The sequence below is a fragment of the Eleutherodactylus coqui genome, chromosome 6, assembly GCF_035609145.1.
Source record: "Eleutherodactylus coqui strain aEleCoq1 chromosome 6, aEleCoq1.hap1, whole genome shotgun sequence".
Taxonomy (NCBI): domain Eukaryota; kingdom Metazoa; phylum Chordata; class Amphibia; order Anura; family Eleutherodactylidae; genus Eleutherodactylus; species Eleutherodactylus coqui.
The window spans coordinates 71,832,987-71,970,640 of record NC_089842.1 but is presented as its reverse complement, the minus strand read 5'-3'; the positions used below and the strand labels follow the sequence as shown (position 1 = coordinate 71,970,640).

General features: G+C 46.1%; 1 protein-coding gene across 4 annotated transcripts; it reads right to left on the bottom strand.

Annotated features, from left to right (window-relative positions):
- Positions 1 to 16,360: 16,360 nt before the first annotated feature.
- DIXDC1 (DIX domain containing 1) lies at positions 16,361 to 134,981 on the bottom strand. Of its 4 annotated transcripts, XM_066606977.1 has the most exons (21): positions 134,941 to 134,981; positions 134,067 to 134,146; positions 88,961 to 89,090; positions 87,049 to 87,174; positions 84,892 to 85,132; positions 73,746 to 73,853; positions 43,750 to 43,862; positions 42,112 to 42,257; positions 40,363 to 40,452; positions 40,226 to 40,279; positions 39,084 to 39,134; positions 34,709 to 34,813; positions 33,178 to 33,231; positions 32,674 to 32,766; positions 26,774 to 26,845; positions 23,982 to 24,074; positions 23,151 to 23,312; positions 22,486 to 22,552; positions 20,465 to 20,576; positions 19,590 to 19,698; positions 16,361 to 19,496 (listed from the first exon to the last, which is right to left on the bottom strand). In XM_066606977.1, exons 2-21 carry the CDS (start codon positions 134,106 to 134,108, stop codon positions 19,416 to 19,418), a joined length of 2,049 nt encoding a protein of 682 aa, XP_066463074.1. In that variant the 5' UTR covers positions 134,109 to 134,146; positions 134,941 to 134,981; the 3' UTR covers positions 16,361 to 19,415. The 4 variants fall into 4 exon arrangements, with proteins under 4 accessions (XP_066463074.1, XP_066463073.1, XP_066463075.1 ...); XM_066606976.1 differs by lacking the exons at positions 134,067 to 134,146; positions 134,941 to 134,981 and adding an exon at positions 126,879 to 127,035; XM_066606978.1 differs by lacking the exons at positions 26,774 to 26,845; positions 134,067 to 134,146; positions 134,941 to 134,981 and adding an exon at positions 126,879 to 127,034.
- Positions 134,982 to 137,654: the final 2,673 nt, after the last annotated feature.

Genomic DNA, 137,654 nt, shown 5'->3' with positions numbered 1-137,654 from the left:
CACGCAGAACGTCATTTTGTTGGTGCTTGTTGGCTGATTCTTTGAGTCACAGAGTGGCCAGGAGATTCCGGAGAGTCACCGATCTCTCCTTCTTTATTCTAGCTCCCTGCGAGATCAGTATACCCCTCAGTACACATTTAAGTGCTTCCCATTTTACTGGGGCCGGGGTCTGATCTGTAGCGTGGGTCACCTTAAAGTCTTCTATTGTTTTTCTAATTTCTGCTACCCACGTGGGGTCCCTAAGGAGATTGTCGTTGAGTCTCCACGAATGACCGCTCGAGGCTGCTCCACAGTTCTCCAGACTTCCAAAAACTGGAGCGTGGTCTGACCACAAGAGGTCACCGTGGGAACACGTGGGGGTCCCGTCTAATAGGCCATGGGAGATCAGGAGGTGGTCGATCCTACTGTAGGAGTTATGTGTTGCTGAATGGAATGTATAATCTCGTGTCTCTGGGTGTAGGGTTCTCCATATGTCTATCAGGTGTAGGGTATCTAGTTTTTTCCTGAGTGCTCGGGTTGCCGCTCGGGAGACGGAGGACTTACCCGACGAGGAGTCCAGGCTGGGGTCCATGGTCAGGTTGAGGTCCCCTCCCAGGATGATTTTCGATCCTTCTGCGAAGGTGGTCAGGATGTTCAACATTCTTGTTGCATAGGAGACTTGGTTCTGATTAGGGAGATGCAAGTTAGCAAAGGTAATTACAACGCCTACTACTTCAAGTTTAAGAAATACGTATCTTCCCTCTGGGTCCACCAGGGAGTCAATATGCTGGTTTTGTAAGGTTCTATGTAGAGCTATGGAGACACCCCCCCCCCCCCCCCCCGCCTTTCGCAGAGGATCCGGGCCATGGACCCAAGTCGGGAAATACTGGGTGGAGCAGTTCGGCACACCTCCTGCTTTAAAGTGGGTTTCTTGGAGCATCGCCACCATTACCTTTTTTTATGCAGGTGGTATAGGACCTGTCTTCTTTTCTGGGGGTTATTTAAGCCCTTAGTATTATAGGTGCAAAATGTTAGTCTCGCCATTTGAGTTTTGTGAAGCTGGGGGTTGGTGGCCTTTTGCTCCTCCCTAGGTTGGGCGATATGGGGGTGGGCGGGGGGAGGGAACACACACGGGGGAAAGACATACACTGGTGACAGACATAATATAGCATTATTTCCTTAAGGGAAACCAAATTAACAAAAAACAACAAGTAAAGAATCTGGGGGGTCCCTATCGACCCCCGAGTGCTAAAGGTCTGCCCGAGACTGGCAGAAATCTACAGCTGAGGTTAGCTGTAAGCCCTAAGTGGGAGGGTGGAGGCTCGGGGGAAGTAAGCTTCCTCCCGCTCCCGGGTCACCCGTCGGATTTTAGTATCCAGTTGCTCTATACAACTGCTCATGTTGCCTGTGGTGTTTTCCAGACCTGGCCTGAGTCTAGTTTCCCCCCATGGGCGAGATTGATAGACTTTGTCGTGTCTAGGGGGGAGAAAAACAAAAAAGAGGGAAGTGTCAGAGGAGAGAGGTATTTAGAATCGAAGCAGAGGGGAGAATATAATAGGTGACTCTCGTCCGGCTCATTCTCCTGTTTTGCTTCTGTTGCCGCTTCTCTCTCTCTGGTGGAGGGCTCTGCGTCGTCGTCTGGGTCTCTTCGTTACCGTCTGCCAGGGGTTTCGAGGTGGCAGTACTGGGGAGGGGCCTGGGGTCGGCCAATCTGGTAGTTGCACCTGTGGGAGTTCTAGGGAGCCCAGAAATTTGGTAGGTCGCCCAGTCCTCTGAAGGTCACTGTCTTGCCATTCTTGGATGCGTGGAGCTGAAACGGGTATCCCCATCTGTAGTGGATCTCTTTTTCCTGCAATAGTGATAGTAGCGGTCTCAAGGCTCTACGTAGTTGTAAAGTACGTTGTGAGAGATCTGGCAGGATCTGGATCTGAGAACCTTTGAATGTTAGATTTTTTATGTGACGTATTTTTTGCATAATTAAGTCCTTGTCCTTGTAAAAGTGAATTCTGCAGACCACGTCCCTGGGTCTGCTGGGGTCGGTTGATTTCGGGCCTAGGGACCTGTGAATTCTGTCGATTTCCAGGATAGAGTCCTCCGTTCTTTTTAGTATGTTATTAAAGAAGGTTTGGGCCCATGATTCTAAGTTGGAAGGTTCGACTTCTTCAGAGAGCCATCTAATTCGCAAGTTATTTCTGCGATGACGGTTTTCTAAGTCGTCTAAGAGAGTATACAGCTCCATGATTTGTTGGGAGTGGGCTTGTAGTTCCTGGTTGTGTGCTTCGAGGGTCTCGGCTGTTTTCTCTTGGACTTCCTCCACTGCCTTGACTCTTTGTCCTACTTGTTGTATTTCACTTTGTAGAGCCGCGACGTCTCTTTTACGTGCTGATTCGAGTTGTTGGAACAGAGAATTGATGTAACTCTGGGTTGGCATAGATCTTAAGTGTTTCTTCCAATCCCAGTCATCTTCGTCTTCGGAGACTGCACGGGGGCTGGGAGGCGAGTTTAGGTTGGTAGGTCTTGTGGCGGTTGGTTGCCCTTCTTGTCCGTCAGGGTTGTCGGGGCTATGTGGTAGCTGGCTCGGCTTGCCGGGGTGGGGACCCGAGTCTGGGTATATTTATAGGGTCCGTGGGTCGACTGTTCTGGTCCTTCTCGAGTCTGTGCTTCTTTGACGCAGAGGGGTAAATTGCTGTGGTGCGGCCCTTGTAGCCGCTGGCGTACTGGCGCTGGAGCTGCATGTAGCCCTCTGTGGGCCTTCCTCGTTTGTCTTGCTGGTTGCTGTGTGTTCTTGTGGGGGAGGGGGGTGTCTGCTCTCCGGGGGTGTCCCCTGATTTGGGGTCTCTCCCCTTGCCCTCCTTGTGGTCTGGTGCCCTGGGCTTAGTTCTGTGTCGCTGCTGGGCTCATGGTCCCTGTTGTCTGTCTTTGTGGCTTTTTGGGCTGATGGGACCTTAGTAGGTGGGAGCTGCTGCTGGGGCCGCTGGGGTGAGCTCCTCATTTGGTGCTCGGGGCTTGGTTCTGTGTCCCTGCTGGGCTCGTGGTCCCTATTGTCTGCCTTTGTGGCTTTCTGGGCTGATGGGTCCTTAATAGGTGGGAGCTGCTGCTGGGGCCCCTGGGGTGAGCTCCTCATTTGGTGCTCACGGCTCATGAGTCCCTGTCTGTCCAGCCGTTTCTGTATGGGGGGGTGGAGGATCTTCCTCCTCACCCCTGGACTCAGTCTCCGAGCTGTCTCCGTTTCCCCCTGCTCTGTTAGCCCCCTCAGCACTCACCGCACCCTCCTGTCTGGAGTCCCCCTTCTCTTGCTCCCCATGCGCCGCTGCTGCTGCGGTCATTCCCCTCGTTTGCCTCCGCTCCGCTGTCCTGGGATCGCATGCCTCCGGGGACCATGTCCGGGGGGTTGCCGCTGCCTCTTCTCGGCGTCTTCTCCGCTAGCGGCTGTTCTCTGTTGGCGCCGGAGCTCGGGCGGGCGGCCGGAAGCTCCGTCGGCACCATCTTGGATGTAGCAGCTCGGGACTCCTCTCTCGGCGGCCGCCTCAGGTATGCAGAAATACCCCTCCTGGGGTCCTCCGGTGTCGCTCTGGGTGTTCCTCTCTGCTTCCCCTTTGCCATGATGCCACAAAGCTGGGTCTGGGTCATCCGCTACGTGGCTTTAATCGGGTCGGGAACGGGAGCTGCGCTGCTGTGCTTCCTATTCCTCCATCGGCTAGCCACGCCCCCCGTTATTTTATTTTTTTCGGACTCCACAAAGTATATAAATTTAACAGTCATTTTTCACATTTACTAGCAAATTTCAAACTCTGATTTTTTTAAGGACCAATACAGTTCTGACATGGATTTTAAGAGCCTGTATATCAGAATCCCCCATGAATTGCCCCATTTTAAAATCTGCACCCTTCAAGGTATTCAAAATGGCATTTAGAAAGTTTATTAACCCTTTAGATGTTTTACAGGAATTAAAGGAAAGTGCATCAAAAATTAGAACAGTTCCATTTTTCCACAGATTTTCACCTTAAAACCATTTTTTTCTATAAAACAGCAGGAGTTAGCAAAGAAACAAAACTTGGAATGTATTACCCAGATTCGACAGTTTTTAGAAATGCCCCATATGTGGACGTAAACTGTTTGGGCACATGGCAGGACTCAGAAGGAAAGGAGCACTTTTTGGCTTTTTGAATACAGATTTTGCTGGAATCATTTTCAGACCCCATATAGTGTTTGCAGCCCCTGAGGTTCCAGTACGTTTGAAACCAGAAACTGACCCTATTTTGGAAACTACACCCCTCAGAGAATTTATCGAGGGGTGTAGTGAGTGTTTTGAACCCACGGGTGTTTGAGGAATTTTTTTAACAATTTGAGTTGAAAATGAAAAATTCCAATTTTTCCAATAATGTTTAGCTTTAGGCCCATATTTTTATTTTTTACCAGGGGCAGAAGGAGATAAAGTACCCCATGGTGTTACCCAACAGGGAAATGCCCCATATGTGGATGTAAACTGTTGTTAGGGCGCAGGGCTCAGAAGGGAAGGACTTGGCATGTGGTTTATGTACAAGCTGTGCGAAGTACATCAGGGTAAAACGTCAGGGCAATAATAAAATAAAAAATTTCAGGAACGTGTGGTAGATCTTAAAACACTTATTTATACAGAGGCCGGGTTGTGTGGGGCACGTTTCACACTGGTATACCGTTCATTTTCTTATCCCTTGTTTGTAGCACACTCTGCACTTCTTTTGGGTCCTTCCCTTCGTCACAGTGGAGGGAATTTCACTGGGAAAATGCTGCCCTGGTACAATTCTTGTGGCCTCGCTTCCAGAAGTACTGGGCCTCTCCCCCTCTTCCTGGTCCCCAAATATTAGGTCCTTGATGACTTCCTCCTGAAATTCAAGGAATGTCCCCCTGTGGCCTGCACCTCGGAACAGCACGTAGGCATTTTACAGTGCCATCTGTACGAGGTGCACGGCCAGTTTTTTGTACCACACCCGTGTTTTCCGCATGGCTCTATAGGGCTCCAGTACCTGGTCTGATAGATCGACCCCTCCCATGTATTTATTATAGTCGAGGACGCAGTCTGGTTTGGGGGTCTCTGCACTGGTACCTCGTACTGGGCAGGGGGTACTGCTGTGGCCGTGTATTGTCGTCAACATAAGGACATCCCTCTTGTCCTTATGTTTGACGCACAATACATTGTCGCTACATTGGGCCCGACTCTCACCCCTTCTGAGCAGTTGCCCACGCAGCGTCTTAGGGAGGCTTTTCTGATTTTTTCGAACAGTGCCACATGCCACTGTTCCTCTGGAAGTAAGGCTCTGAAACAGGGGGACACTGGTATAAAAGTTATCCAGGTACAGATGGTAACCCTGGTCTAATAGTTGGCACAAGTTCCCACACTATTTTTCCTGTTACTCCCAGCACGGGGGGGGGGGGGGGGGGCATTCTGGGGGCTCAATTTTGGTATCCTCCCCCTCATAAATGCGGAACTTGTCGGTGTACCCCAATGTACTTTCTCACAGCTTGTACAATTTCACGCCATACCGTGCCCGCTTACTGGGCAGGTACTGGCAGAATTTTAGCCTCCCTTTGAAGTGTACCAGGGACTCATCTACTGCAATGTTTATCTCTGGGGTATACGCCTGGGCAAACTTGGAGTTAAAATGGTCTATTACGGGCCTGATCTTATACAACCGATCGTAATTGGGGTGATCGCTTGGGGGGGGGGGGCACAGCTGGTTGTCATTGTAGTGCAGAAATTTTAAAATACTTTCAAAGCGCGTCCTCGACATCGCCATGCGGAACATTGGGGTGTGGTACAAAATATCGGTACTCCAGTACGCCCTGATTGTTGGCTTCTTTATTAGCCCCATAGTTAATATAAGCCCCCCAATTTTTTTTATCTCAAGTGCATCCACTGGAGTCCATCTATGGGGTCTGGAATAGCTGGAGGTGGGATTTTGTTGTATAAAATTCTGGGCATACAAATTAGTCTGGGTAACAATGTGGGCAATAAACTCTGCTGAAAAAAAAAACTTGAAGAAGTCCTTCCCTCCGAGCCCTTCTGTATTAAATTGAATCCCTGGGTTCCCAATAAAATCAGGGATCTGGGGTCTTAAATCTTCAGAGGTACTCCAGTGAGCATCAGATATATTGGGGTCAGCGGCAGTCCTTGGACGCCTTCTCGGGGGTGCAGGGAGCTCAGACTCGCTTGATAATGATGATGATGAGGAGTCGGAGAATGCCAGAAAAGTGGGGTCATCACCACTATCTGAGTCTGACCCCCATGCAAACATTGCATACGCTTCTTCTGCAGTGAACCTCCTGCAGGCCATGGGAATATAAAAATGTATTGGGCACACGAAAAAGCGTTTTATTGGACAGGACACTGCGGGATCACTGGGATGGGGTGACCACGGGATCGGGTAAAAAATATAGAAGAAAACTTATGTATCAAAAAAATAGAAGAAACTTATGTGGTGTATTTCACACTGAACGATACGCCGATGCTGCACTGACTAAGGACACGCTATTGTTTGGTTGTTTTTACTACACACTACACAACTACTTACTGCACTGACTAATGACGCAGGATGCGTGACTACGAAATGGGAATACAACAGGAACTTATTTAGTTTTTTGGTATTTTTTTTTTACACTGACGAATACGCTGACACTACACTGACTAACTACACGCTACACACTACACGGACTAACTACACGCTACACACTTCATGGACTAACTACACGCTACACTGACGAATGACGGGATGGGTGACTACAAAATGGGAATATAACAGGAACTTTTTTTTTTTACACCGAATACACTGACACTACACACTGCGCTACACTACTAATCACACACTACAGGTCACAGCTACACTATACTCCTGATCAGGGGCGTAACTAAAGGCTCAGGGGTCCTGATGCAAAACATGAGCTGGGGCCTCCCCTCTATCTGTATCTGTACCCGTACCCATCCCTAAACCATGCTGCACAGAGACATAACTTGAAGCTTCTGGGCCCCGATACAAAACCTGTAACAGGGCCCCCAACTATAATGCTTTATTCATAGTACTGGGCTCCCTGTATGGAGAAGAGTGGCCTTATGGGCCCCCTAAGTCTCCTGGGCCTGAGTGCAACCGCATCCCCTGCACCCTCTATAGTTACGCTCCTGCTCCTGATCACTCACTCACTCACTGACTACACTACACTACAGTCGCTCTTTTTTTTCACAGATGGGACAGCAGATGCTCTCTCTACAAGCACCGGAAACACACTGCAGTGCTTGCAGACAGAGCCCGTACTCTAAACAGCGCGAACACGGCTGCCATGCTGTGATTGGTCAGTGAGCTCTTCACTGACCAATCACTGCGATTGTGGGGGAGGGAATGCTGTGATTGGTCCCTAGCCTGCAAGTAGTAATTGGCTTCTGTCTATCTCAGCAGTCATCACTACTGTGTCACCGCGGCGACACTTTAATGACATGACGTAAGGGTACGTTATGTTGCGGGAAGTACCCCGCTGCCATAATGTACTCTTACGTCATATAGAGGGAAGGGGTTAAGCACACTGTATATTATGGAAGGGATTTTTCTGCCAAAAAATATTTATGACGTATGCATATGACCTGTTCTAAATGCTTGTTCGGTGGGAAACTACTTGCTGAGACTCTCACCAACTCTGAGGGCTCTCATGTCCCCAAATTGATGTCAGTCAAAATACTAACGACCTGTTCGTCCGTGGGTTTGTGAGTGACTTACATGCACCGCCTCTGATCACATAATGGTGACATCACCACAGGTCCTGTATGCACACGGCTGCTATCCGGCTAGGTGTTCATTAGTATTCCACAGCAACTGAGGCCGTAGGGGGTTTGTAGTCTGCCCATAATCTGCACAAGGATGTAGGACTTTTGATGACGTTACTGTCATATGATCAGGGGCAGAGCATGTAAGTCATTCACTCGGTATGAGCGTCACAATCATGTGATCAGAGGCGAAGCATGACAGTGACATCACAGGTCCTTCACCTCCAGTGCTGTGCTGCTTCTGATCCCGGTTGTATGGGATGAACAATGTATGTAGCAGTGCTGTTTGTGTGACATGCATGCAGCAGAGCTGTGTGGCGCATTGCACCACCAGAAACACTGGTACTATAATTTCCTAATAATTACTAGTTTCTGTTATATGAAACACATGAGGAAACGAATGAATGCACTCACATGGCTGTTCCAATGTCTCTCATAGACTGTACTGAAGATCAACCACACGTGCGGCCAATCCACTGCAGTTAGGGACATGTGACATTTATGTTACATGTAGTCCTCGAATGGGTCAAGGACTACATCAAAGGTTTCAATAATCTATTTCTCACATATTCCGCAGCGCTTTACAAATTAGAGGGAATTTTACTAACTCTGAGTAGATCAACTTTCCCGACCACCAAGAGGACATTTGCAGTCACACTTGATTTTCCAGGAGGAATCAACTAAATGACTTCTCTTACTTTATACCAGTGTCTGTGTGTGCCGGGTTCTGCCTGAGTCTATGGGGCGGAGCTTGTAAACTACTTCAGTAAGGGCTTTCACCAATCATGTTCACTGTTGCTCAGAAGTGTCCAGAGGTGTAACTGAGGATCCTAGCCCCTAAACATATACCTGTTTTTCTGTTAGTCGCCTCTGTGGAATAAGGTAATGTAAATGTTGTCATATACACTTTTTTAGAGACTCTGGCCCTTTCACAATTGAGTTTCCCAATATGAAAATTATCCCCATGACCCCGGGGTGCAGCATAAAATCAATTAAGTTTTCCGTGGATCAGTTTCAGTGTGAATCCACGTTAGAATGGGAAGTTTGAGTGATCTAAGCGACTTCCAACGAGGCCCGGTCATCGGTGCTAGAGTAGCCGGGGGCAGGATTTCACTGCCAGCCTTGTGGGGTTTTCCCATGTAGCGGTATGGAGAGTATACCGAGAATGGTGTGATTGAGAAAAAATATCCAGCGAAAAGGGTTCCCGTGGACAAAAACATCTTGTTGCTGAAAAGGGTCAGATGAGGATGTCAAGAATCATTCTGCCGAATACATGTTGCACAGTCAAGCAAACTGCAGTTGAATACGATGTTGGAGCTCCAACTAGGATGTCCCAATGCACAGCTCATCACTCCTCAGCACAGATGGGCTATAACAGCGGACAAGCAATTCCAGCGCCATTGTTGTCTAAGAGAAACAGAAAGACAAGACTCCTGGGCGCAAAAGAGCAAAACTTGGTTCACTGAGCAGTAGAAAAACATCTCCTGGTCAGATGAATCCAGATTGCTGTTGCTCCATGCTGATAGCAAGGCTCCGAATTTGGCACAAGCAGCATGAATCAATGAACCCTTCCTGCCAGCTGGTCAGAGCATGTCAGCACATCCATTTGAGACTGCCTTCAGCATGTTCTATCTTTGTGCGTGCTCTCACATTGCACCAGCCGCATTGCCCCACGTGATAGGTGCACGCGATGCGAGGTCTCCTTTTGAAAACAATGGGAGAAACTCCACGATCCTCCACCACAGCTGAGGGTCGCTGCATGCCTGAAGTGATGTGAGACGGTTTTGACATAAAAACGCCTTGCATCCGTGGGGAATTCACATGGAGGGGAGCACGATATCGCGCTCGCCCGTGTGAAGTTAGCCTAAGGCCAGTTTCACATCTGCGTCTGAACCTTCGCCTGGAGGTTCCATCACAGATGCGGCTGAAAATACTGTAAGAAGTGCTGCATGCATCACTTTTTTCGCTGTCTAAAAGCTAGCCAGCTGTCTGGAAAGCAGGCGGATCCCATTATAGTCAATGGAGTTTGCCCGGCGCTGTTTGGTTCCCTCCAGAGATGGAATCGTTCGGCCATGGGGATTCCCCTTTCCTGCTCCCCGAACGGAGCAGGAAAGTGGAATCCCCAGTGCAGATGTGAAGCCACCTGTGTTAGGGCTCAGTTCAGGGATTCCATCTCCATGTAAACCTGAAATGACCCGATCAGTATTTTTTCCCTATTTAATAAGTTTAAAAAAAAAGGCCTTCAGTTCCGTTTTACTTTTCACTGGAACAATAATGCAGTCTGCATGCGGCGCTTTTTCTTCTGGTATTTTCAGCCGGATCTGTGATGGAACTTCCTAATGTGAAACCGGCCTAATTTGCAGCAACTCCAAGAAGCTTCCTGTCCGCATGGGCCGATATTCCTGCAGAACAGCTTGTAGAATCTATACTACAACCAATGGCTTGAACTACTGAAGGCCAACGGAGGTCCAATGCACTAAGAAATGTGTGTCTATAATATGGCGGCCATTCCGTATCTGCATGGGCTAATTCTAGTGAATGATGGGAAATAACCAGACAGCACAAGGCTTTGCTACACATCCTTTATATACAGAAGAGACCATGAAGTGGAACAACATATACTCATTTTATATACAGTGCTGGGATGTCGCTGATCCCCATTTTCATAACAAAATAAAGCTAATAGTGAAATTTGCTCAGTACAAACTTGAGGCGTTGAACAGTAATAACCATAAAGTCCTGTGGATGTCCGTTGGCGATGATACAAAGACTTACCAGTGTAAAAATAGTCACGACTCTGGCTGAAGAAAGATACAAACCGGATACGGTACAAGAAAATAAAGACGTGGCATCCTGTCTACGTACAAGCAGCCGGTACTCACATCAACCATTGCGTCTACACGGATGGGGTGCTTGTGCCAATACATGCCAGGCATCGGCAAGAAGGAAAATCCTGGGTCACAGATTGGTAACATCACATAGAATCAGATACATTGGCAGGAAGAGCCACACTGCGCCATCAGAAAAATCATAGAAAAACATTTTTGCAACAAAATACAGTTAACTGAATATCTGAACATGTGAAACACCAATGAACAGGGAAGCAATCGATCCACGGCACAAACATCTCTGGAAGCACCAAAAATATTCATGGTGGAAATAGCTAAAATAAAAGACAAAGAAGTGAAGGCTGTATTTAGGATCCCTATTCCCAAGACTGGTGGGGGTCTCGGAAATGCGACTCCCACCGATCAGCAAGTTATTCCTACTCCTCTGGATGGGGGTAACTTATGATTTTGGTACAACCCCTTGTAGAGTAGACACATCCGAATTCAGTAGTTAGTAATTCTGAGGAACTCCAATAGACCCTATTCACACGGCCGTATATTCGGTCTGTCGGTGGCGACGATGGAGAAGACCTGAACAGCACACCGATCCAGAACAGTTTATTAGGCTATTTACATTTTCACATGGACAATTGGTTTGTGTAAAAAAATGGCAGCATGTCCGATTCTCACCCGTCTTCATTGGTGACAACATGACATGCAATGTGTGGCGCTCCGAGAACATCGGATAACACATGCACAATGTTTCTAGTGTCCAACTTTGGGACAGCCACAGCCATATGAATAAGCCCTATTACACAAGAATTGGCGACTGCAGCTGACATTTCCGATTTACCACTGAAGTTGTAAGTCTACGGGCACCTCTGGCCATCGCAGATCCCGAGTGCTAGCTATGGCTGCTAGCACATATGTAAGAGCGCCATAATAAATAATAACACTAAATGAACTCCATCACCGCTTCTGGCTTTTCTGGTATTAAATAAATCGGCAACAGTTCCATGAAACTAATTAAAGTGACCCGAATATTGTAGCCAACACATCACACATATCACAATTTCTACACAAATCATACAACGGTGACCTTTAAAGTTTGTACACTACTCAAAAAGTAGAAATATTTACAGGACGCTATTCCTTTTCACGGTCTAAAAACTAGCAGACTGTACAGGCACTTATTCCACGTGTGGCGTCTTATATTACCGCGTAACTGGCCACTATATTGTACACCTATTGCTGCCAATGCTTCTTGCATAAGAGTTTCCAGTCCTCGAAACCAAAGAACAAGCGGTAGAACTCGCCCTGATATAGTCCAAAAAGTAAGTGATGTCAAGAGCATAAAAATATAATAAAATCTGTTGACTATTAATATTGATTTGGATATCTTGGAAATGTTCTGCAACATTCTTCTTGTATCGAATAACACATCTCCACCATCCCTACTTCTACTTCTCTTCACTCTATAGCTTTACAGTGGTTCCTGGGTAACAGGTAGTAGAGGTTTGGGAAGAGAGGTCTACCTATGTATGTAGTAATGGTGATGAGTCCATCAAGAACGTTAGAAAAAGGAGAAGGTGACCTCAGGAACTATCAAGGGCATCTGGGCCAACGTGGATTTTCAGTAGTGAAGGAAGTGAAACAAAGGTGCTTCAGACTGAATAGACAAATACAGCTGCAAGAAATAGTATGTGAACCCTTTCAAATTATCTGGATGTCTGCATGGATTATTAATAAAATGTACATTGATTATCTAAGACCCAATTATAGGCAAACACAATATAACTAAACTAATATCACACAAATAGGTGTACTGATCATGCCTTTTATTGAGCACATTTAGTTATCATCCACAGTGCAGGGAGAAAATGTAAGTGAACCCCTATGTGACTGACTTCTCCAAGAGGTAATTGGGAAAATGGGTTTCATTAGGGGAGATGAGATTGGAAGTGCAGGTTTCACAGGTGCTTTGCCCATTAAATAAAGGTACATAAAGTCTGGCTACTCTCCACAGGAGTGGACATCCTGTTAATATCACTCCAAGAGCACAACAAGCAATCTTGAAAGAGGTGAGAACAAACCCAAGGGTAACAGCAAAAAGACCACAAATTGAAAAAACTTCTGTTCATGTGTCCACTATCCACTATTAGAAAAAACGTGAATAAGAACAGTGCTCATGGAAAGTCACCATGAAGGAAGCTGCTGCTGTCCAAAAAACAACATTGTACCTATCTCAGGTTTGCGTGAGATAACTTGATGTTCCACAATGCTTCTAGGAAAATGTTCTATGGGCAGATGAGACAAAAGTAGATTTTTTGGGGCATAAATATACAGCATTATGTCTGGCAGAAAAAGAACACTTTACACCAACACCAAAACCTCATCCCAACTGTGAAGCCTGGTGAAGAGCACATCATGGTTTGGGGCCGTTTTGCTGACTTAGGGCCTGGGCGCCTTTGAGGCAACAATGAATTCTGAGGTGTATCAGAACATTTTACAGGAGAAGATAAGGGCAGACGTCCATGACATCAAGCTGAAGAGATGTTGGGTGCTGCAACAAGCCAATGACCCAAAGCACAAAAGAAACTAAGGAATGGTTGAAGAGAAAGAAAATTTGTATTTTAAAACAACGAAGTCAAGTGTCCTGACCTTAACCCTATTGAGTTATTGCAGCATGACCTAAAGAGGGCTGTGCATGCAAGACATCCCAGAAATACTAATGAATAGAAAAACATTTGCAGGGAGCAATGATACAAAATTACTTCTCATTGTTGTGCCGATTTCATTTGCTGCTACAGGAACCGTTGGGTGAGGGTAATTACCGATACAGGTTCACTTACTTTTTCTCCCTGCACTGTGGATATTTACATATTGCATTCATGAGAGCTGCAACTGTGTGTTATTAGTTTAGTTTGGCTGTGCTTGCCTATAATTGTAACTTGGATAATAATCAGATTTTATTAGTAATGAAAGCAGAAATCCAGATAATATCAAAGGGTGTTCTTCACATCCTCACTGCTTCTGCACCGATGGCTTTAGGCTTCCCCAACAATCGTTGATCACTTGACCACAATGTTCATACCATCCGCTGATGGTTTGCTGCTGTGGTCACATATTGTGGTCATCACTGCTGTCCAGTGAACAGAGACCAAAGAGGGGTGACAAAAGCAGCAGCGCTGAAGATGTTACAGTAACAACATGTTATGGGCATAAACACGGCATAAAAGTTACTATTAAGGTGAACAGAATTCAACAAATTCACGGTCCTGCGATGTGGTTTCTGTGCAAAGCAGTCTGTGAACATTTCCAAAACCTTTTTTTGGAGTCTGCAGTAATTGCCCTGTAGTTCAGGGGTGTCCAACCTTCTCTGGGTCACATTGGAATTAGAAGAGTTGTCTTGCAAAACATATTAAATGCACAAATACTAACAAAATGTATTGGAATTCCGGACAAGGATTCTGCCCATCGCCAGGGCTAAATCCAGGTGTGGATCCACGGTAAAGACCATGGCAGAGGCGGAACTTGCATGTGTGAAAATTCCACTGTGTGAACGTACTCTTAGAACACATTTACCATTTTTTCGGCAGCATGTGGATGAGATTGTCTAAATCTCATCCACTTCGCTGCTACTGTAAATGCTGCACATATTCTGTGCAGAGGGTCCACTCCGTGTGAATATGGCCTGATGGTAAAATAATCAATTGGTACCCACCTGAGACACAGAGGTAGGTAGCACTGAACTGATGACTTCTAAATTAAGGCAGCTGGGGTGGCTGACCTGGCTGGTCTACTAACTACTGTCTGCACTGGGCTGCCCTATCATTAACTCACATAGACTCACGGTACTGCTGCCGGGCACTGGGCACTAGCTGCAGTCCGAGAGACAATCAGAGAAGGACCAGGAAGAGGTGGAGATAACAAGGGCGCCAGGCAGCTCGCCGCTGAGTATGTTGCAATGCCTCCAGGCTGCAAGAGTATCACGTGATCAGCATGGCCTGGAGGCAGGACTACTAAGCGTTGAACCAATGAGGGGGCTCTTTGGCTTAGACTCAGCCAGCATGGCTGCCCATATGTTCTGTTGTCCACAGTGACTCTCCTTCAATTTGGAGCAGCAACAGCAGTGGTTGAACTTTGGTTTATACACAGAGCCGGTCTCATGTAATGACGTTGTCACTAACAGAGGTCTTCCCTGTGTATAATGAAGCACAGCGGCTGGCCCGCAGTACGATGAGCCCACTGGCAATTTTCCTAGTGCAGTGAATGGTCAACCGCCCCTATGGGCTGCACTGATAGTCATCTTGAGCTGCAGGTTGGACACCCCTGCTTTAGTGGGTAATGTACTCAACACTATGTTAAAGACAACACAGAAGCACAGTGCAAACTATGGCAGAACTGCATGGTAATACAATTATCCTTCTATATGGCCTACTGGTTCTTGGTACGTAATACTTCATGCAAATGAGCTCCATAGAACAAGGGTAATGTTGAGGTATAGCATGTTTTTATAGCAGCAGTTTGGGAATGAATTATGAAATGTTCTTGTGAATCTGATGACTTACCAGGGATGTCATGATGAATATAGCAGCAAGCAGGGGAGGACTAGGAGGTAGTCAGGACGAGGGCTCTGGCAGGCAAGTGTCATTGCTAGCACACATGATGACTTTGACCAGTCATGGATGGTCAGATGCTCCATAAATCCAGAACATTGGTGAGACATCTGCCCACCCGCAAGACCACCGCTACACCGGCAGGACTGCCTTCTTTGAAAAGGAATTGATGAATGTCCTCATTGCTCTTTATAATAAGAAGCAGGCAGCAGATTAGGGGTAGGACCTGACATAGTGGCGGCCATGACGCTCCAGCTTGGTGCGGTTTGCAAATGAATTGTTAACTGGTTGCAAAAGGGGTTGTTGCGTCTCAGCATTTCATGGTGGAAGCCTTACACTGTTTCCGTAACTCACATTGAAGTGGCCACATACAGCCAGGCTAGGCGTGGTGGGATCACAACTTGGAATAGGTCTGGGTCCCAGTGGTGAGACCTGCCCCTAGCAGACATCTATGGCATATCCTATGGATATCCCATAAACTTTGAGATGGAAATATCGCTTAAAAAATCAACAATCAGTTAATTTTTGCAAACTGCATCAACTTGGGTCTGTCAGCCATATCCAAGCCACGCGGCAGCTGCTACACAAGACCTTTCCCTTCCCCTGGACAGCAGCGATAATTGGGACGTCTATGGCCAAACTCTAGCAGAATTCAGAATGCACTACTGAACGCTCCCCTGCATCCATGTACCTAGTCTAAATGACACTTGCATGCTAAACCCTAAAAGCAGATCATGGGAAGGTGCTACTGATAGGGGAATTATGGATAATCCACAATATTAAGCATCAGGGTGCCTCATAGCAATAGATCAGGGCAAAAAGAACCAAGGAAGGGAAGACATCACAAAACTAACTCCATGTACATAGTGAAATATAAACCTCCACAACACTACACGATGGGTTTCGTCAACTTGTAGAGCGTTCGGGTTGAAATGACATTACATTACAGGCAATACGCAGTGCAGTAACCAGCAGGAAAGTCCAGTGTGCATCACTTCCAACTAAACGCCTTGACTAATGCAGCAATATGTAAAGTGTATTGTCATTTTATAAAACCATCATCATAGTGACATGTCAGAAGGTTTGGTCAGGTATGGATCCGGGTGCAGAGCCTCCCTCCGACTGCTAAAAGAAAGGGGCAGAAGTTCTCATAAATCATGGTCAGTGTTTATTCCTGGCTTTACTGACCAAAAACTGGTTACACTTATTTGACAATCCCCTTTTCTTAGAAGGGTGCCTCGAGGGTAAACTGATCCAAGGGTTTCCTACTGCTGGGTTCCCCAGTGATCAGCTGTAAATGTGGCGGAACATGGCAGCAAGTGCTCAATTATCCTGCAGCGCCTCCACAGGAGAAATTAAATATTACACAGTACCCACTGAAATCAGTGAGCTGTCCATGTAATGCATGTCAGTGCTAGGTCCTTCAGATCTAGAGACGCCCTATGTAACCACTAAAATAAATGAGGCTCCTGAACAGGGAACCCCATCGAACAGGGTGTTGGTAAATGGTGTTTCCAAATCAGACCATCCTTTTAAAGGGAATCTGTCAGCTGCTATGTTATGGGTTCGTAGAAGTTGAAGCACTAAATGTGGGGATGCGACTCTCATACTTACCTTCCTCACCATTTTCCTGCAGTCAGCTTACAAAGCCACCACTGCATGCATCCGGTGGACTATGTAGGCATGCTCTCATGATGAGAAGGCTTGTCCTGTCATTATGTGCACAAGCATAAGTAGTCAGCAGGATGCAAACAGCAGTGGAAGCGGGGGAACGGCGAGGAAGGTAAGTATGAGAGTCACATGCTCGGACTCAGCACCTCAACTCCTATAAGACTATAACTTTAGCTTATGGGGCTCTGAGGAGCTGATCGAGTCCCTTTAAGGACCGGCAGGCGAGATTTAAACAAGAAATTATATGTCATAGCCTCCTGCCAGGAAACACTGCTGTATCAAACCCCTACTGTTACGCATTGGCATTGTCATAAAGTGGCATATTTGTGTCATGATGTGATTGCTCTCGGTAAGAGAAACAAAGTCATCTTGTAGATATGATACCTTTTAAAGGCCAACAAAAAACATTATTACAGAGAGCTTTAAAAACTACTTAGGTTTTTTCATCAGGCTTACAGGATAGATATTTTCTGTTATAACATGCCCGATGAAGGAACCTAAGTAGTTTCTAAAGCTTGCTGTAACATAATTTCCCTTACGTCCAATCAACGGCACCATTTTGCTTATTGTATCAGGAGGACAGTCCTCTAGTGGAGGATTCTCCATCCATTCTATGGATATTCAGGCTGGCCTACATTTTCCCTCCAATTTCCACGATACCGAAGGTAATGTTGAAAATCAGGCAGGACCAGACCTCAGTGATAGCTATCATTCAGGCTGAAGAGGTCCTGGTTTACCCAGCTCATCCACATGAGTCGAGGGCAATACTGGAGGCTTTCCCCCATGCAGAAGCTGGTGTCCCAGAGCACTTAGCTCAACAACTTCAACCTGACAGCCTGGAGGTTGATCAGTCCCTAACAAGTAATAGAGGGCTATAACAAGCAGCCTTGAGAAGGTTCACCCACTCTAGGGCAGACTCTACCAAGAGGACTTGTGCAAAGATAAGGAGGACTTTTTCAGCTTGGTGTGAAGCCAAACAGATTTGCACAAGAAAACTGGAAGTCAGAATATCCTAGAGTCTTACAGAACGGTCTTGATAAGAGGCTTAGCGTCTCCAGACGTAAGGTCCAGATTTCAGTTTTGCCAGCCTCCTTAGGCAGGCAATTATTTCAGGATCCTTTGATAAAGAGATTTATAAAGGGTGCAACTCGGATGCGTCCTGTAGTACTTAAACCCATTCAGCAATGTGACCTCTCAGTTGTGCTTAGAGGATTATCTTATCCTCCCTTTGAACCCTTTGAGGAGGAGGATGATAATTAAAGACAATCTTTCTATTGGTAATTATATCAGCTAAGAGACTAGGTGAACTCCGGGCTTTTTCCTATGCAGAACCGTATATCACTGTTCTTTCTGACAGAGTATTACTTAGTCCTAACAGCGGCACAAATTTCCCTCCTTTCAGTTACACTTACTTAAAAATTAACACTGACTAGGGTTAGGTGAGTTAGGGCTATACAGTCTAGAGGGGGCAAAGTTTAATTAATTTGTGTGGCTGCTAGGACTGAAGGCCCTTTTACATGGAACGATAACATTCAGCCAACGATCAAATGACAAACCATTTGCTTTAAAAGGTATCAGGTCTGTAAGGTTACTTTGTTTCTCTTACAACCACATTTTACCCGACTGGCTGACACCGCACCAAACCTTTTCTTTGTACCAAATATTTGAGTCATCTGATATGTAAAATAAATATAAAAAATCTAAATATATAACAGGGATATTTCAATAATATAACATTTTAAAATATTAGATATTTCATTGTATTCCCCTTTAGAGTGCTCGTAAAGTCCTTTGTATAGAGGCCATCAGACTATAAATCAAGGTATCCGCAGCTTCTTGTAGGTTCCCAACATTGACGCTTCCTCCTTTACCTTAGTTGCTATGATGGCTGGAGCCGCTTTGTAGATTCATTAGAGTATGTGCAACCAACCCAATCCGGCCAGATTCATTCCTATTACCTGTTCTTCGCTCTGCCTATGCTGTGTGACAGCAGCTGCTCATACTTGGATTCCATCTTTGCCATCCGTAACAGATCTCTGATTTCTTACATCAATATTGGCATCAGTTTTGATATATTACGGTGCTGCGACTACAACGGCTGTCCATCAAAGTACCTTGTTCTAAAACATACTGCCAGTGAAAACTCAAGACACCTTTAAAGGGTATCTGTTGGAAAACTGATATATACTCTATCAAAATAGGACCCTCCAAAAACTTAGTGAAATGCAACAATTTACCCCTTTTAAAAATACTGAATTTGCTCCATCAGGATATGTACACATCAAGAAGCTTGTGATGCCCAGAAGTCATGGACAAGCAGCTCTGTAAACTATGTCCACAATGTTCCTCCGGAATACTCAGTAGATTCTCTATATACAATGCTGGCAAATTCCTAACGAGCCGTCTTCTTTCATGTATAAACAGTGTTCTTTTGGTGCCCATAGGGACCTTTTTTGGCAGCTTGAAGAATAATCCACACTCGAACAATGAGTCCATCACTTGTCAAGAAGACAGGAGTGCTCATGACAATTAGTTGCTTCCATGGTCTTCCTCCACCCATGCCACTATCTTACCCTCCCAGCCTGGAATTATGTCTTCATCATGAAATACCTGTGAGGACAGAAAAATACCGAGCAGGTCAATGTAACCAGGATTATAAGCCAACCTCAAGTAGGTACAGATTGTCCCAATTCATTAAATTACCTCTTCTTTAACTGTTCCAAATTCCGGATCCAGAGCCTTGAAGTGGTATCTGTGGTTTCCTTCCCTGTCAATGGCTATCTTGAAGTCCCTCAGTGTCACCTCTCCTAACCTGCAGGACATATCATTAGTTAGAAGTTCCAAATGAACAGTAGGGCCCGGCTTTATGTACAGTTCACAGTCATTTTTGCCAAGCCTTTTTCTCAACTATGCAAGACATGTCAATTACGGCTTCCCCGAAAATAAAACCTTCCCACGAAAATAAGCCCTACACAGTTTTTTTTGGGAAGTTTGAAATATAAACCCCACCCTGAAAATAAGCCCTAGCTGCATTACATAAACAAGGAATACAAGTCCCTCTCGCTGTTATCCAGAGCTCCGACGCGCTTCTTGCAGTCCTCGGACCCCCCACGGAAGATGATTTCTTGGTTAAGGGATTCACAAATCCCACCTCCAGAAAGTGATGGCTGTAATTGGTTCTCAAGCGCAGCATTGTTTGGCTGAGCAGCACTCGAGAACCAATCAGAGCCATTGCTTCCGGGAGGCGGGATTTATAAATCCCGTAACCAGGAAGTTATCATCTGTTGGCGTCCAAGGACTGCAAGAAACGTGTCTGTGCTCTGGAGAGCAGCAGGAGGGACCTGGACCGAGTCTGCTAGGTAAGTATAATAAGACCGCCCCTGAAAATAAGACCCAGCGCCTCTTTTGGGCAAAAATAATATAAGGCAGGGTCTTATTTTGGGGGAAACCCAGTAGCAGCGGCTGATTAGAGGATTGTCAAGAACAGACAATGCAAGCCATCACACATTTTAGATTCCCCCAAAACAGAGAATCTTGTAACTGAAGCACATTAATAACATACAATGAGTCACTTTTACCTCTTTGGTATATTGACCATGAAGGGTGTAAGCGAGCGATCTGTAAAATAGAGCACTTTGGTGCAGGTATTACTACTTCCCATTACCGGGGCACTTTGCGAATGGGGCATCTCTGTAAGAAAACACAATAACCCAGATTACTCTCATTAAAGGGAATGTATTACCTAATTTTTTACCTTTGATGTTCCTGGTGTCACTGCTGCGAATAACTGGGAAGTCTCATGCACATCCAAGGTTAAAGGGGTTGTCCCGCGAAAGCAAGTGGGGTTATACACTTCTGTATGGCCATATTAATGCACTTTGTAATGTACATTGTGCATTAATTATGAGCCATACAGAAGTTATTCACTTACCTGCTCCGTTGCTAGCGTCCTCGTCTCCATGGTGCTGTCTAATTTCAGCGTCTAATCGCCCGATTAGATGCGCTTGCGCAGTCCGGTCTTCTCCCTGGTGAATGGGGCCGCTCGTGCCGGAGAGCTGGTCCTCGTAGCTCCGCCCCGTCACGTGTGCCGATTCCAGCCAATCAGGAGGCTGGAATCGGCAATGGACCGCACAGAGCCCACGGTGCACCATGGGAGAAGACCCGCGGTGCATCGTGGGTGAAGATCACGGCGGCCATCTTGCTATGGTAAGGAAGAAGTCGCCGCAGCGCGGGGATTCGGGTAAGTACTAAACGGTTTGTTTTTTTAACACATGCATTGGGTTTGTCTCGCGCCGAACGGGGGGCCTATTGAATAAAAAAAAAACCCGTTTCGGCGCGGGACAACCCCTTTAAGTTCACATGGGGAGGATTTGTTACAGATTTTCCTTGCGGATCTGCCGCCTGAAAAATCTGCAGAGCTTACAGTATGAGCCAAGTGACTGTGATTTTTAGAAATGTGGTTCCCACATAGTGGAAAATTTCTACATTTCATATTTGCGGTGAGGATTTATGATCCCCAGCATGTCAATTTTGGTGTGGTTTCTGTGGCGTATTTAGGCCTGTAGACCTTAATAGAAAGCGTGCAATCCGCAGCTGAATCCGCATGTTGGTGTTTGTATGCGGAAATTCCGTACAGAAAATACGCTTTAAAACTACAGTGAAATACGCGATACATCACCTTAACCTTGCAACGGATTTCGCTTGGAAAAATTTGCCTCTTTCCAGCACTGTGCCCCCCTGTAGTGCACGCCAGCAGAGTGACTCTTTTCAGTCCGCTTTGTGCTCATTTATGGCTCATTTTGGCCAATCCTGATCTCTCCCTGGTTATTTAAAGCACCCTCCCCTAATGGAGGGTGACAAAGTAATAGCTCCCGTTACATACTGCTAAGGTGCTGTCTATTCATATTGACTCCTGGCTTGACCCATGCCTGTTCACTCGGCTTTCCAATTTTCTCCTGTCCTGACCTTGGCTAGTACCTTGACCGCAAATTACCTGGTTACTATCTACTCTGACTGCCTCCATTTATGCAAGAACTCTGCCTGTCCAGACCTCGGACTGTCTAATCGACTATGCTTCCACCTGTCCCTTCAATACTGCACTATGATGCACTGAGGGTACTCCTGGGGTAATGGCCTAGAGCTGGTGGAGCTAAGACCAGATCCTGCTTGGAGGGTTTAAAGGGTGAAAACAAGGGGACCCTTAGGTACAGCCCTCGAGAGTAGCCCAAAGTTAAAGTGGTCACTGGCATAGAGGATTCACATCTGCTGTGTGACTGACTACTAAGACAACTTGATAATGGAGCTAAACTATTCCAAATACCTTACCTACAGTGTATAACAAATATCCCCAAATATATGTAAGACTGTGTAGTTTGTGCTAAGACAGAATTAGTGAAGCTAACCATATCTTTGTGTAAATGTAACCATGTGTATCAGAATGCGTCTTCTCTATCTTGTTATAGACCATAGATGACCAGGCACTGTTCACTACAGTAAAGTATTAACTCCAGTTCCCTGTTCATCTGTAACAAGACAGACACATTCTGATACACATGGTTACATTTACACTAACAAATATGACCTTTCCAGGTTGACTTACTTGAGTTTGGAGGCCACGAGTCTCTGTATTCGTTTAACTCCTTATTTCCAGACAATCTTCCACGTGCCTAAATACAGAAGAGGTGACAAACAACATGAGTTGACAACTTTTTGGCGAAAAACACAGTGAATATGAAAGAACTGTTCTTAAAACAGAAGGAACAATCCCAGGACCACGACTGGTTATCACATAAGAGCTTCCATCACAAAACCATGGGAAGTATAGAGTGCATGAGATAATCAACCTCCGCTGTAACCTTTACAACCATGAGAACCCACCAAGGAGCTCAGTGACCACTTACATACACAAGGGGGGCAGCTGAGTACTTCCATTCAGCTCATAGAATATCAATTGGCCATAAGGTCCATTAATGTTTAAGTGATCCCACCCAGAAGCTGCAGAACCTCTAAAGGTACCTTCAAATGGGACAATCATCGGGTAAATAATCGCTTGGAAGAGTAAATTGAAGTGCTAGCTGATCAGTGTAAACATGGCCACCGACAGGGTGACGAGCAGTAAGTCGCTAAATAGTGGCTAGCTATTCTTTAGCTTACTAAAAACAAACAGTCGCTGGTGGATCAGAAGTCGTTTGGCATGGAGGGGTGTATAGTTTACAGCACTTGCAGTATAATCTCCATAGACATAACGTTGTATACAAGGCTCACCTTCCTGTCTTGCCTCCTTTGGTTTTCTATGGCGTGCAGTCTGTCCATCAGGCTTGCTATGCCCTGTTCCAGGCTATCTATAGTGTGATGCTGAGGGTCATGACCACTGAAGCTATTTCTTAGACTGCGCAGGGCATCGCGGACCAACTGCAGATCATTAGCCTAAACGGGAAGAGAACTTGGTTACATCTCTCCAAAAACACCACATTTGCCTTGTATATTCCATAGAAGCAGAAAGTGACAGTTAGCGGTTAGGCTCTACAATTGGGTCATGACAGTTAGCGGTTAGGCTCTACAATTGGGTCATGGCAGTTAGCGGTTAGGCTCTACAATTGGGTCATGGCAGTTAGCGGTTAGGCTCTCTCTACAATTGGGTCATGGCTTCCATTAGTAGTGCATTGGACCTCCTTTGGCCTTTAGGAGCTCAGCAATTGATCGTGGGATAACTTCCACTTAGTGTTTAAATCATTCTGCAGGAATATTGGCTCTTGAGGACAGGAAAGCGTCCTTGTAGTTGGCGCAATTTAGATGGAGGTGCTGACATTCTCTGATCAGCTGACAGGAAGAGGTCATTGATTCATGCTGCTTGTGCCAAACTCTGACCTGCCATCAGCACGGTGCAACAGAAATTTGGATTCATCTGACCAGGTGATGATTTTCTATTGCTCAGTGATCCAGTTTTTGCACTTTTTTGCAGTGTGTGCCAACCACAGGAGTTCCCAGCCTCGAGCATCATCTTGGAGGGTCTATCTGAGGCTCCTATAATATACTAGGATCATAGGACTCTCTAAGACCTTCTGAGTAATACATAAAGTGGAGCGCTGTACCCACCGTTCTCTGAGGCGCAGGATCTCGTGTAGGACCTTTGCCAGATGTTTGCACGAATCCATTAGTCTGTGAGGGGTGACTGATGTAACTATTGACCTGCAAGCATTAAAACTAAAGGTTAAAGAAATGCTCCAACTTTATGATATTTCCATCTACAATACAGCTAGATACGTTTTGGGAATATAAGTAGTTACTACAACCAAGGAGGGCGCTATGACTAGGCACATGTACCTGGCGCACAGGGGGGCGGCAGTTATTCCTGTGCTTGTACAGATGCTGGCTGGAGGCCTGGTTCACGCAGCACAATCAAAAAAACAAAAATGTCACATCAAATGTACCCACTTGTAGGAGTCGTCTCCATCATCCCCTGTACATCGCATCAGGACGGGATGGGGCCAAGAATTAAATCTCCGGGCACTTTTATTTTGAGACTTGACTTCTCCTGAAGCATTTGGTTTTGCTCGTAAGCAAGTCTGACTAATGTCAACACACATGGTAGTCAGATTCCTCCAGAATAATTTAAAGGGGTTATCAGTCAATAAAATATTGATGAACTATCCTTGGGATACCTCATCTGTACTAGATTGGTGGGGGTGCGACTCCTGGCATGCCCGCCAATCAGCTGTTTAAAGTGGTTGCAGCGCTGTGGCCTCTTCTTAGTCCAGTGACATCATATTTATCAGTCACATGGCCTTTCCGCAAATCAGTCCTATTCAAGTTAGTGGGACTAAGCTGCAATACCAGGCACCACCTCTATGCAATATACAGTGCTGTGTCAGGTATACAAGGAAGAGGTCACAGTGCTTGCCAAGTATCGCTTCTGTCCTCCCATCATGCACTGCTCACAGGATGTTGGAGGCTATGCACAGGGGAGAAACGTGCAAATATGGAAAAGATGTGAGAGGAAGTGAAGATATTTTTCAGGCGGAGGGTCACGTGACAGAGATAGAAAATGAAGAAACTAGCTAGACCAGGTACAGTGGACTTATGACAAAATGACTTATTGGGATGATGTACATTAGAAATTGAAATGTTAGTCTGTGCTGGAATACCCCTTTAAGGCATGTCCATCCTTGAACTACAAGTTTGCGTACTACAGGCATATACTAACGAGGCATTCGCAGCACCTTAGGAAAAAAGAAGGCCGTGTCATTAGTACATAGCCCATGTTCCACTGTGCTGCCCTGAAAGGGAATTCGCATTAGACTCTCCGTCTTACCGATTCCCCTTATTTAAACCAAACTGCCATTATTACTATATTTTTCCAACACATTTCCTTTTACTTAAACTAACGGACTATACAGTAAATTTGCTATCATACATTGCAACTTTTCGGAACTGTTCATTTTTGGGCGGCCATAGAGATTAATTTACCTTTACGCCTACAGCTTATATAAGGCATGTACTGATCCCACAGGATGCAGCGATGACTATATAATGGCATTTGCTGACTGCTGCTAGTGAAAAGTACTACAACTGCCTTCTCCATCCGGTGTAGCCAACTTTACAGCAGTTTGGAGTCTGAAGCTCATTCGAACATTACAGATGGAGGATACTCAATTTTTTTCCCCACCATGCTCTGAAATAGGTGGGTGCTTTGTGAATACATGAAAGTCATCATACACTATCCTACCAAAAGTATTTGGACACCGATATCAGCAGAATGGATTGTGTCATATTAGTATGTCCCGTGTCCTAAGCCATGCTACATAAGCTGAAGACCCTTGTAGGTGCCAGCCATAGTTTGTGATGGAACTGCATGCTATTGGTTATTTGGGTAATGTCGTTGCACACAAGCGGTTCATCATGGAATGCAATGTATCGGCCCGTTTAAAATGTTACAAGTAGAGTCGCCATTGGACAGGTGAGCAATAGAAGAATGTTCTATGGAGTGAAGAATCACAGTACTTCCTCTTCACATTAAATGGGCGTACCTGGCTGTGGAGGATGATGGGAACACCTTTTATCGGGGTGTGTTGTGCCAACACTAAAGTGTGCAGAGGTTCCCTTATGGTCTAAGGATGCTTTACGTCACACGGTCTCATTTCTTTGGTTGTGTTGGCAAGAACCATGAACACGAAGGAGTACTCTGACATTCTAGACAATATTGTGCTGCCAACAATGTTACAATACTTTGGGAATGGTCGGCCATACTTCCAACAAGACAACGCGTCTTGTCACAAATGTAACGCGGTTTTACGTTGGTTTGAGGATATGGATGTTCCATGATTGGACTGGGCTGCGTACATCTTTGAGACGTACTGGACATCAGTTCAAGAAATATGATCAGTGTCCATCTTGTAGAGAACTCACCAGACATTTGCAGGATGAATAGAGGAAAACACCAGCTGAAGTGTATCAGATATTAGTAGAAAGTATAGAGTATAGAGAATATCTGATGTCATTAGGGCCAAAGGAGCCCCACTAAGCATTAACATATGTCCATAAATACTACTTCTGATTCTTGCTCAGGTGTCCAAATACTTTTGGTAGGATAGTGTTTATATGCTTGAAGTATAGAGAAGCTGCTGTCAGTGATCTGAATGTGTAGGATTTAGCAGTAAATGGTAGTAAGTTATCCTGAAATCATTAGCCTCATATGGCCATCTTTGAAAAAAAAAATGAAGCTTTTGCACTACTCTATTGGGTGTTGTATTGCAGGCATTTTTTTTCCAAAGGTGGTCATTTCACGTCATACATTTTGGGATCTTCACCCAGGAGCTAAAACATATGTGTATGGAAACTGCTTTGACCGGCACTGCTATAAGATACAGGTAGGAGATGATGAGATCTACCTGGTCGTCCTCCCTGCTCAAGAACTGCTGGAGAAGAACCTTCCTGTTGTCTAGCTCTTTCTGGAGATCAGTCTATGTGAGAAAGCAAATACAGATGTTTCAGGGACACATGAACTCTCACAAGAAGACATCTGATTCATGTTTTGCCAGTGACTACAGAACGTGAAGATACATCATATACCCTGCAGATATCACACAATGCCTACCACTCAGATTGCTCGTTTAAAGAGCAAGGGCAATTCTGGTACAGCGGGGCATCGATGGGGAAATTAACTGCCTCATCATAGCTCTTCCTGATGCCGTCAGCACTACATACCCATGCAGTGAGCTCATATACCAATGTAGCAGAATCTTTTTAAGATTACGCCCTCATCCTTCCATTTGGCTGGGAATCCGTGATGTAGTTTATACCGTGCCTAGGATTCCATATCCACATCACAGAAAAAAAAAAGGCGTGACATGTCGCTTCTTGGCGTGGATTCCGTGCCAATTCTCATGTCAGAATATCTGCACATGGATCAGTATAATTGGATGGGGCTAATCTGTGTGCAGATCTACAGTCTCTGTAAATGCAAATCCTCAACAAAAATCTAAGGCTCAGCCTCAAATATTTTCTGTAACGGATTTTGCCATGTGAACATCGACGAAAAAAAATGATCAAGCATATTGGATCTCAATATGCCTGATACTTTGTTTATACGGAGATAAGCTGCTGCCAGACATCTCTCCATATTAAAAACACGTACACTTGGCTGAACCGAGCAGGGTTTTGCATGAGGAGGCTGCCCAATTGACAGCTAAATAAGTCAACCAAATGACCGTTACTGAATTACCTGTAAAGTATTGACAGTTACTGGTTACCTTAAAAGTATTCCCATATTGGACATTCATAACAAAAGCCATAACCTCACTATATACATTGACTGCTTCAACAGGTGAAATGGGGGTCAGGGGACACTGTGCTAGTGATAGGTGTGGGGATCCAGAGGTGGGGTCTATATCTATCAGACATTAATGCCAAATGCCATCTACCAAAAGTATCTGGACACCCCCTTACATTAGAATGTATCATGTCTTATCATCATGATGGTCTCCTACACCATGCTTCATGTTGTAGGAGTGCAGTCACTTACTACTGTGGCCACTATGGGGTTACTATCACTACTGGGGCCATTATGGGGTTCCCTATCACTACCTATAGGGGTCACTTACAACTGGGGACCCTATTACTACTAGGGTCACTATTACTACTGCAGCCACTATCGGGTCACTACTATACTGTCTTACAATTATAATCGGCCCTTTGAAGGCACCCATAAGTCTGATGCGGCCCATAGTGAAAATGTGTTTGATGCCCCTGATGTAGACCCTTGGAGGTGTCAGCAATAGTTTGGGTGCATATGTGGGTTATGCATATGTGGGCCCCAAGACTTCCATCAAAAAGACTTATACAGCCCTAAGACTTCCATCACAAAGTGCAATGCATCGGCCCGTCTACAATAGTGCAAGGAGTATCATCATTGGACAGTTGAGCAATGGAAGAACATTTTATGGAGTGATGAATAACACTCCATCTTCAGGGCTCAAACCCTATAAAAGCTTGGCCCTGACACTCCTTCGTTGCGTGAGGATTCTACTCCACAGCATTGGTCAAGCTCCACTTTTGCCTGCTCCTCAGCTATTTCTACAAGACTTCCTGATACCGACTTCTGACTTCCCTTCTGACTATGCTACCCAACTCATCCATCTGTACTGCAAACCGAGACCTCCCGTTGCTGACTCCTGGCTCTTCCCAGACTACTTTCCAGGCCTGTGGCTGCTACACCTGAGGCTCCACTCTAGTGCCTCAATCCGCTACATGTACCTTGACATTCTAGACAATAATGGGCTCCCGACAATATGGCAATACTCTGGGAATGGTTGGATACTTCCAACAAGACAATGCGCCTTATTACAAATCCGATGCTGTTTTACATTGGTTTGAGGATAAGGATGTTCCATGATTGGACTGGACTGAACAGAGTCTCGACCTGAGCCCTATTGAATATTTTTAAGATGACCCGGAATGTCGGATCAGGAAATATGAACAGTGTCCATCTTTTTTGAGAGAACTCGCCAAACATTTGCAGGATGAATAGAGGTAAATACCAGCTGAAATGTATCAGATGTTAGTAGAAAGCATGCCACGGAGAGTATCTAATGTCATTAAAGGGGTTGTCCCGCGCCGAAACGGGTTTTTTTTTTTTTCAACCCCCCCCCCCGTTCGGCGCGAGACAACCCCGATGCAGGGAGGTAAAGAAAGCTCACCGGAGCGCTTACCTGAATCCCCGCGCTCCGGTGACTTCTCTACTCACCGCTGAAGATGGCCTCTTCCTCCGTGGACCGCAGCTCTTCTGTGCGGTCCATTGCCGATTCCAGCCTCCTGATTGGCTGGAATCGGCACGTGACGGGGCGGAGCTACACGGAGCTACACGGAGCCCCATAGAAGACTGCAGAAGACCCGGACTGCGCAAGCGCGGCTAATTTGGCCATCGGAGGGCGAAAATTAGTCGGCACCATGGAGACGAGGACGCCAGCAACGGAACAGGTAAGTATAAAACTTTTTATAACTTCTGCATGGCTCATAATTAATGCACAATGTACATTACAAAGTGCATTATTATGGCCATGCAGAAGTGTACAGACCCACTTGCTGCCTCGGGACAACCCCTTTAAGGTCAAAGGAGCCTCACTATGTATTAACATACGGTATGTACATAAGTACTACTGTTTATTCTTGCTCAGGTGTCCAATTACTTTTGGTAGGACAGTGTAAATGTGCATGGAAGGAACATTCAAGATCTAGAGAAACTGCTGTCAGTTATCTGACTGTGCATGTTTTAACAGTAAATTATAAGTAAGTTATCCTAAAAATCATTAGCCACAGATGGCCATCTTTGAAAAAAAGAAGCCTTTGCGCTACTCTGTTGGCTGCTCTAAGTATCGCAAACAATTTTTTTCCCCCAAAGGTGGTCATTTCACGTCATACATTTTGGGATATCTTCAGCCAAGAGGTAAAACACATCCGTATGTAATAAGGTTCATGAAACATATGGAAATTGCTTATTGACCGGCACTACTAATATACGGGTAGGAGATGACGAGATCTGCTTGGTTGTCCTCCCTGATCAAGACCTGCTGGAGTAGGACCTTCCTGCTGTCTAGGACAGTGTATTTTGTGGTTATGCCATAACAGTATCTTACAATTGGAAATGATTGAAAAATGTCAGGCAGTTCTTCTCTGCTTATCTAAATTAAAAAAGCCTACATGCTTGTTCTTGCACCACACTTCGACCCCTTTGCGTGACCTTTGGCGGATGATTTTGGTGTCATTAGATTTGTGACATCCTCCCCATTACCGTAAAATCATAAAATGTGAGTTTGATACATTGAGTGACCTGCCAGGCAAGGTCAAAGTTTCTATGTTAAGTCTAGTAGCGCGGTTGTGCTTCAGCCAACAGCGCCGGTAGGGAGAGTCAAGCATTGTAAGCGACGTTCATATCAAATGCTTACCAGTTTGACTGTCGCCATGTCCCCAAAACGTGGAAGACCAAGCCGTGGACAGTGAACCGTTCAAGCCCAATCCTCGGCTCGACAGTTCCTAACACATTTACAACTATTTTACCAAACATTTTATGTTCGCGTAGAGAACACCGTGTCAGTCTAATGAGATAGAAGTGGGGATGATCTGAAAGATGTCGGCATCGTGCTGCTGTAGAAGGTTCTTTTTCATGTACGGCAGATATACGATTTAATGTTGGATGAGTCAACTGTGAGGTTTGTGAAACATACAAACAATACTGAATAATTCATCAGTTGTTCTGGAGGCACCATCTGGCCAGCACACATATACTGTGAACATATGTACAGCTGAAGGGCCATTAGCCAGGTAATGAAGTGCCAGGGACTAGTAAATGTCTCCGGATAATGGCTCTCCCTATGGCTGTATTATGGAGCATATTTGTTCAGGCGGCCCTGTGCACCTTTATGCCCATTCATACTGTATTTGTATCCTTAGTAGAGATGAGCGAGCACCAAAATGCTCGGGTCCTCGTTAATCGAGTCGAGCTTTTCTTATAATTCGAGAGCTCTATTCGAGTAACGAACCCCATTGACTTCAATGGGAGACTCGAGCATTTTTGTATGGGACCCGCTGGTTGCCGAGTTTTTTTTTTCTTTTTCCTGCTCTTTCTCTCTCTCTCTCCCCTCCGCTAACCCAGCCACAAACTACCATTGACGTCCGCAGCGGGGAAGGGTCAAATCAGACTCGCCAGCGGCTGGGAGGGGCCAAAACTGAGGCGGGGTCGAACACGGTGTAATGCTCACTCGAGTAGCAAGCAGCATCGAGTATGCTAATACTCGACGAGCATCAAGCTCGGAACAGTACGTTCGCTCAACTCTAATTCTTAGTTATCGTCTATATACCAACTACCACAAAACTACTGAAAACTCAGTAACTCCATCATACCAGGACCTGTCTTCTCTGCAAATACAATGTTAAGTTTGTGCAGGGCGCAAGTACGGAGGCTCTCAAAGATGTCACCAACACGTTAAATCGTGACGCAATTAATGTCCGCAATGCACTAACGTATATATGAATGAAGACACCAGGAAGTGGGAAACACCAATATAGGAGTGGGAATACTCTTGCTAACTAAGTTAAACTTGGCAAGCCCTGCCTAAAAGTAGGCTGATCCTCCCTATAGGTGTGCCCCACATCTTGAAGCCTAAGGGACCTGGCTTGTCCCTAGATGAGTGATAGGGAAGGATATAAAGTAAATGGAAATGCTAGGTATAGCAAACAGAGCTAGGTAAAGGTGAATAAAACCCATAGTAAAAGGAACAATACCTCTTCAGCGCCACCTATTTGAAGGCAGCATTCCTTCAAATCAATGTAAGACCCTCTAAACAAAGGAAAGGTGTGTGAAGACGCCTAGGAGGTGAGTGAGGAGACTTATAGCTGCAGATGACACACCATGCACCCAAGAAAATAACCAGCACCCATGTAAAGGCGGGTTCAGAATACATACACTACCATTATGGCTGATTGATTGGCTGGCTGTGGGAAATCCCTCTGTCAGCCAATCAGTCCATACACTACAAGATATGATATAGAAGGGAAGAGAAGAAGGGAGCATTAGACACTGATGGATTCCGGACAGACAACATCTAAGGGAACTTCTGCAGTGACAGGAAACCCCAAGGGATTCTTGACAGATGACTTCTAAGGGAAGTTTTCCAGTGATAGGAAAGAGGCCCTCATCAGTGCTGAGCGCTGAAAGACAGCGGGCATCCACTAAAGGTGCGATCACGTGGGTTGGAACTGACGTTGTCGACGCCTCCCCTGCTCCACATGAAAATCCAAAACACCAGCTCACCGCACGGACACAACAACCGTCGGGTGCACAGACAGGTACAAGCACACCTCACAGCAATAGAAAACAGAACCTGGGGTTCTTCCATGCATACCAGAATAAAAACAGTATTTTATTTAAACATCATGGATAAAAAACATCTTCCCAAAAAAATTGTTTGCGCTTGCATGTTTTGAACAGAATTCTTACTAAGAACTCTATTTGAAACATGTAAATCCCCCAAAAAATTTTGGGAAGATGTTTTTTATCCATGATGTCTAAAAAAATACTGTATTTATTCTGGTATGCATGGAAGAACCCCAGGTTCCGTTTTCTACTACAGGCAGCAGGACTTCTGTCTTTAGTTTTATTAGTAGCATGTTTTAAACAGCTCGGCTAGAGAGAACACTGATAAAAAGGAGGAAATCATTCTAGCAGGCTCAATGCTGATGTAGCCTGACCACCATATTCTGCTACATTCAGTAACATAACCGTACTGTGCGCTACCTTTTGATAATTGGCTTCAGAAAGTTTTCGATGTGCTTCATCTAGTTTCCCTTGCATTTGCTGTATGAGCCAATCCTTTTGTGTGATTTCTTTCTGTGGGAAAGAAGAGGTTTAGCGATTGCATGCGCATCTCTCAGTATACTCAAGGAACATTGTATATAGTATAGAGACCCAGATTGTACAGATCCAAATCACTATCTATCTAGCTCATATCTAGCCATCTCATATCTAGCCATCTCATATCTAGCCATCTCATATCTATCCGTCTATCTCATATCTATCCGTCTATCTCATATCTATCCGTCTATCTCATATCTATCCGTCTATCCCATATCTATCTATCTCATATCTATCTATCTCATATCTATCTATCTCATATCTATCTATCTCATATCTACCTATCTCATATCTACCTATCTACCTATCTACACACACACACATATATATCTTATTATGAAATCTATTATATTCATTTAAACAGCTAATATAAAAATTAAGTCATACTTTATATTCCGTTATAAACTGATTTCTTTCTTCCAATTTTCTTTGTAAATCCACCTAAAAAAAATAAACCACAGTGTAAAACGCCTCTACTGAATCTCAGTTTTAAACAATTTCAGAGTTCGCCTTCCTAAAACTAGGGCTGGGGTTTCCCATCACTTGCTCCTGAGACTGCAGAGTTGCCTGCCTTTTGAGGAACCACAATGCCATCATTTCTTAGGCCTCAGTACCCAGAGAGTCACAGGCATGTATGTCCCTTGTATGAATGAAGTGATTGCCAAGCATGAGCCCTGCTACATTCCCTGGCAGATGAATGCTGTGGCAGTTCACATGCTCGACCACCTCATTCCTCTGGGAGAACACAGGACCCCCATTCTTGTGATCAGTGGGAGTCCCAGCGGTCGGGCACTTATCTGATATTCTACGGATAGGGAATACGTTAGAACCTTGGAATGACAGCAGTAGACCGTTCGCTACTGTTCCTTTGTACTAGTTATAATAAAGGTTATTCAATGTCAGTTTGAGTCGATACAACACCTTCTGAAAGATAGTATCAAAATTCTGGCTAGCAGTTGCAAAAGATACTGTAGGTGACCTTTTACAGCAATTCTTCTGGCTCTTTACAAAGGATTCTGCTATTTCTCAATTATACATTCTTGATTTTTTTGCTCAATTCCGTAGTATATCTTTTTTTTTTTGGGGGGGGGGGGGGGGAGAAGGGGTTAAGTTGTGCATATGATTTTAAGATACTTTGTAATATATTTAACCAGACAATTGTTTTTAACTGCTCCTACACTTACCTCCGTTGCCTCTTACTGTTGTCCCAAAAATAAGACCCTATCGTATATTAATTTTTGCCCCAGAAGAGGCACTAGGTCTTATTTTAGGGGCATGTTTTATTATACTCACCTCGGTCCGAGTCCTCCCGCTGGTCTCTGGAGCTCCAGCGCACTTGCTGCAGTCCTTGGCCACCCAATGAAGATGGCTTCCTGGTTACGGGATTCATAAATCCGCCTCCAGGAAGCGATGGCTGTGATTAGTTCTCGAGCGCTGCATTGATTGGCAGCACCAATCCCAGCCATCGCAATGGTTTGCTGAGCAGCTCTTGAGTACCAATCACAGCTATCACTTCCTGGAGGTGGGATTTATGAATCCCATAACCAGGAAGCGATCTTCTGTGGGTGGCCGAGGACTGCAGCAAGTGCGCTGGATCTCCGTAGAGCAGTGGGAGAACCTGGACCAAGCGTGCTAGGTAATGTATTGCTTTTTTTAATGTAATGCAGCTAGCGCTTCTATTTCAGGCATCCCTGAAAATCCTGAAAAATCTGGGTAGGTCTTATTTTTGGGAAAACGTGATACTGCAGATAAGGCAGTGTAGTATGGAGGGGTCTGCAGTAAGTGTCAGTGCAGGAAGGCCAGCTATCTCATTAGCTCTGTGTTATCAGCTGTTGCACACAGAATGACAGTGGTCTATACAAATATGTAGTGTAAGTAGTTCCTCTTTCAGTACCCGAGTTTGGTTGTTATAACTTACATTCTGATTGTGCAGCTCATCTTTGTCCATGCTGCTTCGCAGTAATTCTTGCTTTAATTGAAGTACGGCAGTTTCTTGCTGAGCCATTCTTTGCTGCAGGGCATCCTGTGAAAGGGACACATCAGGTTGTTATACAATGTCCTCTACTAATGCTGCGTGCAGCTGCCAAACTTGTGGAATAATACTGACCACAGAAATGGTAATGCTACATGTAGATGGCCATAGATGTCTCAGTAACACCACTGTGAGATAAGCCCCATCCACCATCCACTACGAACCCCCACATGTCCCCAGTGAAATCTCATTGACAACAAAACCAGAGCATGCAGGGTTAAAAACATCCTTCACTTTTCTGCAAATCCTCTATATTGCCTTAAAGAGCGGTCAGAGGCCAACATTTGGCATATGTAGAGATCAATGTCTATAGAAGGCCTCATGCACAACAATGGTATCAGTAGCACAGATCACATTTTTAATACTTAAAGGGGTATTCCCATCTCCTGAATCATGGGACAATGACAGCTCAGTGATATGTTCAGGACATTCTTCAGCCACATGTGTTCCTCTCATGGCGGCTTCCAAGAGGCAGCAGGATAATGCTCGGCCGCACACAAGGATGTCACAGGAGTCGCCACAACATTGTATATCCAAGGTGGACAGCAGCAACAGTAGCGAAAAAAAACCAAAGGGTGAGGCAACCCCAGCGTTGGTATGTTTGCCAGCCACTCAGAATTAGGTTTTGGACAAAAAACCTCAAGACACTATCTCAGAAATAAATGAATGAGTAGCAGCAGCTGTGGAGGCAGTTTTAAAAGGCAAAAATGTATTCCTCCATAAAAATCAAGGGAACAACGTTTCGACCTGTGGATGGTCTTTTTCAAGTCCACATAATGGAGAGGAATACTGAGCATGGGCACATAATGGAGAGGACTACTGAGCGTGGGCACATAATGGAGAGGACTACTGAGCATGGGCACATAATGGAGAGGACTACTGAGCATGTGCACATAATAGAGAGTATTATTGAGCGTGGGCACATAATGGAGAGTACTACAGAGCACGGGCACATAATGGAGAGGACTACTGAGCGTGGGCACATAATGGAGAGGACTACTGAGCGTGGGCACATAATAGAGAGTATTATTGAGCGTGGACACATAATGGAGAGGACTACTGAGCGTGTGCACATAATGGAGAGGACTACTGAGCACGGGCACATAATGGAGAGGACTTCTGAGCATGTGTACATAATGGAGAGGACTACTGAGCGTGTGCACATAATGGAGAGGACTACTGAGCATGTGCACATAATGGAGAGGACTACTGAGCGTGTGTACATAATGGAGAGGGCTACTGAGCGTGGACACATAATGGAGAGGACTACTGAGCGTGTGCACATAATGCGGAGGACTACTGAGCGTGTGCACATAATGCGGAGGACTACTGAGCGTGTGCACATAATGGAGAGGGCTACTGAGCGTGTGCACGTAATAGAGAGTATTATTGTGCGTGGGCACATAGTGGAGAGGACTACTGAGCGTGTGCACATAATAGAGAGTATTATTAAGCGTGGGCACATAATGGAGAGGACTACTGAGCGTGTGCACATAATAGAGAGTATTATTGAGCGTGGGCACATAATGGAGAGGACTACTGAGCACGGGCACATAATGGAGAGGACTACTGAGCGTGTGCACATAATGGAGAGGGCTACTGAGCGTGGACACATAATGGAGAGGACTACTGAGCGTGTGTACATAATGGAGAGGACTACTGAGCATGTGCACATAATGGAGAGGACTACTGAGCGTGTGTACATAATGGAGAGGGCTACTGAGCGTGGACACATAATAGAGAGGACTACTGAGCGTGTGCACATAATGCGGAGGACTACTGAGCGTGTGCACATAATGGAGAGGGCTACTGAGCGTGTGCACATAATGGAGAGGACTACTGAGCGTGTGCACATAATAGAGAGTATTATTGTGCGTGGGCACATAGTGGAGAGGACTACTGAGCGTGTGCACATAATAGAGAGTATTATTAAGCGTGGGCACATAATGGAGAGGACTACTGAGCGTGTGCACATAATAGAGAGTATTATTGAGCGTGGGCACATAATGGAGAGGACTACTGAGCACGGGCACATAATGGAGAGGACTACTGAGCGTGTGTACATAATGGAGAGGACTACTGAGCGTGTGCACATAATGGAGAGGACTACTGAGCGTGTGTACATAATGGAGAGGACTACTGAGCGTGTGCACATAATGGAGAGGACTACTGAGCGTGTGCACATAATGGAGAGGACTACTGAGTGTGTGTACATAATGGAGAGGACTACTGAGCGTGTGCACATAATGGAGAGGACTACTGAGCGTGTGCACATAATGGAGAGGACTACTGAGCATGTGCACATAATGGAGAGGACTACTGAGCGTGTGCACATAATTGAGAGGACTACTGAGCGTGTGCACATAATAGAGAGTATTATTGAGCGTGGGCACATAATGGAGAGGACTACTGAGCGTGTGCACATAATGGAGAGGACTACTGAGCGTGGGCACATAATGGAGAGGACTACTGAGCGTGGACACATAATGGAGAGGACTACTGAGCGTGGGCACATAATGGAGAGGACTACTGAGCGTGGGCATATAATGGAGAGGACTACTGAGCATGTGCACATAATGGAGACGACTACTGAGCGTGGGCACATAATGGAGAGGACTACTGAGCGTGGACACATAATGGAGAGGACTACTGAGCGTGGGCACATAATGGAGAGGACTACTGAGCGTGTGCACATAATGGAGAGGACTACTGAACGTGTGCACCCGAGGAGTCAGTCATGACTCGGTGCTTGCGCCAGGGGACTTTACCTTGCCATTGTTTATGGGGCTGGTTTGAGGTAACAAAAATCTCTTTAGATTACATCACCTTTATGCAGAGTAAAAGTGATTTTCCTTTTATTAAGCTATTCACGGTATAATTCAAGACAAACAGTAACTACTATAGTTGTTATTGTACACAGATGACACACGTGAGTAGGAGGATAATGTGACGGTGCCAACTGCGGTGGTGGCTGGTGAGCACAATGCCAAGAAGCATCATTACAGAAGCTCTAGACATTAGTGTTACAGTGCCGACAACACCCTGACTTCTGCGTTGCGGGCTCTGGTCTGAGGTGGTGTCACAACATCATTCTTGGACTATGTGACACACTGGATAGCGCATGCCCAACGTCATTCTGTTCTGGACACCGTAAGAGTAACATCTCCCTTTGGTAACATTGCTGATAGACAGCCCAGCCAGCCTATCAGGCCTACTGCAAGGATATTTCAGCCGCTTCCTTTTTATTAAGGATAACGATTATACTGGTTGTGTATACACTGTGCCAGAGTCTATTACAGTCCTGTAATTTTAGTGTTCAGCTTTAGTTAGGTGTCCGTCGTTCAGTTAGGTCCTTAGGTTTTAGTAATTCTTGTAGAAGTCACCCATTAGTGTTGCACTGCTTCTGGTCTCTCTTCCCTAGTGAGGTCTCCCTCTTCAGGGCAGGTGCTCTTTTACTTTACTATCCCTCCTTCCTTCTGTGCCTGGCCCACCCTCCTGTGTTCCCCTGCATGGAGTCTCCTGTTGCCTTAGCGGTGATCCGTTCAGCAGCCAGCTGCAGCACTGAGCTGTTGTAACTTGATAGACGAGGGGTGGTCCACGAGGAAAGGAAGCTGGTTTCAGAGGAGAGAAGAAAGATCCTCCTGTGTCTGCAGTTGCCATACCAGTTAACTGACTGGAATGGCAGTGGTCGGCATCTGTAGCCGTAGTACTGAATGTATATAGCAGTGCATGCTATGCATAGCACACTGATGGGAAGGGGCTATAGACGAAGTCAGGGGCCCACTGGGGGATTCACCGGCTCCTCGGTGGGTCAGTCTGAGCCTGCTGAGCGGTATTCTTTTCTCAGTGGGAGTCAATACATTCCCCAGAAAATTTCAAATGGATCAACCAAAGGTAGCGCCAAAATCAATGCGGCCCCAGTCTAACCTATACTCTTTACAATAAGTGAATGATTCCATGTCAGAACTTCAGCTGAAAGTGAATTTTTTGCAACATGTATTGAATACGCAGAAAGTGTAAAATACTAAAATGACATCTCTAACTTTTTGCATCCCAGCTGCTAAACCTACAGTAAGCAGATAATGGTTCTTTAGTAAATTCCATTAACGCATTAGCCACACATGATAGTTGTGAGATTAGTTCCACATCATGACAGCATCAGTGCCAGCTTTACAGAATAAGAGAGTGGGCGAGGCAACCTGCCAAGCCTGGATCAGGTAGGTAAATGACTCCCCCACCAGCACACATCATCCCCCCTCACCTTAATCCCTTGCAGGTTCCGATTCTCCTGCTTGCAGTTTTGAAGTTCCTTCTGCAAAGACAACATTTAATGTGAGATTCACCAATATAAGTCACAGTGGAGCATAGAGTGGGATAGGGTAATGTTTCAGTTAGATTAGGGAATGCGAGCTGCGCCAAAGTTGCTCAGTCACAACTTGCATCAGACACTGCCCGTGTGCGGTCTGATTTACGCTGAGACAGCATATTTACATGAATTTGCATGTCCTGACACGAATAGGACATGCAATGAGCTTTACCACGCGAACCATTAGTCCATGTGAAAAACATCAATGTGCATAGCTTCACAGGCTATACTGGGACCGCGTGCTGTCCGTGGATTAACACAGGCAGCACATGGTCCAAAATACGCTAGTGTAAAAGGGCCGTCAGCACCTAACCATAAGAGCTGTAGATAAACATCTGGGATAAGATGATCAGGGATAAAAGGCAGAAAGTTTTTTTTGGCTCTTTTACACGTAACGGTTGCTGCTCAAAATTTGTTAAAAAGGACGGAAGTGTGCGATAATTGATGCATCTAAGCATAAAACCATCGGAGACTTTTTGCTTGTCACTTAGTTTCAGCCTGGATAAAAATCATCGCTGGCTCGGGCCAAACATTGGAATGTGAAGCACTTCGCAAAGAGTAATCAAGAATATTCTGCACGAGTGCGAACAGTTAGTGGTGACGTCACTCGCTCGTGCGCTCATTTAAACGAGAGTCGTACCGTGTAAAAGGGGGCATAAGTAAGTGCCGCTCCTCAGCTACAAAACATTAGAAGCGGGCATTGAGTCATGAAGAAATGCAGGAAGGCAAACTTATACAATGAAGGCAAAGTAAAATATAATACCCCATCTACATAGATTAATGCCCGCAAGCGACCAGTGCGACCCCCAACACTACAACCAAGGATGAGCCAACTATGGAAATGAGCTTGTGAGGACAGACGTTCTCCGTTGACCATAGTTGTAACGTTCTAGCACATTTGTACCTTGTAAGGATCTCCTTCTATTCTTCAAGTCCCCCCCCCCCCCCCCCCCGATGTACAAGTCATCGGCTCATATACACACATTACTACATCTATCCTGGAAAGCAGACATCCGGAGTGTTCAGTCACATCTTACCTTTAAAGATTGGTTTTCACTCATACTTTGGTCAAGTCGACTTTTGATGATGACCTGAAAGGAGATGTCATTAGTGCCCAGCAGAGCGGTGGGCAGCGTGTATACCGCCACGACAGTAAGGAAAGGTATGGGCTCACCAATTGTTCCTCCGGGCACGCCCCGTCCTCACGCAGGCAGAACAAGCTCTCTTGTTCGTCTTCGGGAAGGGATCCATTTAGCAGCAAGGCCTGAATAGGAAACACAATACTGTAACCAAGGAGAAGAATGGAGCGCGGCCTCCTGTGACTGCGGACCGAGGGAAGGGGGAGAAAGGGCTCTTTTGTTAGAATTAGAATAAGGGAACAGAAACAGTCCGGAGTGAAGGAAATAAAGTACAGTAAGGATGCTGGGCTGCTTTTATCGCTGACGGTCCTATGAACCCCGTTGTAGAAATCCTTTATTTCCTTCTTACATAACATCTTCTGATGCCTCACATGACCCGCTCTTCTCAAAAAACACTTTACTTTCACCTACTGAGATTCCTGTTACTTGAAATCTGGGTCACTTCTCATGCTATCACACCGTTCAGTAACACCATTGAATGATGTAACAAAACTGTGTCAGAGACTTCTAGGGGTGCAAATATTTATCTCTCAGATTTGAAATGTAGCGCAAGGACGGCCCAAATGTATTAGGGGGCTTATAAAACACTGGTCTACGTAAATCTGCCTGTACAGTTCTGGGCACCAGTACTCGAGAAGGACATATCAGAGCTTGAGCAGGTACAAGGGGGGTTACTAAAGTGATAAACGGAATAAGAGGACTACAAGACCCAGAGAGGTTATCTAGACTGAGGTTATTCATTTTAGAAAAAAGACGGCTGAGGGGCGACCGACCTACTAACTATGTATAAATATATCGGGGGACAATACAGAGATCTCTCCCATTATCTGTTTATACCCAGGACTGTGACAAGGGGACGCCCTCTACGTCTAGAGCAAAGAAGGTTTCTACACCGACATAGATGGGGGTTCTTTACTGTAAGAGCAGTGAGTCCATGCGACTCTCTGCCTGAGGATGTGGCGATGAAAAAGGTCAAGAGGGGCCTAGATGCCTTTCTTGAGTGATACTACATTATATGTTATAATCACTAATAACTTCAGAAGGGTCGGTGATCCCGGGGTTATTCCAAATGCCAGATTGGAGCGGGCAAGGAATTTTTTCCCTTTAAATTTGGAAAATTGGCTTCCACCTCATTGTTTTTTTTTTGCCTTCCTCTGGATCAACATTGGGGGTAACAGGCTGAACTGGATGGACATATGTCGTTTTTCGGTCTTACACTGTATCTTACTATGTTGCGTTCTCTCTTAAGTAAAACATAGCTCTATGCAAGGTTATATTTTGGAACGGTATTCATTTCAATTGCACTTTGAAATCTGCATCCTAAGTGCCCCACTTAGCTGAATGGGAATCTGGATTTTTTTGCCACTTTTTGACTCGGATTACATAAGGAATCCATATTGGGAAAACTGCACACAGATTTTCTCCATCAAAATAGGCCAGGATTTTGGAGTGAAATCTGCACAAAAAAATCTGACACCTGTGTGAACATACCCTAAAAAGGGAGCTTGTCAGTGCCTCCTACCGCCCATGGTTATAGCTGCATGAATCTACTGGCAGGTTCCCATTAACATAGTTTATATAGCGTTATATAGAGTTCATTTATACTGCCAACATGTTTCCCAGCGCGGTAAAGAGACAGTCAGCAGTCCCATAGATCCCTGTCCCTGTTGGGTTCACCACCTTGTCTTCTACAGCAACCTTCACCGACTGCAGGTAGAAGCATTTTGGCAGATTGTACACAAATTTTTCTACCTCCGAAACTCCACAGAGGCATTTGTACACACCTGTAAACCTGATATCATTTTTTTGGCTTCCTCCATCTCCTTCTCTAAATGATCCTGTTGCTCCAGGAGATGGTCCTCCCATGAGGTGTCCGGGGACATGACAGGGCTGGTGGGCTGACACTCAGGTAGAGGTATGGAGGCTTCATCTGCGATCAAACAAAGTAGAGCATCATGGATAGACGGCAGAGATATGAGGACCAAGAACTCCTGAAAAGAACTAAAGCACCGAGTGTTCTATAGCTCTATTTGGGAATGACATTGTAGTATTATCTGGGAACTGTATCAGAGTATTATGGAGGGCCTTTAGGAAAGTATTCTTTAGATTGGTTTTCCAGTTTTATATGCATAAAGCTTTCAGTGATATAAAAAATTCTAATAGAGTTGCAATTAAAAGTCAGTGAACTCTTTAGAATTACCTAGATTTCGACATTGATTACTAATAAAACGTGGTTGTGAGCCGAGTCAGAATTATAGACAACCATAATCTAACTAATTACACAGTTGTACTTTTATTGAACACATTGATTAACCATCCACAGTGGAGGGAGAAAAAGTAAGACGACTTCATGGTTAATGAATTCTCCAACACCTAATTGGCCAAAATTGCTTCAGTTAAGGAGATAAGATTGGAGGCGTGGGTTTCACAGGTGCTTTGCCCATTAAATAAAAGCACACAAGGCCTGGTTACTGACACATATGTTCTTTTCAAGAAAGATTGGTTAGTGTGAACCATGCCTTGATGCAAACAACTTTCAGAAGACGTCAGAAGATGTGTTATAGAGACCCATGAAGCTGTAAAAGCTCACAAAAGCATTGTTAAAGACATGGGTGTACATTAGTCCATGTTTTGATGCAAACAAATTTTAGAAGACCTCAAAGAGCTGTTATGGAGACACACAGAAACAGTAAACAAATAAGTAAAAAAATGGTGAGGAATTAAAACAGAAAGTATATTATAAAGTTGTATAAGGCCTCCTGCACACGGGCATATTTGCACTGCGGAGTCCGCGGCGGGCGTCCGCCTCCGGACTCCGCAGCAAATACTGCCTGTAGCATTTAATGGCAAAACGCCATTTCACCTCCACGAGTGGAAATCGATTGCGGGCTAGCGGGTTACGCACAGCCGGCTTCCATACACGTCACCCCCAGCGCCGGCGACTACTGCGCATGCGCGACGGAGTGCCGGCAGGCACATCCACAGCGCTCGCATGAAGACGCCGGACAGGTATGCAGGGTTCACCGGTTGGGCACGGGGTCGAACTCCGCTGTGGGAATCCTGCATGCGGGGTCCAACCTGCCCATGTGCAGGCGGCCTAAGTTTTCACTTATGCAGTGATTAATGCTAAAATGGCAAAATTATGCCGACACTACATAACATTGCCTAACAAGTGCGCTAGAATTTACAATAGAAATAGTCTAAAAATGGCAAGTAGGGGCCCTGTGGTAAATTTATTCTAAATCCAGCTCTGCGTGAATGACTTTTAGGTGTTTTTGTACCTCTCTCCAAGGCATATAAAAGTTTCTGCAGTTTTCTTGGAGATTTCCTTTAATTTGCTCGATTTAGTTTTATCTGCCCAAGCTAAAATATTCTCATATCCATCATGTTGTATCTGCATGAAACGGACAGGACAATCTCACCTTTCTTCGATATGCTCTCCTCACATTGTATGATTGTGATTTCTGCCTTCTCCTCACACTGGATGCCGTTGACCTCTGACTTTGAGCTATGCACGGGACTTGGCGATGCCAGGCTAAAAGCAAAGTGTATTGAGAGGTTAGGACTGACAGATACAGCTGCCCTTCATTCTTGTATCTTTCCATGTGATTACTTGTATGTGGCATATTTCTCCCCAGGTTGGAAAAATGTAGCTCTACCACTACCAGCATGTGTGAACCCAAGAGAAGTGTAACCATGTTGATTTTCCATACACAGGCATGTAGATAATAATAAATGTGTTTTTATGCAGAGACTACTTCCTGAAGTACGGTATTAATTTTTTACTTCTAAGGCTTCGTATAATTTATGGGTCCCTTCTGAATTATAGAAAATTGCAGCTGTCAGACTAGCTTCAGTTCATCCATAATGATCAGACAGGCCAATCGCATTAGTCTCCATGGGGTAGTGGGCTTAGTGGTATTTAATCCTGTATATAGAGAGACCCTGATCATCTGCTGGGCTGCAACACAACCTAGACTGGTGCTAATGATTTTACCTCTTACCAGGACAGACGCATTCGCTACAAGGAGCCTTAAGGAAATACCAAAAGCAAACCACAACTGATGCAGTTATTGATCCTCCTTCACACTTATCAATGTCTTCTAGTAATTATGACTATGAAGAATGACACAGTGGGGAGGTGTTCTACAAAAACTCTGCAGTTCTCCAATTATGTCCTATGGAAATTTCCAGGGGTTAAGCTTTTGGGGGCAGGAGGGTCTGAAGCCATCCAATGAACCCATTAGGTAAATGGATTGCTAGGAAATGTTCCGAAAAGTGCTTTTATAGTAAATCACAGTTTTTGCACACAGTTTCACTTGCATTTTTTTTATGTCCAAAAGGAAGACAATGGAGATAACCCAAAAGACACATTCTGGAGAGAGCGTGATAAAAGGCAAGATAATAAAGAAACTGGTCTCCAGCATAATATGGATGGGGTTTTCAACTCCTCAAGGACCACACTTTTTTTTTTCCAAAGCCATGAATAGTTTTATTTCTATTTTTTTAATTGTAGCATTTAATGTACCACGTAATGCGATAAAAAAATTAAGACAGGTAAAAAGGAACAAAAACACCATTACACTATTGCTTTTTGTGTTTTGATCTTACAGCATTCACAATGCAGTCAAACATCATCAATTGGGTGGTCCTACTGCGGGTGCTGTGTGGAGGCGGCCTGGGTCACCACGCAGTGCTGAGCCCAATAGCATAGGAATTGGCTAAAGAGAGGTCACTGGGAAGGGGCTACTGGGCTTATACAATTTGGTCGTACTGCTAAGGGTCGCAATTGTGAACCGGCCCCTTAGGCTGCCTGTACACAAATGGATTCTTGCTGCGGAATCCGCACCGCGGATCCGCAGTGAATACCATATATAGCATGCTATGGTAAATCGATTCTTCCTGCACACTGGCGGAAGACAATTGCGGTCTCTACAAGTGTTGGAAGTTTGCAGCATGCTACATTTTTGCACAGATTCCATGCGGACAGATTTTATTGAAGTTAATGGAAGATGTCCGCCCTGTGGCCTATCCGTAATTAACATTGTGGACAGGTCACGGATTCTACATCATCGCCTAGCGACGGCGCAGGAACAAGGAACATTTGAAAAGAAAAATCTGCACTGCGCAAGTCCGACCATTTGTAGTACAGATGAAGAGGAAAAGAGATAGGTACATGCAGACGCCGGCAGCTGTCAGGGTCGGATTCTGCTGCAGGCTTCTGCATGTGGAATCCAGTTCTGCCGTGTGCAGGCGGCTTTAGCGAACGGGGGCCATGGGTTGCTCCTTCTGCGGGTGCTGTATTGTCACCATGCAGTGCTGTGCCCAGGAGTGTAGGGATCCACTAAAGAGAGGTCACTAGTGGGCTTATACAGTTTGATCACAATGTAAGCAAGAACCTCAAGTTTATATATTCACCATAGAATCTACACAGGTTAGAAGGCTGTTATCGCCGATCACAGACCTTGTGGGAGGGTCTTAGCTGTTCTTCACAGCCACCAAAGCCATGAGATATATATTTAGCTATAGATTGCACGCTCTCGCTGGCGGGGTGCTCTCTACCTCTCTACCAGTCTGTCACTCATTTAGGCGGCTTTCCTACAAGTGTTTTATCTCGGCTATTTTGCCATGATAAAACACCGGCCAAAAATCACGACCATTCCAATGCATCCATTCAGATGGGGGATTTACCAGTGCGTAAAATCTTTTGCCGGAAAACGTAACCGATTCCCATAGACTCCTATGGGAGCCGTCAGAAAAGGGGAGGGGAGGGAGCTTAGCAGCGGGTCGCATTGCTCCCCACAGGCTGGGGAGAGAGGGGAGGGAAATTAGCTTTGCAAGTGCTGCTAAAGTCCCCCCCTTCCCCAGACGGCAGAGGGAGGGAGAGTGAGGTGGAGGGACTTTAGCAGCGCTATAGTCTCTCCCCCCGGCCGATGGAATTCCGGGCTGTGGCATATATGTACACCGCAGCCCGGCCGTCTGAATGGGCGAGAAAACAGGAGATTTAGCTGTGACTTGGTCGTGGCTTTCTTTCATTCATGCGATTTTCGGATGAGATTTGGGCGGCTGGAAATTGCAGCGCCCATGTGAACGAGCCCTAAGTCTTGTTATTGTCTTTGCTCTTTCTTAGGGCCGTTTTAGTCGAGCCAATGTATCGTTTGAATGAGTGAATTACATCACTGTTGGCTCATTCAATGGAGAAATCATTCAGTCTTTGCTGTGTAAGTGAATGAGAAGGACCGAACGAGCGCTGTTTAAACCGAATGAGAAGTGAATGAGCCAAGTGAATGGTTCTTATGCCTGCATAAGATGAACAATAAGAGAATGATTCTCGTTTGGTTATTGGTTCGTGTTTAGCCCGAACGATAATCGTTCACTTTGCGTTTGAGCGATTTTCTTGAAGGATAATTACGTATGCTGTCTAAGAGCCCCTTTATGCTACGTACTACAATCCTTGAAGTAATGACGTTTTAACATAAGTACAGTATATATATATATACACACACGGTGGTCCCCCAAAGTACAACAATTAACTAATCTTCTAGTACAATGCTATATCAGAAAATCGGGACACAATTCCAATGCGGTCTCCACGGCGGGGAGGTATGAGAAGGCTTCTAGATGGGGAATAGATTATACATCCAGATACAAAGTGACAGCTCGCCAGGTGGCAGCTTTTGATCACACAGCAAAAAGCGCTCCTATCTTGATAGAACTGCTCCTCTTATTCAACGGCTTAAAAGGCCAAACAACTCATTAATTCCAGCCGGCAGCTGGGGCCTTTGGTGAAAATTAATTTATAGAAAAATCTTCATTAACTCTTTTGAAGCCAAAACACTAATAAAATAAAACTATGCGGCATTATGTTACTTTGTTGCCTTACAATGAAGCAGAAGACAATAGTGCCTGCTGTGTGTGTGGTGCCTGCCAAGGGGAATCCTCATATGGAGTAGTTCCAAATTCAGAAAACGCCGAGACCTCCTTGTCTTCTGCTATCCAACTCTAACATACCTGGGGATCCTGTCCCCTGATCCGGAGCACAAGCAAATCGCTCCAACCCCTGTGTAGTAGCCAAAGCTGGTAACTGCAGGTAATTGGGGATGCCCTGCAATTACCAGTGTCAGCCACTACACAGGGTCGGTGCTATCTGCTTCCATTCTCACAGCGAATGGCCGATCAGTTGATCAGTGAGCACCAGGATAGGTCATCAATCAAAATAGCCTGGAAAAGTCTTATTTACACTGACACTTTTCCCGTGCGAAGGGATATAAACTATTGTTTTCAATGGGTGCATTTACATGTGCATTGTTCCTCTCGCAGCAATACTGCGAGATAGAAAAAAAAAAGCAGCATGTGGTATTTTTCTGCAAGATGGCAGAAAACTCGCTCAATATTTAATTTGCTACAGGAAATTAAAAGATTTTTTTTTAAAAATCGCATCGCACTCACAGATATATGCAACTGTGATGCGATTTAAAATTTTTGTCTAAAAGGACACCCAACACTGGCCCACCGGCAGTTGATGGGGCCCAAAAGTCACCCAGACAATACGAGCCACACCTAATTAAAGGGCCCTACCTAAGGGCACGAGATCTGCCTCCCTCGCCGGATCGGTCGGGAGCCAACACAAACACCTCATACGTTCTCCTCCCATAAGTCTCCCGATAAAAGTTATTGCCCGTTGTATGCAGATATTACTGTTAACGTTAGAATTGCTGTTATAAATAACGTAATTGTTGGTGCCTCAAGAATTTGAACCCAAGGCACTCTTTGAAGGCCTATTGCATTTCTCAAAAAATAAAGAACCTGGGGGGGACGCGGGGGGGGCTGCAGCCTGTCCTGGTTGTACCTTCACGCCTCTCAACCCAGGTGACCAAACGCACTTAGTGCAAACACTGGCAGATACTAGGCCAGTAGCTCACCTACCTAACGAATGCAGCGGCTTAACGCTGCACAAAGTTCGCACTGCGGACTTTTTCTTCTCCCCTCTTCTTTTCTTTCTATACCCTTTCTCCTCCAGCTATCCCTCCACACCATATCCCCAAACATCTATACCCTCCCCAACAACCCCCGGCTGACACTTGAGAAGGCCTACAAAAAGAAAAACAGATGGCGGACCTAAAATTTTGTACTTACAACACGAGAGGGCTGAATAAACCTGCAAAGAGAGGGCAAATCCTGGACCACCTACACAAGAATAGAATAATGATAGCTCTCCTGCAAGAAACGCATTTTCAAGAAACGAAAGTCCCCAAATGCAAACATCGTCATTATACCACCTGGTTCCACAGCCCTCACCCAACCAAAAAAGCTGGCGGAACATCCATCGCCATCCACAAGCATTTCCCTCACAAACTAATTTCATATGAAGCAGACAAAAGCGGGAGATCTATCTTCCTAAAACTGTTGGTGAATAATGAAATTTTAACAGTGGCTAACATTTATTTTCCCAACCAGGGTCAAAAGCAGTTTGGCATCCGGGTGTTGGGGCACTGGCAAATTTCGCGGATGGATCCAATATTATCCTCGGAGGAGACTTCAACTTAAGCATGGATCCCACACAGGACTCATCAGGGGGTAAGTCGGGGGTTTCCCCCTCAATCACACGCAAGCTTAGGTCTGAACTAGCAAACCTTAGATTAGTAGACCTGTGGAGAACATTACACCCAGGGGAGAAAGACTCCAGTTACTACTCACCCGCACATAATAATTATCATAGACTAGACTACCTCTATGTCTCACACAAGTTATTAGACAGAGCACCTTCCTCCTCAATAGGCGCGTTCGTCTGGTCGGACCATGCTCCGGTCTGGGGATCCCTGGGGGCAAGTAGCAGAGACAACAACTCGTACAACTGGCGTTTAAATGACAATTTGTTAGATGACGCAGCGTGCAAACAGGAAATACAGCAGACCATAGAAGACTTTAGATCCGACCATGATACAGACCCCTGGCCCCCCTCCCCCCATTAAATGGGAAGCCCTCAAGTGTGTCCTGAGAGGGATATTTATAGCGCACGGGGCCAGACTCAAAAAACTTAGAACGGCCAAGCTAGAGGAGTTAATGACGCACCTAGACAACCTAGAGACAACTAACAAAGCATCACCGACGGACAACACATCTGCGGAAATATCCCTAACATGGACCGAAATACTCCGCATATTAGACCAGACCTCGATATGCCAGAGGGATAAACTAAGAGGGAGATTTTATGAATACGGAGACAAGTGCAGCAAAGGGCTAGCAAGGGCCTTGAACCCGAGAACACAACAGACACACGTATTCGCAGTTCACAAACCAGGAGAGGGGTTGATTCACCACAATACCGGAATTCTTGAAAGTTTTCAAGCATTCTATCATAACCTATATAACCTAGAGGAGGAACAGGGAGCTAGGGGAAGGGACTTAAACAAAGAAAGAAGCGCATATGTCGCTTCACATACCCCCAATGCTATATCAGATAATGATAAACAGGATATAGAAGGGGATTTTACCCTACAAGAATTAAAAGAGGCGATAACGACACTGAAGATAGGGAAGAGTCCGGGTCCAGACGGCTTTACTCCCCGTTTCTTTAAAACATTCATAGATCAATTAGCTCCTATAATGCTCAAAGCATTCAATGCGATTTCTAAGACATGCCCCTTTCGGAAACAGGCCTTACAAGCAGTGATCACAGTGTTGCCTAAACCTGGAAAGGATCCCGCCCAGTGTGGGCGTTATAGGCCGATCTCGTTACTTAACATAGACACAAAATTGTTTTCTAAGATGCTCGCAGGTCGTCTCCAGCCCTATATCCCTTATATCCCTGGCCTGATCCACGGAGACCAAGTGGGATTCGTACCCGGTAGGGAAGCTGGAGATAATACAATAAGAACACTATCACTACTATCCAGGGCTCAGAACACAGGAGAGCAACTGTGCCTCTTAACAGTCGACGCTAAGAAAGCGTTTGACAGGGTGGGATGGGGGTTTCTGGAGACGGACCTCGAGCAGATCGGGCTGGGCCCGAGGTTCTTAGGTTGGGTTATGGCACTGTACTCCGAGCCCACCGCCCGAATTAGAGTCAATGGCAGGCTATCACAGCAGATCCAGATTAAAAACGGCACACATCAAGGCTGCCCCCTATCCCCCTTTCTCTACATTATTGTTATGGAGACGCTAGCAAACGCCCTCCGGGCAAATAATAATATCAGAGGAGTTTGGACGGGCAGTAAAGAGCAAAAACTAGCACTATATGCAGACGACCTATTAATCTACTTAACCAACCCTAGGATAGTTCTCCCTAATATCCTAAAAGAGTTCCACCAATTTGGCATACTATCAAACTTCAAAGTAAACTTGAGTAAGTCTGAAATCCTCAACGCGAATATCCCGGAAAAAGAGATAGAGGCCCTAAAACCTGCCTTCCCATTTTCTTGGAATAGGGACAGCATCAAGTACCTGGGAATTACAATAACACCAAACAATGCTGACCTCTTCCAAAAAAAACTACAAACCCCTCCTAGTCAAAATAGAAGAAGACCTAGACAGGTGGCGTGCAGCCCCCCTCTCCTGGTTTTGCAGAATTAGCACCGTTAAAATGAATATTCTTCCTAGATTATTATACACACTCCAAACAGTTCCGATACGCCTACCAGGAGCCTTCCTGAACCAGATCAGGAGGACGATGATGTGGTTCGTATGGGGCGGCAGACGACCCAGACGTAACTGGAAGGCACTCACTGGCTCACGAGAAAAGGGCGGGATGGGCATACCAAATGTAACACTGTACTATAAAGCATCCTTGACACGATGCATATTAGACCTCACACACAAATGCCCTCATAAACGGTGGGTGGAGATGGAGCAGGACGCTGTACCATATAAGGGCCAAGGCCTTCTGTGGCTACCAGGTCTCAAGGGCCATCGAAATCTCGGATTGTCACCTTTCATTGAAAATATCCTAACAGCGTGGGTGGGTCCAGCCACGAAAACGAAATTAATAGCGAGACCTGGCCCCCTGACTCCATTGGTAGGCAACCCGGATATCCCCTTCTCTTTCAAGGGTTCACCTTTAACAAACATACTGACGGCCGCACGCACAGATGAGATCCCGAGGGTTAAGGACATGCTGGGGACGACGGGACTTAAGCCTTTGAACGAGGTGTTGGGAGACCGGGGACCCCCAGCCGGAGCATGGTATCAATACCTCCAATTAAGCCACTATATAAAGTCCCTGGGAAAAATTGAAGAAATAAACTTTATATGTAATCAGGGGAACAAGAGTAAAATATCGGACTTATATAGATTCCTGATGAACGAGGACACTCACAACAAAGGGAGGGGCATGGAGAGAGAGTGGGAGAGAGAGCTAGGGGAGTCATATTCAGAGGAGACATGGAGGAAAGCGTACATCCTGACACATAAAATAAACATATCAAGCAAATTACAAGAACTAAACTATAAAATCATCACGAGGTGGTACAGGACTCCGGAGAGATTGGCCAGATTTTGCCCCCAACACTCGGATGTCTGCTGGAGATGCTTATCCGCAAAAGGTACGTTTACCCATATATGGTGGTCTTGCACTCTGATAGGCCCTCTCTGGCAGGAAGTCGGAGCTCTCTATACTTGGGTTAGCAGGAATCAGATACATTTGACCCCGAAACTCACTCTGTTTTCTATGTTTCCAGGATCATTAGCCCAGGCTAAGAGCTCGTTACTGCGTTTTTTCATCCAGGCTGTACGGCAGGTGATACCCAGATCCACATCCCCACCCTCTCGGATGATGTGGCTAGAAGCGTTAGACAACATAAGGCGCCTGGAGGAACTATACGCTAGAGACGAAATGAGATATAATAAATACGTGGCAATATGGTTTACATGGACTCAGATATGAGATATGAGAGAGTTGTCCACTTGGGTGACGAGTGGTATTACCCCACCACCCCGGCTGAACTCCCACACGCTGGCGGTAGTTCCTCTAGAGCCTAAATCATAATACAGCTATCTGCAGTGGTATAAGTCGGCCCCCCTCTTCACCCAGCTCCTCGGCCCACCCATTACCCCCATCCTTTTTTAATCTTTTTTCCAATCTTTTCTACACTAAATTCTCCTCTATACCCTTATTTCCAGGACGACACTCGGTCGGAGTGACGCAATTTAGCATCTAGTTACCCAGTTATATTTTATATCTGTTATCTTGTTGATAACCCTGAATGACCAGAGCATAAATCATTTGTTGATACCGTATATGCCGTTCACACAGGCGAGGACTGCTGAAGAAATACAGATACCCGAATAAGAATCAAGAACTAGGACTTAAATACAGTTTCACAGTATAAACGTTAATAATGGTGTTTTGTTTTTAATTCTCTTTCTTCTCTTTGGATAAAATTTGTTTATTGCTTGCTTATTGTAAATAAGGCAAAACAAATAAATACATTTTGAACCATAAAACTTTTGTCTACGCACGCTTAAAAAATTGCATGTACCATGATGCGATGCTTTTGCAAAACGCATCACACTCGTATTGAAAATTGTGGATTTTAGGCTTCTTTCACACGAGCACATAGCGGCCTGCTGTTTTCACGGCCAGCCGATATACGCTACGTTGGGGGCAGAAAAACTGGTGAACGGGCGCAGAAATCAAACGTTTGAGCGCCCGTTTATATGGCCTGGTGAGGCCGACCTCGCCAGGCCATCTCCCATTTTCCCTCTCTCCCCATCGCCCCGCCTCCTCCCATTGATGGCTATGGACAAGGGGCGGGTGCTTAGTGTCGCCCATGCCCTGCCCCTTGTCCATAGCCATCAATGGGAGGAGGCGGATCGGCACTTAGCCCCGCCCACCCGTCCCCTCCCATTGCACAAAATGAGTGGCGAGGAAAAGAGGTGAGCCCGTTCACGAGCTTTTACTCCCCAGATGGTAGCATATATCAGCCGGCCGTGAAAACGGTGGCCGATATACGCTCGTGGGAAAGAGCTCTTAAGGGAACACTTAAACATCGCAGTACAACCCTAAGTCATTTAACCCCTGATTGGCAGTCAATATGCCTTTTTACTGACCTCACTAATGGGCTTTAGACTGCACAGACGTCTTTTTAAGGCGGTGGTTTGGCTGAATACTGACAGCCAGGCTCCTGCTCTAACAGCCAGGAAAGGAGAAACCTCAGATTCTGGCAGTTTAACTCCTTACATGCCACACTCAAAAGGAACTGCAGCATGTAAGCAGATGACAGAGGGATCTTTCTGTCACCCATCATCACCCTGCAAGGCAATCACAAGGTACTAATGGGTTCCCATTGTAGGTGGAAGGCTGACAAAGGCCTCTATGTCTGCCATGTAACTCAGCCTATTAGTCACCACCTCCGGCAGAGTCTAATACACTGCTGTCCTAGGCTTAGTACAATGTACTACATAAGTAATGCGGTGTACTATCCCAGCAATCGAAAAAATGCTTCTTTAAATCCCCTTGAGGGACTAACAAATAGTGTCAAAAAAGTTTAACTTAAAGAAAAAGAATCCAGCTTAAGAACATGTATTCTTCCCCACAGAAACCCGTTTAACATGTATAAAATACAAATTTTAAAATAAAAGTAATACCTAATAGATGTTATCACGCTAGTCAGGACTTAATGTAAATATTTTGGTACTGATCTCGCATGATGAACGCTGTAAATAATTAAAAAAAATAAGGCTAACGTCACACGGGCGAGTGTGATATCAGGCCGTAAATCACAGCCCGATATCGTGCTCGCCAACATGCGATTTTCCCGCGGATGTGAGGCGTTTTTATCTCAAATCAACCTTGTATCACTTCATAGTGATCAGCCAATGGGAGATGCGATGTGAGAGTACGCCCAAAGATAAGACGTGACGTAATTTGTTTCCCGCATGGCATTGCAGTGCAGTGTGTGGGGAAAACATCGCTCATGTGTATGAACCCATTCAAACAAATAAGGTTCATGTTTGTGCGTCTCGCAAGACACATATCTCGCACAACTTTATCACCTTTCTGTGTGGCACCGGCCTAATGGAAAACAATGGTTGCATGGAGTCTTTAGTGTTTTGTGATGAAACCACCTTCCACTTTTCGGGCAATACACGTAATGTTAGCATCTGAGGAGGGAAACCCCTCATGTCTACGTGGAGCATATGTGCGACTCCCCCAAGATGAATGTATTTTGTGCTATAATCTGTAGGAAAGAGTCCGACCCCCTTCTTTTTCCATGAGGAAACAATCCCGGGGATTTCGTACTTAGACGCTACAGATGTGGCTTCTGGCACTGCTGGAACAGGAAATCCCATGTTTCATCCGGATGCCCCCCACACCCCCTTAATTTTCACAATGAAGTCAGAAATGAACTCAGTAGGCGACTACCAAACAGATGGATCGGCCGTGCAGGTAATGACTATAATAAACTTCTTCCTTGGCCTCCATATTCACCGGACCTTACACCTTGTGGTTTTGGTTTTCTTTGGGGGAGTGTTAAAAATAAAGTCTACCTGCCACCCTTACCACCCACCATGCATGTAGGCATCCCAGAAGTCACTGCATCAGTCAATCGTGATACCCTACAACATGTATGGCAAGGACCTCGGCTCGATGTGTGATGCGTTATAAACGGAGCTCACATTGAACACCTCTGATGCCGAAAACATTTTTGATGTTGTACAAGAGAACTTTTTGAGCTTCTGTTTTCATTAATCAAATTTATGTATCCGAGTGTCATAAAATGTGAGTTATAAGAGTCTCCAATCTGGAAGATGATTTGTAATAACCCTGTACTTATATATTATGTATGGGATATTACATGAGATCAGACAAAGCTAGAAAACAATCCTCTGGAGTTCCCCTCACATTCACTAAACGGTGTCAACCAAGGCTTAATAATTGAGCTAATTTATCACAGTAGGAACCCGCGGTAACAAATTGACGGGGACAGGTCTGAAATTGGGGTCATGTGCTTTATGTATAAATCACGATTTCGACTGATGACCAATGGGACACAAACAAAACAGAGTTGTGTTATTTATCAAAATCAACCTTGAACTAAAATCAATGTGTAAAATGTAGGTGTGTAACGTGTATCACCAAAGCCCAATGTCACTGGGGTTTGGGGAAATTCTGCAACTCTGATGGGGTTTGCTGCTGCAGATATTATCACGCTTGGACATCCAGTTCCTAAAGTTTCACGTTGCGTTCAGACCAGCATATCTTTGCTCTTTATTAGGTCTGTGTTGAGGGGACTGTAGTAAGGAACTAGTGTAGATCTATAGGGCTAATCACATGGCTGCATTTTTAGGGACATTTTTTTAAAATGAAGCATACTTTATTTTTGGTGTATTTGTATTATTTTCTATTGGAGAAATAGGATCAGTATTCGTCCAATAGAACATAATAGAAATATGGATAAAAAGTTGACGGATGTAATATCTTTTGAGAAACATCCATAATACGGATTCGTATTACTTGTCTTTATACGTTCATCTGAACCCGGTCTTAGGCTTCTTTCACATGAGTGCGTTTTCATGGCCGGCCGATATGTGCTGTGATCTGATGCATTGGATTCCAGACGTAAAAACGCCCGGTGCTATATTGGCTTGGCCGGACGTTTTTACGTCGAGCCTAAAAGATAGTCTTGGAACTATCTTTGGGGCCGGGTATACGTCGGCAGCGGCCGTAGGTGGGAGGGAGTATAGCAGCGTGGCTGTTAAACTCCCTCCCTCTGTTTTCCTCCCCTGTGCAGGCTCACCTCTCGTTCCTCCCCGTTCGTTCTGTGCAATGGGAGGTGGCGGGTGTGGAGCTAAGCACCGGTCTGCCCTGCTTCCTCCCATTGATGGCTATGGACAAGGGGTGGGATGTGGGTGGAGCTAAGCGATCACCCTCTCTCTGCCCCTTGTCCATAGCCATCAATGGGAGGAGGCGGGGCGGACCGGCGATTAGCTTTCCCCACCATCCCGCCCCCTCCCATTGCACAGAACGAGCGGGGATAAACGAGAGGCGAGCCTGCGATGGGGAGGGAGGGGGAATGGGCAATGGCCTGGTGAGCTCAGCGCATTTGCGCTGGCTCACCAGGCCATATGAACAGGCGCACAACCGTTTGATTTGTGCGCCCGTTCTCCAGATTTTCCTCTCACAACATAGCGTATATCGACCGACTGTGAAAACGTCCAGCTGATATCCGCTCGTGTGAAAGAGCCCTGAAGCTGCATTTACATGGGCAAATGTGATATTAGATTGTTAATCTTGTTGTTTTTCCTGCAATTGTGATGAGTTTTGCAAGAAAATCGCATGTTGTTTCAATAGAAAAAAAATCAAAAAAGGCTTTGCACTCACATGCAAATCATGCCTACAATTTAAATTCAATTGCCACGGTTAAATCTGCTGCAGATCAGCTGTATATTTACTGATAAATCTGTTGCAATGCCACTCCGGTGGTCCCCATCAGTCTTTGTTTACCTTGCTGCAGCAATGACATGGCTGTATACCCACATGATAGCTGCGGTCAATCACCGGCCTAAGTGGTCTCATACTGTACACTGCTGAGGCTTGTGATTGGCTACAGGCTGATACTTCTTTTTCTGTAGAGAATACTTGTCAGCAGTCATCTCATTATCATCACAGACAGGATTACAATGAAAGGTAACACCTGTATATAGAGAACACAGGATCCACCATTCACAATAAGTGATGGTCACAGCTCACCTCCTCGTCTTCCCTGCACAGGTCACAGAGCATGTCCACAACACCCTCCCATAGAAGTCAATGAATTCCCTTCTGTGCCTGTAGTCAGAGGGGCTGCTATACAGAACAGGAATTTTTAGACAACTATGAGGCCTACTGTCCACTGTGAAAACTGCAAGATACTAGGCTTTGCTTTTAAACCTCCATAGTGACATAGAAAATGGAAGAAAAAACGCCAAAATTAAAAAAAAAAAAAGTTGTAACATTAAAACTTGATTAAAGGAACATTCACAAAGTTGGAGGTTATCAGCCATATTTCTTCCTGCCCGTTATAAAATGTGTGTTTTGTGCCTTTGGCCTCTTTTTAGAGTATAATGGATATTGTTAGGATGAATTAATCACATGAATGGCAGATGATTTTCTGGAAGGCGATTTCTCTGGCAGAGATATTCTAATGAACATCAAAGGGTGGATGTGCATCTTCTAGTCAGGCTTTCCACAATTATCAATGGTCTACTGAGGCTTTTACGACCTAAAATATATTTGCTTTTTACACGTCCTCTGAGAAATCAGCAGTCTTGTTCCCCTCTGCAGCGATCACATGATCCGCCTCACTATATCTTGTACTGGCGCACACGCTGTCCATGACAAATCTTATTAGTAAGACACATGGGACACAGGGTACAGCGCAGCAAACATTGCTGTAATGCCCATGTAGGGGATGTTTATGGCTGCATGTGTAATTTTATATGTTATAGTGTCTTTGTGTTGTCTATAAACATATAAATGTGTTCTTCGTTGTTGTTATTGGTTCTGCTGACATCAAAATGTATATCGAAAAGATCTGATTAGTGGGGTCGTTAAGGTCTTATTCGTAGTTATTATAGCTGCGGTCACCAATGTGTTAAAGGAATATTACATCTGAAATGAATGATGAAAGTAAACAAGACAAGCTTTCCGCAAATGTTTCCCAGCCTGCGGTCATTTCTGCATCCCTGAAGGGAACACAGGGGTTAATTTCCTGCTGGTCTCTTCCATTTTTGGCTGGGAAATTACTGACTGGTGATGCTTAGCAAAAGGGCGGAGCTTAACAATTTTTTTGTCCTTCTGCAAACAAGGACAGAGGGGGGAGGCTCCTGCTGCAGGCAGTTATCTTAAGGCCCATTTAGACACATCGATTATTGCTCAAAATTCGCCCAAAAGCCGTCTTTTGAGCGATAATCGTTGTGTGTAACTGAACTGACATTGTGCAGTTTTCGTTAAGCCGTCGCTCATCGTCTTTCATCATGCTGAAAGACAACGATGAGCCTTGTCAGGGATTTACAGCAGGATACAGCTGATACTATTGTTTCAGCTGTATCCAGCTCCCTGATGACAGGCGGGGTATGAAGAACAGAGCGGTCCAGCTCTGTTCTCCATACCCGCTCGGAGCCCTCAGCTGTTTAACATCCGGGCGCTTCGAGCAGAGAACAGTTGGATGCAGAAGACAAGCAGAGACACCCCACTTGTCTTCTGCATCCTCCGCTCCGAGCGCTCGGCTGTATAACAGCCGGGCACTCCGAGCGGGGAACAGCTGGATGTAGAAGCCAAGTGGGGACACCCCACTTGTCTTCTGGATCCTCCACTCAGAGCACTCGGCTGTATAACAGCCGGGCACTCCGAGCGGGGAACTCAGAGCACAAGGCGGTCACTCAACGTTTAAGCAATCACCTAGCGCTGTAAATGACACAACGACATAAAGACATCTTTTGAGCGATAATCGTTGTGTCTAAATGGGCCGTTACACAGGACTGTGAGAAGGAGGAGGTCTAAGGTGCACAGAAAGTGCTCAAGCTTTGGCCTCCTCTGCTATTTCTCTCTTTATAAAAAAGGTGATCTGTTTCCTTGGCAACGAGGAGTAAACAGCAAGAGAGAAGAGCAATCAATATCAGCAATATCTGGAGACTGGAGCATTTTAGAAACAAATATCTTATGGATGAGTGCGTTGTTTTACAATTGCAAACACATTGAAATAGCATTCCTAAGATGGAAATACCCTTTTAAGGACCTTTTCTTAAGAAGTGGGCCCCCGATGAGCAGCTATTGATGACCTATCTCTTTTTTTGCTGACCCATCCTACGGATACGTTATCAATAGCTTTTTGCTGGTCCACTGTCACAGAGCAGGAAGCAGATAACATTACGCCATTTGGTTATGGCAGGCACAGATGCCATTCACTTGGGGAGCTGTACTTGCAATACCACGCCAGGCCTCTGCACAATGTAAGGAGCTGTTTGCTTCCTACTCCATACACTGACAGCGACCTAGTAAGCAGCTAATCGGCAAGGGTCCAGAAGGCAGACCCCCTATTGATTACCCATCCTGAGGATAGCCTATTAACCTTCTAGATACAAAATCCAATGGAGCTCGTTTTTTGCAAAGTTTACATATGTTTTATGCAGACTCCACATAGAAACAAGCACCTTATGTATTTCCTCATTGCATAGTGGTCATGTGATACAGAGCCTCACTATGTCTGGATGGCACCTACAATTGAATATAACAAGAGCCTCTGTGGTCTGTTTTCAGTACCTATTACTAAATGCTTTAATGTAATATGGTGAATGGAAGGGGTTGTTCCACCAACAGAAGTTATCCTCTAGTCACAGAATAGGGCATAACTAGTTGACTGATGGGAGTCCGAGCACTAGGAACTGCACTGATCAAGGGAATGGCGGTCATGAAGGTCCCCACATGAACGGAGTGATGGTCTATTTCATTGGGACTTGTGGAGATAGCCAAGCATTTGAACTCTGCTATCTCTGGCAGTGCCATAGAAATGACCGGAGTGTGGTGTGCATGCGTGACCGGCACCCCATTTGTACAGGGACCTTTGGAGCCCTGTTCTCATGGTCAGTGGAGGCCCCAGCAAATGGGCCCCCACCGATCAGCTAGTCATCCTCTATCCTAAGGGTAGGAGATAACATCAGCTGGTGGAACAACTCCTGTAAAGCAACACTAAACATAGAAAATGCAAAAAAAGTCCCAGTGCTTCCTGCTTTAAGGTGGCCATATAAATTAGTTAGAAGTAGGTTGATGGTTGAACGAACAGTCTAGTAAACGATTAGACTAAAGTTGATGAAAATGGATGATTTCAAACAGAACAGTTGTTTGTCGGCAAAATCATGGCTCCTTGACTAGAGAGAGGTGGGCCATGCTTGAAGTTTCCCCCATTATCAGACAAAATCATTATTCACGAATGGTTCATCCTTGAAAGAACAGTCACTGAAAGATTGCTCATCCATCATCCTGCCATTGAAAATGTAAGGCCAGTTTGGAGGACCGTAACAGCCGATACGGACTAAAAGGTGTATTGGTATACCGGGAAAGAGTCGCTCACTGAACTCCATATTGTAGACCGAAAGGCACTTGCTTATATGCAAGACGCCCTACTGTGCTTTTGATGTCATCATCCTAGAGAACGGTCCACAACTACAGAGTGCCTACTGTATGGTTCTGCATTACTGAGACTTAGGCACTTTGTGTAGCCCTGTATGGGGTCTCTGAGTGCATTGTATGCTATTGTTTCTGGAGGAGAATAGCCTACTAATACATCATGCCATTCAATAACTGAAATCACGGGCGTACAGAAGCATGTATGGGCTCATAGTTTTCTATAGGTGCCATGTTACATATCTGTACCACATCCTTAGGATAGGTCAGCAAAAAAAGAATAGGACGTCAATGGCTGATCAGCAGGCTTCCATAGCCAAAGACCTTAAAGAGGTATTTCCATCTCGCGAATCTTATTTCAATGTGTTCGCAATTGCAAAACAATGCACTCACCCTTAAGATGTTTATTTCCAAAATGCTCTGTTCTCCAGATATTGCTGAAATTGATTCCTCTGCCCTCTGGTTGTTTACTCCTCGTTGCCAGGGTAACAGTCCACCTCTTCTATGGAAAGAAATAGCAGAGGAGGCCAAATCTTGCGCACTTCTTTCATCTAATTCTATTGGCCGGGTATTAGGAGCACATGTGCACTGGCTTTTGGCCAGGCCACCAGTTACAATTGTGCTCTGCTATTTCTTTCCATAGAAGAGGTGGTCTGTTTTCCTGGCAACGAGCAGTAAACAACCACAGGACAGAGGAATGGCCATCCGAAATTACACCAGAAACTACCGTAAATTATACCAGAAATGTAAGGACCACTCACTTACCTTTTTAGTCTATACAAAGTGGTAATGGTGGTGCAAAAAGTTGAAAAGTGGCAAATTTTTGCTAAAAAAATGTGCAACGGTTTTATGCCAAAAACTGGTGTAGAAGCTTTTATGAACAAGAAAAATAGGAAGTTGCAATCAGATGGATCCTCAAGATCCACATGTGACATATGCAAGATCTATAATCCTTTGGGAACTGAGAATGATGTCACCCTAAGTGGAAAGTGCTGTACATAGTGACAGCTAAGAAAATTCTATGCATTAGGTCAGAGTTCATTGTGACTAAAATGTGCTAAAGTGAGGAAAAAGGGACCAAGGGTTGAAATAAATTTTTCTAAGCCTTAAAATGGTTCAAGCATGACATTTTGTGCATTCATCCGTGTCAATGACTTCACAACTGTGACCACTGCGGACATGGTGGCATGCGGTCATAAAACTCTAGCGATCAAGCCCTCCTGATAATATAGTACACATTGATGCCTGGGGAATTTGCAACCCTCCGCTGTTGCCCTGAAAGTCCCTTAGCTAATAACTGCACCAAAAAAGTCACCCAACCAGCAAGTATAAGTACACCCTAGTAGAGGTGAACATACAGTATACAAAGCAATTTTCTCATACCGCCAACTGATTATATACAGGACCCATAAAATATAAGATATCCACACTAATTAAAGGATGTGTGGAGCACCTGTGCCCCCCGGATGAAGGGTTAGGAGGATGTGGCGCTCAACAGACTCTCTTGTGACCCAGACCCTGATTATAAGTAGAGGATCCATAACGCACATCTGTCACTTATTGACCTAAAACAAGCGTTGGCTTCTTAAACATGGGCAGCCAATTAAAGAAGAACAAAGCATGAAATCAAAGAAAAATCTATAATTAATTACTGCCAGAGGATATTGCACAAATAACCCACTCACACCCTCTGGTGCTGAGGGACCACTGAGATCCAGATATGTTTCCACAAGGTCTTGAGTTCCTTATGAGATACTGTAAACCAGCAGGTGTAGACCCGCTCTACCATTGACTAGTTTGGCTTTTGGCTGCTCTAAGAGGTCCCTGGTCTTATCCCTTTAACCTCTTTTTAGAGAGATCCGGTCTTAACTGCAGGGAACTTCCAGGTCATTTTCCAAGAAGGAGTCTCAGGGCAATGCAGGTGACCCAAGTGGGCCAAAAACCACCGGAGTGTGGCACCAATGGAATAGGCAAGGATGCAGTGAGTATAACAGTTCAAGGTCAGAACAAGCGAAGTTCATGCAAGTTAAATCAAGCTGAAGGTCAGGGCAGGCCGAAAAGAGGCATGATATAGTCAGAAAATGGGCCGAGGTCAGGACAGGCAGAATTTGTGAAATATGGGTATACAAGCTAGCGACAAAACCATGTGGCAAGCAGAAGATCAGGAAAACATACATTAGGAACCTTTTGCTCAAGCACTTTCCAGTGGATGGAGGTGCCTTATATAACTCAGGAATGACTGGGATAGGCAGGGGAGATAAAGCAGGGTGCACACAGTGGCCTATTGAGAGATGCACCCTATGGGTGAAGCAGCAGCTAGGGGAATATGCCACACAGAATAGTGAGATCAGGAGGATAACAACGGCTGTGGGGAGGGGGAAGTGATATGGATTCCATTCACCAGGGCTTCTTTCATTTGCGTATATCAGAAGTATCCAATATTATGCATTGATTTAAACCTTTACAAGAGTATGCCCCACCCTAATCAAACTACAACATTCTGGTCCTGTAGGCAATCCTTAGTACCCCCAAATCAATGTTCTCTATTCTTTTTTTATACCTCTGACTTCTTATGCATGTCCTCTATATTCTTCTACATCCCCTTTAATGCTGTTGAATTACCCTCTACCCTGGGGGTCTACCCCTTGTACCCAATTTGGCTATGACCCAAAGCACTCGCCACTTTGCTTTATTTATGCTTTTGCCATTCCAAATGTCCACAGCTCATCCTTGCTAAAGGCCCATTTACACAGAGCTAAAAAGCAATTGTTTGAGCAATCATCGCTGCGTCTAAACGCGCGGCCATCATGCACTTTTCGTGCACTGCTAGCTGATCGTTAAATTCAGACCAACCTAAAAATCGTTGTTCAGCCTTATCAGTAGTTCTCCACGGGTAGTGCTGATAGCATTGTTTCCTGCAGCAGAACAAAGGAACTGAAAGCAGATAAGAGCCCTCGGGCTATTAACTACTTTCAGCTAAGGCTTCATTTGCACAATTAGTTGCTCTTAAGTAGCTACTTAAAAATTTATGCAAAATGATTGCTCAAAGCTGTCACTTAAGCTGTCGTTTGAACGATCTTTGAGCGATCGACGCTCCGTGTAAGTGGGCCTCAACCATGCACCATCAAATTAGCTCTTGGAGAAGCTCCCTGAAATATTTAGCAGAAAACTGTTGAAACATCTGGGCTACTTGGGAAAGATATCTTCTAGGTTAATAATTATGGTGAGGACTGTTTTGGCACTACAAATAATGGACTTTTTGTATGAGGGTCGAGGTGGCCCTATTTACTTAGTCACAATGGAGCTAGTGTATATGTACGCCCTTTTACTTCTTTGAAGGTTTTATAACGTGTTCCTTTTGGCAGTCTTACATACAGGCACTACTGATCAACATTGTATCGCCTTTGACCTACATGCCTATGGGCATATACTAAATGGCATGTGACAATATAGAATGTAACGAAACAGAAAATATAGTTTATGTCCAAAATTACGTTTAGTCCAGAAAGTGTAATGTTAGTAGAAATGGTGAATGTACAATGTTTATACCAAGCAAAAGAATACAAAAATGCTGCAGGAGAAAAGTCTTATAGAAAACGGCTCTGGAAAACATGGATGTCCATATAAAAAAGGCACAAAAACTCAAAAATGACACAAACACACAAGTCTCCTCTAAAAACTGCTGTAAAACATCAACATGTTTTTGAACAAGAATGAATTCCTATTCACGAACCACGTGCCTGCCCTACAGCAACAAGTAAAGGATCTTGGGTGCAGAGAAGAACTGTATCCATGGAAATTGAGTGAGTAAATTAAATTTAGACTGAATGTGGCAGTCGTTAATACGGTCACATATAATTAATCAAAATGCCTGCTTTGGCATCAGGGACTTACCATGGCATTAGGCAGGTCGGGATTTACGGATATGGCCAATTAGGCAGAGATGAGATAGCTGTGAAAAACAACGGCCCATCTGTGCTCCAGCAAGGTCATCAATTACAGCATGGCACATCCTGCAACCTAAAGTTGCCCATAATCTTGACACCTTTATTTGAGCACTATGTTGTACGTTGGCAGCGGCAGCACTATGAGATCTAACTAATGCTTATGGCATACTTCTGGCAATAAGGTAAATAAAGCTGGAGATCAGAAAGGTGTCAAAAAGGCAAATGTAGTCAGAAAATAGGCTGAGGTCAGGAAAGGTAGAGTTGGGGAAAGCTGGGTATACAAGCAGAGGGTCAAAATCAAGTAGCACGGAAATGCCCATCACAGCGCAGCCATCACTGCTAGCAGTTGACCGTAACTTTTGTATGATCCAATATTGTTGAATAAAAAGTTTCCATTATGGTAACAGACAAAATCACTCATTAGTTCAACTAACTTGGGAAAGGAAAATCCACTTCTCGAATGTTGCATGACACCCTTGTGCCAATCATCACATGGCACAAGTATCTCTAGTGCCTAAGGGTACATCCACAAAGATCAGCCTGTAAACAGTTTAATAAAACGAAGTACTGTGTATCTAGATGCGATCACTCAATGACAAAGGATAGCATATTTTAGCATGCATTTTAATGTGGGTATGTCTAAGGGCTCATTCACACAGATGCATTTTCTGTCCGTAATAGTGTATGGAACAATTAAAGTAATCGGTGTATTTGGATGTGTGTGTTTAAGGCCGAATGCAGACGGGCGGGTTGGATTCCACATACGGCATCTGCGCGAATCAGCTGTTTCTTTTTTTCCTCTGTACTGCGGATGGTCCGCACGGTGAGCTATCGGACACGCGCAGTACAGAATTTTTTTTCTTAAACCAGAAGCCGTCCACGCGGGATCTACGCTAGAATAGGACATGCTGCGATTTGCCCTCCGTGAGCGGAAAATCGCAACTCATTTCCACTTGTGGACATGGAAAAGCGATTTTGCATAGGATGTCAATGGGCAGTATTTGCTGCGGAATCTGTGAGCGGACGCCCGCTCTGGATTCTGCAATGCAAATACGGCCGTGTGCATTGGGCCTAAGGCAGACAAATTGTAGCGTGTCTTATCAGCGTGTCCTTAATCACGGATCACAACTTCCCATCAAAGTCTATTAGGAAGTAAAACAATGCAATAAACACGCATTGGCGTCTGTACTCACATCGGTTTTGTTTTTTTCTACACCTTGTTTTCTGTGGGTTGTGGCAAAACTGGCATCACTTAGGCCGGATACACATGGAGGGCATTGCGGACTCCGCAGTTGGGGTCTGCACGGAGGATCCGCAGTAGATGACATCCATTGAAGGTATGTAAAAAAAAAAAAAAAATCGCTTTTTCCTTCACATTTATGGAAACGAATTGCGATTTCCGCAAGCGGAGGAAAAAAAAAAATCGCAGCATACTTTCTTTTGTTGCGGATTCTGCGCGGACAGCCTCCATTGAAGCCAATAACAGCCGTCTGAACCGCAGCCCATCCACAATATGAATAGGTCACGGGTACCCGCGCCATCGGCTAGCAATAGCGCAGGAAAAACAAATATTAAAAAAAAAATCCTGTGCTGTGCATGACCAACAGCAAATGTCCGTGGTCATCCGCAATACAGGAGAAAGAAGGTACGCAGGGTTGCCGGCCGGAGTTACAGCCGGCTCCCGCATGCGGAATCCGGATCAGCCATGTGCATGCGGCCTTAGGCCTCCTCGCATTTTCTTTTGTGTGCGTGTGAAAAAAACGAATGACGCACGTATGCAACACGGACATAAAACCACACACACACCAAAAATGCATAGGTGGTGCATTTTCCCCACGTTCAATTAGCAAATCCCTTTGCGACTAACGACTAAAAGCGATACCTAAAAACCGAACGCTCAGATTCAAACAGCGCAAAACTGCACAGGGAACAAAACAACGCAGCAAATATGCAGTTTTGCAGAGAGTATAGTTGCAATTTTTGTTAAAGTGACATCACCTGCCAAAATTTGCAACTGGCGGCGAAAGACGCAGCATCAAATAGGGTGGTTTGGTTGCCGAGGCAACTGTACGACACCAGAAGGCACTCCTGCGGAGGAGCAAATGTTTTTGCAAAAATGTAAGCCCATTTGATAAACACATGATGCCACCACCTAATGCCACTTCCAATGATCCAGGGTGGCAATACTACAACATGTAACATCTATAAAAGGGCCAGAGCTGCGCTACGGCACCAGTTTTCATAAATACGTGCAACTTCCACTGAGACCATCGATGATGATGATGATGATGACGAAAAACATTATTAGGTACCCTAGAATGTAAATAGATGTTATTGCAGAGCGCCCACCGTGACTTGAATGTGGATACAGGTATATGAAGCTTTGGATGGCATCGCCATACGTACCATTTCACCAGCTTGCCTCCCATGGTTCTGATTCAAGCCGTTGGCATCACAAACTCTGTCGCCGTGCCCTGTGCCACCACGCACAGCTTACTAGCCGGATGCTCCTCGGCCACCACGGTCAGCGCTACCTGTTTACCGATGCTGTAATGTCTCCATCAGCTGTAGTTCGGCACTCCTCAGCAACAGGACTGATTCATCCCATGAGTCTTCGGAGACCTTCCAGGGCGGTTTTCATGGCATGCCCCTCGCTCTATTCCCCACTGCATCTTCCCATAAGCCTTCAGCTTGTTTTCCTTGCTGTAGCATCCTAGGTGCAGGCAGACAGGCTCTCCATCCCAGCCCTCCGCCACATGAACGGCGTCTCCCTACAATGCAGCCGTCCTCGCACTAATCGCTGCATTCACTCATCCCTTCTACGGCTTCTCTCGCCTATTTCATGAGCTGTCGGCTTCCCTCTGTCACCCTGAGCCTTGCAGAATATTCTTCCCACCCAGCGTCACGAGAAGATGAATACAGGCTTAGGATGAGGAAGGGGGGGGGGGGGGAGGGAGGTCCTCATTAGCCAATAGGCAAAGGGGATGTCTTGGTACCTTGGGAATAAGTGTGATGTTTTTTTTTTTCTTTTTTGACATCTCTTATGTGAATTATTTATGTACACAGCACCTCAGGACGGAACAATGCAAGAGATGGGAATGTTTACTCCTAGGGGGGAAATGGAAATCGTACATCTGAGATATATATATATACACACACACATATACATACACGCATACAGCATGTGTGTTAAAATTCCTTTAATCCAGTGTCTATAGTTTCTGGATTATCAGATGTTAGTATATTTAGTAAGCATCTGCCATGTTATACTGAAGTACGGCACTGCAAAGTGTCGGATTTTCAAAGTTTCTGGGTTATGAAATGCCAACTAGGCTTTTCCCCAACAGATCCCGTGACTGTTGATTCGGCCACGGCTGAACCTCAGAGCTCTGATGTAGATCTGTACATTGATTATCCCCCCAGTCAATGGGGGACATCCACATGTGGCGGTCGGACGCGGTTTTCACACTATGAAATGTCAATTTTTCTTTTCCCACAACGTGGATTTCAGAATCAGCATGCAGGAAAATCTGCGCCATATTAACGGTGGTGTGGATTGCTAAATTGATGCAGGTTTCACCATGGATTTGGGCACACTTTTTTGCACCCAAATCTGCAAATAAATTCTGCACTGCTACCCTCACTGGCGGCGCTGCATGCACTAGAGGCAGGTGAAGGAGCGCGCTGACAGCCGAAGACTTCGGAAAATCCGCTGCTTCTGAAATCCGCTGCGGATATGCAATTACATTGCTTTACGCAGTTCCGCTTCCAGTAGCATGTCGGAATTGCATAATATGCAAGCGCAAAATGAATGTTGCATTTTGCCGTGTATCTACACGCATGAGAGTTCCTTATTCTCAACGGGCGCGTATATACGTGTGCCCACATGCAACGGCGTGGGAAATATAAACAGAAAAAAAAACAGGGCGACTGCACATGATAGCGTACGCAGACGCCACCGCAGTATTTTACACTTACGGCCGTGAACGCCCGGACTTATGCTGTTGCATGATTCCTAGCACATAGAGGGGGACAGAGACACTCCTGTCACAGTTACTGATGATGATCAAACAGGGATAATAAAGGAGATCACAGCTCAGCCTTCTGACTGTATACTTATGGTCTGTAGCTTATATAGGTAAATATAGAATGTAGTGATAATTTAGGACTACTACCCACAGATAACCTTCTGCCGCGTTTAACGCAGTGGAAATTCGCTGCCTTATCTTGCTGCTATTAGGTTTTATTAACATAATTGCTCAATGTTCAAAATTCGAAATTCTACCACGGAATTCCACAGAGTGAAAGAAATCGCGGCATGCTCTAATTGCCACAGAAAAACGCGTGTCCGGCTTCCATTGTAGTCAATGGAAGATGTCTGTCACGCAACACTTTCGCTGTAAGCCCAGCAGAAGTATCGCATGATAACGTGTCACTGCCCACTGCCGGCGCGCCAGACGGAACTCGTGCAGCGGATCCGGAGAGGTGAGTAGGGGTCTTTGGGGGGCGCCATGTCGGACTACGCTGCGATATTCCGCTGGCGGAGTCCAACACTGCCGTGCACATGAGGCCTAGAAGGGATTTTCCGACTTATTACTTTTATATAGTTTTGGGCTCCCCAAAGCGGGTTTATGGGACATCACTAATGACATCGCAGTTAGCCTCTCATTGGCTAAACAACCCGCATGACCGCTGCAGCCGATGTAAATAGAAGGCCGGAGCAGCAGCACACAGTGGGAGGTGAGTGTGTAGGTTTTTCCTTTTATTTTATTACATACTATGTCCCCCACTGCCACCAATGTTAGTAGTTATCAGAAAACCCTTAAAGCTGTCCCCCCAACAGGCACAAAGAGAATAGCTCTAGCTAATGCTGTGCAGATGCATCATGGGATTGACTGGAAAATGAAAGTAAAAAATCTCACTCTCAAGATGGTGTCTGACAAGCATCAGACAGGGAGCTGCACTGTATGGAAGTGACTGCAGCAAAAACATCAATGTAATGTTCTACTGAAGAGCTCACTTGTGAGGTAGGATAAAAGGCATAGCAGAAAATCAGTAGCAAATTTACTTGCACCTCACATGCACCAGCAAAATACACACCTATTGGTGCAGATTTCATCCCTTAAATTGCAAAGGGTGAAGTCAGTGCTCAAATCTGAAACAAACAATTGCTGTAGACTTGAAATCCGCTGTGGGCTCCAATTCCACTGTGGAATCCACACTCAATTTTTACACACCATGTGGAAACGATTTGTTAAATCTCAAGCCCCATCAACATAACTTGTACTGTAAATGCTGTGAATGCTCTAAGGGGAAGGGGCTTGTTATTTGTATAGCGCCAACTTATTCTGCTGCGCTTTCAGGTAATTTATTTGTTACCCCCACCAAGGTGGGTACTCCTTGTACCGACCTTGGAAGGATTGAAAGCTGAGTCAACCTTGAGCCGGCTACCTGAACTACGTGGGGATTGAACCTGCAACCTGCAGGTCATGAGTGAGAGCTTAGGACTGCATTCTGCTGCCTTAACACTCTGCGCTACACAAGGAAAATCTGCAACATATACGCCCTGCGTGAACATACCCGGCAGGGGTTGTTTGATCCCAACAATTCTTTTGCTTAGAATAGTTCTTCAATGATAATCTGATCAAAAAGTGCCTGCTGCCTGGAGTCCTAGCAGTTAGCAATTATATGGGGAAAACACATCGGAAACTGTTCAATTTGGCTACAGCTCCTCCACAGGAGAAATGAGGCATTGCGCATTTTCTATTCAAACCAGTAAGCTGTCCATATAATGTATGCATATAACTGGTCCTCCATAGGAGGAAATGTTGTTTTTATCTACTCTGGGTAATAGATGAAAGTTTTCCAGGGAAGTACTATTGACGACCTATTATCAGGAAAAGTCATCAATAGTTGATTGGCTGGGGTCTGTCGCTCAGGACCCCGACCGATCAGTTGAGCGGACGCATACTGTCAGCGCCACAAATACACAGAGGTAGATGAAGCCTCCACGCCGACCTCCATGTAGTGGCCCAGGCTTGTAACTGCAGGCATGGCTCTCATTGAAATCAATGGGAGCCTAGCCTGCAGTTACAAGGGCCGGCCACTATATAGAGGGCGGCACAGAGACTTCTGCCGCTTCCGCACTGACCTCTGTATATTTGCGGCGCTGACAACATTCGCCCGCTTAGCTAATCGTTCGGGGTCCCAAGCAACGGACCCCAGCTGATCAACTATTGATGACCTTTCCTGATAGTAGGTCATGAATAGTATTTCCCTGGACAACCCCTTGGAGGTTCCTTAAAATGAGACCTCCCAGTGTGGACTCCATGTTATTTTGAAATATGTTATCTAAACCGGACAAACACTATTTTAAAGGAAAATCCATTTCTGATTGTTTCAGTTCATGCAAACCGTTAAAGGGGTTGTCCAAGTGAAAAAAAAATTTAAATGGCTACAAACGCGTTAATATAATAAAAGTAATACTCGCCTGTCCTCTCCCTCCAGCGCTGCACCTCCCGCTGTCCTCCTAGTCTTTGCCAAACAGCTGCAGCGAATCAGAAGCCGGAGCCATCATGTGCCACTCTCCTGGCATCACCACTCAGATGCAGGTAGCAGTGAGGCCAGGAAAACGGCATTTGACTACTGTGGCCTCTGATTGGCTGCGGCCCTCAGGTGATAGCCATTCATAAACAAAGACTGGTAGTACTGACGGATGTGCAGCGCTGCACAGGTAAGTACTGCTTTTTCCACAATTTTAAAGCAGCTGCAGCCATTTTAACACTTTTGTCATACTTGGACAACCCCTTTAATGAGGAGGGCTTATATACGTATTATTTTTGCAGTTAATATAGAATGCACCAGTGATCTGCAGGATGGACTCGCTACATGGAGCTAGTGAATCAGCATGGTGTGTCTAATCCATAATCCATTCTATGGGTGACTTAATATTTGATAAGCCTCATGGTATGTCCAATTTGAGTAACTGGAAGCCGTACGCCAGACAGACAGCAATCAAATACTAATTAAATAGCAAAAAGGATCCCAGGCCATAATTAAGATAATAATTATCAGTTACAGACAGCACTGTAGAGTTCTCCCAGGGATCTTCATTATGTTGTTCCCTAACACGTACAATAACAGTATCTGCAACTGCTTAAACTGAAGGCCCACAAGGTCTGGCGGCGGGCGGACAGTCTTAAGTATTATAATATACCGTACATACAGCAAAGCTGCAATCTTAGGGCCCTTTAATACAGAACGATGATCGTTCAATGTAAGGGCGTAACTAAAGGCTCAGGGGCCCTGATGCAAAAGGTGAGCTGGGGCCCCACTTCTATCTGTACCCGTACCCATACCTAAACCATGCTGCACAGAGGCATAACTTGAAGCTTCTGGGCTCCAATGCAAAACCTGTAACAGGGTCCCCAGCTATAATGCTTTATTCATAGTACTGGGCTCCCTATATGGAGAAGAGAGGCCTTATGGGCCCCCTAAGGCTCCTGGGCCCAGGTGCAACCGCATCCCCTGCACCCTCTATAGTTACGCCCCTGGTTCAATGTAAGGGCGGCGTTACATCAGTGATTGACGGTCCACGTAAAGAACACCAGTGTGAACGGGTCCTAACAAACAGACAATAGTAAATAAGTTCATTTTTAGAGCAGAGATCTGGTTGTTCTATTAGTAAAGGGGTCTTCTAATCTTAGGGACTTATAGTATATCTGCAGGATATGTCATAAATGCCTAATAGATACAGATCCAGGGGTGCAATCTATCCCCCGGCCTCCATCCTGCCTGTTGAAGTGGCCGTCGGTAAAAAACAGAAACCGCCAAGCCGACTGTACTACAGCGTCTCTCTAACTCCCATAGCAGTGAAGAAGAGAGAAGTAGTTGCCTAACACAGTGAGATAAGAATATCCCTTTAAGCTGGAAAAGGGGCTTTAATACAGAATGATGGATTCAAAGGGCTTCTCTGGTTTAGAAAACCTATTTCCAATACCATGCCAGGGTACTGTGATTAAGAGAACGGCGTCTCTTATTTCGGACCTCCATCAATGACCTCTACCTGGAGGACCCAGCACATCTATGCGTTACACAGACGGCACATTGATTTCACTTGGCACTATATAAAGCTTCGTGGCTTTGGTGAATACTTTCTGCCAGGTTCCCTAAAGCTTGCACTAGTCGCTGTGTTCCAATAGTCGGACAGCAGTGATCATCTTATTTACATGAACTCATCTATCAAAAAAGGAAACAAATTGCTTAAAGAAGAAAACCCCTTTAAATGGGGTATTCCTATCTTAGAAATGTACAACATGTCCATTGGACTGATTGGAGAGTTGGCTGGACCCCATTCCCTTCTATCAGAGTCACAGAAACCACCAACCACACTGGCATCCAGTCTTCACCTGGATGTGATGGCCAGTGGTTGCCTCCCCAACTGGGATGGAGATTGGAGCACCCCTGTTCTGCAGGCAGGAGCATGTCCCATAGGTGGAACCTGCACCTAGAAAAGCAGAAAACTCACTTTTCAAATGTCCCACCATGTGCCATTTAACAGCTGATGCCTGTGATTGGCTGATCATGTGAACAAAAAACAGCACATGACCTCTGCAGGAGCTTCCAGGACCAGATTGACAGGGATCAGAGTAGTAAATCCTGGGAACACCGCAGTCTACGCTCCTATCTCAGATAACCTTTGTGATCATGCAGACAACTGGCATAAGAACACAGCTAGAAGGAAACCCAACAAAAAATTCTGCCTACACATGGCACGAAGAACTCAGGGCACCATCAGTATGGGCATGCAGAGGATGGAGGACCATGATCTATCCCCAGCAACAGGTTCTAGTTATGCTGATGGAAGGAGAGAGACAGAGGAACAAATGGAACGAATATTAATGAATATAAATACCAGTTCACCTAAAGGCCCTTTTACACGGCAAGATAAATTAGAACGGGCATGCAACGGCGGTGACGTTGTGGTCGTATACCGTTCGCTGGGCTTGCATTTACACTGAACAATACTTGGCTAGTTTTGATCATTCACCAGATCAGATCAGTCAACCCTTCCGCCATTCTTTCTATGCAGTAAATCGTACAATGCCTGTTTATACCAAAAGATGTCGCAGTAGACGAGCGATGATTTTCAGTTCCGCATGAAAGATCCGATTAGTGATAACCTAATGAGTTATCGCCGATCTTCATTCGCTGCACGCATTCACTCCTACTAATCATAGTGCAAACCACTCGATCTTACGATTATTTATACGCTAATTGTGCCGCGTAAAAGGGTCGTTACAGTCATATAGATACCCTGTGGGTGTATATATTATAGAAGATTATCGTAATGAGGAGAAACGGAGCTTACCTAGATGACTCTGACGGAGAACGACTAGTTTGATGACCTTCAATCTGCTTCACCATGGCCCGCACACTCCAGTATGGGTTTCCAATCTCTTCATCCACACTGCTGTTCCTGAAGAAGGGTGTATATAGTTAGTTAGACTATCTCAGAGTTTGATAAACCTTCTTGTTTTACTTCAATCAGCATGGCATCTAGGGGAGAATAACTCTGTACATACCGAACCTGAATGATGATTGCATGTATGATGGCTTATAAAGCCATATACACTCTGTGCAGAGGTCCATACATATACGTTAACCAGAGGCATCTATACATAGGCTATAATGGCATTCCTTTAACAGATAAGTTGTAAAAAGTTCCTGACATATACCATTAAACGGATGCCATTATAGCCTATGCATAGATTCTGGCTTTGCTTTCAATTCCCAGTCATTGTTACAAGGCTTCTATAAAGAGTCTAACACTGACTTGCAGGAATGCTGCCTTCCAATAGCTGGCGCTGCAGAGGTATTGTTCCATCTCCCTTATTTGCATATTACCCAGAGGAGCATGCATGACCTTATAAGTCCTCTCACTCACTCACCTTCTAGGTGCTCTCCCTAATGAGAAAATATAGTGTTTCTAGCCTATGCATGACACACGTCCCCGTTAGGTATCTGTTGTAGGTATCAATCACCCACAGGCTATAATGGCATCATCTAACAAATACATAATGCAAAGCTATTAAAAAGCTCATAACGTATGCATTTAAAGGGGTGTTCCAGGCACCGCTTGCTGTCAGAGCTTGGATATACCAGGGTCAGGGCGGAAGCTCTCACCTCTGTATAGTGGCCAGCGTTTGCAATGGCAGGCGCAGCTCTCATTGAAATCAATGGGAGCTGTGCTTTAATTACATGCTGGGGTCCCATTGATTTAAATGAGAATGGTACTTGCAATTACGAGCACCGGCTGCTACACAGCGATGAAAGAAATGGCTTCCACTCCAACCAATTTCCACTTCCTCTTAAATCCTGTCCAGATTTGCTACTTCCTCCCCTGTGCATAGCCTCCAACACCCTGTGAGCAGTGCATGATGGGAGGACAGGAGTGGAAGCACTGCGCTGTATTGCTCATGTGCAGTTCAGAGTCACGAAAGCTCCTGTCTGCTGCCTTCAGCAGCTTTCTCCGGCCCCCTGAGTGAGAGGGAGGTTGGTGGCGGTAAGTTGTAGGACCTGGGAGCCGCAGGCGGAGCTACAGCGCTGGACAGTAAACAAGCTCTATGCATGCTGGGCGTTGTAGGTAACAGTCTGCTGCTGGGTTTACTGCAGAAGTGATGCATGTAACCAGTGGGTGATCGGCGGGTGCGTGGGATGAAGAAAAGGGTCCACAGCGGCAGATAGAAGGTACAGGTTACCGCTACTTAGCTGCCCCTACTAGACTTCAGAAATTCCATTTTGTTCCCCTTTAATGGCTGCATGTGACAGTTTCCATACACTGGCATCTATTACATATGGCGTCCTGTGTAAAGGAAAAAAAAGACTACCGCGCAGTATACTTTTTTCTTTCCACTGGGATGGTATATCATAATCTACTACTGTATGCTACTTCATACAATATAATGCCCTACACCAGCCAGACAAAGGACAAAAGTATACTATTTTGGCTTTGGCTTGACTATAGGAACATATATAACATGTAGGATGTTAGCTTTCCCTGCATACATGCTATACAACAAATCTGACCAAAAAATAAGAAACTGAGCAGAAATTAGCTGACAAAATAAATCTTTACATCCAAAGGAGGCTTCTTTACGGAGTACAGAAAGTGGCTTTTTTCTAAACAAAAAAATGTGATGTGAATGAGGAGCAGGAGAGAAGCCATGTGAGAGGCCTATAGATGAGGGTCAGTAAGGGTTGTGAGAGGCCTATAGACAGGGGGGTCAGGAAGGGTTGTGAGAGGCCTATAGTCGTGGGCCAGGAAGGGTTATGAGAGGCCTATACACGTGGGTCAGGAAGGGTTGCGAGAGGCCTATAGGCGTGGGTCAGGAAGGGTTATGAGAGGCCTATACACGTGGGTCAGGAAGGGTTGTGAGAGGCCTATAGACGGGGGTCAGGAAGAGTTGTGAGAGGCCTATAGTCGTGGGTCAGGAAGGGTTGTGAGAGGCCTATAGGCGAGGGTCAGGAAGGGTTGTGAGAGCCCTATAGTCATGGGTCAGGAAGGGTTGTGAGAGGCCTATAGACGAGGGTCAGGAAGGGTTGTGAGAGGCCTATAGACGAGGGTCAGGAAGGGTTGTGAGAGGCCTATAGACGAGGGTCAGGAAGGGTTGTGAGAGGCCTATAGACGAGGGTCAGGAAGGGTTGTGAGAGGCCTATAGACGAGGGTCAGGAAGGGTTGTGAGAGGCCTATAGGTGTAGGTCAGGAAGGGTTGTAAGAGGCCTATAGACGTGGGTCGGGAAGGGTTGTGAGAGACCTATAGGCATGGGTCGGGAAGGGTTCTGAGAGGCCTATAGGCGTGGATCAGGAAGGGTTGTGAGACGCCTGTAGACGAGGGTCAGAAAGGGTTGTGAGAGGCCTGTAGGCATAGGTCATGAAGGGTTGTGAGAGGTCTGTAGACGAGGGTCAGAAAGGGCTGTGAGAGGCCTATAGGCGTGGGTCAGGAAAGGTTGTGAAAGGCCTATGGGCGTGGGTCAGAAGGGATTGTGAGAGGCCTATGGGCATCGGTCAGAAGAGATTGTGAGAGGCCTATAGATGTGGGTCAGAAAGGGTTGTGAGAGGCCCATGGGAGTGGGTCAGAAGGGATTGTGAGAGGCCTATAGACGTGGATTAGGAAGGGTTGTGAGAGGCCTATAGTCGTGGGTCGGGAAGGGTTGTGAGAGGCCTATAGACATGGGTCAGGAAGGGTTGTGAGAAGCCTATAGATGTGGGTCAGGAAGGGTCGTGAGAGGCCTATACACGTGGGTCAGGAAGGGTTATGAGAGGCCTATAGACGTGGGTCAGGAAGGGTTGTGAGGGGCCTATAGTCGTGAGTCGGGAAGGGTTGTGAGAGGCCTATAGACGTGCGTCAGGAAGGGTTATGAAAGGCCTATAGACGTGGGTCAGGAAGGGTCTTAAGAGGCCTATAGACGTGGGTCGGGAAGGGTTGTGAGAGGCCTATATACGTGGGTCAGGAAGGGTTATGAAAGGCCTATAGACGTGGGTCAGGAAGGTTTGTAAGAGGCCTATAGACGTGGGTCGGGAAGGGTTGTGAGAGACCTGTAGGCATGGGTCGGGAAGGGTTCTGAGAGGCCTATAGGCGTGGGTCAGGAAGGGTTGTGAGAGGCCTATAGGTGTGGGATAGGAAGGGCTGTGAGAGGCCTACAGTCGTGGGTCGGGAAGGGTTGTGAGAGGCCTATAGACATGGGTCGCGAAGGGTTGTAAGAGGCCTATAGACGTGGGTCAGGAAGGGTTGTGAGAAGCCTATAAACGTGGATCAGAAAGGTTTGTGAGAGGCCTATACATGTGGGTCAGGAAGGGTTATGAGAGGCGTATAGATGTGGGTCAGAAAGGGTTATGAAAGGCGTATAGATGTGGGTCAGGAAGGGTTGTGAGAAGCCTATACACGTGGGTCAGGAAGGGTTATGAGAGGCCTATAGACGTGGGTCAGGAATGGTTGTGAGGGGCCTATAGTCGTGGGTCGGGAAGGGTTGTGAGAGGCCTATAGACGAGGGTCAGGAAGGGTTGTGAGAGGCCTATAGACGTGGGTCAGGAAGGGTTGTGAGAGGTCTTATAGACGTGGGTCGGGAAGGGTTGTGATAGGCTATAGGGGTGGGTCAGGAAGGGTTGTGAGAAGCCTATAGACGTGGGTCAGGAAGGGTTGCGAGAGGCCTATAGATGTGGGTCAGGAAGGGTTGTGAGAGGTCTTATAGACGTGGGTCGGGAAGGGTTGTGATAGGCTATAGGGGTGGGTCAGGAAGGGTTGTGAGAAGCCTATATACGTGGGTCAGGAAGGGTTGCGAGAGGCCTATAGACGTGGGTCATGAAGGGTTATGAGTGGCCTATAGACGTGGTGCTCCTTCTGGCTTACAATTCCCAGTCATTGTTACAAGCCTTCAGAGTTCGTGTACCGGCTGTCTGCAGTCTGCGCCATATACAGTCAATACTGACTTTTTTCAAGGCAATGACGATCGTTTAACGATTATTAAATTTCATCCCAAAAATTATGGTTTTGGTATAGATCGTCCATTGTGATCAACTTTAGACCCATGCATATGGCCATAAACATTAGTTGTATATCAGCTGAACTTTCCCATCAGCTAATGTGTATAGGGGCTTCCTGAATGTTTTCCAATGGCACATTTTGGGGGAGATATGTTGGATTTTAACATGTCTTCAGAGGTGACTGGCAGCGGCTTACTTCCCTCCCCCTATTAGTGTAAGTGTGCATGGAGTTTGGAGTAAGAGTAGCGAGCGTTCAGCTGAAAGCTAACTAATGTGTATGGCCAGCATTAAAGCGGTTGTCAGGTTGTAAACTAGTGATGGCACACCATTAGGTTAGGCCATCAATTAGTATGTCAGAAGGGGTCTGCCACCCAGGATCCCTAATGATTAGTTGTTTGCAGGGCTGGTGCACTCATGAACGGAGCTGATGTGCACAGGAAGCAGAGAGCTCTGTTCTCACTGCAGTGGGCAAACTTGGTATTACAAGCAACATTCTCGTTGAAGTGAATGGGAAGGTTAGTTGTAATATCAAGCTTTACTGCTTGCATTAGGAATGGAGCTGCTGCCTGCTTCCAGTAGAAATCAGCTTGGTACATGACAACACTGTAGCGACGAACAGAGGTTCAGCAGGAGTCCCGGTGGCAGACCTCTACCGATCTAATACTGATGACCTACCCTAAGAATAGGCCATTGGTAGTTTACAATTGAACAACCCCTTTAGAGCAATCCTCCAGTCCTGGACAAACAAGGATGACCGCACCAGCTTCTCTGACCACCTGATGCACACTGGCCATATTCATCATCGCATTCCGAGCATGCTCGGAGCATGGAAAACATGGAAACCAGGACTGTGGGAGAGAAAGAATACAGCCAGCCAGGAGTGGGAGGAATAGAGCTGATAGCAGTCATTACCCAGTAAGACAGTTTGATTTGCTCTGTTATCAATGCTCCGAGCATGCTCTGAATGCAATGATGAACATGCATGCACTCTGTGTATTATGCATTGGTAGTCAAAGACACTGCATGCAGACCTGACTGACACATGAGCTGGCCAGACTAATGATGCATACTAAGGTCACTTTAAAGCTGCATGTTTATGGGGAGTTGAAGAACATCCCGTCTGCATGGCTCTCTAGTTCTCTAGTTAGTATAAACTTGTAAATACCCTGAATGGCCAAATAACTAACACAATTTTCTATATCTTCCAAGATACCGGAAAATGGTTGCAGCTTCCATCCTTCGCTCTCACCAGTGTCGACCAATCATTGTGGCTCCATTCATGCAGCCAACCTTGCCTCATTGCTATCCTTCATTGTATAAATACATGAGGGGACAATACAAGGATCTCTCCCATGATCTGTTTATACCCAGGACTGCGACTGTCACCAACGCAGAAGGGGGTTCTTTACTGTAAGAGCAGTGAGACTGTGGAACTCTCTGCCTGAGGACGTGGTGATGGCAGAGCGGATTATTCTGTCTGCCATTATGGAATCGGGAAGGAATTTTTTTCCCCTGAAAGGGCTAATTGGCTTCTTTCCGCCTTCCTCCTGATCAACAAGGAGGTTGAATCAGGCTGAACTAGATAGACATTGTCTTCATTCAGCCTAACATACTATGTTACTATGTTCATCGATCACTCCTTACCGACTCTTCAAACCTAACAGACCCAATATACAGAAGATTTCATTTTAAAGCGACTTTCTAGTCCCGGGTCACAATGTGTGTATTGGCTGGACAGACGGTTGTTATATCACCTGCTGCCCTGCTTTCTCCAGCATTCTGCCTGTGATCTGTCATCTCCTTGGGCCTCTCTGCGGTATTCCAAGATGGCCACACTACTTCATAGATGACAGAAATCACAGTGAGTGCCATAAGACACTGCATGCTGCTCTGATTGGCCTGGTGAGCAGCAATGGCTAATCCGAAAACAGCATGCAGTGTCCGACTACCGATGAAGTAGTTACAGGAGCGCCAGCGCCATCTTGGAACGCTATAGAGGGGCCCCAGCAAAACAGGAAGTAAGGAGGACATTGATTACTATAACACCCCCTTCTGGTCCCTGTGCAAATTCAGTACCTAGGACAGGAGTGGCACTTTAAAGGGGTTGTTTGAAACCAATAACTAAGGTTTAATCGTCTAATTATGGCTTCATTAACAAGTGGTAGTAAACTGCGCAGGCGTGGATGTTCTTCGCAGGCGCCTATGATTAAGCAGCTGATGTACACGGAGCTCATGGATTGGGCATGTGACGTCAACACAAGTTTGGCTATTTTGGCAGTGGGGTCACATGACCACTCTGCCGATCTCTGGAATGGGGCATATATTTAACAGTAAGTGTATTATAAAGTTGTCAGTCATGCCATAAATGGATGATTAAACCTTAGTTATTGGACAATCCCTTTAATTATACTGCTTCATGCTTAGCTCTCTATAGCCATCCTGCCCCAGTCCAGTCCTGACAGCGGTGATTTATACCTCTTGTATCACCCCATAGAATGTAAGCTCTTGTGCGCCGGACCCTCACCCTTAGTATACAGACTGTTCATTAGTTTAGTCCTGGATGTAATGTCTGATTTTATCGCATGTGGAATACGTTGGTGCTATATAAATTAAGATTATTCTTATTTCTAGCCAGCAGCGATCTCGCCGTCACCTGACTGGAATAAACACGAATAGACAATAAAGCCGCCACCTCGCAGGCATAATGACTTCCATTTCTCAGCTGCTTAGCACCTCGCAGAGAACCACCTGTCGCTGCCGTCAGATAGCAGAGGGTGATTCATCGGAGGGGAAGCGTGCCGCCCGTTGCTATAGGGAACAGACTATAGACCGCGCCGATCGCGCCACTTCTGTCAATGCAAATGATAGCCCTGATGTCAGAGATGAAGCAAACAACAAGGCGGTCTGGACTTCCCGATCGCTACAGGTTCTCAGGGAATCAATGTGCGCAGGAAGCGCTGGTCCGGAGGACACGCCGTACTGAATAGCAACGAGGCGAAAGCCAATTAAACCTTGTAAAGTCGAAGGAGATTTACTTTTATTCATGTAATTATGTGCAGATGTAGCAGTGCCGAATATGTTACTTGTCAGTGGAATGGTGGCGCAAGAATTGCATCCGAGCCTTCCGCCTATAAGATAGAACTCAGTAGGTTAATTTACTGTAGTCCCACGGGAGAACACAGATAATGCCCCTTTAAGGGCTCCTTCACACTGGCAATCGCAATACCACCGCTAGAAAATCGCAGCAAAATCAAGACTTTTTTCCCGTGATTTTTTGAGTGTCAGCACTGCTTGCCAACATTGCGATTTTCTTTTGAGTTTTTTTCGCGCGATTTTGCTGAGTTTTTTTAGCGCAAAAGTTAATAGGACTTTCTAAACTTAAGAACGCATCACATGAAAATCGCAAGTTTGCGCATTGCGATGCGATAAAAAGGAGGAAACATGGGAGATTAAAAAAAAACACAAAAAGATAGGACATGCCGCGATTTTTATTTCTCGCAACATCACATGAGTGGAAACATTGCAAATGTGAAGGAAACCACTGAATATCATTGATTTCATGATTCTGCATTTTCACTCACTCTCGTATTGCGCGATTTTATCGCCAGTGTGAAGGTACCCTTAGGCTGCCTGCACACGGGCGGGTTTCGCATTGCGCAATCTAGAGGGGGCGTCCTTCTCCGGATTCCGCAGCAAGTACTGCCCATAACAAGCTATTGAAAATCACTTTTTCCTGTACATGAATGGAAATCAATTGCGATTTTCTGCTCGCGGAGGAAAAAAAAATCGCAGCATGTTCTATTTTTGACTATCCGCAGTACAGAAGAGATTGCACTGTGTAAGTTGCGCTATTGCGCACGTTCTAGCGCATTTCACTGTACTTTCTGCACTCCCGGGGACCGTTCGTATCGGCATGGAACACACTCATGCTGCGATTGAAAAGGCTGTACAGCCAAATTAGCCCCGGTGTTATTGATTTCCCTGCAAAATTGCACATTTGTGCGGGGATTGCATGCGCATTTGCGCACTTCCATAGACTCCTACGTTGCCTTAGCTGCGTAAATGCGCACAAAAATACAGCATGTTGTGTTTTGTTTTTTTTCTATGTACAAAAGTGTGAATGCAGCCTTGAAAACAATGGGTTCTATCCTCTGCACAATGTGCGCTCAAATTCTGCACACGCAAAATCATGCACAAACGCGCTCGTCCGAAGCCGCCCTTATTGATTTGTCGTGCGGTGCGTCACATTCCTATGTGAAACACTGAGCCGGGTGTGCTTAAATGCAACGAGAAGTGAGCGAACCAGGAATGATTTTTATGCAGGCTGAAGCTGTGAAAAGAGCGCCATGGCTTTGTGTTTAAACGGAACTATTATCGCGCACATTTATCTGTTTGAACAAATTTTGAGCGAGAATCATTACGTGTAAACGGGCCCTAACAACACAAGCGGACGTCATGAGCTACACGGGTGTAATGGAAAATCTCCCGGGGTATTAAAATTCCTGCATGATTTTCTTTGTTGGGGCCCATGAAAAAAACGGCGATATCGCAGATTTTTTTTAATCGCAATATTGTGCCAGTGAAAAATTCCCGCAAATGAGAAGGAAACTATTGAAAATCATTGGTTTCATAATCATGCGATTTCCCTCACTCTCGCATCGCCAGTCTGAAGCCGGCCTTACTGTTCGGCATTCAGTTTGCACAGGTATAAGGCCTCTTTTACACGAGTAACAGTGATATCGCCGCAAGAAAAATCGCAGCGATATCGCAATTTTGTGTCGCTACAAAGTAGCGTGACTTTGCAGCACTCGTTTGCTAGGGGAGCTTGAAATATAAGCCCCACCTCAAAAATAAGCCCTGGCTGCATAAAAAAAAAAAGCAATTCATCACCTGTCCGCTCCGCTGCACTTCTCCTTCTGAAGCTCTGGCACTTGTCTGTAGTCTTTTGTCAGGGGTTTCAAAAACCCAGCCTCCAGGAAGCGCTGGCTCTGATTGGTTCTTGAGCGCTGTGGCTCAGCAAATCACTGCAGCACTCGATGAACCAATCACAGCCAGGGCTTATTTTAGGGCTCAAGCAGTAGGACTTCCTACTGTAAAAGTTGCATCGCACCGCACGAAAACATGGACTACAAAACTGCACAAATTGCGGCTGTATAGAGCATGCCGCGATTTTGTATTCTCACAATGTAGCAGGCTACAAAACATCGCTAATGTGAAAGAACCCATTGGAAAGCACGGGCTTCACATACATGTGACTTGTAGCACAGTCGCATCGCTAGAAAATTGCGCGATTTTGTGGCCCGTGTGAAAGCAGCCTAAAAATCGAACAATGATTGGTCCGTGTAAACAGGCAGTTGTGTATCTATGAACGACTTCCTGTTTACAGTGAATGAAGACGGCGATCATCACACCGGAGAGATAATTGCTGGGACGACTGTCGGGTGCTTAAGCGCCTGACAATCATCCCGTGTAAAAGGGCCCTTAGGCTACGTACATGGGACTTAAGGGCTCCTTCACACGAGCGTCATTTTAACAGTCAGAGAGCCGTGCTAAAACAGCGCAGCTATCAGAGCGTTAAATCAGGTGAAAGAATAGCTGGCGTGAGCACGTCGCGACTGCTATTCGCAAGTATGCAGCTCCCCCACACCTCCTCACTTTGCCAGCCGGCTCCCATAGGAGTCTATGGGAGCCGCCGGCGTTATGCCGTCAAGAGATAGAGCTTGCAGCAGTATTTCTTCCCCAGGAGTAAAAGGATTGGGCAGTTGAAAATACAACTTATCTCCCCCAACATCGTGAAAAGCTAGGAGGCCGCTATACACATTGTATGGTCAGCTGGTTCTGCCAAAATTGGTGGGTTTAGCCAAACTACAGTGTGGGCCACGGAAAAGTAGCCCGGCACCACACTCTTATGAAAGCTGTCTAAAAGAAGATCTGTCTGTGTGGCCCACTGCAACCAATCACAGCGCAGCATTCATTTCTTCTACTGCTAAGCTAAACTGAAAGCTGTGCTTCGATTGGTTGCTATGGGCAACAAAGACAGATTTTCTTTTAGACCGCTTTCATATGAGTGGTAGGGGGCTACTTTTCTGCTGCCCACCCTGAATAAAAGAGCACGGTATATGCGAGGTTTGGCCAAACTAATGCATATGGCTACCCTAAATCGGACAACCATTTATCTGATACAACTAATGGCCCTTTTAGACACAGCGAAAATCTCATGATGATATGTAAACGGAGTCGTTTCGTGAAATAGCGATCCTCAGGCGTGTGTTTTATGTGCGTTAGAGGATCGCAAGAGTTTCCCATTGATTTCAATGGGAAACCACATCGCACGGCATGCAAGTGTCATGTGATGTCTTTAAAGATCCCATTGAAAACAATGGGCGATGTGTCCCAAGGGAGCGCCAAAAATAGAACATGCGTTTTTTTTTTGTTTGTGAAGGAAAAAAAATGCGCTCATGTGAATAAATCTATACAAAAGAATGGAGTTCATATTTGTGCGTCTCGCAACACACAAAACTCGCGCAAGATTCTCGCCTGTGTGAATGTAGCCTAAAAGACGGATTTACTAAATTTTTACTAAACTTCCGGCCTAGACGTGGATTTCTGGTGTACGACCATCCATCTAGTGGAGGAAAAACGGCGATGCGGTGCGCTAACAACTCCCAAGTTGTCACAGTTGGTTCTGCTGGAATATCGGAAGTTTCCGGCAGCGTCTTCTCTACCTCCTCCCATCAAATAAGCATCCACTCCTCAGTCAAAAAATAATCCTCACCGACCACAAAATTATATTGTAACTTGCCCATAATGTTATAATTATACTTAGTTACTCAATATACAATTAGTTTTCCGTCTTCTCTACCGGACTGAACGGCGCGCCGTGCTGCCCTCTTCTAGTCATAAAACTAAGGTAGCATGCACATCTGTGAACACCAAGCACTATAACCCGTATGGTAAACATATCCGCAGTTACCTTTGTCGATAACGGAAGACATCTCGCCCCGAGCGAGACATGTCCTGGCAAACCTCTGCAAGAGCAGCAGCAGCCCCCTGTGCCATCGCTGTAGTGGAGTGAGGTCTGTGATTGGCAGACTGGCACTTCCCTGGCGTGTCCAAGGCAGCGTGATTGACGGATCGTCCGGAAACTGGTTTGAAATGAGCCGCTAAGGTAAGTATGATTCTCATTATAGACTTCAGGTTCCCTTCAACTATATCTGTAGTAAAGCAATAAAATAATTATAGGTTAATATGTTATAAAGATACTTGTACTTGACCCATTACACACTTATGTTCAGTCTTTAGGACCATCATGTGATTGCTTCTCTCCAGGTGACCCGGACGATCCAAGCCTTGGCAGTGAGTTATAAAGAGGGATGTCTTCACCTTAATTATAAGTGATAAGTTCACACAGAAAGATGTGCGGTTGACCTGCAAGCGCTTTTACACACAAACACCCCCATCAGCCAATGAATGAGTATTTGCGTGTTCATTGGCTTATCACTGGCATATTTAGAGATATTTAGAGAGATTAAGACCCGATGAATGGGCAAATAAATAAACGTTCAATCGAATGTTTGTTCCTGATCTTTGGGCCACGTAAAAGGCTCATAGGCCTCTCTCTAAAAAAGTCAGAATACTACTGCGCACTGTAGAAGGGCAAAAAACCCTGAAACAGCTGTCTGTGCATGGGCTCTGACTGTGCTTTCAATTCCTGGTCATTGTTGTAAGGCTTGTATAAAGAGTCTAATACTGACTGTAGGTATTGCTGCATTCCAATAGGTGGCGCTAAGAAGATATTGTTTCATCTCCCTTATTTGCATATTACCCAGAGGAGCATGAATGGCCTTTTAAGTCTCCTCATTCACCGTCTAGGTGCTCTCCTTAAGAAGAAAAGATAGCGTTTCTGACCTAAAGGTTTTTAAAGAAACCCTCCAATTTAAGGACTAAATTCTGTCCCAGGATATATTACATGCAGTTGTTGTTCTCTGCTGCCCCTCTGATCCGCCAGTTTTGGACCCAGTTTTCAGTTATCCAAAATGGCCACAGCAATTTTCTAACTACCTAATGCACACTGTGTGCAACTTTCTGGTTGTCCAGCACTGATCATGTGAGCCAATCAGAAAGCAGGTATAGTGCATTGGTAGCTTAACACTACCAATGCACTATGGGGATTAGGTAGTCTAAAGATTGCATTGGCCATAGCTAGCGGCTTGGAGGGACAATAGAGAAGAACAATTGCAAATAATATACTCCCGCCCCCTCCTGGCCTGGGACAGAATTTTGTCCCGAAATCAGAGGATTGCTTTAAATGTTTGCAAATGTTCAAGTAGACAAATGGACTCTAGATAGTTTCAACATCAAGTGTCAAGTAATCTCAGTTCACAACCCAAACTGCTTATACATTAAAAGAGTGAAGCAGATTATCAAACAAACTAAAGGCGATGTATACTTTTGCACTTTTTTTTAAAATTAATGTGTTTTTAGAAATTAAAAGTTTTTGTAATTCGTTTTCACTATAAATTCCTGATTGCTTGATTCCTATGCTTATATTCTTTTCCAAGATACTACAGACTGGGGTACCGAAATCTTAGCAAATTCTGTCATTCAAAGCAAACCGACAGCTCGGCCCCTTACCCTGCTCTCCATGCTGCAAACGTGCATTCACTGCCTTTCAACTAAGCTATTACAGAGGACTGTATGGCAGTGCAGGGGAGTGGTGCAGGAGATAAGGGCAACAGAGAGCAGAAAACGCTACTATTACAGAGGGCTGTAATTTCCTCCAGGTGAATTTTCTGCTGTTATCAGCACTGAGGAGGGACAAAAAAGCAGCTTCTCAGAAAGGTAGCTGTGTAGTATTGAGTGGGTGTGGTTATGATACACAGCCTCTGAAACAAAAGAGGCAAAGGTGGGCTGAGCTTGTGAGCATTCATGAGATAGACCAGCTGATCAGTGCTGGGAACACTCCAGAGCCAGAAACTTGAATGTAGAAGAGCCTGCAAACCAAGTATGAGGCTTTTTAAATGCATGAGAAGGAAAACTCAATGTAAAAACAGTGTATAATTATGTGTATAATTTTTTTTCCGCAGAAACTTAAGATACGTGTGTACTGATTTTTCATTAATATTCTCACCTTTGGCTGATGTCTGATGCATTCGAATCTTTTTGGATGCCACAAACTGCAATACCTTATCCACATTGTCCTTCATTTCTTGTGTGCAGCTCGGATTCCAGTGAACTCCACTCAGTTTCTCACCAGCTGCAGCAGAAATAATAATTATTATATACCTGAAAAACCCAATCTATCCACCTAATGATTTTGGATGCAAAAACCTTATTAGGAACATGGCTCTGTCTAGAAATCAAACCCCTCCAACTCTGAACCCCAAACACACAGTTAATATGCATTCGTCAAATCTGCACACAAGCGATGCAGAATTTACTGTGGATTTCAACTTTTGGCCGTGGTTTGCTTGGAGCTTTCTGCAGCATCACTGGGTCTCCTGAGAGACCCAAACATGTAACACTAACAGCAGGGATATTGCTAAAGCTTAGAGGCATGAGCTACAAAACTCACGCATCACCCCACAACCCTCCTCTACCAGCAAAAAAAAATAAATACACCCCCATATCTATCTGCTGCTAGGAACCGTTAGCTGGGGAGCGCTGTCAGCGGGAAGCCTATGGAGAAGGTGAGGGGAGCGCCGCATAGTATGAAATCAGCTGCGTATCTACAGCCTATGGCCAGTCAAAATCCGCAGCAATGGTACATATTTTGACTGTTTTTTGGATTCTGAAATGCTCCAGAATTTGCTCCCTGTCTTTTTTTGAACCAACCCTGTACATTCTATAACGATGGAGGTAAAATCATACGTTGTGATAAGCCCCGCCCCTGACCACACCCCTTTGTCTGGCTTTAACCCTGGGAAAATCTGGTCACCTTAATCTATCTATCTATCTAGACCCAAACCATACAGCCTGCAGTCACCTGCTCCATATCCCTATATGCAAGATGTATAACTTTTAGCAACTGTAATTATATACAGAAGATACCCAGGTTATACCAGCATGGTCTACATCACTATATACAGGAGATGTATAACGTATACCAGCTGTACATATATAATTATATAAAGAAGATACCTTGGTTATAAAAACATGGTCCAGGTGGAGACAATATGCACCGATACCCATGCTTAATATCACTATATACAGGAGATGTACGTATACAAGCTGTAAATATAGAATGTATCCATTGCAGATTCTCATCAGTTGACCCCTGACGATCAGTTATTAATGACCTATCATAAGCAAGGTCATCAATAGTTTTCATCTGGGAAACCTCTTTAGTACAGCCAGAAAACCTCTATTAATAAGAAACATGTTTAGGCTCCATGTCCACGGGCGGGTCAGGATTCTCCCGGCAGGTGCCCGCAGCGGGAACAAACTCTGCCCACGGCCAAGGACATTTCTTTACCTGTCTGGGTCTTCTGCGGACCTGTTCGGGTCTTCTCCTTCCTATCCAGATCTTCTTTCTTCTGCACTGCACTTTTTTTTTTTTAACTCCTGCTTTCCCGCAGATCTGCGGCACGTCTGCAGTGTCAGCTGCGGGTGTGCAGCGGATCGGACGGCTTCCATTGACTTCAATGAAAGCCGTTACTGCGGGATCCGCACAGAAATGAAGCATGGGCCAGAAGGTTTTATAAATCAAATCCTCATTAATTTGCAGATGTCCATGCATCCCCCATGGGCGGCTTGATTTGCGGATCTCCCACGCCAGGGACCTGCACAGATTCCGCAAATCAAATCCGCCCGTGGATATGAGGCCTTACTATTGTGAATTTAGTCATAAAAAATGTAGATTAAGGATAAATTGACATGGAGCAGTTGAAGTGTGATAAAAAAAACGCACCAAAACTTCAGTAAAACCGTACCAGGTCTTGCAGTTGTCATTGCAGCACAGCCGCTCAGTCTGAATACACCCTTCCACATCACAATTCACTAAACCTTCCCCAGAGCAGCTCTACCCAGTACTTTGTACTCACCAACTATCTCAATCAGGTGGGACAATACCACCCCATCTCGGAGGTCCAGGCGGAGATCCTGCACAGGGTTAGCCCCGGCCTTCTTTTTGAGTTGGGAGTTCACCCAGGCGACATAAGCCTGCAGCTGTTGCTGTAAAACAATAAATTCAGATATGAAGAATAAGCAGCCAAATAAATACGACACGGAAACATACAATGTGCAGAATAAGCTCCTTCATTCATAGCTTTCATTCATTTCTATCACAGTCCTGCCCCCTCCTTGCAGTGACATCACTCCTCTGAAGACAGGGACCCGCTCAGGACCAGACCTGCCTGGAATTGGGGATGTTCTGAACCCCACTAATATTTTATCAAAAGCCTGATAATTCATAAAATGTTTTGTAAAATAATCTCTGCTGATTTTCCATCGCAGACACAAATACATTAACCCTTTCCACTCCACTGTCTGACATCTGAAGACATTATGATTTAAGGCTGTACAGCTCCGATGTTGGAAGACGTCGATTGGGGTTCTCTTACTGTATATTGCCAGCCTCTCTGCTGTCGGAGCCTATCCAATGTGTCACCTCATGCAGTACTGGCTTTGGCCAGCATATAGCGCCGTTGTATAACATCAGAAAAAGAGTAAGCCCCTAGGAAAACCAGGATACAAATTGGATTGGAAAGGGTTAAAGGATGATTAACGAGAATCCAACATCTGGGACTTTCACTAATCTTGAAAAATAGGTTTGCCTGGCAACCCAGATTTGGCTGAAAGGTGCAGTCATTGAGATATGAGAATGATGGAGAACCCACAAAAGATAATGGGGTCCCAGGTGCATTTATGGCATAAATGTATGTAGACTGCAAGCCTATAGCCACGGTCCTCTACTTTTGAGGTTGGAGTTTCTCACTGAAAAATCTGCAGTGTATTATCCCTTGGAACGCATCGCCTATCGTCTTCAATCGAGCTGGCAAAAGCATCGCACAGCGTACGAGGTAGATGCGAGTGCGCTGCGAGGTTTCCCATTGAAAACAATGGGAAACACTTGCTGATGACCGAACAATAACATTTTCAGAATCTCGTTGGATCACGGGGATCTGAAAGATTATCGGTCCGCGTAAAAGGCCCTTAAGAAAATCCTTTCAGGATGTAATTAACAAGTAGCCTATATTATATAAGGATTGGATGGCATTCTGCATCATCATTGTCTCATCTACAACAAAGCTTCATACTTGATACATTCTACAGATACATCAGAGTGCAGAAAAAAGTGTGAGATCTCTATAGTCACATCATCGGGAATCACCACATTTACGGAGGTCACCAATCAAAGCCCTGCAGTGATCGTTCTGGCAGGGTAAATCCCAGGTCTTTGCGCTGTCAGATGCCATGTGTAATGAGGCCGTATAATAAGAGATGCTGAGTCAGTCGCATGTCCAGCGTCCACATCACAACGAACCCTTAACAGAATAACAGGAAACCGAAGATAAGCCGGAAGAGAATCACTAAGGGCTATTTACTTAGACAAGCGGTTCATATGAAATAAAATATTTAAACATGGTGGTGGGGCGGAGGGGGGGGGGGCTATTTAAGAAGCCGTGAACACCGTAATTCTGTCCACAAGTCAACTTTTTGACTGCCTGTTTACATTGAATAGATATGGGCGGGCCGGAACGATCTTCAGCTCACTCTGCCTCCATTCAATGAGCAATGATCGCTCCTCTGCGAGGGCACAAAAGTGATCATCATTGGAAAGGCTGTTGGGCGCTTCAACGCCCAACAGTTGTCAAGAGTAAAAAGAGGGCGCCTAAAGAGGGAGTTACCCAATGAGAATCAGGAACCCTTCATAACAAGTTTGTTGAGCACTCCTTAACCCAACGGCCACCATGAAATGGCTAGTCTGAGCGGCTAGCCTGGTTATCTTCTTGGGACATCATGCCACCCCAACAGCCATGTCGTGCTTCAGTCATGCAGTCACTAGGAGTCTATGCTACCTCCCAAAGGAGAAGGTTTACTGGAATCAAAAAGGAACATCGCGCAATAAATTATTGCAGTAACACCAGATATACTTTGCAGAACGTTCAACATTATGGAGCGTTGGGTTGAGGAGTACTTGACTGCAAACAGAGGACACTATGAAGGGTTCCTGGTTATCGTTGGGTAAGATATGTTTGACCAAATTTCATTTAATTATGTTCATTAGTCTAGGAGTCATAGCTGATTTTTTCTGGGCTTCCAGGGAGTGGGACACTTTGTATCATCAAAAAGGTGCCTGTATAAACTCTAGATCACTATTTGAAAGAGGGGTAAAAAAATTTTTGCCCAAAGTAGCAATATACTTTACTTGCAAATGACCACATACATGGCATGACTGAAGTGACGGCCATCAAGCATATGCTACCACTAACTAACAGGATCTGCCATGGTTGCAGCTGAAGGTTTGTTTACATGGGACAAGAAGGTCCGTGACTCGTCTCCTGGGGAAGAATAGCCCATCTGTGTCTGTCACACTGTAGACATTGTTTACTAGCTTCTCATCACCCGGGGCTGCTCTCCAGGTTTTGGCTTCATTTCAGATATCGAGCTGCCATGCAACAATTACTCAAGATAACATTTATAAAGCAAAGGAAAAATCAATATGTGCAGAACGCCAACCTTTGGATTAACCGCTTTGTGTCCTAGCAATTGCAGGCTATGGGTATTTGCTATCAGGATGAATAGAAGGGGTCTTGGAGAGATTGAGAAGACTGAATGGCACTGAGAGGTCACCTGAATATACTGAGAAAATCCATGTGTCAGCATCCTGTGACCTTAAAGCCCCTTTCTGTAGAATTCGAGATTAGAAGACGGGTAGGACATTGAGCTAGTGCCTGAAAAATCATCAATAATTACGACTGTAGTAATAAAAAGTTAATTTCTGCATTTATGATAAAATAGTATGAATGAGCCTTCTCCTTGTGTTAGTGACCATCTAGGCACAGCAGCTAGTTGACTTCCTTAAAAAATATTTGTATATATTTTAGATGTAGATCAATAGAGAGATAGATAGAAACATAGATAGTAAGATAGATAGATACCGTGTTTACCCGATAATAAGACACTATCTTGTATAAATTTTTGCCCCAAAAGACAGTGTCTTATTTTCAGGGAATGTCTTATACTCACCTGGCCTCCGGCATCTTGGACCCTTGCTCTGGTCTCCGCGGCAGGCTGCTCTGTCCTTCGTGCTGACAGAGGATTCTCCCCTTGGTAACGGGGCTTTGAATGCCCTGCCTCCAGCAAGCGAGCGCTGTGATTGGATCGAGCACAGCCAATCAGAGCCACGCTTGATAAACGAATCACAGCCATTCAGTGATGTTATTCACTGAATGGCTGCAAATAATCGAGCGCCGGCTCTGATTGGCTGGCGCTCGATCCAATCACAGCACTCGCTTGCTGGAGGCAGGGTATTCAAAGCCCCGTTACCAAGAAGAGAATCCTGTGCCAGCATGGAGAACACAGCAGCCTGCCACAGCGCCGGGGGGACCAGCGCTAGGGACCAAGACGCTGATATTTCAAGCCCCCCTCTCCAACGAAAATCAGGGAAGGGCTTATTATCGTGGTAGCTTTTATTTTCAGGGGAAACACGGTAGTAAGATAGATAAATAGATAGTAAGATAGATAAACAGATAGTAAGATAGATCGATAGGACAGACAGACAATTACAATGTAACTAATAACACAGACAGTTGTACTGCTCATGTCTTTTCTTGAGCACACTGAGTAAACATCCATGGTGCAGAGAGAAAAGGTAAGTGAACCACTGTGTTAATGACTAGTCCAAGAGCTAGTTGGCAATAGAGGTTCAATTAAGGAAATAAGCTTGAAAGTGTTGATTTCAAAGCTGCTTTGCCCATTGTATAAAGGCACACAAAGACTGGTTACTGACAAATTTATTCCTCTCTACAAATATTGGTTAGCGTGAACCATGTTTTGATGCAAAAAATTCAGGTAATTCCAAAGATTTTAATTACTTTATCTTCCCATTGTACAAATAATCACAGTATTCCTCCCTTCCCCAGATCTAACAGTAAGTACAGCAGTGACTCCCACCATGCTAAAAGTCACAGCAGAGCCTTTCCCTTCCTTTAACAGTCAAATCAGTAGGCCTCCGTTCCCCCGGTAGTAACAGCATTGTATTTTCTTCCCAATTTAATTACAGCAGCAGCCCTTGTTTTCCCAGTAGTCACAACAGTGCCTTCCATAGAAGTCAAAGTAGACCCCGCATAATCACTATCCACATTCTGCCTTGATGCTCCTACTGGAAGCTACATGTGCACAGCCCATTCCTGGCTGCTACTGAAATCAATGAGCAGAGCCATCCACTTTAGCATAAAGTGTTCTGTTGGGGTAGACTGGATGGAGGAATGTACCTTGCTTGGTAAAAACGCAGCACAACATGATGGTGCTTCTTTATAAAGCACTGTGATCAGTCCCAAAAACGGCCTTCACCTCAGATGGCATACCATTCCTGCTCTTGTGGACAAGCTTCTGACATTCCCCAGAGAACTGCTAGTCAACTGCCAAGAAAATTCTCTAGCTAAAAACTTCCCTGCGGTGTCCTGCCATGGGAAATTGGCACGGTGTCAGTCAACAAACCACGCAGCTTGATTAGGTTGAAGCAATGAGATCCAACGATTTACTGGGGGGTAATAATGATATTCAACAACTCTCCTACTCATATTCATTAGCTCTCCGGTGAGGACAAGCAATGGCAGTGCCAAAGAGCCGAGCTGACAAAGGAACATGACAAAAAATATCAATCGTCTGCGTGAGTTGGTTTTTTTCTTTTTTATATTTTGCCACAGGGAGATAAAAAGATATTAGCAAACGTCCCAGAGCTCCAAAGGTATAAAAAGAAAGAACAGACAAAGCCAATTAATTAAAAAGCGGAGAATCAACCGAGTTCAAAGACAACACATTCATCATCACAGCACAAACCCCACAGAGGCACAAGGTTTTTATATTTTTAGATTCGAATATGATTTTAGTTGTACATTATGGTATTTTCAGACATATAACTATTCACCCCAGCTAAGAAATGTGCAGCTTGACGTAGTATGTCTGGAAAGTAACACATGACATCAGAGAGCGGCACATGATGGCAAAAAACAGGGGAAGTCACCAGTGTGCAGTCACTCGCATTACTCGTTTTGTACTTTCTTGAGCCAGGGTAGCTATTTTTCATAATCTGTGCCTAAATAGATTTATTTTACTCATTTATATAGCACATAAATATTCCACAGCACTGAACACAGATTGTTATGATCAGGTAGAGGTTCGGAGCCTTTTGTTGCGACCAGTGCAGGCTGGTAGCGTGGTCAGGGTAAAGCCAGAGGTCGGTACACGGGTAGTATCGGTTGTGGTAGAAGGAGCGGACAGGTAGCATAGTCAGGGGAAGCCAGAGGTTGGTACACGGGTAGTATCGGTTGTGGTACAAGGAGCAGACAGGTAGCATAGTCAGGGGAAGCCAGAGGTCAGTACATGGGTAGTATTGATTGCAGTACAAGGAGCAGACAGGTAGCATAGTCAGGGGAAGCCAGGGTCGGTACACGGGTAGTATCAGTTGCAGTACAAGGAGCAGACATGTAGCATAGTCAGGGGAAGCCAGAGGTCAGTACATGGGTAGTATTGGTTGCGGTACAAAGAGCAGGCAGGTAGCATAGTCAGGGGAAGCCAGAGGTCGGTACACAAGTCTATCCGTTTGTAGAATGTTAGAGCAGGCGTGTGGTGGAGCTTGACTACAGGCTTGGGAGCACAAAATCACGCAAGGTATAGAGGTGCTAGGTATGAGTATATAGGGTGTGCAATCAAGGAAACAGGGACTGGATAAGAGGAAAAAACAAGGGACAAGAACACGGGAGGTGAACAAGGACTCACATGTAGTTCGAAACGCGTTCTCTGAGTTCATGCACCGATTTTATGGCAGTATTTTTGAGATAAAGCAGCACACAATTTCCCATGAGTCTATCAAAGATTTTTTGGACCGCGTTGCTGTTGACCGCCAGGACTGGGCGGGCTGATTAGACACAGGAGGTGTTGCTGCGGCGGGGAAGTGCAGTTTCCTGAACAGGTGAGCGTCTCTTTCTTTTTTCTATTTTGAGCTTGTCAGGGGCTGGATAGCTCAACAGGTAGAGTTGCCGCCTAGAACGCAGGAGCTCCTGACACAGATTGTCATCACTTAGGGCCCTTTTACATGGGATTATAGGGGGCAGAAGCGGCCAAATCAATCCTGTGCTTCTACACAATGATTGCTTAAAGAATGAAAGGAAAGTGGGCTGAAAATCGCTTCCAGGCACCCAACTCCATTCACAATAAACTAAACGATGTGAACAAATTATCCATCATTGTTCAGTTGACTGGCAGCTTTCACACTCGCGATTCCTGCGATCCAGTGAGAATCTGAAGGATTATTGCGCCATGTAAAAGGGACATTACTCTGGACCCCGTTCCCATGCAGGCTTACAATCTATATTCATCCATTATGTTTTAGGAGTGTGAGAAGAAACCTATACAAATACTGAGAGACCATACAAACTCCGTACAGATGTTAGCCTTGATCACATTTGAACCCAGGACCCCAGCACTGCAAGGCAACAGTGCTAACCCCTGAGCCACCCAACAAGCACAATCTACAAACAGCTAATAATGGTATTGACATAGAATTTTTAGTCTAATGATAGAAATTAGTTTTTGGAGAATGTGAAATGATGATGCTGCTCAGTAATCTACACTTCACCTAATTATTTAAACACCAGGGGTCACATGACTGACGGCCATTACTATGCACAGACCTGTCCATGGGTATACTATTCTACTGTGCAGATAGAAGCCACTGAACTGGAATATGAAAGGGATGTCAGCAGAAATTTTAGATACAGGTATATTAGAAGATTGTATGATTCCCTATTCTGTAAATAAATAAATAAAGAGCAAGCAGAAGAGCATGGACAACCTTTTAAAGGGGTTTTCTGGGCAAATATTACTGATGACCTATACAGTGATACCTTGAGTTAAGAGTGCCTCAGCTTACAAGCTTTTTGACTTGAGAGCAGGCTCTCTCGCGAATTTTTGCTCCGATTTAAGAGCAAAATTTTGCACTCAATGGGGCCATCGCTGCTTCTGGTGGTCCCATTGAAAGCAACCCCTGCAGTGATTTTCAGGGAAGGGCTTTAAATATAAGCCCTTCCCTGAAAAATCTTCCCTGGCTATAGTAAAAAATATATTCTCACCTGTTCGCCGCTGCCGGGGCTCAGGCGTGTCTAGCCGCCGCTTGTTCTCACTGCATTTTTAATCCCTGCCTGCTGAAAAGCTTCAGAGCAGTGCAGGGAGAACAAGCAGTGGCTAGATGCACCTGAGCCACGGGAGAATATATATATATATATTTTTTTTTTTAAACTACGGCTAGGGATGATTTCAAGGAAAGATTTCTATTTAAAGCCTTTCCCCAGAAAATCACTGAGGGGGTGCCAGCGTCCTATTGCTTTCAATGGGGCAATGCCACCCCCACTGAAATAAGTGGGAGAGCTTCGCAATCCGGAACGGATTAATGGCTTCTCCATTCCTTTCCATAGGGAAAATTGATGTGACTTGCGAGTGTTTTGGGTTAAGAGCTCCGTCACGGAACGAGTTAAACTCTTAACCCAAGGCGCCACTGTAGTCAGGATAGGTCATCAATAGTTGATCGGCTGGGGTCCACCACTAGGGACCCCAGCCGACGAGCTGATTGGGCACCCCCTGTGTCAGTGCCACAATAAAACGGAGCAGAAGCAGTCAGCTCCAACCCATGTAGTGGGACAGCGTGTGTAATTGCAGGCACAGCTGTCATTGATTTTAATGAGCTGTGCTAGCAATTACCAGCGCCGGCGACTACACAGGGGTTGGTGTGAACTGCTTCCACTCCATACACTTGCTAACAGTAGGTGCCCGATTAGCTGATTAGCAAGTGTACCGAGCAGTGGACCCCAGATGATCAACTACCGATGACCTATCCTGAGTACAGGTCATCAATAGTATTCTCTCTGGAAAACCTCTTTAACGGGTTAAATTTACCTAAAAGGGACTGCTTATATTGTGCTGATGTGGTATCAAGTCTCATAACTTGCCCTCCTTAAGTGCACACGATTGATGTAAATAGCCCTAGTTTTCTGATATGGTGTAGTAGAAGTACTCGGCGACAGATAACTGTTACTTTAAAGAACGCACCTGTCTTATTAATTATTAATCTTATATGGCATGACACTTTGTACTTTTCAATTCTGTAAACTAGTATTTCTTTCTATAATAGTTGATGTGATAGTAATGCGGTGTAGTTCTGGCCTACGCATGTCCTCAGAACTCGATAGCGTTGTAATAAACCTTGCTTCTACTCTCATACCACAAAAGAAAATTATACAACAATATAAAATAAGAGAAGCCATACTTCCCTTAAGGCAACTCTACGTGGTAGGACTGGCAGAAGAGCCCGACAACCGTTCCAGCGACTATCGCTCCCGTGCTTTCATGCAGGAGTGATTATCGTTCAGAGAATGGAGGCGGTGCGGGCCGGAGATCTTTCCCAGCCGCTCGCCTCCATACAGAGATTGAATGACTCCTGTCTACACTGAGTGCAAAGTCATTCGGTATTCATTCAATGTCAGCTCACAAAAAAAGGAACGACTAGCAACTACTGAGCGACTTCTTGCTCAATGCCCTATAGCGTGCCATGTGTACATCGGCCAACAATCGCCATAGTTGGCCATTGTAGTGATCATTTGGGCAACTATCAGCGCATGTAAAAGTACCTTTACCAATCCCCTGCCCTATCTGTGCGAATTTATCAATCCCCTGCTGCTCCTGTGCGAATTTACCAATCCCCTGCAGCTCCTGTGCCAATTTACCAATCCCCTGCAGCTCCTGTGCCAATTTACCAATCCCCTGCAGCTCCTGTGCCAATTTACCAATCCCCTGCCACTCCTGTGCCAATTTACCAATCCTCTGCTGCTCCTGTGCCAATTTACCAATCCCCTGCCACTCCTGTGCCAATTTACCAATCCTCTGCTGCTCCTGTGCCAATTTACCAATCCCCTGTTCCTCCTGGCCTCCTACAGGTCAGTGTTTACTGGACTCTAGAAAAGACGAGTTGACACATGTCCACGGCAGTCACTCACTGGCTGTAGTGGTGACACCAATGAAGTCTCTGCTGCAGCTGGTAATTGGCCCCCACAGCCACATGCCGCAACACCAAGTTAACCCTGGAGCTCAGTAAGCAGAGCCTAGCGGGGGGCCAGGGAAGCACAGACACAAGAGCAGCAGGGGATAGCTGTTTGTAAAAATTTTCATGGGGTTGGAAAACCCTCCTCCACACGGGGCGAATCTAAGTGAAAGTACAGGCAAAACTTTTTCTCTGCTTTTTTGTGTAGATTATAATTACGCATAAATTATAAGACAAAACATGAGGTTGTCCCTAAAGTCAACCACACCTGCTTGTCCATACTAACAAGAAGGCGTCATACACAGAGCAGAGCCATGTGAGAAAAGCCTGTACAGCAGCGGCCTTACGGCTGACTAGTCAGAAGTTGTATGTGTGCAGCAAAAGAACTCTCCATATAAAATGGCATAAGGAGGTACAGAAATGTCCCAGTGCTAATGAGTGCTGACCAACAATGAGCATATGGATTGGTGCTTGGTAATAATGTCTATACAGGAAGATGATTTGTTGTATGGGGATGAACAATTGTTGAATCAAATGAAGATTATGTCCCCCTGCTTCCTCAGTGACATTAGGGAAGATTTATCAAGCTATCCTATAGTAAGAATGGTTGCTACAGGCAACAAAGGACAATCAGAGCTCAGCTTTCATATATTAATGCGCACTGGTAATATGAAAGCTGAGCTCTGATTGGTTGCAAATGAGAACAAAGAACATTCTTACTATAATCTCAACTAAAATGGATTGAGAAGACCCTTCAGCCTATTAGAGTTAGTCCGAATAACACTGATGTCATCGAGTTCATGAAACAGCGCTATTTACTTGCAAACAATCTGGACTGCGAAAACTGCCATCAACCCGTGCGTTGGATCGCTTGTCGTGATATTCTTGGAAGTGTAATAACAAGAACTGTGTGTCATCATGGGTATCCATCAAAAAGGGCTCTCTTTTTGAAGAGTCGCACATCTTTCTGGCTACACATTATGCAGCATGTTCTATCTTACCGTGTATTATGGTACGTGTAATAGAGCCCTACTGTTCTCTATATACGAGTAATGTACATATGCAATTATATTGCAAATGTGCAGCATTTATACGCAACGTCACTAAGCGACAGAGCAGCAAATGCACTTACACTCGTGTGAATTTGGCCTTAAGAACATTTGCACCAAGTGAAGTTTATGTCCTAGGGGGACATAATCTTCATTTCATCCCGATCCTGGATTTCTCCCAGCAACCACTGATTGGATACACATTGCCCTGTTTTCACGGCAAGATGTACTTGCAACCAGCGAGCATTTTCATGCTTGCATAAGAGACACGATTGGTGGACAAGCGAGCTCAATCATTGGATGATAACCAGCATATTCACACTGCCCGATGATCTGGCAAAAGATGATATGAGTGAACATTCCTGCCTTATGTGGGACTATGTAATAGGCTCTATGACTACATGACGATGTCTGGGTCAGACATGACTCTGCTATTCCAATAGGAACATCCGTCTCCCTTCACTCCTGGATATAATAGCGGGTATGTTGGCTCCCCAGACATGGCCGGTACTCACAGAGGAGCAAGAGGATTCAGACATGGAGCCGTTCAGTCATCCAGAAGACCAGCGGAGATACTGTCACAGAGAGAGGCAACAAACTACGGCACATAAATGTTTTAGCAGTCAGCTGTACGCGCCGCACTTCCCCCATTCAGCACCAAGGGAAATCACACGCACAGACCGGGGTCATACGGGTTCAGTAATACTATGTTGGTACTGAGAGGCGCAGAATATCTACAGCCCGCACAAAACCAACGTGCCTGTATATGTCTATCAATCAATGCTGATTTTACTCCTATTTAGACTGAGCAGCACAATACTGTAAAATATGAATGGATGTAAAACAATGCAGCTGATTATATGTGCACCATCAAAGGTTCCCTTATCATCTTGCATCTGTAGTGTGATGAGTGATGCAAATTCTCCAGTTGTTGAAACATTAAATACAGAAGAAGAAACAGCTGTCCAAATACAGCTAAATCACTCATTGTCAGTAGCAGTCCCTTCCCTAGAAGTTGTCAGAATCGAATTAAACCTTTGATGTGCGATTGTAAGAATGATATAAGTAAGGGCTCATTCATACGACCATATCCGTAAAACGCTGTGGAAGTCCCACAGCGTTTTACCAGTCTGTGTGAGTCAGCAGAGACCGCGTATGGCAGCAAGGGCACTGCGCATGACCGTGTATCCCACACACACAGACTAGCCGCCTGCAGACGAGCGGAAATCCCGCGGCGGGATTTCCGCCGCTCAAAGCCTGCATAGGATTGCGTTAACAAACGCAATCCTATGCAGACGGCCGCGGTTTGGCCGCGCGAAATCTCGCGCGGCAAACAAACCGCGGCATGTCCTATTTTTGTGCGGGGCTCGCAGAGCCTCGCACAGAAACGTCACTCACGCAGCCGGCGGCTCCGGTCTGCGCATGCGCCGGCAGCCGGCACATGAAAGAGACGGGGCCGCCGGGTGCGGGTGAGTACGTGCTCATCCCTGCAGGCGCTCGGGTCGGGTCCCGTGGCGAGAATTCGATCCGCCGGATCCGACCCGCTCGTCTGCAGGCGGCTTAGGCCGCCTGCACCCGGGCGGAAATCCCGCAGCGGGATTTCCCGCGGGATTTCCGCCACTGAAAGCCTGCATAGGAGTGCATTACAATCCTATGCAGACGGACGCGGTTTGGCCGCGCGAAATCTCGCGCGGCAAACAAACCGCGGCATGTCCTATTTTTGTGCCGGGCTTGCAGAGCCTCGCACAGAAACGTCACTAACCCGGCCGCCGGCTCCGGTCTGCGCATGCGCCGGCTGCCCGGCAGCCGGCACATGAAAGAGCCCGGCCGCCAGGCGCGGGTGAGTAGGCGCTCGTCTCTGCAGGCGCTCAGGTCGGATCCCGCGGCGAGAATTATCGCCGCCAGATCCGACCCGCTCGTCTGCAGGCGGCCATACACAGAGTGTTTTTTTTTTTAATTTCCCGCTCTGTTTCATAGCGGGGTTGCGTATGAATTGCTGCACATATACAATGTATTGTGTATGGACAGCATTACATACACTGCCCATACCAAAGTATAGGGCCCACGCCACGGATCAATGAAAATCTATTTACTTTCATTGACTCTGTTCACCGCGTGTCACGCAGCCGTAATACATGCCAAAGTCACTGTCGTGTGAATGAGCCCTAAGTGATTACTATATCAGAGCAAAGGGATAATTCATTGCTCAAAAGTGTACACATGAAGGCAGGCTCTAGAACCCTGTTGTGCCGCCTCTAGCTTGGATACAAGATGTGATACAGGGGGCATGGAGGCTCTAGAACCCTGTTGTGCCGCCTGTAGCTTGGATACAAGATGTGATACGGGCGGGCATGGAGGCTCTAGAACCCTGTTGTGCCGCCTCTAGCTTGGATACAAGATGTGATACGGGCGGGCATGGAGGCTCTAGTACCCTGTTGTTGTGCCGCCTCTAGCTTGGATACACGATGTGATACGGGCAGGCATGGAGGCTCTAGTACCCTGTTGTACTGCCTCTAACTTGGATACAAGATGTGATACCGGCAGGCATGGAGGATCCAGTATCCTGTTGTACCGCCTCTAGTTTGGATACAAGATGTGATTTGGACAGGCATGGAGGCTCTAGTACCAGATGGTCCCATACATGTTCTAATGCCAATAAGTCTGCCGACTGGGCAGAAATGGAAGTGTGACAATGTTGTGGGGACATTTCTTTGACCCCCTTGTGTGTGCGGCTGAGCATTATCCTGCTGGAAGCCTCCTGGAAGCCACCATGAGAGGAACACATGTGGCTGCAGGATGTCCTGAACATATCACTGAGCTGTCATTGTCCCTCGTACCACTACTAGGGGGGACCGATTGCCATATCCGATGGACCCCAGACCATCCCACCAGTAGGGCGCAGTGTGCCGCTTCACAGCAAAGGCAGGTTCGAGGCGCTCACCACTACGTCTCCAGGCACAAACACGGCCGTTGTCAGTGCTCAAGCTAAACCTGAATTCGTTGCTGAAGACAACCCGGTTTTACTCCATGGCAGTCCAGTTTCATCTTTCACGATACCACTGTAAACAGAGGAGTTGGTGGGTGTCAAGGGCAATAAATGTAATGGTCGCTGTGAAATCAAATGTCCTTGAAGCAGCGCCTGGAAATGGCTCCAACCGACATGGGGGCCTGTAACGATGGTGCCACCTATACACACGTACATCGTAATACGCAATTCAAATATGTTCGTTAGAGCCCGGCCTAATAACAATATAGCAGATACTGCTAACAATATAGCATTCTCCTATAACCATCGGTTCATGTCTTGGCCTCAACCACATGCGGCACATTTGTACTCGGCTTCATATGTACCGCTTCTAATCGCCATCTGGCCACATGAAACTGGGGGTTTACCCGTCTGATCTTTACTTTTAGATTTCGGAAGCAAAACTTTATCCAGTGTCAGAATGCGGCAAATTCTCATCATCAAAAGCTGAAACTGCAAAACTGATTGCCAGTGGATGAAATCCACTTATCACCTTCACATCCGCCTGTAGTAAGTCTATACTGCTGTGTCGTATGCCTTAAGATTACTTTAGTAATTAGTGAAGGAAGCCTGGGCTTATGGCGTTAAAATGGGAATATTTCATGAAAAGGTGTCCTTTGTAACATTCTGACGCTCTGTGATCTCAGTCCGATTTCAGTCTTACCAGATGCAACGTAAAAGAGCATCTGTGCTGGAACAGATGTGCTTGAAATGCAGATACTTAAGACATCCTTAAAGGGAGTGTGCATGATGTGTTTTTAAGGTTCTAAATATTCGGTTTATTTAAAATACTGACCTGATTAATTTCTCAAAGTACATCTGTGAGAGTATTTAGGCTACTAAACTACTAACAAGGCAAGAAAGTAGATCTGGGAGAAGGGCTAGAGACAAGAACGATGTGCCCAGATCCCCCTTAGGCTGGGCTCACACGAGCAGATCAGATTCCAGCTGTGAGCCCAGCCGGTGACCCTGCGTACCCCCTACAACTGTACTGTGGATGACCGCGGAGGCTCGCAGGCGGTCATGCGCAGTACAGGTTTTTTTAATTTGTATTTCCCACGCCATCGCTTAGCAATGACGCGGGTATCTGCAGCCCATAGGGAATGTTAATTGCGTATGGGCTGCAGGTTGGACGACCTCCATTGACATCAATCCATTGATGCGGATTCCGCAGGAAGATGGAGCATGCTGGGATTTTCCTTCCACTCGCGGAATATGCATTTCGTATCCGCGAGTGAACAAAAAAGCATGCCTTACAATGCCCGTGTTTTACCACAGATCGTCCGTGTGGACAGCGATTGTGGAATTCGTAATACAAATCTGCCTGTGTGAGCCTGGCCTTAGAAAATGGAGAAGTGGTTTACATCTGTGACCACTCACCATGTATTTAGATAGCCGAGCGACAAGCTCAGCTACCTCTGTCTGTCCCATAGAAGGTCACGGAGCGGTGGTCAAACATGTGCGCTGCTGCTCCATTCACTAAGGGGGTCTTGTGGTGTACTGTTCTCGTGATGCCTGAGGTACCAACAGTCAGACTCCTTGGAATTCTACATGGTGGGCCACGGAAAAGTATCCCAGCACCACACTTTAAGGCTGGGTTCTCACAGGGCGGAATCCCGGCGGAAATCTCGCAGTTTTGCTGCAGTGAAAAACCACGAGATTTCCACCAGGAAAGTGCTACTTCAAAACCCATGGCACTTAGTCGCAGGTTTTGGAGCAGCTTGGCCGCATGCTTTTCCGTTGCGGCTAGCGCTCCCATAGAGAGCAGCGCGGCCGCAGCGGGGGGAAAAAAAAGACATGCTGTGGCCGGGGAATTCGTGATGGATTGGCTGCCCTGTGTGGACGAGATTTTTGACAAATCTCATCCACATGGCCGGCTAAAACGGCGATTAGCGGCCGCAGGCGGATTCGCTGTAGTGAAATTCCGGACGGAATTTCCGTAGCAAATCTGCCCTGTGTGAACCCAGCCTTCACAGCGCAGCTTTCATTTCTTCTACTGCCGAGGTACAATGAAAAGTACCTCAACAAGTCCAATACAGTATATGTAACCAAAAAATGGCACCAATAAAAACTAGAGCCCGCCAAACAAAAAACAAGCCATCGTACGCCCATGTTGACAGAAAAATAAAAAGTTATGGCTTTTGATAAGCAGAGATTAAATCCCCCAAAAATTGTTGTGACCTTAGATCCAAAACAGGTCGTCTGACTAAAGGGGTTGCACCAAACTAGTTTTTTATCACCTATCCTTCAGTGGGGATCTCACTCTTGAGAATGGAGGTTCGGTGTCCCTGTCTTTTGTCACTGCAGGGACGCTCCTTCCACCCGCAGTAAATTCAGACTGAAAGCAATAATGGCCATGCATGCACCGCCGCTAAGTACATTCACTTCAATGGGGCTGATGGAAACCACCGAGCGCTTGTACTCCGCCATCTTCATTAGTCCCATTGAAATTGAATAGTGTGACACTTCGTATGCATGGTCATCGCTCCATTCAATCTCCTCCTCACTGCGGGGAATGCAGCAAGTCAGCAGGCGGGGGGACACCGATTCCCTGTTCTTGGGATCAGTGGGGATCTCAGCGGTAAGACACCTTCCCCCCAATCAGACTTTTATCACCTCCTGTGGATAGCTGATAAAACTATCCTGGTACAATCAATTAGCAAGATGCCTCACAAAAATCCAAATACATCCCAGAATGGCTTAGGCTGCCCATGCATTGTACATAGCTGAGCACTCAGCTGGCAGCTATCTTTCAAGATCCCCCCAAACACATGAACACACTATGATCAGCCGAGCATGCATGAGTTCTCTATGTAGAGAAGGGAGAAAGCTGCTACCAGGCACTTTTATGGTTGGCGGAGAGCTGGGAGTCCACCATACACATTAGGGCACATTCACACATGTGGCTATGGCTTCCAGTCTACTTCCGTTGTATGGCTCTATCATCAGAGCCATAAAATAAAAATACTGAAATAGCCAGACCCAAGCGATGCCAGATGGACCCCTTGCTGTGTGCGGCTCAGCATTATCCTGCTGGAAAATACCTCTTGGAAGCCACCATGAGAGGAACACATGTAGCAGAAAGATGTCCTGAACATATCGCTGAGCTGTCATTGTCCCTCATACACTACTAGGACTGACTGACTGTCGTATGCAATGGCCTCCCCAGACCATCACACCAGTAGGGAGCAGTGTGCCACTCTACAGCAAAGGCAGGATTGAGGCGCTCACCCCTAGGTCACCAGGTATGAACACGGCCGTCGTCAGTGTGGAGACAACCCGGTTCCACTCCGTAGCAGTCCAGTTTTGTCGCTTACAACACCACTGCAAAAACAGAGGCGACGGGTGGGAGTCAAAGGCAATTCATGTAACGGGCGCCGTGAGACCTAATGTCCTTCAGCTGAGCCCTGTAAATGGTTCTGACAGACACAGGGTCCTGTAACGATGGTGCCGCCTGTCTATGGATGGCAGACAACAAAACAGCTGGTGCTCTGTAGAGGGCGTCCTGAGCTCGGTCAACTTGTGTGCGTGTCCTCCACTGGTTCCAACACCTCCTAACAGTCTGCTAAGAATGGCCCCGGTGGGTGGGTGAATTCGTTGATACGGCCATCTAGCTTCTTACATCCCAATACTGCACCCCTCTCAGACTCTGTTCACTGGGTGAAATCTCTTTCATTGCATCGTAGAGGCGTCTAGTGGTCAACAAGCTCTACACAAGCGGAAGAAGAGGTCACCACACACAAGGAGGCTCTAAGAGCCTCTTATAGGGCAAGGGGGGAAGCACTTTTAGGGCCTCAGGTGACAAGACCGTTCATCTAATCATGCTACAACGTGAAGCATTTGTATATCTGCCTGAGATGTAACTGCAAGCCGAGTTTTGAAGCAAATGACAACTTCTTGTAGGGGCTGGATTTTTGACGAAGCATGTATATATAGTTTGCCAACAGCCCAAAGGAGGATTTCTAAAGATATTAGTTTGTCTTTGGATAAAATGATTAGAAAACCATGAAGGGCTCAGATAAGGCATCCATTAAACATTACTGGCAGCTAATTTAATTTGCTTAGTTTTAATTACACCAAGTAATAATCTTATCATTGCCAAGAAGACCTGCCAAAGAGCAGAAAGAAAGATAAAAGGAGGGGGGGGGGGGAGTCACTCCAAATAGAGACATAAACTTGAAGACGGTCATCCACTCTAATATGAGACTGCATCACATCTGTGTTCGGGGATTCCGTTTTCCTGCTCCTTCATGAGTCCAAGTTGCATACAGATCCATCCTATGACAGAAATGAACGGCGCCCGTTGACTTCAATAACGTCTGTTGGGCTTCGCCATGTCGACCGGCATTTTCTCTGCCGGAGGCTCTGCCGCCATTGCGAACTAACACAGTTATTATATGTCAGTCGATGAATTGCATACAAACATAAAGAGCAATATCACCCTTTTACAGTACACCAATATACAACTCAATGAGCTACAGCAATTAGCTTCCACCACCCAACTTTTAAGCAATGAAAAGAGGGACGCCAAAATCGGCGCAAATTTTTTAGGGCAGGCTACGCCCTTTTATGCTAAGCCACACCCACTGTATCCCATAATACTGCCCCTCTGTGACCCCCTCACAATAATAGTGACCGAATCTGGAATTGTCCGGCCAAATCTGGGATGGTTGGGACACATGTAGAAGTAGTACAGTGTAGTAACCTAGCAGTTGCATGATGCATCTTCTAGTCCACTGGAGGTACAAGAAAAAAGCTAAATGGACAAAAATTCTCTCCTACGAAACTCCCTTTTTTAAATAAAAACAAAACACATATTAGATCACCGAAGGGACAAAAGGTTTCAGCAGCGACTTATGGAATACCCTGTGAACCCTCCATGTGGCTGGCAACCCCAGCTCGTAGGCGAGTGGGTTCACCACACGTGTGATGGCAAACGGCCCCACGTAACGTGGCGCCAGCTTCAAGGACGGGACCCGCAATTTGAGATTTTTAGAAGACAGGTATACCTTCTGTCCCACCCTGTAAGGTTCAGACACAGACAGACTCTTCCCACTGCGCAACTGCATACGGGCCCCCGCTGCCTCCAAGTTTCTCTGCACCTCTTTCCATACTCCCCGAAGCGTATCTGTGGCGTCATCAGCTGCCGGACAGAGCGACGGAGTAGGGATTGCTGTAAGGAAGCGAGGATGCTGACCGTATACACTAAAAAATGGAGACACCCCAGTAGAAGAACAAAGGCGGTTGTTTAGTGCAAACTCTGCCAACGGCAGGAACTCTGCCCACTGGTAAGCCTTTTCGCTAGCAAACAACCGTAAATATTGCACTAAGTCTTGGTTCTTCCGCTCAGTCTGACCATTAGTCTGCGGGTGGAACGCTGACGAGAAGGAAAGCGACGTTCCCAGGTTTCTGCAGAAGGCACGCCAAAACTGCGACACAAACTGAACCCCGCGATCAGATACAATATTTTGGGGAACCCCATGTAGGCGAATTATTTCCTTTACAAAAATCGTGGCAAATTCTTTTGCCGAGGGTAGCTTTTTTAACGCCACAAAATGTGCCATCTTTGAGAACCGGTCGACCACCACTAAGATAGTGGTGCACTTCTGGGATTCTGGTAGGTCAGTGATGAAATCTACTGATAAGCGAGACCAGGGACAGGAAGGAACCGGTAGTGGTCTCAGAGGACCCTCCGGAGGACGCCGCCGACTCTTATTGCGAGCACAGACCGAGCAACCCCTCACAAAGTTGCGGATGTCCTGAGACATGCCTGGCCACCAGAAGTATCGGGAGCAAAGCTCCAGGGTCCCCTGGAACCCTGGATGCCCGGCGAGAGCCGACGAGTGGGACTCATCCATGACTCTAGGGCGTAGGGTCTCTGGCACAAAACATCTGCCCTCCGGCACCCCTGACGGAGCGTCCTGCTGAGCATCCTGTAGTTGAGGGACGAAGTTAGACTCTAACGCTGCCACCACCACGCCGGGGGCTAAGATATTCTCGGGAGTCATGGTCCCACTGTCTGGTACCCCGAAACTCCGTGACAGGGCGTCCGCCTTCACGTTCTTCTCTCCGGGGATATATGTCACGACGAAGTTAAACCTGGCGAAGAACAACGCCCACCTGGCTTGACGAGCAGTGAGTCTTTTCGCATTGGCGAGATATACCAGATTCTTGTGATCAGTATATACGGTAATTGGGTGTCTAGCACCCTCAAGATGGTGTCGCCACTCTTCCAGAGCCCATTTGATAGCCAACAATTCACGGTTACCCACGTCGTAGTTGCGCTCTGCTGAATTGAACTTTCGCGAAAAGAACGCACATGGGCTATAGCCAGACCTCCCACTGACTTCCTGCGACAATACTGCTCCTGTCCCCACTTCCGACGCGTCTACCTCAATAAAAAAGGGTAGTCGTGCGTCCGGCTGTATTAGCACCGGGGCAGTCGTGAATGCCTTTTTTAGACGGCTAAAGGCCTCAAGGGCTGCAGGCGACCATTTACCCAAGTCAGCCCCCTTCTTAGTCAGGTCGGTCAGAGGTTGAGCAATAACTGAGTAATTTCTAATGAATTTGCGGTAGAAATTTGCAAAACCTAAGAACCGCTGGAGAGCCTTGAGGTTGTCGGGTCTGACCCATTGGGAGATTGCTGCTACTTTATCAGACTCCATCTGAATCTCTGTGGGTGAGATTACATAACCAAGGAAGGATACTTGTTTAGAGCCAAATGTACATTTCTCTAATTTGACAAAAAGTTGATACTCGCGCAAACGGGTCAGGACCAACCTCAGGTGCCGCACATGTGAGTCCCAGTCAGGTGAGTACACCAGGATGTCGTCCAGATAGATGACCAGAAATACCCCCAGGAAGTCGTGGAAGACTGCGTTCATAAAACCCTGAAACACAGCGGGGGCATTACAGAGTCCAAAAGGCATGACCAGACATTCAAAATGTCCTAACGGGGTGTTGAACGCTGTCTTCCATTCATCTCCCTCTCTGATGCGAATTAAATTGTAAGCCCCCCTTAAGTCCAGTTTGGAGAACCAGTGAGCCCCTACCACCTGATTCAACAAGTCAGGAATTAGGGGCAAGGAGCACTGGTTCTTCACAGTGATTTTATTCAAGGCCCGATAATCCACACAAGGCCTTAGTGTCCCGTCCTTCTCTACAAAGAAGAGACCTGCCCCGGCAGGGGACCTGGACGGCCGGATATGTCGGTTGGCCAGAGCTTCCGAGACATAGGACTTGAGGGCTTCATGCTCACGACCTGACAGATTGAAAAGGGCTCCCTTAGAGATGGGACCGTCGGGAATCAGGTCGATACCACAGTCCCACTCCCTATGAGGAGGCAGAGCCTTAGACAGTTGTTTGGAGAATACATCCTGAAAGTCTGACAAATACTCCGGAATGAGCACCGTATCTGCAGAGCACACAGCTATGGTAGACAGGTGATTGTGACACGATGACCCCCAATGAGTCAATTCCCGGGTGGACCAATCAAATTGGGGGTTGTGCAGTGCCAACCAGGGCATACCAAGCACCACATCAACCGACATTTTTTCCATAACCAAGAAGGACAGTTCTTCCGAGTGGAGGACCCCCCACCGTGAACTGTAATCTTGGGGTCCTCCATCGTACCAAGCCTGTAGAGAGAGGGGTAGCATCAATGCTGGTAAAATGAATTGGCGTCTTCAACGCCACAAATTCCGCCATCAGAGAACGGACAAAACCCAGACTTATCAAGTTAGCGGCTGCTCCGGAATCAATAAACGCCCGCCCTGATCGGGAAAAATCCCAGAATCTAACATGACACGGTACCAAAAGTTTAGGAAGTACCTGAAGTCCTAGGCGATCCTCCCTGCAATCGCCTAGGACTCGGAGTTTTCCGCCGGTTCCGGCTGCGGGCGTTGAGACCTCAGTGGGCAGGTTATCACCTGATGTCCAGCTTTCCCGCAGTAGAGGCAGAGACGATGCAACAAACGGATCCGGCGTCGCTCTTTGGGGTCCAGCGGGTCCACCTCCATCGGCTCGGGCGCAGAGACTGGTAAGAAGGAGGAGGGACCAGGGCCACTGACCTCCCTGACTCTACGGGTCTGCCTGTCCTGCTTCCTAGACCTGAGCCTCCTATCTGCCCTCACCGCTAGCTCCATAGCCTCCCTTAAGGACACGGGAACGGGATGGGAAATTAACAGGTCTTTAACTGCGTCCGAGAGGCCCTGCAGAAAAACGTCCTTCAGCGCGCTATCGTTCCATGTCGTATCCCCCGCATAGCGTCTGAAGTTGGAGCAATAATCCTCCACACACGACGACTACTGCCGCAGCGCCAACAACCATGAAACCGCCAACCCCGCTCGGTCCGGTTCGTCGAAGATACCCCCGAGTTCCTGAAAAAAGGAGTCCACGGACTGCAGGCAGGAGGAACCCTCGGGGATGGAGAAAGCCCATGTCTGGGCCGAGCCCCGCAGCAGGGACATTATCAGCCCGACCCTTTGAGCCTCCGACCCGGAAGAACGGGGACGCATGCGAAAAAACAGGCGACACGCCTGTCGGAAGACGAAAAACTTGTTCCTCTCCCCAGAAAACACCTCGGGAAGAGGGCACTTGGGTTCGGGGCTGGTTGAGGCGTCCGACCCCTGCGACACCCCCCGCTGCTCCTGGGCCACCATGCGGGCGGATAAATCCTGGATCACAGGCACCAGGGCCTGCAGCTGGTTCGTGAGGGAACTGATCGCCTCCATGACAAACGGTTTTAAAGGGCCAGTTATGTTACGGCACTCTGCCCCCCGAGCGCCAGTTGGGGTGCCCTGATCTCCTGCACCCCACTGTCCCTGCCTACTTGCCTCGGCCCTGGCTAACCCCAGGCGGACAACTGGGCGGCAGTCCCTGCGCTGGCTAGGGACCTGGCGACTACCTAGATGGAACTACTAACAGGGGACAGAGTGCCGACAGAAGAGGCAGGTGTAACAGACCAACAAAACTACTAGGTGAATCAAGGCTGGAGGTGTAGCTCTCAGGCAAACGAAAGGATACTGACAAGCAACTAGGACAGACTAGAATAGACCTGACTAGAGGCTAGCAGAACCAATAACTGGCAGTGAGTTCAGGTCACTGCCAGCCTTTTAACTAAAAGCCTCCGCCCCGGGGCGGAGAGTGGGAGGAGCCGACTCTCCCACTGTTGCATAAGGGAGGTGGATGAGAGCGGGCGGCACCCTACGGGCGGACACGCCCACGCCGCAGCACGCTGGCTGCTCCACGCTGCTGCACGCTGGCTGCTCCACGCCGCCGAGAGATCCCTGACAGCACCGCTCCGGGACGCCGAAGCCGACCTCGGAGCGGCGCGCGCCGGCCGCGGGACCCAGCGCCGCCCTGCATGGTAACAATATGATTTTAAAAAAGTCACATTTAGCCTAAAATGGTACCAATGGAAACTACAACACGTCCCACCGCCATTTACAGCCAATGGTCACATGATTTTGCTAGTAATCATCTTGCCATTGGCTGCTGTGTTGGGTGTGGCTTGGCCACATGCAGCCACCTAGACAGTGCGGTCTTAACCCAACACTCGGGACACAGTCGTATTTTGGCCTCAGTGCTGTGTCTATAATACGGTAGAGCGTCCCGGCCTGACTGCGTGTCTCCTGACCCGAACTCTGGACATAAGAATGTATGATGCTCAGAGTTTGGGTCAGGAGCCCTGCGGTCAGTCCAGGATGCACTTCTGTATTACGGACACAAAATGGAGGCCGAAATACGGCAGTGTATCACCGGCCTTATCGTATCACACATTTATGGTAAAACTACAACTCCCAGCATGTGCTGAATGTCTGGTTCTGTCAAGGCATGACTGGCAGTAGTACGATAGTTCTATCAGAATTTCAACAGATGGAGGACCTACGTATAGTTTGATAGAACTACAACTCCCAACATGCCCTGACACTTGCAGACCAGTAGCATGCTGAGAGTTGAAGTAGGTTAAATTCCCCAACCAAAAGTGGCATTTTACCCCCCTATATCCCTCCTCTGCTGGTATTACCCCCCTTCACTTCCCTGTATGTGATGCTGGAGGTGGAGGAGCTCCTCTTTTACCTCCACTGCAGACTGCCATCAAATTACTTAAGGAAGGCCATGCGACTCTGAAGCCATTGCAGGTCCTTCATCCACTGTACCTCAGTAACAGTACTGAGGAGGTTGCTGATGGGATAGGACATGACTCCTTCCGCTAGGGACAGCATCCTAAAACCGGGCCTGTCCAGGATGGTTGGGAGGCCTATTGCAGCCCAGACGTGTCTTTAGTAAAACCATACACTTGCTATATAGCAACCTGTCCTTACAGGGGCAGCCACCCAGGAGCCTAACAGACTAGGGGGCGCACTGCTGACCTAAAGGAGTATTCTAAGAATATTTTATCACTTAACTATGGGCCAGGTGATAAAACTTTTGATTGGGGTGGGAGTGTCTCACTGATGAGACCTCCAGCGATCCTGAGAACAGAGGTCCTGTGCCCCATATATACACATACATTGTAGTCGTGGGGCAGGCTTTCTACTAGTTTTGCATACTACTCAGAGGAGCATGAATGGCCTTACTCACCTTCTATGTGCTCTCTCTAAGGAGAAAAGATAGCATTCCTGACCCACATCACAGGCCTCTCACTAGCCAAGCCAGAAACCTACTGCATACCGATGAAGGGCAAATACCCCGAAACAGCTGTCTGTGTATGGATTCTGGCTTCGCTTTCAATTCCCAGTCATTGTTATAAGGTTTGAATAAAGAGTCTAACATTGACTCGCTGCCTTCCAATAGGTGGTGCTGAAAAGGTATTGTTCCATCTCCCTTATTTGCATATTACCCAGAGGAGCATGAATGGCCTTATAAGTCTCCTCACTCACTCATCTTATAGGTGCTCACCCTAGAAGAAAAGACAGCGTTCCTTCTACTAGTTTATAATACTTATCCTATGAGTATCTACCACTCCTATTACAGTCTAGCAGATGATGACCAACATAGAAGTAGATGCTAGCAGTGGATACACGTGGTGTTTACCTGAGAGACACCAACAAGCCTTTGAGATTTCACTCTGGCCTTACGTGATCCCTGCTTGGTAAGGGGAGTAATGAGAAACAAACCTAATCCGTATTTATGTTAATTAGATTAACGTGATTGTTGCTGGGCAGAGCGCTGGCCGGGTGAGGCCAGGTTATATAATCAGCAAGTGAATAGGAAGCACAGCAGCCAGTGCATATGACGTATACCACAGAGGCAGACTAGGGGGGCCAGGGGAGAGGGGGCCCGACCCTCGTTGGTGCCATCTCCTCTGCTACTGGGTAAGGAGAACCTGTGAGAACAAATTCATGGGAAGTGATCTTCATTTGACACCCTTTTTTCCCAGTAAGTATGAACCTAGCGTAAATGGAGTACGTCAGTATTCATCCAATGGGGAAGATTTAAGCCCCTTTAACCCTTTCCTATCCACTGTCTGACGTCTGAAGACATTCTGATTGAAGGCTGGGTATTCTTACTGTATATTACTGGCCGCTCTGTTGTCGGGAGCCTCTCCAGCATGTCCCATACTGCAGTACTGGCTCTAGCCAGCAGAATGCGCCATTTTATAATGGCAGAAAGAAAAAGCCCCCTAGAAAACCCTGAATCCAAAATTGGATTGCAAAGGGTTAACATGGGCCGATCATCGTTCAGATTGTCACTGAATCCTGAGAATCTGAAGATAATCGTTCAGTCTAAATACCTACAGCGACTGAACGATCAATGATTATTCAGACGCTTAACGTTTGCTATTCAGTTTTTGCCGGTATAAAAACCTAACAACAATCGGCTTGTCTGAACAGGTAGCCATATCTATGAATGACTGCTGTTTACTGTGAATGGATTTGGGTGGTGTCAGATTGTGCTGCTGGGAACTGTAGTTCTATGAGGTTTCCAGGAGCCCACTGCCACAGGTGTGGGATGTTTGAGCTGGGCGAGTGTGGAGTTCTCCAGCCAATTCCCACCAGTCTGCTGCACATATATACCAGCCCCTCTGGCTAGAGGATGATGGTTTCCCAATACCTTGATGTTTGCTTCCATGCATGTTTCTTGGTATGGTGTGAAATGTGACTTGTTCTGTGGGTCTGTGCAGGTGGCCAGACATGGTGTAAGAACAGTCGTGTTCTGTGCTGTATGCGTTACTTGGTGTGTTGGTGTGAACTGTGTCCTGTTTTGCTTGGATAATTTACCATGAAGCACGAGTTAGGTCTTTAGGTTCCAGCATGGGCCCGTTGCTGTTGGGACAATGCCCTGCCAGCAGGCAGGGCTCCTGGGGTAAGTTGTCTTGTGAGAATAGGGACCAACGAGACAACCAGGACCCTTTTCAGTGGGCTTGTGGATTTAAGTGTCTTTGCCAAAATATGAACCAATACCCCGTACTGTATCTATTCCATCTGTTTATGCATGCAGCTATGCTAGGTGAGTGTTTGGGGCATTTGTCAGTCATTGTGTATGATCTCCTGCCCACTTTGCCTCCATCCATAGAGCGCTTATCACCGTAAAAGCACATGAGCTATTATTATCACTGGGATGACTGTCTAATGCTTCTGTACTTGACAGTTGTCCCGACTGAAAGAACCCATCAGCTTCCTTCATAGAGTATCTTTTCTGGCTTTTGAATGATACCTGCTCTTTTTACTGACTTTTTTGTGGTGTTTTTTTAGTCACATGCATTTTTTGGCGCCTTTTTTTCTATGGAGAAACTTATGGAAAAAAAACACCAGACCCAGCACATGCTGTGATTTACAAAAAACATCATGGATTCAAAAAAAACAGCAAAAAGTGAGAATTACATTACAATTACAAAAGGCAATTTTTGTTGGATGGTTCAAATTTTATTACTGATCTACAGCTACCTTCTGGATGCTGCATTTTTTGCCTTGGAAAAAAAATTGCTACTGCGTCAAAACGGAAAACAGGTTTGCATTTTTCCAAAAAAGACTATATGTGCAGCCAGTCTAACTAAGCTAAATGTGCCAAAGGCTGGATTCACACGAACGTAAATCGGCTCGGTTTTCACGCCAAGCCGATATACGTCCTCTCTCTCTCTGCAGGGAGGGGGGGGGAGATTGAAGAGCCAGGAGCAGTGCTCTGAGCTCCCGCCCCCTCTCCGCCCCTGTGCACTATTTGCAATGGGGAGAGGCGGGGCAGGGGCCGGGCTAATTCTCAAAACTTAGCCCCACCCCCATCCCGCCTCCTTTCACTGCAAATAGTGCAGAGGGGCGGAGAAGAGGCAGAGAGGGGGCGGGAGCTCAGTTCCTGCTCCTGGCTCTTCCATCCCCCCCCCCCCTGCAGATGAGGACGATGTATATCGGCTCGGCGTGAAAACGAGCCGATATACGTTCGTGTGAATCCAGCCAAAAACGGTCATACCTTGCACCATATTTATAATGTTCTTAGTCACTTTTTGAGCCTAAATAGACAAGGCATGTGACTTTTAGGAAATGGAGAGTGGCTTGCTTGGAAAGGTGTAGCTTAAAATGTGACAATGTGCATTAAATTTGCGCCTTAATCTTGGTGCTAAATATTGGCGTCAAGTAAGGGTGCTTTTAGATGGAACAATTATCTTTTAAACGAGCGAAAGTGAACAATAAACATTCGGTCTAAACTCGAGCCATCGACTGAACGACAAAGGAAAATCAGGCATAAAAACCATCGCTGGATCGTTCACTTATCATTCGGTATAAACAGCGCTCATTCAGTCCTTCACGTTTGCTTATGCAGCAAATGTGAAGGACTAAATGATTTCTCCTTTGAGCGAGCCAACGATGTATCTGATTGTCTAAACAGGTTGCAAAGAGTGAACAAGCTAGCGGTGACGTCACTTACTCGCTCAAATGAGAATCGGCTTATCTAAAAGGGCATCAAATAGGGGGTTAAAGTAAGATAAAAGTGTCTAAAGTTGTACCCTTCGGCTATCCTGGCATCATGGCATCCAAGATGTGGGCGCCGCTGCCAGGAGAACGAGAGGTGATGTTGCAGCCTCTGATTAGCGGTAGTTGTCACAACAGACCCCAGGACCACGGCAGGGCTGGATCCTGGCGGAGGGGTAGGTACTGATCAGTTTGATATTTTACTACAGTGAGTGCTATGGAAGGGATGTTATCCGGTAACCGTACAACCCCTTTAAATGAACAATCCACACCCCTGCGGCCCCTGGCATAAGTGCTTGGAGATCAAGCGGAAACCCCAAAATGTTCCGACCTGCTTGTGGAGCATCATCAACACCTGCTCTCTAGGACTGTAGGATATACTTATTTCCTTCCTGAAAAAACAGTCATTACACATCGGCGCAAATATATTTGATAAGGCGCTAAATTGGCAGTGCGTGGTGTTACTTACATGCTTTGTCCGCAGCAGGTCATTACGTGACTTGTAAAAATGCACTTCAGCCGCCATTTCTACCATATATCTAGAGGAAGATTAACGAGTTGCGTCTGAGAATCTCAGGCACAGCATCTGAATGCGGGTTTTCTAAGAGTTTTATAGACACTTCAGGAAGTGGTTGTTGATTCTTTATTCACATCCTGTAGTTTAATGTGAGGCAGGATGTCCCCTTCTGCTAGAGGCTAGGAGCAGGATGGTATTAGCGCTACCATAAACCTGCTGCTGGGCTCCCTGAATATTCTGTCACTCAAGGAACGACAAACTCCAACTCCAAAGAAGGCACAAATAAATCACTTTAACAAACAAGACCCGACAAGTCCAACAGTACTTAGAGCCTCCATGACTATTCTACTATTCACAGCTGTATTGTGAGCAGTTCCCACATTTTTGAAGAAGACCTGTCATGTCCTCATGTCATTGCGGTTGGCTGCATATCTGTGCAGCGACTGAGACAGACACTCAGAACACGAGGCCCACGCTGAGGAGCTGGGAGGGCGTAGTCACTTGTCATGGTGGCTCTTACCAGACTCCTCCCCAGAGAGACACACGCGTCCTCGGCCTGAGTATCACTGGGCCTCTTCCGGACACCCATAGGATAGGGATGGCCTATATACATGTGGTGGAAGTTTAGGTTGTCACGTGACGCCACCGTTCCTCACTCACCGGAATGAACCTCGGTGGAAAATAAAGAGAGTCCACACACAATGTAGTATTTAAGTACCTCAGTCCCTGGGAACGGTCAGGGCCTGGCAAAACTCTACTTGAAACTTTAAGGCCAAGTTAACACGGGACGGAATTGCTGTGGATTTTCTGTGCAGGAATTCCGCCCGTGGCTCCTAATCCTGGGATTAGCCAGCCATGTGGACGAGATTTTGCAAAAATTGGTCCAAGAGGCTGCCAAGGGGGCCGACAGCAACATTAAAGGAGCTGCAGGAATTTCTGGCAAGTGCTGGTTGTGTAGTGCATGTGACAATAATTTCCCGTATTTTTCATATGTCTGAGTTGTCAGGTGGGGGGAAAGCATATACTTATTTTCAGCCCGGCTTCAGCACTATTCAGCAAATCCAGCAACCTGATTGGTTCCGATTCACGATTCCAGCAACCTGATTGGATGTTTGGGTTGTCTGTTTCAGATTTCCAGCAACCTGATTGGTGAATAGTGCTGAAGTGGGTCTGAAAATAAATATATGCGGGGGAAAGACGGAAGCCTTTACTAACAAAGAAAAACATCCAAGCCCGGCTAAGTTTTGCTAAAAACTACATCAAGTCTGCCAAAAGTATGTGGGAACATGTTATGTCTGAGACCAAGTGGGAACTTTTTGGCCATAATTCCAGAAGTCATGGCACAAGGCCAACACTGCACATCACCAGAAGCCCACCGTACCTACAGTGCAGATGGTGGAGGCAGCATTATGCTTTGGGCCTGTTTTTCTGCTGCTGGAACTCGGACTTTAGTCACGTTGGAACTAATTATAAAGAGTTCCAAATATCAGCCCATTTTGACACAATACCTTCAGGCCTCTGCTAAAAAGCTGAAGATGAAGAGGAATTTCCACCTTTCAACACAAAAACGACCCAAAGCAAACCTCTAGATCAGCAGTTCTCCCTGGAGCCCTTGGGGCTCCGCGAGCGACAGTCAGGGGCTCCGACTGAGGGTCTCTGCCTACGGCTGCTCACCACTATAGTGATAACCGGCGGGGTGCCGCAGCTCCCTGCAAGTAATCACGCTGCAACGCTGATCCCGGTGCACACTCTGACGTCAGTGTGCACCAGGGATCCTCCTCAGTTCCGTGGGAGAGGACGAGGGAGGAAATGTTCCGGGCTTACACACTGACATCAGTGTGCACCCGGGATCAGCGCCGAGCAGAGGAGGAGCAGCGCTGACTACAAGGAAAAGGTAAGTATATGGGTTAGGGGGCTATTATTATAATTTTACTGAGGGGGTTAATATTACTGAGGCTACTCTGGGGTTAATATTACGGAGGGGTTATTATTATTACTGCAGCCACTGTGGGGGTCACTATTACTACTTGGGCCACTGTGGGAGTCACTATTACTACTGGGGCCACTGTGGGAGTCACTATTACTACTGGGGCCACTGTGGGGGGTCACTATTACTACTGGGGCCACTGTGGGGGGGTCACTATTACTACTGGGGCCATTATGGAGGTTGTTATAACTACTGAGGCCACTGTGGGGGTCACTATTACTACTGGGGCCACTGTGGGGGTCACTATTACTACTGGGGCCACTGTGGGGGTCACTATTACTACTGGGGCCACTGTGGGGGTCACTATTACTACTGGAGCCACTGTGGGGGTCACTATTACTACTGGGGCCACTATTGGGACCACTATGGAGGTTGTTATAACTACTGAGGCCACTGTGGGGGTCGCTATTACTACTGGGTCCACTGTGGGGGTGGATATCCTGCCAGACTCATCCACCAATTATGAAGGAGTCAGGCAGGATATCCAGCACTATCACACTGAGGAGCTGAGGGACTGCTAGTTTAGGATACAGGATTTTGTGGTAATTAATTTCTTTCAACATAGCTATAGCAATGGTGGCTGGGTCACGGAAGATGACGACTGGGGAAGGGGATTTGACGGCTTAGAGTGGAACTGCTGTACTACTTAATCTTCTGATGGTGACATCACTTTACAACAAGGGGCAACTGTCGTGTTAAAGCCTGTGCTGTCTATAATGCCTCTAGGCCATTACCGACTGCTGTGCAGAGAAGACGAATATCACTTGCTTTATAATAGAGCAATCATCATTACAGGAGCTCCAACTTTAGAGATGCCCCCATGTTACCTGCAGACCACAGTGATGTGCTGCCGGTGCTCTCTGATAAACCCGTTTAATCTCACATTTGAATGATACATTTTCATCAGTACATTATGCATTAACTATCACTAATCCGGCTGCCGGGGCTCAGTGTATATCCCCCATTACATCTGTGCAAGACTCTGTGTTCTTCTCATACAGGCAGATTATCTAGGACTTATGTATCCAATGCATCTGCTCAGTTGCATCCTATAAATGACTGACAAACAACAACTGGTTCAGGCAGTCGGCCATACTCCAGACCATTTAATCACCAAGCACCAGGTTACTGGCAGATAGCAATATTTGCGGATGATACAAAACTATGTAAAACCATTAGTACAAGAGAGGACACAAGAGGATGTGGATAAATTGGGTTTAGACAAGTGGCAAATGAGGACCATGCACAGTAGAGCAAACCCGGAAGTGGAGAGGTCCGCACGGATGCTGCTGCCGAGGAAATACAGGTACGCAGGGCTCACTGGCCACGGGCAGGGCTGGATTCTGGGCAGGATTTCCCGCACGGAATCGACCAACCCGTAGACATTGGGCCTTAGTAATCAATGCAGAAGTCCTTTTAATTCCAAAGGGTACACTTACTTTTCTTGGAACTGTAGATCTAGGCTGCTGCATACTAAATGAGCCCATACCCATTAGACCAGTTTCACACAAGTCGCATTTATGCCCCCCGTTTTAGAGATGTATGTCCTGTTCCGACCACAGGAGCATTGACCAGAACTAAGAGTATCATGGGGGTCTATAGTATATGCTCTGAGTTCGGGTTGTCCTGCAACGTTCTGTAGGGTGACTCCAGACACAGGACATACGTTGAGGAGCTGGGAGGGTAGAGTGGACACTCGTCACGGTGGCACTTACCAGGCTCCCTCCCGGAGAGACACCTGTAGCCTCAGCTTCTTCTGGACACCACCAGGAGAGGGATGGCCAATAAACATAGGAACAGGAGACAACGTTGTCACGGGTGAAGCCACCATTCCTTTACCACCGAAATGACCCTCCGCGGTAAATAAATGACTGTGTAATGTCCTTCAGGTCCCTGGGAACAGTCAGGGCCTGGCAAAACTTTACTTGAAAACCTGATTAGATTACACTTGAGAAACACTGGTGCAGGTAAACAGAAGATCAGGGGTCATGGAGGAAACACAGGATGACACCAGTCCTGCAGTCGCAGTTATCTGCTAGGACCGCTCCTGAACGGGGAACTCTCCGGAGGAGGATAGGGATAGGGTCACTCCACAGACCCTCTCACGGAACAGTACCTCTACATGGTGTTTTTCGCTGTCTCTTCTCAATCTCTCTCTTATGTCTTCTCACTCACTGTTGGCTCCTGGCATAGGGGTACTCAGGAAAACCTCTCTTCTTCTTCCATTCTTCACCACATGAGGGTTAAAGGTACCCCCATGTGGCTGGCACTCTCTCTCAGGAACACAGAAGAAGAACCCTCTACCACACCCAAAGCACTCATACTTATAGATAACATAGATCACGTGACTAGACAAATATTGATACATTTGCAGGCATCTCCCAGTCTCATGCAAATATTAAAGGAGATGTCTCGAGGAAGCAGTGATTTTTTTTTTTTGCCCAGTCCCCCTAATTAAACATACATTACTAATTACCCCTGTAAATGACTTTCCTAGCTGGTTTGTACTTACCGTTCCAGCGTTTCAGCAACTTATAAAAGTTTCCCCAAGATGGCCGCCGGCTCTTTCCCCGTCGCTCGCTGCAGCCCGACGTGCGCGCTCCCGAGACGCTGCCAGCTGTGTCTCCATGGCAACCGGACGCCCCGCAGCCGCCGACCAGACGCCTCGCAGCCGCCGACCAGACGCCTCGCAGCCGCCGACCAGACGCCCCGCACCGCCAGGCAGCAGGTAACCGGCGCTAGCCCCCGGCTCCCCAGCGCTACGCTCCCGGCTCCCCAGCGCTAGACCCTCAGCCCAGGTGAAGGCCCCGGAGCCCAGCGCTGGGCTCCGGGGCCTTCACCTGTCAGTGACCATCACCCCCGGCCTAGCGGCAGCCCCCCCCCGGCCTAGCGGCAGCCCCCCCATCGCAGCGGCAGCCCCCCCCGGCCTAGTGGCAGCCCCCCCATCGCAGCGGCAGCCCCCCCCGGCCTAGCGGCAGCCCCCCAATCGCAGCGGCAGCCCCCCCCGGCCTAGCGGCAGCCCCCCCCAATCGCAGCGGCAGCCCCCCCCGGCCTAGCGGCAGCCCCCCCCATCGCAGCGGCAGCCCCCCCCGGCGCAGCGACAGCCCCCCCCGGCCCATCACTTACCTGGACAGCTGGACGGCAGGACAGCTGGGCGGCTTCTCCGGCAGCTCGGCAGCTCTGCACCTTCCTCTAACAGAGGAAGGTACAGAATGGCCGCTCCAGCGCGCTCCCGAGCAGTGACAGCTCATCTGCGCATGCGCAGAAGAGCTGTAGCGGGGAGCACACTGAAGCGGCTCGTGCTGAATGGAGAAGGCCGGACTGCGCAAGCGCGTCTAAAAAAGCAAGCTGCCGGCGAATTTAGACGGAACCATGGAGACGAGGACGCTAGCAACGGAGCAGGTAAGTGAATAACTTCTGTATGGCTCATATTTAATGCACGATGTATATTACAAAGTGCATTAATATGGCCATACGGAAGTGTATACCCCCACTTTGTTTCGCGAGACCACCCCTTTAACCTCTCACTTGCTGCAGCTGTGCAATACACATAACAAGATGACTAGACAACTTTGCACAGCGCATCTACAAAAGGCATTACATGTATGACATTTATGGAGGGGCCAGCAACATAGACTTCTGGCCACTACAGTCCCAGGACAGACATCTGTATTACAGGTGCATAAATACACCCCCGTGAAACTGGCTTTAAATGAAATTCAGCTAAACCTGATGATTTTGGACAGGTCTGACCGCAATATTTTCCTCTTTTCTCATTGCATAAAGAGCTGAGCCGTTGGTGCATGTGTAATGGGGAAGTCTGGAGGAGACGCTATTGGCCGAGCACACAGCTAGCTAAGGCTAGGTTCACATTAGCATTTCACATTCCATTCTTCTGTTCCATCATAGGAAAAGAGAAATACAAAACTGGACCTGTCCTACTAGGTTAATGAACGGCGCCAGACTAAGGTTCTCCACAAACAGCATGAATTAAGACATGAAAGCAGTGCCCCTTACCTCGTATACACATACGACACAGGTTCCTGCACTACTTCTCCTCCACAATATTCTCTGCACCATTCTATGAAGTCTCCTCAACGTCTCAGAAGATGCTGATAGTTTGGGGTTTGCACGTGAGGCTAATTCAGGATGTCCTTCTACCCAGCTCCAGGTTTAGCGCCCAACCACCATATCTCTGGATGTAGCCAAATATGATGATACTACTTCCTCACAGGGTGGGAAACAACTTTCTCCAATAGAAGACAATGCATCTGCTTCTGGTAATGTAATGCTCTGTTACGTCCCGGACGCGGATGGATCAGGAGAATGCACAGAGGGGCCAGCATGCTGCTGGCTTTATCTCTCCAGGCACGTGTCCTTGGTGGCACTTACTAAACCTGGCAGTGCTAGGCTTATTTAGCAAACTCTATTTGTCTCCGTAATCTAAGCCTATCCCCACGTGTTACCACCACAACAAACAATGTGACACATGGGGATAGTCTTACCTGATATAACCTATGAAGGAACATGTGTGAAGAGGACACCAATGGTGAACCATGCTAATTTTGGTGTTCTTTGGCGAGTGACTCCATTATGGTCAATGGAGCCTGTTGTATGGAGAGTATATTAGCAAGTTTAAAGTGACCATCCGGTCCTGAAAACCGGATGGCTGCACCCTTCTCTGATGACCACACTACACGCTGCTTTGATTGGCCAGTGCTATTCAGGTGAGCAGTGCTGCCCAATGGGAGCAGTATGTAGTGACTACCAATGTATACTAGTTCATCAGGTAGTCAGAGAACCGATGCGGCCATCTTTATTTGTTCAGGACCGGAGGGTTGCTTTAAGCCACTCTGCCTCTTTGATTCGGTCCCTGGTGTCCTCTTCGTACTCCAGACACCCAGTAAATTTTCCTGTCAATCTAATAGAATACTTACAGAGAACAAGTGTTCTACGACGTCCACAGACTACATAGAACTGCTACTTCCTGTCGTCTTCGGAGGGAAGCCCTGACGAATATGGTTTACCACATTGTAATTATTCATCGGGGAGCTCTCTGCCTCCCTAAGGGGTAATCTTCACTCATGCTGCTCATGTGTTTGGGATGTTGTTAGCAACAGATGCCAAGGTACATAAGAGATTCCTCTGATCTGGTGACGAGACTCTGTGCAGAAGTCAAGTAATGACCAGCACTTCTGTATCAGATGGTCAGCAGCAACAAGATGTAGAGGCTAAACTGCTCACACACCAATCAAACCAGAATATTAAAAACTACTTCCCAATGTTGTGCAGATCCCCCTTCTGCCAGAAGAGCTCTGATCTATGAGGCGTGGACTCCATGAGACCTCTGCAGTGTCCTGTGCTATCTGGGACCAAGACCTTAGCAGCAGATCTCTTAGGTCCTGTAAATTGTGCAGTGCGGCTTCTGTAGATCAGACTTATATTCCAGCCCATTCCATAGATGCTCGATCGGATGGAGATCTTGAGAGGTTAGTGAACAAGACATCACCTTGATCTTTGTCATGTTCCTCTGACCATTCCTGAATAGTTCCTGTTGACCCTGCCAATATGAAATACTGATGCCATGAAGGGTGGAACTTGTCTATACAATGTTAGGTAGGTGGTACAGGCCACATCCACATGACTGACAGGACCCAAGTACCCAGCAGACCACCATACTGCCTCCACCAGCTTGTCTTCTCCCCATAGTACATCCTGATGTCACCTCTTCCCGAGGTAAGTGACGCACCCAGCCGTCCACATGATGTAAAAGTAAATGTGATTCATCAGACTGAGCCACCTTTTTGAAACACTCCATGGTCCGGTTCTGAATCTTGTGTGCCCTTGGAAGGCACTTTTGGCAGTGAACAGGTGTCAGTATGGCCACTTGGACTGGTCTATGGCTACACAGCTCCATCAAGGGTCTATGAGCCTTGGGGACCCGTAGCCCTATCTACAACTCACCACTTGTTCTTCCTTGGACCACTTTTTGTAGGTACCAACCACTACATACCAGGAACGCCCAAAAGACCTGTCATTTTAGAGATGCTCTGACATCACAAGTTGACGCTTGTCAAAGTCACTCAGATCCTTACATTTGCTTATTTTCTCTTGCTTCCAACATACCACCTTTTAGGGTGCGTTCACACTTTGCGGATTTAGTGTGGATTTTCCACAGATGAAAAATCCACAGCAAAATTTTCATGAAAACTTGCACCGTTTGGTGAAGATTTTTGCGCGGATCCACATCAGACTTCATCCCTTCAAACAAAGGTGTGTTGTCTGCTGATTTTGGTGTGGATTTTTCTGCTGCCGAAAATCTGCACCAAACTCACTATGTGCGAACGCACCCTTAGGGCCCATTTACACAGACATATGCAGGGTAAACCCCAGATTCTCGGACACTGCTTACATTGGACAGCATTTTGACACCTCATCAGCACATGTCAAATTCTCGCTGGTAAAACAGCATCGGTGATATGGACCCGCATAGGGCATCCTGGAATTGTTTTTCACATGGACCACCATGCTATCGCTCTTCCTCTCTCGTCCCTTATAACGACATCAGGCCCCGCTGTAATGACAGCTTACAGGGCAATCGACGAATCACCGGGAAACCCAAGCGGCAGACCCCCGACAATTAACTAATGTGAAGAAGCCCTTAGATAACAATCAGATCACATTGTATTAGTAATCAATGCAGAATTCCAGGCAATTCCAAGGGGTTCATTTACTTTTTCTTGCGACTAAGCTCTCCCTCACACAGATGTTTTTTTTCAGCGTTTAGCGGTCAGATCGTATACGTATTGGCGCGCGCATGAGTGCAACGTTTTTGTTGAACGAATGTTGCTTTATTTGCATGCGCATCGGCGTCTTTTACTGTGCTTTATACAAATGCGAGGCATGTCCATTTGTGCACCAAATAGCACGATGCTCCCAGACATTGAAATGGCAATTAGTCCAACGAGTTCCAGATGTGTTCTTCTTCCTGCGTAATTAAGCAATGTTTCATGTATTTCCCAGCGTATTTTGCGCACATTTGCGCATACTTTTAGACTCCTATGGCGACTTTTGGTGCGCAAATCCATAGAAAAATAGAGCATGCTGCGTTTGTTTTTGGCGACCGAAATTTGCAGGAAAAAAAATATGCTTAAGTGAATAAGCCCACTGAAATCAGAGTGTTCTATTCACAGCGTCTTGTGCGCGCAAATGCGGTCGAGTGAATCGGTCCTAAGGCTAGGCTTACATCAGCATTTTTTTCCCCGTTCTCCTGTTCTGTCATACGGACAGGAAAATGGAAAGCTGGAACCTGGTGGGCAGCATTATATGTCAACGGGGGGCATTTGGCGCCATTTGTGACTATTATATGTCCGAACCAGCACTCCTATGACGGAGCAGAACAACATCAATGACCAATACAAATGTGGTCAGAGCCGAGGGAATCATTCCCATCAGCGTTTCAGGTTCCGTTTGGAACCTTTGTCACTAATTTCTGCTAGAAAGCGAGACAAAATAATTCAGCAAGCAGCGCAATTTCGTCTTGTGAATTCGGCAAAATGCCGGACTGCTGGCTGGAAATTGAACAGACCCATTATAGTCAATGAGACTCCGTTCGGTTCCATCATAAGATAGATCTGCTCGGACAGGGGGTGTCGTTTTCCTGCTCCTCGAGCGCAGCTGAAAAACGGAACTTCCTAACGCTGATGTGAACGAGCCCTAAATTGTATAGCTGAGCCAACCTGAATTGTACTAACACACAACCCGCATTACTCTGCTTACTGCGCTACGTATATTCATCCATAATTCACATTCTGACACAATGTATAAGCAAGCACACATAACGCCGGCGGCCATGAATCACCACACAAACCTACCGCCATATATAAATGAAGGAAGGCTAAACATCATTAACTTTTTGCAGCACTTCTCCATCGCGACGAGTTCCGATAATGTAATAGGTTTACAGATTTCACATCACGGTTGAGCTGAACAGACTCAGCTCTGCTATATCTGCGCAAATATTCTAATCCGTCCATTTCCATATCCTGTTGACCTCACATCGAGTATGTTGGGGGACGTAGAAATGACATTGAGCCTGCTGCAAAGGCGATCACACCCAGCAAACTTCTGCAGAACTCTCCAACTCTCTCCGTCAGCATGAGTGTCAACCCCGTGCAGCCTCTACATACGTGTATGTATGGAGAACACACGCACATACCTCCGGGAAGCCTTCATGTAATATCTCCTGCAGATTGCCCCTGGCCAGATAGGCGATCATCCTCCACCGCAGCGATGGGCTGTCTGACTTAATGCCGCTGGAGCCTGCGGTGTGCCCAGGCGATTGCCAAGCACAAAGACTTAGTAGCCATCAGGGATACTGCTGGTCCTCTCCGCCTGCTCATAGGAGACTAGAAGCAAAGCTGCAGGGAAGGAGGGGTGAAGGGCTTGATGCAAAGTAGCACTGAGCATGCTCGTAATGGGATCCCCTAGCAGCGTGTGCGGTGTCAGCCCTTACAGACGGCCGGAGCTTCATAGGAAGAAGTAACACAAAACAGATGCAGATGTCTTTACAGGCAGCACGCTGCGCCGCCGGGACCCCGAGGGCCAACTTCAAAGCAGCCGTATATGGGGCAAATGCAGCCCACGCAGGATGTGCTCCTATCATCCCGGCGGCCATGTATACCTCACGTACGGGCGCAACTAAACCGTCAAAATGTAACTAAAAGTAATATAAAGCTGCGCACAGACACTATGTATCAGCGGACAATCAGCAACCCTTCATACGAGCGTATGCGTTTTTACTGTCGCCGTTAAATCACGTCAATGAAGAAATGACGCGATCAAGTCCTGAGCTTAATTAGCGTTTTCTCATCCATTCACATTGCCGGAATTTCCTCGCTCAACATAAATCATCGGAATGACTTCAGATGCCTAAATAGAGGCCCCTGTACACTTTCCCTGCGTTGGACGCTGCTGAACTGCCTCCCCCTCCCTATTTTTCCAGCTCCTATAGGTGTCTATGGGAGCCGCCGGCGTATTCTGGCCGCAAGATAGAACCAGAACTATCTTTTCCTGCGTAAAAGCGCCCACCGGAATCGGCAGCGTATGTGCTATTTTTCCCCGCCGGGCGATTGATCGCTGAACAAAATCGCCCATGTAAACAAATGCATTGGAATCCAATGCCTCAGATGGTCGCAAATTTCGTCCGGTGTGAAAACGCGGCGAAATAGCTGCGTAAAAACACTCATGTGAATAAAGCCTTCTGCATACAGATGTAGCAGTTGCCGATACGAATGCCCTGGCAGGAGCAAAATGCATAATTGAAAGTGAAATGCAAATACCGTAAAGCGTTGTGGTACATAGCGCTCGAAAAACGCGGCGTTAGAAACCAGCATTGAAATCAATGGAAGCATTGTACCACAATTAGCGCAACATTTAAACACCACGGTAAAAAGCGGGCTGTGTGAGAGCGGCCTCAAAAATAGCCCACCGTCTACTGCATCCGTATGGGGACAGCCCAAGTGCGCCCAATGTCAGAGGTCAGGCATGCTGGATGTACAGCTGTATTTTTGGAATTAAAGACTTTTTGTAATTGGTTTTCATTGAAAATTTCTGATTGTTTGATTTCTATGCTTGTATTGTTTTCCAAATACTGCAGAATGGAGGACTGAAAGTTTAGCAAGTTCTGTCAGTCAGTAATTGATGGGGTGTTTTGCAGCCCTCCTCTAGCCTGCTTCCCTGTTAACGTGTATTCACTGAACTATTACAGGGGGCTGTATGACAGTGCCAGGGATGATGGAGAAGATCAAGAGGACAGAGAGCAGAGAAAGCTACTATTACAGAGGGCTGTAATTAACTCCAGGTGACTTTTCTGCTTTTATCAGCAGTGAGGTAGAACGACACTCTTCCTTAGTCAGACCTCATCTGGAATACTGTGCCTAATTCTGGGCACCCCACTTTAAAAAAAGACAGAGACAAACTGGAGCAAGTTCAGAGAAGAGTTGCCAGGATGGTGAGCGGTCTACAAATCATGAAATCATGTCCTCTGAGGAACGGTTAAAGGATCTGGGAATGTTTAGCTTGCAAAAAAGAAGGCTGAGAGGAGACTTAATAGCGGTCTACAAATATCTGAAGGGCTGTCACACTGCAGAGGGATCAGGCCTATTCTCATTTGTACAAGGAAAGACTAGAAGCAATGGGATGAAACTGAGAGGGAGGAGACACAGATTAGATATTAGAAAAAACTTTCTGACAGTGAGGGTGATCAATGAGTGGAACAGGTTACCCCGGGAGGTGGTGAGTTCTCCTTCAATGGAAATGTTCAAACAGAGGCTGGACAAATATCTGTCTGGGATGATTTAGTGAATCCTGCAGTGAGCAGGGGGTTGGACCCGATGACCCTGGAGGTCCCTTCCAACTCTACGATTCTATGATTCTATGAGACCAACAGATACTCAGAGAGGATAGCTGTGTAGTATTGGGTCGGTCTAGATATGCTACACAGCTTGTGCATATTTATGAGAGACTCCAGATGATATGTGCTGGTAATTCCAGAAACTTGAAAGTAGGAGATTCTGCAAATCAAGTATGAGGCTCTCTAATTGCATGATAAGGAAAACTTAATGAAAAATACAAATAAGTGCATCATTTTTTTTTCCAGGGACATAGTAAAATACTTGTACAATGATATTTCATACACAAAGGTTTCCATAGCCTTTAAGGCTAGGACTCTGCAGCAATGTCTATGGGCCACTTTGTATGGTGATCTAAGTTCTTTTCAGTAGACCCACAAGAAGTGTCCAGGTACTGCAGCCATAATATGGACACCCTTAGTCCCTAAAAGGCCTAGTTATACAGTAATATGGCAACCAGGATCATACTGCTGTATTACTAGGCAAATATGCCATTCTGGAAAAGCTGGATGTTACGTAGCACTTGCCTACACTGGCGGTACGCCACTAGTGGGTGCAAATATTTCAGACTACTGGACTTGTAAAATGAACTATACTTGTGAGTGTGACACTGACAGATTAACATCTCCCTTTGGTTCCAGCGTTGACAGGCTGGCTGGGTTGTCTACTTCTAGTATCCTGGTCTGTGCTCAAATGATTCTGTGGTTTGGCGTTCTGTGGTCAGATTTGCTTGTTTTTCTCAGACTTAAGACTCAGATTCTGTCCTGCAGTGGTTTACCCTTTTCAGGGCGGGTGCTCTGCTTAAGTTGCCAGTCCAGCTTGGGCAGTTCAGGCTGTACTTTGTTGCCATTATGACAGTCTTTTATCAAAGTCAGTTCTAGTCTCCTGCATATGTTATCTAAGATATTCTGTTATCCCTCAGCCGATCTGACGCGGTGTTTAGCTACAGATTTAATAGTCTTCAGTAGGACAGAAAAGTCTAATCATATGTAACAATAACACACATTTAGTACAAAATAAGCAAAGCGATTACCTGAAAATTTAGGGTCTTTTCAATAGATATAATGACACAAAATTTTGAACTGTTCTGACTGTCAAAGAGCAACAAATACCGGATGGAAGTGTCAACCCAACATAACACAACTCTTTATGTGCATAGCATAAAAACATGGACTTTAACTTTATAGATAGCATAAAAGCACCCATACACTTCTGCATGACACTGGGGTCACGACACTGATCTAGAAGGCATGCTGCGGCATTTACAGGTATTGCACTAGGTATAATTCCATGAAAGATCAAAGGGATCAGCGAAATTACATCCACTTAGTCAAGGCTTCAATCTTCTAATCACGTTGCTTTGCCTGCCGCTCTTCTCATTATGGTCTATTAGCAGCAGCTCACTAAACAACTATTATTTCGAAACTCCCTGCAAAATGCTCAATAGAAAATCATGAAAATATTCCAAGGCTGGAGCTGCCTATGAATCTGAAGTCCACTTACTGTTGTCTGCAGGAGACAATCAGACAAAGTATCTGCATTGGTTTTCCCAACCTCGTGCAACCTCTCGAGACCATGGGAAAACCAATGCGGAAACTTTGATTGTCTCTTGCAGATAACAGAAAGTACACAGTACAAGTCTCACAGATTAAGTAGGACTGTAAGCCCCTTATGGCGAAAATATCTATTACAGACACAGAAACTACTAGCATTCACAGAAAAGTAACGTTAATATATTAAAATAATTATTTTAAAAAGCCTGATTGCATAACAAGCACTAGTCTAAAGATGAGAAAGCGGGGTAACTGCCCTAAAAAGGGCGACCCCACACAGGAACCTAACCCTGCCTTTCTTTCCCTTGATAAAAAAAGAGGGAGGGAAAAAAGGGGAGTTATCCAACAGCGCAGGTCAGGCAAAAAAAAAGGAGATCTCATTCACCTAGTGGATAATAGATCAAAACAGAAAAATAGTTAATTTTGGTCGTTATGCAACTTGTACATTTTACGCCTGGATGAGCGTGCATGTGTTTTCGATGCGAAGAGTAGAGTAAACAGCGATAAATTTCTCAAGGCGATTTATCTCTGGCCAGAGCAAAAGGATAGGATGTATACTCATTAGATGGTCAGCAGTGCTGCTGAAATCGGCCAGTACCACTTACATTAAATATAATGATGTGTAAGGGGGCCCTAAGACACGTTTGCAACATATTGACAGATATGTCAGTCTATGCAACCTTAAAAAAGGGGCGTTTTATTGGTACATATAATAGACGACATATTTATGTATAACGCCAGAAATCCATAAATTATACCAGAAATCTACGCCAGCTCCTAGTTGGCATTGATTTCTGTATAGGCGCTTAGAACGGCCAAGATATGCCCAATATATGAAGAAATGTGCGCTTTTTTCATAATAGCCACATTGTGTGCCAATTGAGATAATATTTAGACTGTCACATGAAACGCGAGTCTTAATATTATCGCCCCCTATGTCTATATGCTGCAGAAAAGATTTCCCCTTCGACTAAATTAGGTAAATTCAGGAAAATATTTGAGCAAAAAAGGGGTTCTCCATATCGTAGTCCCTTTTGGCCAAAATGGTGGCACAAAAATAAGTTGATCACAAGTGTTCAAGTGATCGCAAGTTGAACAAGTGTTCAACTTTCCTGCAGCACCTCCGCAGGGAAAATAAAGAACTGCATGTTATTCATTGAAATCAAAAGCTTGTCTATGTAATGCACAAACCTGCTCTGCTCTCCACAGATGCTCTTTGTAGCTGCTCTTCACTCTGGCTAAACGACAGCTGTCCATAATCAGAGACGTACCTCTATTAACTCAGAACACTCTAATAAGTAGGGTTGCCACCTTTGTCACAAAAAATAACGGCCACGGTAAAAGAGGGTGTGGTTTATCACAACGTATGTTTTTACTTCCGTTATTCTATTTGCCATAACTAGTAATTGTGCTCCACTTAGTGGCTCCAGTAGTAATAATGTGCACAGTAGCGGCCCCAATACTGACAGTGTCCCTGGCAGCAATAGTGCCCACAGTAGTAATAGTGTCCCCCAGTAATGGCCCCAGTAGTAATAGTGCCCACAATAGTAATAGTGCCCACAGTAGTGACAGTGCCCCCCAGTAGTGGCCCTAGTAGTAACAGTGCCCCCCAGTAATGGCTCCAGTAGTAATAGGGTCCCCCAGTAATGGCCCCAGTAGTAATAGGGTCCCCCAGTAATGGCCCCAGTAGTAATAGGGTCCCCCAGTAATGGCCCCAGTAGTAATAGGGTCCCCCACTAATGGCCCTAGTAGTAATAGGGTCACCCAGTAATGGCCCTAGTAGTAATAGGGTCACCCAGTAATGGCCCCAGTAGTAATAGGGTCCCCCAGTAATGGCCCCAGTAGTAATAGGCTCCCCCAGTAATGGCCCCAGTAGTAATAGGCTCCCCTCTTTGTATCCTCCCTATCCTGAACCTCTGGTGGGCAGCAACCCGACAGCATCAAGGATTTCACTCGCACTCACCTTTTTTTTGCAGCGTGTGCGCAAGATTTTGAAAATCTCATCCACATTGCAGTTGTAAGACCAGACTCACACGAATGTGTCAAACTCCACTTACGGGAGGCCCGCAGCAAATTTTGGCTGTGAGCCCAGCCGTGGCCCTGTGTACCTGTTTAAATTGCATTGCGGATGACTACGGAGGCTCGCAGGGGGTCATGCACAGTACGTTTTTTTTTCTTTGTTTCAATTTCCCGCGCCATTGCTTAGCAATTACGCGGGTACCTGCGCCCCATACACAATGTTAATTGCAGATTGGACACCTCCATTGCCTTCAATGGAGGCCATCCGTGTCGGGTCCACAGAAAAATACAGCATCTGTGCTTTTTCTTCCGCTTGCGAAATACACAATTCGTGTCCACGAGTGCGAAGGAGAAATTGAAACAGTCAATGCCTGTGTTTTGCGGCGGAAAGTCAGTGCAGACACGAATCGCAATTAAAATCTGTTCGAGCGAGACCCCCCTAAATGCTGCAAATGTTCCCTGTGTTTTATTTTACTGTGCAGAAAATCTACCCCGTGTGAACGTGGCCAAACTTTTTAGCACTTTCACTTTTTTTTGAAAAATGTGAAAATTATTTTGTTTTTTAAGTTAAGTTTGGCAAAAAACGACATATTCCGACACTGCATACACTAATGCTATCAAAGGGGGGCGACAGAGAGCTAGGGGAGGATACCAAGATGAAAAGATGTGATTGCCATAGTTGGGTGACAGACTGGGAGGGAGAGTGACAGCGAGTTAGGGTGGGCGAGAGGGGGTGGCTACAGGGAGGGGCAAGAGACTGATAGACTCACAGACACAAAGATTAGCTCCACAGCGGTTGGCAAAATACAGTCAGGGCTGGGTCTGACTTTATTCTGTTGCACAAGATTTATGAAACCGTCTTAAAGCAAAACGGTCTTAGTTGCCCCTAGAAACCAATCAGAGCTTGGCTTTCATTTTAGCGCAGAATACAAAATGAAATCTGCGCTGTGATTGGTTGCTAGGGGCAATTAAGGCAATTTTTCTTTTAGACAGTTTGATAAATCTGCCCCCGTAGCCTTTATATTCAGGTACAAGAACACAAAATGAACTGCTGCCCATCTGAGCGTTGGCTACAAGGCTGCCCTCTACCGAGTGCCCGAAACAAAACATCAAAGTGGCGCGTGGCAACTCACACAGTTCGCAGTCTAGTAGACGGAGGCTGTTAAAGTACTAACCTTTAAAGCTCAGTCATGAGCGGACCTCTAAAACCTGTATATCTTGTGGGCAGGAAGCCTCTCTAGAGGATAGGAAGGGAATGACTGACCCTTACCCAGCCTGCCCATCATGCCATGCAATCCAGGCCCGGAAACATGACTTACCAAAAATAGTGCCCCCTCACCCTCAACTACTTTTTCTGCTACTGTCTCACAATAGATCAGATCAGGAAAGTTTGGGACGGGGCTTCCAGCGTGGACTACTTACACATATTGCAGGCGGCGCGTTCTGAGTCACGGATTCCATCATTTTCTAGACGAATCAAGACTGCGAGTTTACAGCAAGTCCTGGAACGGAAGAAGAACAAATGGCACAAGTTATACACGGGGCATGGAGACCTCGGCGACACCCAGCGCCCCCAGCAGTAGAATGACTTGGCGTCCAAATGGCTGCAGCGGTCAGGTGGTAGTCGTTCCAAAACAAGGACTCACGTGGAAGGACACTCAGATCAATGGAAACAGAAACTCAAAAAGTTTTGTTGCACAACATCAAAAATGTTTCCCCATCAGAGGTGTCAATGTGACTCATGGAGGCGGCAGCGAAGTTCCTGCCGTACACGTTGTAGAGTATCACGACTGATGCAATGGCTTCCGTGGTGCCAAAGATCACGCATGGTGGGTGGTAAGGGGGGCATGTAGACCTGGGAAACATCACATGTAAGGTCCGGGGAATATGGAGGCCAAGGATAAAGTTCACCATCATCACCGCCGGTACGGTCGACTCACGTCTGACTTCCTTCTGAAGATCCTCCGACTTCCTTCTGAAGATCCTCCCAGCGATGAAGAATAAAACCTTTTGGCCCTCATTTAGCAAAACCATCTAACAGCCCCCAGCAGCCAATCACAGCGCAGCTTGCATCTGACCTCAGCAGCCCGAGAAATGAAAGCTGCGCTGTGATTGGTTGCAACAGGTAACAAAGACAGTCTTATGATATGATGATAGATTTGTTCCACTATTACAAGAAGTAGTCCTCGGTGAGCAGCAGTGGAAGAATCAACAACAGGATGCCAAATTTGACCGAGTTTATTTCTCCGTCCCGTTATTACAGCCTACAGCAAAGGTAAAGCAGGCAGATAGTCACCTTGTAGCGGCGGATCACATCGTCTCCTGCAGGGACACCGCGGCGGCTGATAACTGCGACAACAAATGCAATAGAGGCGCATCCTACCTCCCGGCTGTAGCGTGCGACGGTTACTATAGCAACCGATACACTCGGCGGAGAAGGGGCGTGGTCAACACCCTGAGCGCGTCCAATGGGAAATGTAGAACACCAGCGCTGAGCTCTAGCAGTCGCTGATTGGAGGAGTGAGGAATGGGCTGGACTAAAATTCGCAAAGTGATTGGCAGACAGGAGGTGATTGACAGCCGTGTAGGATGGCAACTTGCTTTTATGCAGTTCTCGCCCGCCGGCTTAGCTTGTCATTTTGTGGCGCAGTTCCCACGGAGCTGAGATAGTCAGCGATGTACGCGGGCGGTATAGAAATGACACTCTGTGAAGGACCGCATTAAAGGGGCGCCATCGTACTAGTTTCCTGGTACTGCAGCCTGTTCTTCTGATGTGTTATAAATAAAGTTTTTCATCATTGCATAATGAAAAGTTCTGCTGCTTTCTAATATACTTTATGTATTCACACGGGCCGGTATTGTGCGCCATTGTGTGCATAAGTTGTATGTAAAAAGAAATAATTGTTTGCAATGGGTTAAATTAGGTCATTTTTTTTGGATCACACCGATAATGGGAGAACAAAAAAAAAAATAATCACAGCCCGCGCCAATGTGCTGGAGATTCCGTTATAGAATCGCCCATTATTTCCTTTTGGAACCCAAAAAAATTGCATCGCACACTCGGGTAAATGCAATTTTGATGCAGGTGTAATGCCCCCACACCCTTTTAGGGCTCCGCCAGACAGGCGGATATGTGTGCACAATTTGCATAACACAACACGCAGGGAACGGCACCCATTGACATCAATGGCTTCATTCATATTTCCATATTTTGCGCGCTCATTTCGGTCTTGCAAAAAAACAGCATAGAAGCCAATGGGGGAATGTGCGTGCAATACGCAAGGAGATGCACAATACACTGCATTCATCTACTGGAAAACAGACATCTGGAACTCATTAGACTAGTCATTTCCAGCGGTGCGCCTTTGTTTGCCTGCGCAAATAAATAGGCCCTGCGGGCATAAAAAGTTCAGAAAAATATGCTCGTTTTGTTAAAACGCAGGACTCGCAAATATGCGTATCCTCGTGTGAAGGCGCTCTTACTACTAAAACAACATGAAATTTTCAAACACAGCATGGCGCTATCCGTTTTTCTCACAATTGCCGGTGGGCCATATCCATCGGAGTTTCTCGGACTGATTTCGCACTCACCCATATATGAGCATAAGCCCTTCCGCCGCCCCCTCCGCGCTCGTTTATACCAGCGGTGAACGTTTCATTCGAACCTCCATCGCTGCGTTCCATTTAAAAACAAGATGAAATAGCGCAGAAGCCCCAACGGACATCAAACAGACCCCATAATGGGGTTCATTCAGCACCTTTCGATTCCATTATGACGGAGAAGGGAAACGCACCACCTCCAGCGCTGAGGCACACATGCCTTCACTTGGAAAAGCGCTGCTCCGACCCCCAAGTAGCGGCCGGCACTTGTAATTACAGGGGCAGCTCTCATTGAAATCAATGCCCACGGCCGGGTTGGATTCCACGCCCTCCAGGGACCCTATAGTCACCTGTCCAGATGCGCAGGGAGAGTCTCGGCCGGCGCGCATGCATAGTGCAGCATGAAGTGCTGGGGGTGGGCGGCCATACAGACTCAGTGCTCACAGCAGAAGTATCGCAAAATGGACGGCTTCCATTAACTGTAATGGAAGACGTCCGTACGATTCTCCCCCGCAAGCGAAAAATCACAGTTGATTTCCACTCGTGGGCAGGGGAGAATCGTTTAACACAGCATGTCTATGGACGGTCATTGCTGCGGCATTCGCAGCGGGCGTCTGGCCGCGAATTCCGCAGCGCTAATCTATCCATGGGCATGAGCCCTTAAAGAAGTTGTCGCTCCTCCACACTGTGCTATTCCCTATAAGGCTGGCTGCATATGTGCGCAAGTGCAATTTCGCACACCATAGCACAACTTTTCTGTGGTAATAGCTTTTTCTGTCCATATGTTAGTATATTCTACTACACTTTTTCTGCCTGCGGGGTTTTGGGGTTTCTTTTTGCGGGGCAGAAACCCACACTGATTGAAATGGTTACTTCATGGAATGTGCTCTAGATTTGTTTCCTTTTTACAGCGGAATTACGCATTATTTCACGCATGTCCTTGCATCTTGAGCACGTATTTGCACATCCCCATTGACATCTACAGAAACTCTTGGTGCTCAAATATGCAGAACAATAGAACACATTCTATCTTTATTTGTGCGACCGAAATGCACTTGGCAAAATATGGAAATGTAAACTAATCCATTGATATCAATGGGTTGTATTCTGTGCATATTGCGCGCGCAAATACGTCTGTGTGAAGCCAAGCTAAGGATTGCCCCCCGCCCTGTAAACCACCGGCCAGATGATAATAGTCCGTAAAAAAATAAAAAATAAAATAAAAGTCACATACCATGTTAAGCCACACCCCTTTTACATTAGCCAGTATTTTTGGGTGGCAAGCTGGTGCCCTATCCAGAATCTGCCCAACCAGTTTCATGGAATTCCATATAAATCCAGAGCAGAATATGTTCTATACACAAATGTATTAAGTGTGTTCCTGTGATAAAAAGGGGGCAAGTGTGAGAT

Bases quoted from the DNA above. Each gene is read 5' to 3' on its own strand.
- DIXDC1 (XM_066606976.1), bottom strand. From the start codon at position 126,938: ATGATCGCCTATCTGGCCAGGGGCAATCTGCAGGAGATATTACATGAA. The intron at 42,258-43,749 runs GTGAGATTGTCC...GTTTGATCGCAG, and splicing joins GGAGAGCATATCGAAGAAAG to ATGAAGCCTCCATACCTCTA. The intron at 34,814-39,083 runs GTGAGGGGGGAT...TCCCTTTCACAG, and splicing joins GGAACCTGCAAGGGATTAAG to GATGCCCTGCAGCAAAGAAT.